The 136328-nt window shown below is 52.3% G+C and overlaps 10 protein-coding genes across 20 annotated transcripts in view; 6 read left to right on the forward strand and 4 right to left on the reverse strand.

The window, feature by feature from the left end:
* The first annotated feature begins 19199 nt into the window (after positions 1-19199).
* Positions 19200-37331, forward strand: DELE1 (DAP3 binding cell death enhancer 1). The gene is made up of 11 exons (XM_064724783.1): positions 19200-19321; positions 19416-19512; positions 19620-19740; positions 20072-20215; positions 26467-26522; positions 28221-28314; positions 29030-29172; positions 29984-30142; positions 30960-31052; positions 34316-34472; positions 35299-37331. Exons 1-11 carry the CDS (start codon positions 19215-19217, stop codon positions 35616-35618), a joined length of 1491 nt encoding a protein of 496 aa, XP_064580853.1. The 5' UTR covers positions 19200-19214; the 3' UTR covers positions 35619-37331.
* A 683-nt stretch (positions 37332-38014) lies between these two features.
* On the reverse strand, positions 38015-48584 carry PCDH12 (protocadherin 12). Its single transcript, XM_064724782.1, has 4 exons — positions 45548-48584; positions 45044-45138; positions 43729-43940; positions 38015-38969 (listed from the first exon to the last, which is right to left on the reverse strand). Exons 1-4 carry the CDS (start codon positions 48449-48451, stop codon positions 38605-38607), a joined length of 3576 nt encoding a protein of 1191 aa, XP_064580852.1. The 5' UTR covers positions 48452-48584; the 3' UTR covers positions 38015-38604.
* Positions 48585-56007: 7423 nt separating this feature from the next.
* On the reverse strand, positions 56008-57171 carry SMIM33 (small integral membrane protein 33). Its single transcript, XM_064725281.1, has 2 exons — positions 57096-57171; positions 56008-56667 (listed from the first exon to the last, which is right to left on the reverse strand). Exon 2 carries the CDS (start codon positions 56649-56651, stop codon positions 56268-56270), a length of 384 nt encoding a protein of 127 aa, XP_064581351.1. The 5' UTR covers positions 56652-56667; positions 57096-57171; the 3' UTR covers positions 56008-56267.
* Positions 57172-59758: 2587 nt separating this feature from the next.
* Positions 59759-79022, forward strand: ECSCR (endothelial cell surface expressed chemotaxis and apoptosis regulator). 3 transcript variants are annotated; one of them, XR_010441922.1, is made up of 12 exons: positions 59759-59853; positions 59946-60090; positions 69595-69636; positions 70709-70759; positions 72067-72180; positions 72649-72702; positions 74511-74579; positions 75109-75207; positions 75986-76084; positions 76645-76681; positions 77782-77965; positions 78384-78425. XR_010441922.1 is itself a non-coding variant. In XM_064724983.1 (12 exons), the coding sequence occupies exons 2-12, from the start codon at positions 60039-60041 to the stop codon at positions 78390-78392; spliced, it is 726 nt and encodes a 241-aa protein (XP_064581053.1). In that variant the 5' UTR covers positions 59759-59853; positions 59946-60038; the 3' UTR covers positions 78393-79022. The 3 variants fall into 3 exon arrangements, 1 of the variants encoding a protein (XP_064581053.1); XM_064724983.1 differs by having other exon boundaries at positions 77782-77881; positions 78384-79022; XR_010441923.1 differs by lacking the exon at positions 76645-76681 and having other exon boundaries at positions 77782-77881; positions 78384-78514.
* A 2343-nt stretch (positions 79023-81365) lies between these two features.
* Positions 81366-96384, forward strand: DNAJC18 (DnaJ heat shock protein family (Hsp40) member C18). The gene is made up of 7 exons (XM_064724764.1): positions 81366-81504; positions 81615-81760; positions 83063-83248; positions 86649-86758; positions 88482-88591; positions 90257-90429; positions 93872-96384. The coding sequence occupies exons 1-7, from the start codon at positions 81467-81469 to the stop codon at positions 93994-93996; spliced, it is 888 nt and encodes a 295-aa protein (XP_064580834.1). The 5' UTR covers positions 81366-81466; the 3' UTR covers positions 93997-96384.
* PROB1 (proline rich basic protein 1) lies at positions 95872-103882 on the forward strand. Its single transcript, XM_064725347.1, is given in 4 exon segments — positions 95872-95877; positions 97511-97546; positions 99477-102428; positions 102431-103882. Coding segments are annotated over 4 exon segments (4446 nt in total).
* Positions 103883-104829: 947 nt separating this feature from the next.
* MZB1 (marginal zone B and B1 cell specific protein) lies at positions 104830-106204 on the forward strand. Its single transcript, XM_064724887.1, has 4 exons — positions 104830-105058; positions 105341-105447; positions 105624-105728; positions 105804-106204. The coding sequence occupies exons 1-4, from the start codon at positions 104867-104869 to the stop codon at positions 105979-105981; spliced, it is 582 nt and encodes a 193-aa protein (XP_064580957.1). The 5' UTR covers positions 104830-104866; the 3' UTR covers positions 105982-106204.
* A 168-nt stretch (positions 106205-106372) lies between these two features.
* SLC23A1 (solute carrier family 23 member 1) lies at positions 106373-111351 on the forward strand. The gene is made up of 15 exons (XM_064724886.1): positions 106373-106404; positions 106877-106948; positions 107138-107239; positions 107328-107485; positions 107555-107643; positions 107720-107787; positions 108234-108415; positions 108997-109117; positions 109218-109374; positions 109532-109679; positions 109799-109904; positions 109975-110104; positions 110264-110407; positions 110519-110614; positions 110727-111351. Exons 3-15 carry the CDS (start codon positions 107180-107182, stop codon positions 110963-110965), a joined length of 1698 nt encoding a protein of 565 aa, XP_064580956.1. The 5' UTR covers positions 106373-106404; positions 106877-106948; positions 107138-107179; the 3' UTR covers positions 110966-111351.
* A 2610-nt stretch (positions 111352-113961) lies between these two features.
* On the reverse strand, positions 113962-121435 carry PAIP2 (poly(A) binding protein interacting protein 2). Of its 2 annotated transcripts, none has more exons than XM_064725109.1 (4): positions 121283-121435; positions 117765-117930; positions 115537-115716; positions 113962-114339 (listed from the first exon to the last, which is right to left on the reverse strand). In XM_064725109.1, the coding sequence occupies exons 2-4, from the start codon at positions 117900-117902 to the stop codon at positions 114274-114276; spliced, it is 384 nt and encodes a 127-aa protein (XP_064581179.1). In that variant the 5' UTR covers positions 117903-117930; positions 121283-121435; the 3' UTR covers positions 113962-114273. The 2 variants fall into 2 exon arrangements, with proteins under 2 accessions (XP_064581179.1, XP_064581178.1); XM_064725108.1 differs by having other exon boundaries at positions 117765-117924; positions 121283-121382.
* Positions 121436-123865: 2430 nt separating this feature from the next.
* Positions 123866-136328, reverse strand: part of MATR3 (matrin 3) — a 26526-nt gene continuing 14063 nt past the window's right edge. For 5 of the 8 annotated variants that reach the window (XM_064725261.1, XM_064725254.1, XM_064725255.1 and 2 more), the window contains 12 exons: positions 136095-136198; positions 135760-135810; positions 134801-134853; positions 134213-134338; positions 133348-133473; positions 132981-133151; positions 131631-131762; positions 130435-130478; positions 129581-129971; positions 127083-127476; positions 126380-126501; positions 123866-124935 (listed from right to left, as the gene is read on the reverse strand). In XM_064725261.1, the coding sequence (XP_064581331.1) occupies positions 124885-124935; positions 126380-126501; positions 127083-127476; positions 129581-129971; positions 130435-130478; positions 131631-131762; positions 132981-133151; positions 133348-133473; positions 134213-134338; positions 134801-134853; positions 135760-135810; positions 136095-136198 (1765 nt within the window). In that variant the 3' untranslated portion in view covers positions 123866-124884. The remainder of the gene's footprint in view (positions 124936-126379; positions 126502-127082; positions 127477-129580; positions 129972-130434; positions 130479-131630; positions 131763-132980; positions 133152-133347; positions 133474-134212; positions 134339-134800; positions 134854-135759; positions 135811-136094; positions 136199-136328) is intronic. The other 3 variants (XM_064725258.1, XM_064725257.1, XM_064725260.1) reach the window with 2 other exon arrangements.

A 136328-nucleotide genomic window follows, 5' to 3' on the forward strand; every position in this document is an offset into this window, starting at 1 on the left:
AGAAGAGTGAAGCTCATCCTGAATCAATAGGATGTGAAGCATCACGGAAAAAAAGAGAACCCGCATCCTCTGGGGATTTTTTATTGGCCTGAGAATTGTGGCACTCCTCAGTAAATGTCAGGCTTATCAGCGTTGTGAGTAAGCATCAGTTAGCTCTCAAACGAGCTGACTCTGTTCATTTTTCTCAGAACTGTGTGTAATATTCTCTTGGCAAGGAGCAGCTCTTTTAGTAGACTGCAGCACAAATTTGTAAAAGGAGCTTGTCTCAGCTCTGATCCAAAAACCAAAAGAGATCCAGATTAGATGCCTGTGGAAAGAGCTGCTTTTTGACTACAAAGCCCAGATCATTTGGAGTTAAAGCGATGCAAGAAGTACAAATTTCTCCTTTTCAGATCACAACAGATGCACCAATTGTAAGAAAACTTTCTTCCCTAGACTTGTTTACCTACTTCAAATTACATCAGTAGCTTCAAGTGTATTTTTGACCCGTGAGTGGTTAATGACATCAATCTCTCCAATACATATTCATCCCTTTCTAAAGACCCTCTCGTTATTTCTCCCATGTAGCTTTCCTCTTTCTAGTGCTCGCTGAGCCCCAGCAGCCTCGTGGTGAGATCTTCATTAGCATTCAAATAAAAATTCATTGTTTGCCTGTGTAGTGGGGAGAGGAACCATCACAAGTGTTTACATTCCGAGCCGCGTTCCATTTGCTCCTGACAGAACACAACAAAGCTCAGCAAAGGCTGCGCTGGGTCAGGGAAGGTTCCCCTGCTCCAGCAGCAGTTTCCAGTGCAGATGCTCGGGGAAGGGGTGTAGGAGCTCACCGGGAAGGCGGCAGCGCTTTCCTGGAATGTTATTGTGTTCCCCAACAATGTGTGCCTTGGGACTCTGCGAGTCACAATCCTTGGTTTTACTGTTGAACAGGTTCTGCTTTAACTTCCCTCCATTAACTTCTGCCGCTACCCCCGGAGCACAAGTAAACTCGGAGCATCCGTAATATCCCGAGGCAGGGGATTTTACAGCTCCATCACAAGGTTTGTCAAGAACCATCAACCACATTATGCTGATTTTCAGTTGTTGCTTTGCAAGAGACACTAAAGAGGCTCCTCAATTTGGAGAGAGCAGGAGGATGTGCGTGAGATTGTGAAACGATGGTGAGGCCACCACTCCTGTGCTGTGCCCTGTTCTGGGCCCTCATGGCCAGAGAGCCCTGCAGGGGCTGGAGCGTGTCCAGGGCAGGGAACGGAGCTGGGCAGGGGCTGGAGCCCCAGGAGAGGCTGAGGGAGCTGGGCAGGGGCTCAGCCTGGAGCAAAGGAGGCTCAGGGGGCCCTTGTGGCTCTGCACAGCTCCTGCCAGGAGGGGACAGCCGGGGGGTCGGGCTGTGCTCCAGGGAACAGGGACAGGAGCAGAGGGAACGGCCTCAGGCTGGGCCAGGGCAGGCCCAGGGTGGGCACAGCAGGAATTTCCCCATGGAAAGGGGGCTCAGGGATTGGGAGGGGCTGCCCAGGGGGGTTTGGAGTGCCCATCCCTGGAGGTGTCCCAGGAAGGGCTGGAGGTGGCACTGAGTGCTCTGGGCTGGGGACAGGGTGGGGATCGGGCACGGTTTGGACTCAGTCTTGGAGGTAGGTCTCTTCCAACCTCAGCAGTTCTGGGATTCTCTGGTCATATCTAGGACAGGTGGACAGTGCAGGCAGAGGAACCATGGTGTCACCCATGAGATCATTTCTTGTGTAGTTCTGAGTAGGTCCTTTAGTGCCCTTTCACAAACTTGTGAATTGTGGTTACTCACTAGAAAACATTTCCCAGCTACACTGGGGCCTATCCATTTATTCTGTTTTTTCCTTATCATTTCTCCTGCCTTGCTCAGCACAGCCTCCACCGTGCCCATCTGCAGTTCTGCATTCACTCCTGGGGACCTTCTCCAGGATTGTTGTGACATCTCCCAACTTCCATCCCTCCTGCAGGGAAACTGATTTAAGTGACAGGTTACACACTATTGTAGCTCTATAATTGCATATTTGTTTTCCTCCAGAGCTCTTGAGTGATTACCAGATGGTCTTGGTAATTTCTGACTCTTCATCTTATCAATTAGTCCTAAAATGAATTTTATTGTCATTTAATTTGAGACGGTTCCTTACACTTGTCCCCATAAGTTTGGTTCTCATGGGAGAACAACCTCCCTCAACTACAGACAGCACCAACACAAACTCACTTTGCTTTCCTCTCCTACAGGAAATCCTATTAGAGACTGCTCATCTGTTTACCCAACCTCTGGAAAAATAGGATTTGGGCAATTTTGAATATATTTTTACAATATTTTTATGATTCCTTTAGTGAGTTTGCACCTTAAAATTTTCCCTTGCCTGCCCTACAGGTTTAGCTTCACAGTTAATGGGTTTTGGTGGTGGTTTTTTGTTGGTTTTTTTTGGGTTTTTTCTCCCATAGTTTCTTTATTTGCTCAGAAACCCCTGGTTTTGAATGCTCTCTTTCCACTCTGCTGTTAGAATATTGCCTTTTTGGTCCCTGGTAGAATTATTTCACTTAGTGATATATTGCTCTGAGCTTCAGATGGGGTGGGTTTATCTCCTTTCTCATCTCCTGCATCCTTAGAGCAGCTGCTTTTAATTTCCTTTTAGGAAGCTCCTGCACTTTTGAATAGGTCTTATTTTTAAGTTAGGTGGTACTGTGAGGGAGTTGGGGTGGAAATCAAATATTCCTCAGATAACATCACAAATCCCTCTGGAAAAACAGAGGGGGATCCACCAGGGCTTCAAAGGAGGGAGCTGGGGAGGAGAGGATGTGGAAAGGGAAGGATGGGGAGGGCTCTGCCCTGGCCCTGCAGGGACCTGGGGCTGGGAGAGGTGGGCAAAGGAGCTCCCAGCACCGACATCCAAAAGGGGCTGGTGAAAGACAGGGAGGGAACTCAGAGAAGCAATTCCCAAAGGAAAATCCCTGTTTGACCGCTTTGGCTGCTCATCTCTGCACAGTCACGCGTAGGATGGCTCTGGGACAACCTGCGCTTCAAAGGACGAGTCTGGACTCGATATTGTTTATTATTTCTTATCTACAAAATTTTCTACCAGCCTGACAGAGGTCTGACCAGCAAGGCAGCCAAGAGCACTCTGACCTCCCACTGGGCAGTTGTCTATTTTTATACTAAAAACTACGCACATCATATTTACCTTTATTTCCCAATACCTTTCACCCATACTAGCAAGTGCAGCTTCACCAAGGACCAATCCCAAAGTGCCAACACCACCACAGAAAGTGGATGACAAGAAGAAGAAAGAAGAAGGACAAGACACGCCCAGATCCTTCCATCTTGTCTCCTAAAAACCCACCTGTACAAAAACCCCAAAACCTGTATTTTCACCCTGTGAATAATTAATTCCTTCACCATTTATCCCCAAGTGATCCTCTTGTCCTCAGACAGGTGGCACATCCCTTGCAGGGTCAAAATCCAACCACAAGGTGCTTCTGGCAACATTCCAGGATTTCCAAGCCCCCCCCAAGGGTTGTCTCGGTAACTCTGGACATCCGGAGTGATGTGCTGAGTTCCCACACCTGTTCAAAAGCAGGGATGCCCCTGTGCCAGCAGGATGATGGGAGCCCCACGTTCAGCTGGGAGGATTTCCTGTAGCTCCAGGCTCCCTGCACTCCCAGAGAGGTGACACAGAGAGGACAGAGCTGTCTCATGTGGCCTCCCCTCAGCATTCCAGGCCTGGCTTTAACAGCCAGGAGCTGGAGGGGCTGTGGGAAGCTTGAGGGGAGAGCTGTGTGCCCCTCCCACCCCAGCACTCAGGAATTATGGTTTACAGGAACGCAGAGCTGCTGCACAAGCACCCTTGGATCTTTTCTGGGTGATTGGCATCCAGCTGCCCTGGAAAAAGCCAATCTCCCAGCAGCATAAGAGGGGATCAGTGTGGGCCATGCCCTCCTTGAGCCTGGATGTGACAGCAGCTGGCCACACTCAGAGTACCTGGGATCCTGATCCTGGCACTTGTGGAGTGTTTGACACCATGTGGGGAGGAAGTGTGTGAATATTTAAATGGAAATACAATAAAAGATGTGTCCAGGCAGTTCTGCCCAGACAGGCTCCCCGCTCCTGCAGAGCAGGTTCCGAGCTGCAGTGGCCATGGAATAGCAAGCAGGCAGCTGGCAGGTCCCACAAACAAAGCTGCCAGATGTTCAGCCCCACAAGGGAGCCACTCTCCTGTCCTGCTGCAGGGACTGTGCTGTGCCTCCTGCTGGGCTGGCTCCTTGCAAGGAACACTGGAACAGGGCTGGCTTGACAGCTCCTCAAAACTGGTGCTACCACAGGTTTGTGGAGTGAGCAAACATCAACAAGGAATAAATCAGAGCTGGGAGAAAGGCTGCTCTCCACTCTCCCTCCAGCGTGGCTTGTTTACACTCTGCACTGCAATCTGAAAAATGCCATCTCTAATGAATACTAAATAGTGGGAGGCTTCTCCTCAGCAGCCTGGTGCTGAGGCTGATTGCTGTGCAGGAGAATGTGCTGCTGAGAGTGGGGGCTTGGCTGTGGCTCTGTTTCATGCAGTCATAGAAACTGTCAAGCTCAGGTGCCTCTGTGATCTGCAGGCAGCCTCTCTCCCTGCACCCTTTCCTGGCTACCCATTTATTTTTAAAACGTTCCATTGTTACTGTCTCTCAGGTCTTGCAGCCAATTTTCATGTCATTATTATTTCTGTCGCTTTAAAATTTATCTACTTATGCAATTTTAATCCTTTTTTCCCCCCCTAAACCAATTCACAGTAATATGTTAACAGCTGCCTTGTAGTGGAAGTCACTGGGAGTTAACACTCCCGAGCCCTCTCTGGTAGGAACTGACTCACCTCAGTGTTATAAATCTGTTCTACACTGCCTTGTACCCCTCTCTCAGAACATTCACATGGATCTGCTTCGTCACTGGGAACATTCCCGACCCTGCCTGTGCAGGGGACATTAAAAAAACAGAATAGCAGCAAGCAAGAGCACTTCTGCACACACAAATGGCATCTAAAATACTTCTGCAGCTCCCGAAGCTGTGAGGATGGGGAAGCAGAAGGGGATCTCTGTTGTAGAAGATGGGGGATACAAAAGGAGGCATCATAACAGAGCCCCTGCTCACATTTCACTATTCCTGCATGGAATAAACTGCCTCTTTTTGGGGAGTTTGATGACATTTTTATTTTTTCTCCTCCACCAACAATTCCATCTTCTCTGTGAGGGTGGGAGGCACTGAGGGTGCCCAGAGCAGCTGGGGCTGCCCCTGGATCCCTGGCAGTGCCCAAGGCCAGGCTGGACATTGGGGCTGGAGCAGCCTGGGACAATGGGAGGTGTCCCTGCCATGGCAGGGGTGGCACTGGGTGAGGTCCCTTCCACCCCAAACCAGTCTGGCATTCTGGGGTTATTCCAATTCAAGGCATTCCCATGGCGATAATTCCACATAACAAAAATACAGAGCAGAAAAGGCACTGACCCAAAGGCTTGTTAATGCACACATAGCTAAGAGTTTGTTGGGTGATATTTTTTTGTAAAATACCAAATTCAGGCAAAATCAGTGTTTCTGGTTAACAGCAAATCGCTCATCCCAACTGCAATGGTTATTCTTTCTTGCTGCACTCATCTGCTGGAGTGTTCACATAAATATGCATGCGCTTCCCACCCACACAGTATCAAACACTCCACAAGTGCTCCAGAGCCCAGGATAATCCGTTGTTTTGGAGGGATCAAACCTGCAGCCACGTGTGTGCAGTGAGCAGGAGATTCTAAAGCCCAGCACAGGGGCACTTCTCACTGAGCTGTGCAAAGGTCACCCTGTGCTGTGATTAAGCTCCTGTCAACACTGAGCCTGTAGGAGAGTTCAGAAAACACTCTGCAAACAAGAGCCAGGCTCTCTGGGTTAAAAGGTTATGAAATTTAGTCTAATCTCTAGTTCTGTTTTCTTAGATGCTCACTACCAATCTATTATAAAAAAGTCAGTGCACCCCAAAATCGGGTTTCACAGCTTCTTCTTTCACAACTTCTTCTTTTACATGATCCTGGCCATATTTATTGTAGAGTCCCAGATTGGTTTGGGTTGAAGGAGACTTAAAAATCACCTCATTCCACTCCCTTCCATGGGCAGGAAAACCTTCCACTGTCCCAGGTTGCTCCCAGCCCCAATATCCAACCTGGCCTTGGACACTGCCAGGGATTCAGGGACAGCCCCAGCTCTTCTGGGAAATTCATTCCAGGGTCTCACCACCCTCACAGGGAAGAATTTCTTCCCAATTCCTAATCTACCAAACAATTTCTACAAGGCTGCTCAGACTTGCAGTTCAAACTGTTCAGAATTCTCTCAAGACTCCCTTGAAATCTCTTTTTTAAGTCATGCTGATTTGCATCATCATTTCTCAGACTGAAATGAAATAATTTCTTTTTGTCAAAACATTCCTTCCACCACTCTCTTGAAAACCACTTGTGACTCTGTGAATTATCACAGGAATTTCACATTTGGCACAGCATTTCTCCCAGTGAGAGGTTTGGATCTGTTGCCTTCCCAACTGTCCACAAAGTTCTCACACTTTCAAACACTGGGAGTTGTCCGCAAATCAAACAGGACAAGTAAGATATCAAAAGATTTAACACCCAGGAAAAGTAAAACAGCAGAATAATCAGAATGTTTTCTAAGTGTGCAGAAACTAACAGGGAGATGAGTCTACATGAATCCCTCAGGAACAAAACAAGCTGATGCAACCCAATTGTGCTCTCCAGTGGATGAGACTTTGTGGATAAGGAAGAAGCAGCAGATCCCACACCTGAGGCTCCTGACACGGTCCCATGTGGCATCCACGAGTGATGAATGCCTTGGCTGGAGTCCTGACACAAATCTGGTTGGAATCTGCAGTCTGAGAGCACTTTCCAATGGCTCCCTGTGAAATGCAAAGGACAAATTGAATGGTTACTCAGCTGCTCAGAAGATCCATTCAATATTTTATTGATAGCCTGGATGAGGGAATGGACTGTGTGTTTATTAAATCTGCCAAGATTAAATCTGTGAAGAGAGGCTGCAAATACATGGGGGAGAGCAGTATTAAAAACTTTTGACAACTTGGACAAGTCTATAAATACAGAAGGCATCTCTCTGGTAAAAAGCTGAGTGGTTTCACTTGGGCAGGAGTAAAGTGCACAAACACAGGACAGACACCAGCTGGCACAAAGCAGTCTGGAAGAACAAACAATCTGAAGGTTCTGCTGGATCACAGGCTGTCCAGGGTTATTATCCTGAGCAGAGAGAGAGGTTATTATCCTGAGCAGATCTATTAGCAGAATCTCCTGCCAGACATCTCACAGGTCCTCTGAAACACCTGAGTGCAGAGGCATGGCCAGGTTTGGGTGCTGCTCCTCAGGAAAGGCACAGCAGCAGGACAAGGGAAACACAACCTCAATCCAGAGACTGAGAACAGGAGGTGCTCAACAGGGAGCAGAGCATGGAGAGGGGCAGGAACAGCCCTGGCAGTGCAGGGTTGGGGCAGGGACAGCTCTGACAGAGCAGGGTTGGTGCAGAACAGCCCTGGCAGTGCAAGGCTGGGGCAGGAACAGCCCTGTGCCAGGTCAGTCTGCTAAAAATGCAACTGAAACAACTGCTGAGCACAAACAGCTCTGATCTGCTGTGGAAGGAGGAGATGGACTGAGTGATCAGCTGAGAGCTCATCCAGCTTCACTTCTCAAGGGTTCTGTGCCCAGCTGAGGCTGATCAGAGTTTGTCTGTCCCCAGTTTGCCCAGATGTACCCCAGCAGCTTCACACAGCATTTGTATCATTTCTGCATTAACATCATCATTAAGGTTAGTGGTTTATGCTCATCTTACCATCTTAGGACTCCCTGTCTCACAAACACCTTATCAAAATGCTATTTGCCAGACCAGCATGACTCACAGCTCATCCATCAAAAGCCATTTTAATAATTAGTCCTCAAATACTAATTCAATAAAATCTTTGGACCTCGATTTTCCTTCCCAAGCAGTGCAATGAGCAAAAGGGCTCGTCATCCTTGGCACTGCTTCCCTCAGACTCACAGGATGCAGATCAGAGCTGCTGGTGCCAGCCTCCCATCCCACTGACAGCCTTTTAGAAACAGCCACAATTTTAGCAGACATTGTAGACACTTGGGTGTCTGAGCTGCAGATTGTCACAGAGACACCAGGTCACTGCTGCTGCCTGCAGCACCCAGACCAGTCCCTGGCACAAAGGCAGGGCCAGCTCTCCCTGTGTCCATTCTGACATCAGAAAAAACCTTCAAGCACTTTAATCTTCCCCACATTACCCATTTCAGTGATTCTGCATCCGCCATGTATCCCTGTTGTTAGTGCAGTTTTCTCCAGCCATTTTCCCATGGGAAGCAGTTTTAGCTGCAGTGGCCAGGCTGACTAACACAACACCTTCTGAGGCAGATGAATTCTCTGGGTGTCAGGGAAAGCAGTCCTGCTTTATCAAACAATTATAATCAATTACCAATATTGATCAGAAGCAGCTACAGCTCAGCTTCCTGCAGGATCCATTGAATTAAATGGCTGTGCTGGAAGAAGAGCAAAGATCCCTGTGAAATTGTGCAGGTTCTGAGATTTATGAAAGCACAGCTCGATTTCATTGGCATTCCATCAGTTAAATCAACATTATATAAACCCTTATATATAGGGGTTCTTATATAAAAGAAATCATGCAAGTCACAGACCTCGTTAGCTCTGTGTACCCTTCTACCACTGCTAAATTGAGTTGATATGTCAGAGAGTAGAAACCCAAAAGATTCCTGATTTATCATCTTAATTCTTTACATCTCCTCTCAAGAATTCACAGTGCTGTCATTCTCTCCTCCATTCCCATTACCTTCTTTGTAACATATTGGCCTTCTTACTTTTACTGAATAATTCCTGGTCTATTATATCTATAATTATACTAATAATTAAGCATGCCTTTTCATCAGCTAGCAGCTAATTACTTCTGTTCCTACCCAGCTTGCTCAGAAAACAGTCAATTCATCTGTATCCCCATCACTCTCACCGTTGCTAAGCACTCAGTGCCACTCAGCAGTGCCACTGTCACGCTGTGGGGTGGCTCAAGGTGCTCTGCAGTCCCTGCTGCTGCTGCCTTTCCCCCTCACAGGGGTTCCTCACCTGACAGAAGGCTTTCCTCACCTCCTGCCACTGCTGCTGAGCCCAAACAGCTCTGGAGCTGCCCACCAGCAGCTCCTGCTTTCTGCAAGGAGCACTCACTGCAGAGACAAAGAGAACTGGATTCGAAATCAGCCTGTGGGTCAGAGCACACCCAAGGCTCTGTTAGATGGGAACTGAAGTCATGAGGTCTAAATTCTTGGTTATTTGGACTTGTGTGAAGCTTTTGGCATACTCAGAAGGATGGACACTTCTCCCATGAGGAAAGGCTGAGGGAATTGAGATTGTTCAGCCTGGACAGGAGAAGCTTTGGGGTGAGCTCAGTGTGGCCTTGCAGGGCCTGAAGGAGCTACAGGAAAAATTAAAAGAGACAATTGACAAGGGATGGAGGGACAGCACACAGGGAATGGATCCCACTGCCAGGGGCAGGGATGGATGGGATATTGGGAATGAGGAATTGTTCCCTGTGAGGGTGGGCAGGCCCTGGCACAGGGTGCCCAGAGCAGCTGGGGCTGCCCCTGGATCCCTGGCAGTGCCCAAGGCCAGGCTGGACACTGGGACAGTGGGAGGTGTCCCTGCCATGGCAGGGGGTGGGATGGGATGGGATGGGATGGGATGGGATGGGATGGGATGGGATGGGATGGGATGGGATGGGATGGGATGGGATGCGATGGGATGGGCTTTAGGGTCCATTCCAACCCAAAGCAGTTTGAGATTCCATGGTTCTGTGCTTCTCTGGTGTGAAGAACCTCTTGTTCTCACCCTGGATCATTCCTGATCTGCTGGACATTGTCACTGTGCCTCTGCTCCTTACCCTGCCTCCCACCAACACCCTGCCCCAAATCACACCACTTAGTATCAAACTTCAGGGATGTGGTGATAAATCAGCTCAGATTGATTTTATTTCCCCAGTTTTCTGTCATTTGGTCCGTTGTAGGCTCCAGACAGAAGTGGATGTTCCAGGGCAGGAATTTTCACCATCACCAGGCTTTGGCAAGCTGCTTCCTTGCCTGCTCCTCAGGTAATGAAATCAGGGAAATTACCATTAGTGAAATGTTAATGGCTGGTATTTCCAGCTTTCCCAGACACTGGGTTAGGCTAAACCCTTAATCCTTTTATCTGACTCATGACTGCATCCTCTGAAATGAAGCAATGCTGGCAAATGAAGTGGTTGTGCCTGATTCCAGCAAAAGGAAAATTGGAAAATGAGGGAATTTGTTACAGAAAACACTCAGAGTGGCAGCCAGAAAGGTAAAATGTTTTCAGATGGCAGGTAGACTATTTTAGGATTTTATATTGGAGGCTCAAAGCAAATGCATATAACCTGTCAAAAAAAAAAAGACTTGAGAGGAAAACAAAAAGCTTGCATCATAAAACAGCAGGATCAGGGAGGCTCTTGGAAGTTAAAAGGTATCCTGCAAAAAGCTGAAGTTGTGTCTGAAAAAGGAAATCTAAAAAGAACATAAATTCTGGCAGACTAAATGTAAAAGCACAATAACATAGATGGAAGAAAGAGTTTAGAAGCAGTTTGCTAAAGAAATAGAAAGAATGTTTTAAATCCTTCTTGAACACGTCAGGAACAAGGAGCTTGCAAGAGCCACACAGGTGTGGAAGGAGCACTTGGAAAACACGATGCAATCACAAAAAATCACAAAAAATTCTTGGGTTTTTTTCAAACCTCTGTTCACCTGGAGAATCCTGGAAACTCTACAACCAGGGTCTTGTTTATAAGGCCTTCACAGAAGGCTTGTCTTAATTTAAGGGTGTTAAGTGGAGATTATAAAGCAGATAAAAAGAATAACAACATTTCACTGGGTGCCCGATGGAATTCACCCAAGGTTTTTATAGAATGTTAAATATGAATCATCACTGAGCTAATACCCTGAGTACATAACCTTTTGCTGAAAATTGCTGTGATTATCAAAGGACTGGAAGGTAACTAATAAGAAATCAGGTTTTTAAAATAAATCCAGTGGCGATTCAAGAAGCCTCAGACCACTAAGCCCAATGTCCATATGGGTCATGTTGGCTGAAGCTCCGGTAAAGAACAGAATTAGTGAATACATGAATAAAAGTAACATGTTAAGGAAAAGTAAACATGACTTTTGTAAAAGGAATCCAAGCCTTCTAAATCTGCTGGAATTCTTTGAAGGAGTCAAAAGCATGTAAATAGCAGAGCTCCAGCTGAGAATTTTTCCCTGCATTTCCAACTCACCCCAAGCTTCCAGAAACCTCATGCATAGAAGGTCTCATCAAAGACTTTTAAATAAACTAAAACAGCCAGGGACTACAGGTAAGGACCTCACAGAGTTACAATTTAGCATTGGAAAAAGAAGATTATCCTAAAGGATGAGTTTTCATAGTGGAAGATGATCAGCAGTAGAGTCCCATGGGGATTAAGGTCCACAGTGTTCAATGTGCTCAGAAGTGATTTGACAAGTTGGAGGAAAGTGAAGAAGTTTTCTGATAAAAACTAAATTAATTAGGATAATATTTACTGCAAAAAGTTCAAGATGCCACGACACTGAGCAAGCCTCATGACAAAGTGGAAGATAAATTTCAGCCCTGACAACTATAATCTGGTTATCCACAAAAAGCAACACTTTACATGCAGAGTGATGGGCTCTGAGCTAGTTTGCACAATTTAGAAAATGCATCTCAACATTACAACAGCTGTTCTATGAATATATGACCCCATTGCTCAAGAGCAGGCAAAAAAAAATCCCAAAGTTTCAAATTCCTAGGAGAGAGAAGTACAGCCCTGCCCCTGTTTGCATCCACCGTAGCTCTGCTTCTCCAACAGGCAGCACGTCTCTGGTACCCTCACCTGAGACAAAAAGAAACTCTAACAGCAAAAAGAAAAGCTACATGGCAGGATGACAAACAAGGGGAGTACCAAAGTGCTTTCATGTGAGACACGGAGTTAGCTGGAATGAGAGGCTGAGCAGCAAGGGCTGGCTTGGCATTTGTCGTTGCCAATTGTGCCGAGCAGGCCAAGCGCCAGCGAGGGGAGACGGACACCGAACACGAGCTCTGTCGTGTGCCGCTTTGTTCAGCTGCTGAAGCCTTCATATCCTGTCAGGCAACAACTCTCAGGGCTCTGGCAGGCCTGTGACAGCTCCCTTTCCTACATAATCCCTGTGTGCTTTCAGGGAGATGTAAGGGGAAAGGAGGAATGAAAGGCTTGCAGTGCTTTTTGTGCCCATTACCTCAAAATCGTTGCTCATTAGAGGTCTCCACTTCCTTTCTCAGTTGTCCTCCCCCACCACAATTTCAGAATTAAAATAAATAAAAGCAATAAGCCCCCCACACACACTTAGGCTGCGCTTACTAACATCTGCCCATGGTGACCCAGCTGTTTCTTGCCAGCCCCTTCAGGGATGTGTTTTAACACAGCTCCTCTCACCTTTTCACACTTCCCTCATTTCCCAGCTCCTCTGAGCACTGTGGGTTCAGGCTGTTAACTCAGCTCTGCCTTTCAGTCACTTGTGCACTGACTTGTACCAGTTGGTCCCAAACCTGGTAACAGCCTCCAACTCCTGGCAAGCCATTAATAGTACACCAGCAATCATTTTAATTGCAGATGGGCGTCTGGAATTTTGGAGCTGCACGCAGAGTTCCTTCTCCCCACAATATTATTGTCCCATTGTGCATTTTGGAGTTTAGCTCTCATTAAAAGTAATAGAGGGAAATAGTCTGTGGCAAAGTGAATGTGTTTGTTTTCACAGTTCACCTCCTGCTCCTCTGCACTCAAACACACTCTCGCTCAGTGACAAGACCACAGCTGCTGCCATCGTTTACTTACCTGAGGAGTGCAATATTTAGCTGGAGGGACACTGGAGTTTTCTGTTTGTTAGTTATCAGGTCAACAACTCTCACCTTATCACTTCAGTTTCCATTCTGTTGATAAAACCTGTCAGCCTTCCTTGAGTGGTTCCAGGCCCTCAGAAGAAATCACATTAAATTGGCACAACCAAGTAAATCTGTAAGAGATGTGCTCCTGCCTAACCAAAGGGAAGGGGGGAGGGCTTGGATTTCTTTCCCTCTTCCTCCTTGCACGGTTCCAATGTCCGAGTGCTTGGAGCTGTGTTGAAATCCTCCCTGAGGATTCAGCAGTTCAAGTCAGATCAGGTCTTTGACTATGGCCCAGAGGAGATGTCTGCAGAGCTGAAACTGATATGTTTAAGTGCAAGAGACAATAATCATTTCTTCAAGTAGAAACTAAAAATACCCACAAGAAAGTGGAATTCATAATGGAGATTTTAAAGATCTGTGACACACCAGAGCCTGCACAGGGGTTTTAATGAGAGAGAGGTCAATTTAATTGGTCAGGGCCAGCAGTGCCTGGCTGGGTGAGGGGCTCTGAGGTCTCACACTCGCGGTGAACGCCCGGAGCGTCACTGGCCGAGCCGGTGTCACAGCACAGCCGTGTCACAGCCAGGGACAACCTCTGCCACCAACATCACACGGCCCAGCCACGAGGAGGGGGCACCAAAAACAGGAGGCAGAAGCTGACAATGAACGTTCCTAAAGGTAATTGCAGGACTGACCATCTCCATGTGCCGTTTGTTTCATTACAGCTCTGGGAACGCAGCTAAAGCAGCCCGTTAAGTTTTAAAGTCTGTTAGGGCTGACTTAACAAGGACTTGCTGAGCACCTCAGCCTGAATTCACACCCCTCCCCTGTGCAAACTCTCCTGGAGTGTTTGTGGAAACCCAGAAATAACTTCCCTGGACCATTCAATTACAGACAATCACCACCCAGAGCTCCCTGTCCTCGTGGCACGGCTCATCAATCAGGTTTGCTGTCACCGTGTCTCTTCTCATAGCAGTCACCAGAAGGCTCTGAGCTCCCTCTGAATCCATGTGACATTTACTGTCAGGGGCTGTCAACACCAAGAGATTCTCCCAGGGCCTCCGAGTTCATCACAAAGCAACGAGATCTATGCCCAAAGCTGCTCCCAGTCCCAGCTCTGGATTACAGTGACTGACTGAGGGGCTTTGCAGCACACCAGGAACAGGGGAGCAGCAGAATGAGCCACAGCTTATGCCCAAACACCTTTGTTTCTTATTCTCTTCTCTTTTCTTATTGTACAACTGCTTAAGAGAGGTCTCAGGCGTGTGATTAATTAGCCTTCCTCAATAATATCCCTTATAAATTTATTAAGAGAAAGCTGAGATTGTTTACTTGGAAATTTTGCCTTCCCATCTTTATCATTGATCCTGCCTTCACTCTCTGTTTAACAACATAGTGACCTAGTGGAAAAAATTTATAAAACTTAATAAATTGCAGTTGGCATTATTGACAGAGTGTGTATATGCACATTTGGGTTTGTATGAACGTATTATAAGAAATCTAATAAAGTAAAACAAACACATTTGCTTTGTCTGTGAGCTGTGAAACGAGATATCCCCTGTAATTACACTGTTTGAAGTATATTTGGTCAAAGGGGGATGGCAAGATTTTTGGTCATAAATTTCTGGGTTTAGTTTAAAATAACAGCTATTATCTATCAAAGCTTACATGGTCCACTAAGTTACTTTGCTCAAGATGCAGAAAAATAAAAATGCAGATGAAACCTTAAGTTAGCAGGAGGCCTCTAAGACAAGAGGAACTAACTCCAGAGAATAAAGTTCCAGTGCCAGATGTGCTTCAAAAAAATAATCAAAACTTTGGAAATACATTCATTTTTTCTGCACTTTGAGGGGGAATGGGGATTAGTGACTGTCCAAACCAGTGACTGAAAGAGTGATTTCAACTGCAAAGGTTTTTAAAAGAACTCACAATGTGTATAACCTTCTAGAACTTCCATGTCTATTTTTAGCTTGCTTTCCACAACCAGCCTGGTTCCCTCTTCCAACCAAAATAAATATATTTCTTAAGGAGCACAGTATTTATTTCCCTCAGGAGTAAAGTATTTATTTTCCTAAAATTATCATGATAACAAGCAGGGGTTTCTCAGTCCCTTCTGGTACGTTCTGTGTGCTGCTAACCCTCTGCTGACCAGCAGCTGAGCCCAGCAATCCAGGCTGCTTTCAATCCAATTTATAGCCCATTTACCCATCCACACCTCACCCACCAGGCTGGTTAAACGACACCTTTGTGGTAGAGTCCAGTAAACAACACCCATTATGCTCTGAGCCATCTCATCACTGAGGCAATCGGGTTCCTTTGGCATCATTGTCCTTAAATCCATCCTGCCCGTTCCCCATCACCATCTTGCTTAAAACAGCTTCCAGAAGAAAGCTCCCCTTCACCTTCTCAAGAGTCAGGTTAAATCAAATGTTTTACAATTGTCCAATCCTTCTTCTTACCCTTCTTATAAAATCCTAGAATGGTTTGTGTTGGAAGGGATCTTAAAGCTCATCCAGTTCCACCCCTCTGCCATGGCAGGGACACCTTCCACTGTCCCAGGGAGCTCCAAGCCCCAGTGTCCAACCTGGCCTGGGACACTGCCAGGGATCCAGGGGCAGCCACAGCTTCTCCAGGGCCTCACTCCCCTCCCAGGGAGGAATTCTTCACTGAGTGTTTGCTGCTTGCCCTTTCTCAGTCAGCAGAATCTCTCCTGATTGCTGTGACCTTGCCAAGGGCCCTGCAATGACATTGGCCACGTCCCCCACCGCCCCTGGGTGCACAGAACAAAATCCCAGCACCAGCAGGCAGAAAAGCTGCAGTGAGACACTGCACCTGCAGCAGCTCCTCAGGGCTGGTCACCTCCTGCTCCTCCATGTCCTTTCCACTCTGCCTTCAAGGGCACAGACAGGCTGAGCTGGGCAACCCCAGCAGCAGAACCTCATGTGGAAGAGTCTGAACATTCTCCTGCCTCAGCCTGGGCCGCTCTCTCTTCAACATTTCCTCCTTCAGCCATGTTCCTGCACAGCAGCCCCAGCTCTGAGCTTTGCCTGGCTCTGCACAGGTCCCTTCACAGACCCCAGAGTGGGTCAGAATCCCTGAGGGACCCCAGGGCTCAGCTGTGTCACCTCCTGCCCCAGCAGGGCCATCCCAGAGCCCAGGGCACAGCAGGGTGTGCTCACAGCTCTGCAATGTCCCCAGGCAGGGACACTGCACAGCCCCTGCACCATCTGCTCAGGGCTGGCACTGCCAGGGCAGCAGTTCTGCCTCCTGGGCAGGGGCAGCTCCTGGGCTCAGGCCCTGCCCGTGGCTCTGGGGCCATGGCTGGGCCTGGAGCAGAGCCTGGGGTGCCCTGAGCTGCACACAGGGACACAGTGGGGAGAGACACTACATGGGACAGACGGTGGGGACACAGGGACAGAGTGGGGACACAGGGACACCACTGGCGGACACACTGGGACAGACTGGGGGAACACAGGGACACCCAGGGGACACCAGGCACCCCCAGGGCTGAGGCCCCTCTCTCTCCCTGGGCTCCTCTCCAGGCTGAGCAGCCCCAGCTCCCTCAGCCTTGCCTGGGCACGGAGCTGCTCCAGCCCTTGCTCAGCTCCAGGAGCTCCTGGCCCTGCTGTGCTGAGGATCCAGAGCTGGACACAGCAGCCAGAGGTGTCCCCAGGGCTGGGCACAGGGGCAGGATCAGCCCTGTCCTGCTGGATAAGCACCCCAGGATCCCCCTGGCCTCCTTGGCTCCTCCTTGCTCCTTCCCTGCAGAGCTGTTTCCTCATCCCTCAGCATTCCCTCACCTTCATCCCCTCACCTTCAGCCGGTGATTTTCCTTCTGCAGGGTCAGACACCAACCCACAACTGCACCAAGAACGCTGCAGCTCCTGGCAAACCCCCACAACAGGAATCCAAACACAGCAGCTCTGCTCATGCCTTGCCTGGCACAGAAAATCAGAGTATCCCTCAGCACCTGGCTGGGGACTTGAAAGGAACCCAGGACGAAAGCATTAAAAATTCAGTGATCAGCTGAGAAGATTGTGGATGAACCAATACCAACAAATGCAGGTTCAGTTTTTGGAGCATTAATTAGTGGTATCAACCTGATGAGCAAGAAAATTAAGGCAAGATTATAGAGTGGAGATGCTGATATTTCTATTTTGCATGTAATTTTCATCCCCAAACAAACTGTAGTAGCTTAGCAAACACCAGTCTACTAACATGAGACAATTACAGACACATTTAGTGAAACAGGCAACTAAATGACTTTGTAATTACACTATTAAGCCAAATCTGGGGTGAAAAGGATAAAGGATTTGTGTCCCATATGACACTACCAAAAAAAAAAAAAAGGCTGTGGAACACCAAGAGAAATTTGGTAATTTAGAGCAAGTGTTTAGGTTGATGAAGGAGAGCAATTATGGATCTTCCACAGTTGGAATTAAACCTGCAGCCATTCAAGCATAAACCACAGCTAATACTGAACAAGAATCCTGAGCTCATAACAGGAATTACCAGCACAGAAAACATCACATTCCAGAAAGAGACCAAGCTGGAATGACCAAGAATTTCTGTGCCTATGGAACAAAGAAATAAAGGAAAGTGTTTAGCTGGAATGAGCAGGACAATATTCTATCTCCTGGTGGAAACCCAGGGTGAGGAGGACATGAAGCTGGTTTTTTCTCAGGCTGGCATGGTATGGTCTCTGTTGGGTGCAGCTCTGGGTAAGGAAAAGGCACTTTAGCAGTTTATAGTGCAATAACAGGAATCCTTCAGCACTCCCCACTCTTGAGGTGGCTCCTGTATTTTGTCACCCCCAGGGCTCAGGGAGCACTCACACACACCCCAAAGCCGCAGGAACAACCTGGGTATGACAAGCCTGGGGTGTGTCCCTATCCATGCTCTCCTTAAGGAGTTACCCCCTTCCCACACAACAGCAGATCCCCAGGGATCCCTGTTAGCCCAAAACAGGTTCTGTCCTCTGTGCAAGAGGCTGATCCACACAGAGCCGAGGCATTTGATTTATTTAGTTTACATTTTAGCAAACAAAGGCATCAGTGTTCACTGGCTACATGTCACCTAGTTCTCCTATTAATTAGTACTCTATTTTCTATTGCTTAATGAGTCTCTCGCTTCTCATGCTAATTAGTCCCAGGCTCAGTCCTTCTCCTCTTTTGGGTCAGTGGTTTCTTGGGCCATGGGTCAGTGGTTGTGACCTGTCCCTGCTGGAATTACCTTCTACCCAATCGGAGCTGACTTCAGCCTAGCTGCTGAGTTGGCTTTATCACATTCTTCCTTATCTTGTGGGTTCTGCAAAATGTTCTCGTGCCTATAAATTCTGCCTTGTGTCCACCATCAGTGGTACATCCTTCTTTACAAGCTTCCTCAACCTCCCTGGGGTCTGAGGTCATTGAAATGTGTCCAGCCCTAAACCTCAGCAAGGCAATTCCAAGTAATTTGTCCTTCTAACACTTGGACATCACTTAGAGCTTGTTAAGATGCTGTTTGTTCCAGGGATTAAATCTCGCTGCTTGTTGATACAGCTTGAAAGCATACAAAGATCAAGCACCAAAGAACATCCTCCCTTAATTTTAATTTATTCCGCATTCTGCAACAAAAAGGCAGCACTCTGTTTCATAACCCCCTTCTCATTGCGTGTTACACTCTGGACAAATTGTTAACTATTTCTGAGTCTGAAATGTCAGCGTCATTTGCAAGGTGACTCTACCAACAAGCAATCGGTCTTTGGAACACCTGGACATCACTTAGAGCTGCGAGCTGCTGTTTCACGGACACAATCTCCCTTCTTGCTGATGAGGCTGGAAAGCACACAGAGACCAGACCCCGGTGAACACATTTTCTTAGAAATGTTTTACACATTCCCCATTTTGCGGAGCGGGACCCCCGCGCCCTCAGCGCCCACACGGGACCTCCCGGCGGGGCGGCGCTCTGTGCGCGCTCCATGGCGGCGGGGCCGCTCTACGCGCGCTCTATGGTGCTGCGGCCGCTCTGTGTTCGCTCCGTGCTGCCCGTGCCGCTGTGTCCCCTCTCCGCGGCGGTGCTGCCGCTCCGCCCGCCCTCCCCGTAGCCGCCCTTGTCCCCGCTGTCCCCTGCGTGCCCGCCGTGCCCGCAGCCCCGGCCCGCCGTGCCCCCGCCGTGCCCGGCCGCCCGCCCGTCTCTGTGGCCCGCGCGTTCCGGCGGGGCGGGCGGGATGTGGCGGCTGCTGCTGCTGCTGGGCCGGGGCCGCTGCGCGCCCACTCCCGCCCGCCCCGCCTGTGCCCCCGGGCTGGGCGGCGGCCGCGGCCGCAGCCCCGAGCGGTGAGTGCGGCTCGGGGGTCCCCGTCCCCCCGTCCCGGGGCCGGCGGCGCGGCCCGGCCTCACGGCGCCCGTGTTGTGTGTGCGGTTGTTGCAGGGCGCCCGCGTGTCAGGATGGCCCGGAGCGAGGAGGACGGCGGCAGCCGCTGCCCGGCCTGGTGCCCCGCTACTCCGTGCGGGAGGCCGTCACCTGGGTGAGGAGCAGCGCGGGGACACCTGGGGGGATCCCCGAGCTGAGCGGGGGGAAGCGGGAGCGGGAGAAGGAGCGGGGCTGTTCCCTGACCGTGTCCGCTCTCCGCAGGGAGCTGTGGGCGCGCTGCTGCTGCAGCTGCTCCGGCAGATCGCGGGGCTCCGCTCGCTGCAGGACGCCCGGACAGAGCGAAGGCTTCCCTGGCGCTCCCCGCTGCCCCCTCAGCCCGCAGGTCAGCGGCTGGGCCCGGGAGGGCGGCGGGGGGCGGCCGGATGGGATTCCTGCTTGGGCTGAGATTCTGCTTGGGCTGGGATTCCTGCCTCGGGCTGTGCTCAGTACGGCTGGGAAAGGCTGAGGGCCACTCTCGGGCCCTGGGGAGAGTGTCAGGAGAATCTCTGGTTCTTAGTGGTTTGGTGTAATCCCACTCTGTGTGCCCTTACCTTTGTTTTCCCTTCTGGATTCTGCTGCACGAACTTTCCTCCTGCTTGTCTGGTCAGAGAACACTGAGTGCATGCACAGCCCGGTGTTGTCACCTGGAGCAGACACTGTGCTCTGTGTTACAGTGGTGACTGAAGCCTCAAGCAGCAGTCCTGGCGAGCAGCTGGGCCCCCAGATCCTGCAGAAATCGAGTCCGGAGGCTGTAGCAGAGCATTCATCCTCAGGGATCCCCTCGGGGCAAGCAGAGAGGCAGCCCTGGGCAGAAGCAGGTATGTGCCATGTGCTGCGGGGCAGGATACTCTGCCAGAAGGACCTGGGAGTTCCTCCAAGGCAGGCTTGGAGCCAAGGAGTGTGTAGCCATTTATTGACATTACAGGAGGCAGGTGAGAGTGGAAAGGCAAATTTCAGAGAGATGAATCCGGGTCCAGAGACAGGAGGAAAAAACCTCCTGAAGGCAGAGACAAGGCTGTGCTGTAACTGCAGGTGACAACAGCTTTCCCAACAGTGCTCTGCCTTAGCAGACTGATTGCAGCATCCAGTCCTGTTCTTTTACTGTGGACAGATGTTTGCAGCCAGAAGGATTCAGGAGGATGCTGCACCATTGATCTGGGAGACTGGTGTACATGGTGTGAAACTGGAGGAATTATTCCCTTCCTGCAAGATGAGGATGCATTTCTGAGCTTTATGCCATAGATAAGACAGTGGAAGGAGGTATCAAAGACATTATTAAAATGAGTTTTATAAAAATAGAAAGATAGACTCCAACAAAATTGAAGTCTCGCCCAGGAAAGCGTGTCCTACATAGGGAATTTAAAGTCACACCAAGGAAGATCAGATGAGGCCTACAGCTCACTAGATATAGAAACACTGATAATGGCCTCAGGAAAGCTGTTGGAAGCAGGAAGCCTGCTGGAACAGGTGGCAAGGGGACAACATTCAGTAGTGGTGTAGAAGAGGCACATCAGGAAACCAACCACAGATGTTGGCTAAATCACAGGATCACAGACTGGTTTGGGTTGAAAGGGGCCTGAAAGCTCTTCTTTTTCCCTGCCATGGGCAGAGACACCTTTCATTATCCCAGGCTGTTCCAAGCCCTGTCCAGCCTGGCCTTGGACACTTCAGGGATCCAGGGGCAGCCACAGCTTCTCTGTGCCAGGGCCTCAGCACCCTCACAGAGCAGAACTTAAATAATGAAGGTGCTGCAGAAAAGGTTGGAGCTGTTTCCCATTTTCTGCTTGCTTTCAGAATTTTGGCTTCCTTCTGTGCTGATTTCAGCTACTGCCCATCACTGCTTATCAAACCTTCTCCTGCCAGAGGTTACCATTCCCATCAGTTGGCAAATGGAGCATTTTGTTTCCATGTCTCCTAATTAACTCCAGGAAAACAGCCAGGTTAATTTACCTAAACTGCCAATTAGACTGTTTAACCCATCTGCTTTAGCCTGGAGCATATTAAGAAGCACTCCAGCACTGGCAGGTGACTGGACATGGACCTCTGGGAGGAGTGGTGGGAAGAAGTGGAGACAGCAGTGCCGGCAGTTGGCACAGCTGAACGTCCTGGAGAGCCTGTGTGTCTGACAAACAGCTCCTACTGAGAGTCAACAGGAAGAGCTTTTGGGCAAACTGATAAATTGAACAGTGACAAGTCACCAAGGCCACGTGGTCTTTGTTCAGATGTTCTTCAGAAGCTGGGAGATCACTGAGCCTCCAAGAACAATCTGTAATCCCATGCTCAAACCTGCTCTGTGGCCAGGGGAATGAGCACTCACAGATTGCACAGCTTGGCTTTTAAAAAGGGGTGGGTGGCTGTTAGTTTAAGGCACAGAACTGCAAAAAAGGTGATTCTAATTTGATAGAAATTCTGTTACAGGATAGGGGTGTCAGATGCTGGGATGAGTGGGCTGTATCAAAGGTCTTGGAAGGATTTAGGAAGCCATTTCTCAGGCCAGCTTGCTCCCTTACAGAGACTTGAGAGAGTTGTAAATCTATTAAGACTTCTTTGGAGAAGTCAACAGGCATGTGGAGCAAGATAATCCAGCTTTTAGCTTTCTGAAAATCATCTAGACAGGACCTAAACCAAAGCTATCTAAAGAATTAAAGCTGGTATGAGGGAACATGGAGGGGTTACACTTGGGCTGGACAAGAAAGTTTTCAGAGTGGAGAGCCATTGCTGTAGGATTCCCCTGTCCTTTGTTAAACCTGTTCTGCTCAGCACAGTCAGCAGTGACTTGGAAAAAAGAGGTGATGAACAAGGCAGCAGAAGCAGCAAATGGTACAAAATTCTTCAGGACAGTCAAATCTGAAAGTCACAGGCAAAGGTTGCCCAGAACCAAAGCCAGGGTAATCCCCAGGTGGGTTAAACGAGTGTGCACAGGGGAGTGTGGCTGTAAATACACACACAGAGTGAGGAGTGTCAAATTAATAATTGTCTTGCAGAGGGAACATTTGAAGTCACTGTGGATGTGCTTTTGATAAGGTTAAGGCAGTGCTCGGCAGCAGTGAGGCCAATTAAATGTTAATTATGGTGAAGGAAGGAGCTGAGGACAAGGCAGTGCTGTGGGTTCATGTGAGTCTGGGATGCAGCCATGTCTTGAGCACTTAAGGAAAAAGCAGTGCCTGAAAAACAGGGACAAAACTGCAGAGAAAAGATGACAGGGAGACAATTACATCCAAACACAGACTGACTCTTCAGCTTAAAAAAGGAAGTGGCAGAGAATGTGCTGGTGCTCTGTGAAACCAAAAGTGTTGAGAGAAAGTGAATAGGGACAGGCTTTTTCATAATGCTGATATTAAAAGGCAGCACAGAAGGGTCAGGTGGCAAGTTTGGAAAAAAGCAAAAGGCATTTTGTGTTTGGCCAGTGCCCAGGTAAATTGTGGAACTCGCTGCTACGGGCCAGAAATACAAGTGGGTTCCAAGAAGTGATTAGGTAAAATTACACATTGAAATGAGACTTAATTGGTCCAGCCAAGCCTCCTGCTCAGATCACAGAACAGCTGATTGCTGGAAAGTTCTGCCAGGGAGAGCGTGACTTTATAATCCCTGCTCCTCACCCTTTCTGCCCAAGCATCTCCAACTGTCACTTGTCAGGGATAATATATGTCAGAAATAATTTGATTTTGCTCTCTACATAAGTCCTCGGGTTACATTCCACATTTTGTTGTGCCTCCATTTTGTGGGAATTTATGGAGAAAAGTCAGAGGGAAGAGATTTGGTAATCTGCACTGAAAAGCCTGAAAAAATGCAGGGTTTTGTCATGTGAGAAGTCCTGGGAATCTTTCCACGGAAAGTGAAGCTTGATGATGCCTTTCTTTCACTACATTTTGCTTTCTACAGAAAAACCTGCCTGAGGTACAGGATTTTTTTTTTCCCTGGTGTTTAGCTAGTGAAAGAGGGTGAGGCTGGCAAAATGAGGATGCAGCAGGAAGCTGGGGAGAGCAGAAGGAGGGGAAGGACAGACGCCTGGCAGATGATGCAGGGGAATCTGCTAGCAAAGCCTTGCCATGAGAGAGCAGAGCTCAGAGTGCAGCAGAATGTACCCTGGCTGCTGCCAGCAATGGCAAGGGATCTTCTGCAGAGAATTCCATGTCCTTCCCCTTTCTCTGGGTGTTTCAGTTCATTTCCACACTTGCTGGTGCTGGTGTCCCTGTGCAGTGACAATCTGCTGTTGTTGTGGCAGAGATCTGTGGGATGGGTCCCAACATCTCAGCTTTCCACAAGAGCCATTCCAATTTTATTGGAGCACAATATGAACAAAATCTATTCCTTTGTTCGAAAAGAAAACTTCAGGAAATTAACTTAAAACTTGCTTTAAGTAGCATTCTAGATATTGCTACCAGCTCTGTGTTCACGTCTTATTTTTTCCCATGCAATTTCTGCCTCACTCAGAGGCTTTTTGCTGGGAGTTAAAGGCACAGAGTGAGCAAGCAGGTGATTACAGCCAGTCTCAGTGTTACAGCAGCTGAATGATGCCCTGGGGAGTTGTATTTTACCCCTGGCAGAACTGTAAAATTCGTTATTTCAATTCCGAGATTACAGACATTGCAAAAGTGTGTTTTCATTTCAAAGCACAATGAAACCAATTGGAAACAGTGAAATTTTCCATGAGGCAGAAATGCTGGATTTTGGCCAGCTCTTGTTGTGACTTCGTTCTCCTGGATGTTTTGGGATGAGCAATCTAGGCTGTCTACGAGAAGATTATTAATTCCTCATTTGGAGCTAGCTGTGAGCAACACTTGATTAGTCCAGGATGAACAGTGAAGAGAGACAAAAATATTTATGAACTGCTGAAGATGTGAGCATTGGGCATCCAGAACACTGAAAGCTGCAAGGCTGCATGGAAAAAAGAATGTGCAGTCATGTTGCATCATAGCATGGGTTTGAAGGAGTAGAAATAAAGTTGCACAGAAAATTCCAACTGTGATATTCCCATCTTTTAAACATAACCTGAAGAATAATTTAGCTTGCCCAGCCTCAAAGGTGATTCTGAGGGAATTCAGGTCCCCCAGAGCAGCTCTGGCTGCCCCTGGATCTCTGGAAGTGTCCAAAGCCAAGGTTGGACAGGGTTTGGAGCAGTCTGGGATGGTGGGAGGTGTTCCTGCCATGGCAGGGGTGGCACTGGCTGAGTTTTAAGTTCCCTTCCAGCCCAAACCATCCTGGGAGACTCTGATCCTTCAGGACTGGGGCTGGGTGTCAGGGTAGGTTGGTCCCTGTGCTTTTTTCCAGATGTTCTCTGGAATTGGTAACCCTGATCTGTGGAGATTTGAGTGAGGAGGGCTTTCCATGGTAGAGGGGCACAAGATGCTTCTGCAGGCTGACAGAATTCAGAATTAGTGCTGTTTATTTTTCACGGTTCAGTGGTTTGTCCAAATTCCAACATTTTCACAGTAAACGAGGAGTCTCTGATTCAGGAGTAGACACCCATGCAAAATGTACAGTTTCTTTAAAGTGTGGATGTACTAATGCTGTTTAAACAAGTAGTGGGAGAATTCTTAAAACAGACCATTTTTTTTCCATGGGATTTGCAGTTGTTTGTGTGGCAAAAACCCAAATTACATCACAAGGGAGATACAAGATAGAGCCTTACAGTGAGAAATATCAGATAATTTGATGCCTGCTCTGCAAAGAAACAGAAAGCACAACTAATAAATTCACAGATTATACTACTTTAGGTGGAATGCTGCATAGAAGTCATGTTTGCCACAGTGATGTTGCTTGTTGGGTGAGTGGGGCCTGTTGAGATAACACACATTTGAATACAGCCAGGGGGGAATTGTTTGTCTGGGAATAATGAGGCTGCAGCTGGCACACAGGCCATGGCTCCCTGCATGCTGTACAGCACAGGCACTGCAAGGAGCACTCCTGCCTGCTGCACACCTCATTGCTGCTGCTCCTGGAGCCAAACACTGCCAGCAATCAGGCCCTAAAAGGACATTTTGTGTCACTTGTGTTGGCTCTCACACAGCCGGAGAGGGAGGCGCAGGGAGGGCACGGCTCTGGCTCAGAGTGGTCCAGGCTCCAGCACCTGGAGCTCAGTGTCCTGTGGGATCCAGCTGCTTGTGGAGACCCAGGTTAAAAATCCTCAGCCTCAGGCTGTGTCCTCTTTGTGAGGTCATTGTCCCCTTGGCAGGAGTGATGCCACTGTGACCCCTCTGAGCAAGGTGCCTTAGCTCGGGCTGGAGATGCTCTGTCAGATAATTCTGATTGGAGCTGGTGACAAAGTGCTGAACTCGTGGCTGTCCCAGTGTGCCTGAGAGGGCTGATCACCCCCTGGCACAGGAGCAGGGCTGTGCCCTGCAGAGGAATCCCCTGGAGAAGGACAAGGGGAGGCAGCACCTCAGCTGAGGCTTGGGTGTGATGCGCTGGGCGAGCTGGGAGCTGCAGCAGTTCTGATCCAGGCAAACTGGGCAGGAGGAGGCAATGTCACCCCTCCTGTGACACTGCTGAGAGGGGCTACACCTCAGTAACCCCACTGGAAATTCAGAAATAGGAGCAAAAAGTCATAAAATTAAGCAAGGCTGGCAGAAAAGTGCTGCAGTTGAAAGATGTGAATGGTGCAGTCTTTTTAGAATCACAGACAGGAATCAAGAGGGGCTGATTAGTCATGTCAGGACTTTCAAAAGGAGGAATTGGCTTTTTAGTAAAGAAGAAAAAACCTAGAAGAGCCAGTGCCTGGAAGCAGAAACCCAGAGTAGGAGTACTTTAATTTGAAATGAAGCACAGGGGTTTAAAGCAGTGATTACAAGTTACTGGAACATTTAGGAAAAGCAGACGATTCTCTACTTTTGGTGTCTTCATATCAAAACCAGGGGCCTTTCTGGAGGAGCTGCAGCCACAGGGCTGATTCCAGAGCTTGCTTTTGCTCCAAAGGTCAGATTGGTTGGGATTCCTGCTGTTCCTGATGTCCCTGACTGAATGGGAGATCAGATATTTAGGAAAGAGCTGTGAAATAGAGAGGATGAGAAGAGGCAGACATGCAGCACTGCTAACTTTGCTTTTTTGTTGGATTTTGTTTTTAATGCAGGGGAGTTCCAAATCCCTGTGAGCTCCAGGGTGGGGCCAGTTCTCCACAGTGCAAAGGTAAGGTCTCATTTTCCACCCCCTGTATCTGCACCTTCCCTGCAGGAACACATGCCAGAGCTACCCAAGCACAGCCTGAGCAACACTCACACACAAGACTGGGAAAAAAGAGGAGATGGGACATACTGACCTCTGCTATAGCCAGAAAATTCCAGGATTTACAAACTGCCATCCCCATCCTTTGATGTAGCTGTGTAACAGGGCTGCTGGCAGGGAAGCACTGAAGGAAAATGGTGAGAAACACCAAACCAGGCAACCAAACAAAAAAATCAATTCAGCAGCACCAGTGTGTTGCTGTGTATATGCATTTTGATGCAATCTTTCACTAGGTGATTACATGCTGTTGCTATTTTGGTGTTTACCAGACAACCCATGACTGGAGAAGGTGGTGTCACTCCAAATGCTGCAAATCAGGGCTGGCTCTTGTCTGGTAAAGAGGGAAGCACTTGGGGCTTGAAGAGAGTGCATCAGCTCGAGAGTCACAAGGCCATAAATTATATTATTGTTCTTGTTGTGATTAAACCTGCCAATTTTTTGCAATTCACATCTTAGATGCAAATAATTCCATTTTTAAAATAATCACTCGGCTGAGCAATCGCTCAAGGACACTGTGAGCAGAGTGAGGTAAATTCAGCTTTTAGCAGAGTGAGTTCCTGCAAAAGGCACCAAGGAGGAGTTTGCTTGATCTGCTGAGGGGGTGAGCATGGATCTCTGCATCCTGGGAGGTGCCCCTTGTGCAGGGCTGGAGGAAGAGCCTGCAGCTGGCTCATGGAGCAGCTCAGGGAGGGGCCTTGCACCTGGCTTGGCCCCTTGAGCCAAGGGGCATTTTCCACATTCCCTGTGTGCACTGAGCTCTGCTGCCACTCAGTGACACTCGGGGTGTGGAGCTGGGCTGAGCCTGCTCCCACGTCCCAGGCTGTTCATTGCCCAGGAGGGAAGGATTTGCTGTGCCTTGCAGGGTTTCAGCAGCACTGGGCAGTGCCCAGTGCAGCTCAGGGGGCAGCTCAGCTGGCACTGGGTAAAGCAGAGGTGTGAGGGTGTTTTGGCAGGGACTTTGCTCTGGGCACAGTGGGGCAGAGGGAACAAGGGCTAATGTTATTTTTGGAGGGGGGAGTTATCTTGGAATCACGGAATGTCCTGATTTGGAAGGGATCCACGAGGATCATCCAGCCCAGCCCTGCCCAGACCCCCCAGCAATCCCTGGCAGTGCTGTCCAAAGGCTCCTGGAGCTCTGGCAGCCTCGGGGCTGTGCCCATTCCCTGGGCAGCCTGGGCAGTGCCAGCACCTTCTGGGGGAAGAACATTCTCCCAAATCCAGCCTGGCCCTGCCCTGGCCCAGCCTCAGCCCTCCCTGGGTGCTGTCCCTGAGCAGAGCTCAGAGCTGTCCCTGCGCTGCCCCTCCAGAGGAGCTGCAGACTGCTGAGTAGGATGAGGTATTTGCTGAATTCTGAAAGTCTCCTGGTGCCTGAGAGGCTGCACCAAGCTCCCTGGCCAGGGGCAGGGCAGCAGTGTCCCTACAGCTTCCCCAACGAGGTGGCTGTGTAGGACAGGGAGGGTTTTCTGTGTACACATGACCTCACCCTCCTGATGACTGAACTACCATACTAACAGGTCTCACTGCTTGGTTTCCAAGCCAGCATCTCCTCTAGGGTTGATATGATTTAGCTCTCTTTAATAGCTTTTTTCTCTGACTCCTCAGGGTGACCCTGCTCAGCGAGGGCATTTAGAGGAAGCCGCTTTCCAATTGCAGCAGATTTTCCGAATTGATATTTCCATTGCATTGAATATCCTTGGTAATGTGGAGTTGGTTTTGTTTTGCCCTTAAACCACAGGTTTCTCATTTTGGAGGACCTCCAAATGGTTGCAGGTCTTGTGAGAAGGCAGGGATGGCAAATACCCAAGCTGAAGCCTCCTTTCAGCAATTTTAACTGTGCTTGGAGAGATTTATTGCCCTTTGTCCCATCGTGCCACCTGATTTATCTCAGCATATTTCAATCCAGGCTTGCTTGAAGCCTGCACTGTTGTCCTGACATCTGTAGCTGGAAATTAAGCCATCTCTGTCTTTTTTGCAACACAAGATGTCATATCCTTGTATCCTTCTTTTATTGTCTGAGCTCACGGTTTTCCTGGCAAGCTGAAAAAGCAATTGCAGGATTGCAACTCTAAGAAAAGCAGAAGGAAGATGCAATGAGCTAAGAAAAGTCCCTGCCCTATATACACCACTAGTTGCAGCACTGAAAAGCAAGTTGTTTCTGTGTGAGCCATACGTTGTGTTAGCCTGTGATCCCTCTCTGCCACGAGCCCAGAAAAATCCCTAAAATGCAGTGTTGCCATTTTTCTTATGGAAACTGTGGAAGGAGGGTTGGTGAGCCAGCTGGAAGTGGCCCAGAGCACTTGGTGTGAGCCAAGGAAGGCCCAGTGGCTGTGGGGGAGGTTGCTGCATTGGAGGCTGGGTTGTGGCTGTGTGCTTTTCCCTGTTTTCCATGCCTTGGGCTGTGTTTTCCTCAGGCACCGAGAGCATGAGGGCGGGGCACTGCCGGGTGGCCTTCACCTGCTTCAAGCTGGCGGCAGATCGGGGCTACAGCAAAGCGCAGTTCAACGTGGGGCTGTGCTACGAGCACGGCAGGGGCACAGAAAAGGATTTGGAGAAGGTATCCAGGGCCTGCCTGGGGGTGGGAGTGGGAGCACACATCTGGAGAGGGATCTGTGCTGGGTGCTTGGAGATTTGTTCCTTTTACATGGCTGGGAAAGTCATGGAATGTCCTGAGCTGGTGGGAACCCCCAGGGATTACTGATCCAGCTCCTGGCCCTGCACAGACACCCCAAGAGTCCTCCTGTGCATCCCTGGGAATGCTGTCCAAAGGCTACTGGAGCTCTGGCAGCCTCAGGCCTGTGCCCTTTCCCTGGGGAGCCTGGGAGAGCCCAGGCTCTGAAGGCTCAGTAGAAAATGCTGGAAATAATAAAAATTGCAGCTGTGCAGAGCTTCTTTCAGTGTCACCAATCCCCTCAGAGAGGTGCTCTGAGATCCCTTTCCCACAGCTTCTGAGGGTTCTCCAGGTGCACAGGCTGTGCTACCAGCACCCAGCGGGGTTCCAAGGAGAAACCTGTCATGTTGCTGTATTTAAGACACCGCTGCACATCCCAGGGCTTCTCAGATCTCCAGTTTGGCTCCTGTAACTCCAGCCTGCCACCTAGTGCAAGCTGGCCAGCAGCTGCTGGAGCTGGGAAGAGCTGCACAGGCAGCTTGGTTTGAGTCATGGTTGGCCCAGTGCCACCCCTTCAGCTCGGGCAGGGTGGTTCCAGGGCTCGGGGGTACTCATTGTCCCACTGAGCCAGCTGATGTTCTGCTGTGGGAGGGATGCAGCTTGTGATGGGTCTAACCAGAGAGGTGAAGCTTGAAGGGAGCCATGTCATGTTCAGGGCATGCATCAGCTGGTTTCTCTCTGTCTCTCTGTCTCTCAGGCAGGTTTTTATTACTGCCAGGCAGCCAGCAGCCATCACCCCATGGCCCAGTACCGCTACGCCAGGTACCTGCTGCAGCACGGTCCTGGCAGCCCCTGGCACAGGCAGCACAAGGCTGTGGCACTCCTGGAGCAAGCAGCAGGGGCTGGCATCACAGAGGTGGGTGTCCCTAGGTCAGAGAGCCCTGACTGAAGGGTTGGAGCCACAGCACTGCAAGGGAAAGCCTTCCAATGCGTTTGTCCCTGCTCACAGCATGGGGGTTGGAACTAGAGGACCTTTAAGGTCCCTTCTGAGCCAAACCATTCTCTGATTGTCTGTGTATGTTCCTGACAGTGTCTGGGAGACAGCCCTGCCTGCAGACAGAGCCACTGTGCCACACGTTGGTTGGCTGTTGTCAATGGGGCTCTTACATTAAACCTTTGCCTGGGAGAGCTCATCTGTGCTTGAAAACACAGCTCAGTTTTCATCTCCTCTCAATTCCAAGAGTACAGGTCACTGTACTGGAGGAACTTCCAGTGCTTGAAGCAAGAACAGATCCTCGTTTTGTGTCTGTGGCTTTCTGAGATGACTCATCTGTGCAGATCTGTCTCCTGCCCTCCTTTCCCCCTCCAGGAGATGCATTTAGGCATGTGCCATCTCACCCTGGGAATGCCAGGCTGGCAGTGCCTGTGCCTCCTGGAGCTCACTGGCCACAGGGTGCATCTGCTGGATCTTGGGGACAGGACATGAGTGGGAACCATTCCCTGGCTCTGACTCCCACAGGAGTTTGAAATGATACTTTGGCTCTCAAATGTGAATTCTGTGTGTTTACCGAGTCATGCTGGTTTTTCTTAGGGCAGCCCTGGCTCTCCCAAGAGCCCCTGCACAGGCGGGGTCCTCACCACACTGCCACAGTAACCCCAGCAGCTTGAAAAATCAGTAAAAAAACCAAATAATTAAAATCCTGGCTGATCTGGACCGTGTGGCTTTGTTGCAGGCACAGGCTTATCTTGGAGTGTTCTACATGAGGGGGCTGCAGCCTCAGGAGAAGAGAGGTCTGAAGTACCTGCTGCAGGCAGCAAACAGTGGGGTAGGTAATCCTTCCTTCTGCCAGGGATTGTCCTCAGCTTGGGACCTGCAGGTGGAGGTGGATTTCAGGATTTCTTGGAAACGGGAGTGTCAGGATTTTACTGCCCAGTGTGAAGGGACAGAGTGGAGCCTTGGTGCCTCTTGGGGAGGAGACAGGCCCTGGGCACAGACCCTGCAGAGACAGCCCTGTTGGGCTGGAGGAGTTCCTACAGCACCAGGGCCTGTATCCAGCCTCCAGCATTGTACAGCTTTCCCACTATGGAGCATCTACACCCTCTTCAGTCAAAATCTTTCACTACTGCACCACATGGAGAACTTCATTGTGTTTACCTCAAATCCGTTCTTCAAAATTGGCCCTTTGTTTCTCTCCTTTTATAGAGAGGATGAAAAGACTGTTTCTGGATTTATATTTAAATTCAGGCACCTTTAACATACTGAAACACTTGAATCTCCATTCAGCCTTCCCCCATTTTTGCTGTTTCTCTTCACAGCTCATGTTAGATCCCCAAGAATCTTATTGCATGCACTTTCCCCAAGTGGCCCAGGCTTCTCTTTCTTGAAGGGCAGTGCCACAGTGTGGGGACAGCACTCTCCTGAACCCCCACCAGCATTTAGAGGAGCACAAATGTGGATCCCATGTCTTGCAGCCAGCTTTCTGCATCCCACAATTCTGTTTCTTGCCATTGTCCCCTTGTTTTCAGCTGCATTGTAATGGCCAGGGTTTTTTTTTTTTTTTTCCTGAAGAACTTGTTCATTTTAACTGCAGTTCCCACAGCTTTTGTGCAATGGAAAATAATGAACAGCTATTGCCTCTTCTGCTGGCTAATAGTTGTGGTTGTGGTGCCCTTTAGTGTGTCCTCTCTGAGTCATTTCTTTTGCAGGCTGCAGTGCTGGTTTAGTTTGTGCCTCCATGTAGTTAAGCTGTTCTACTTTGCTTGTCAGTCTTCTGTCTATTTTTCTAATTCTCCTTTGACCATTTTAAGATGCTTGGACTAAAAGTGGACTCAGGATGGAGGTATGCCATGGATCTCACATAATGAGCTCCTCTGCTTTGTTCTGCATTCTCTTCCAATAATTCCAAGCCCTGCTTGCCCTTTGCCTGGCACTGAGCACTGATGAGATGGTCTCAGGGAACTATCACAGTGTGATACCCAAATTTCTTCCTATCAGCACTACTTTGCATTTGGCAGCACTGTTTCCTTCGTGATTGTGTTGCCCATTCCTTAGGTGTGTGAGATCTTTAATTAATTCTTCATAGTAAGTTTGACCATTTTGAATGGTCATTTTTACATCATTGTAAACTTTGCCACTTGGGTTTTCACCCTTTTTCCAGCATGGAGACACTCTCAGTGTGCTGGGACAAGGCCTGACTTGCCACAGCAAGTAACAAGCAGCTCAGACATCACAGTACACAGCATTTAGTTCTAAATCTGCTAAAGATCTCTCCTAAGCTTCATCCTTGGCTCCTTTTTTCCAGCCTGGAGTCAGAGCTTTATGCTCAACAACATCACATTGAGTTATCCCATTAAACAGATGATTGGCATTTACTGGTAATGCCTTAACAACACAAAATCTGGCAGGTAACTGCAGGTCCTCAGGTGCACCCCTGGCATGTTTTGGTCAGAGTTTCAGACCCTGAGCATCCTTCCCCCTGCTCTGATGCTGTGGATGCTTCAGGGGCTCAGCCTTGAGGGCAGGCTGGTGGTGGCTCCCTGGGATGGGATGTCCCCATTTTCCTGGGAGGAGGGCTCCATGGACAGGTTCACTTCCCATTACCCTGCAGCTGGAATTGATGTTTAGTTGGCTGAAAGAACTCTTGGCATGGATGAAGCAAAGGCAGCATAGTTTAGTACAAATCCAGAAAAAGGAAAACAGCACAAAAAGTCACAGATTCAGCATTTCTCTGGTTGTTCTCTCTGCTAGAGCTGAGCTGGGAACTCTGACAAGTGTTTTTCCAACACAAGAACTGTGTTCTACTTTGTTTCCCACTTTTTATCCTCCCTGATTTCCTACATGCAGCCACAGAACATAAACCCCTAATAAAGAGTTCTGTTGGAGAACTGGGCCTGACCTGCAGATGTCCAGGGGTGTCAGTCACTCCTGCCCTGCTAATTTGGGGCTCTCCCCAGGCTTGGCCCTGAGGTGTTCATCCTGTGAGAGATGGTGGTGCAGCTCTCCTGATTGAACCCTATCTCTTGTCACAGCTGAAGTGCCAATCCTTCAACGTGTTTATCTCATCTCTAAAGGAGTTTATTGCTGTCATAAGCTGAGACTTGCAACATTTTGCAAAGCACCCACTCACTGAGTTTTTCACTTGCCTCTACCAGCTACATCCTAGACAGCAACACTTGCAATATGTTCTTTTCTAGTGGCTTTATTAAAACTTGCTACTTACTTGGGGTTTTTTTCTGTTTCTTCTTTTTTTTTTTTTTGGAAAGCCTTGTTTAGATCATGTTTCTGGCAGTCACACTCTTCAGGCTGTGCTGCTGGCTTTGTTGCTGGAAAGGTCTGTGTGACCACAAGTCTGTGCAGTCTTTTTAATGTCTTCAGGAGTGTCATCCTGCTTTCCTGCTCTCTGAGACCCTTTGTCTCCCATTGGATCTCAAGGATAAAATGCACAGCTGACACATAAACATGTCATGGGTTTGGATTTGGCTTCACTGCAGTGCCAACCTTTGCTTTCCAGTTTGTTCCCAGCAGTTACATATATCCGAGTGGTTCAGGTGCTTTTTCTCTAGTGCATATTTGCTTCATTTACTTCATTTCTGCTGCCTGAGATTTCTTTTGGAATAGAATGAAGTGAGGCTGAGCAGGAGAGTGCTGCACTCTTGTGTTAAAGGGGAATTTCCCAACCCTTGGCAGCAAGTACCTCTGTGCCATTTGTGATGTTTTTACAAGACTTGGGCTTGAACTCTCTTAGGGCAGTCTCAGGGCGTGCTCGGAGTTTGGGTGGGATCAGGATGTGGCGCAGTCACTGCTGCCCAAGGCACCTCAGCTCTGACCTCTGAGACAACTGGGATGCTCTGCAGAGCCAGCTGCTCCTTTGTTCCCCTGCCACAGCCCTGGGTGTTGAAGGGAAATCAGTGAATTTAATTGGAAAGGGATAGGAAGGAGCAGAGCCACACATTATGCTTCTCTCCAGGGGACTAAACTACTGAAGACAGAGCCTGGGGGATGGAGCAGTAAACTTAGCAAGGTGACCAAAAAGAAAACTCTGAAGAAGGTGCTAAAACCCTGTTTCCTTTGCTGTGATTGCTGTGCCAGGATGCCCAGAGCAGGTTCCACGTGGGCGTTTGCTACGAGCAGGGCCTGGGAGTGCAGCGGGACCTGGCGGAGGCGCTGAGGCACTACCGGCAGTCGGCGGCCATGGGGAACAGGCAGGCCCGGGACAGGCTGCAGGCATGGCAGCAGGAGCTGCAAGGTACCAGGGCAAGGGCACTGCATGGGCAGGTGGGGCCTGGATTGCCACAGGAGGCTCCCACAGGGCCACGGCACAAAGGAGTGCTTTGTGCTGAAGGGAAGGCGCCGCTTTTCCTCCTCGGTTCTTTCCAGACCAGCTGGAGAAGCTGTTCCCACAGTATGATGGGTCACTGAATCACTTCTGTTGGAAAGACCAACTGTGTCCTGGGGGACACCAGCTGGGCCAGGAGGACATTGTCCTGCTCTGCTCTGCACTGGGGCAGCCTCACCTCCAGTCCTGCAGGCAGTTTTGGGCACCACAATATAAAAAAGGAATTAAACCATTAGAGAATGTCCAAAGGAGGCCATGAGGATGAGGAAGGGTCTGGAGGGGAAGCCTTGAGAGGAGCAGCTGAGGGCACTTGGTTTGTTCAGCTGGAGAGGAGGAGACTGAGGGCAGAGCTCATTGTGGGTTTCAGTGTCCTCCTGAGGGGCAGCAGAGGGCTCCAGTATCTGCTCCCTATGACAGGATCTGAAGGATTGGCTGGAGCTGTGTCAAGGGAGGTTCAGGTTGGATACCAGGAAAAGGTTTTTCACTCAGAGAGTGGTTGAGCAGTGGAACAAGCTCCCCAGGGCAGTGGGTACAGCACCAAACCTGTCTGAGTTCAAGAAGCATTTAATCAATGCTCTCAGGCACAGGGTGGGATTTTTGGGGTGTCTGTGCAGGAGTTGGACTTGATGATCCTTAAGAGTCCTTTCCAGCTCAGGGTATTCTGTGATTCTATGGTTGTATGATCAAGCCCCGCCTTTGCCAATGTCATTAACACCTTGTTTTTCTGTACTTTCAGATGTGCACACAGAGCATCCATTCCCTTCAGGATTAAGAGCCTCCTCCTCCAGCCCTGATTTCTGGACTATTGAGCCTGTGTCTGCAGGCCTGCACAGCAGCCAGCCAGGACAGTGTGGCCTCCCCCTGCCCCACTCCTGGAGCACAGGCACACTGCATGTGATGCTGCTGAGCAGTGCAGGCTGGAGCTGTGCCTTCAGAGCCAGGACAGTGCCACTGGAGCTGCAGGGCTGGGAGCCCCAGCACTGCTGGCAGCGAGTGACACCAGCAGGCAGAGGGCAAGGCAGCCCTTGGTGTGGGCTGGAACCAGGCTGGCAGTGAAAGGAAAGAGAAAGCTCTCTGTTCATGGAACAGGAGGCATTTTTAAATACCTGAGCTTTGAGAATAAATCTTGTGATATCTCCTGCACCATCAAGTAATCTACCTTCCACACAGGGATGTTGCTTCTGCACCTGCATTTCTGTATTAGAGCCAAGCTGTGGCTGCTCCTGGATCTCTGAAATTGTCCAAGGCCAGGTTGGACAGGGTTGGACCAATCTGGGATAGTGGAAGGTGTCCCTGCCATGGCAGGGGTGGAACAAGATGAGCTTTAAGGTCCCTCCAGCCCAAACCATTCTGTGGTTCTGCACCACAGTGGTGTGATCTGGGGTTCTAATTCCAGTAGCCCTGCATGTCTTGCTCATGGTCCCCCAGGGAGGTTTACAAGCCACCAGATGGGGATGGTGACAACTAACCCTGGGATTGTCCTGGCCCACACCCTCTGAAGCAATTTTCTCTCTCTCCAAAGCAAGTCCCCACAGTGCCCCTGCTACCAGCACAGTGTGGGCTGGCTCTGTGTTGCCATTATGGCAGTTTAATCTGCTTTCAGACCTGGGCAAGCAAGAGAGGGAATTGTTATCACTGGGCAGAGTTTTTTATGGGATGTGACAGATCCACCTGTAGCAGTGAGGTGACAGCTGTCCCCAGCCATCCTGCACCATGTCAGTGTCCTTCTGTCCCCACTCCTGCTCCTGCAGCCCTGGCAGGGAGCTGCTCCCACCTCTCTGAGACACAATGAGCAAGGTTTGCTTCGAAACCTATCGTGTCCCTGTTTGCTGAGCACGCCAGCTCATTTTCAGCAGAGTGGATAAGGGATGCTCCCAGCGGGAAGGCACCGCTGGCAGGCAGCAGCAGCAGGCAGCTGGTGTGATAATTTCCTCCACTGGGGCAGCTGAATCCGGAAAAAGGCATTTGTTCACACCAGTTTAAACTGGTTCAAGGGCATCTGTGCAAGCTGCCCAGCTTCCTGTGGCCCTGGTGCTCTGTGTAGATCAGGCTCTGCAAAACAAAGGCAATGGCCCCATCCTGAACTTCTCCATGCAGCAAGGGAGGGGCACGGCCAGCCCTCAACACATCTGATTGTTCTTCTGGTCTGCTCTCTCCTTCTGCTCAGACCAAACTTTCTTAGACCATTTCCTTTATCAAGCAGGATACAAGGAGCAGGAAATTCCTGGGGTGGATTTCCTATGCTGTGATAATCCAGAGCGCGCTTACGCATCGCTCAGGATGGGAGAGGGGCTGGGGGGGCTGAAAGCAGTTTGCACAATCAGGAAATTGAAGCAAGAGGGAGGAATTGGTCTCCTTTTAAACCTGCTTGTTATTAGGTATTTTTGTGTAAGGACTTTCCTCTGACAGGGATATCAAAGGAACTTTGCAGAGGGAGATGTGAGGTTGTGCTGGCTGTTTGTCCCTCTGCCTGTGCTCCCAAGCTGCAGAGGAATCCCACAGGGCTCAGTCACAAATGCCTCCCTCATGGTTTGCACAGCTGCATCTCAGTTAGAATCTGGCTCTCTGACATTGTTTTGGTGCAAGAACCTGTTTTGTTTGTAAAACAAACCAGCAAGAGATTTGTGTTAGCAGAGCAGCAGCACAAGCTGGCCAGGCCAAACCCATCCATGGATGGATGCCAGACATGGGCTCATCTGTACAAGCATTTTGGAGACTGGAAATGAAACAACATTTTGGATATTAAAAAGTCCACCTGGGGAAATCTCACTCTATTGTTCTTGTCATTTAGCCCTAAGAGCAACAGAAAGAGGTAACTTTCTCATTTGCTCTGCTTTAAATGGTCTGTGTGATTGTCTGGTCCTGTGGCTCGGGTGTGTGCACAGCTGAAGCTGGGAATGTCACCTCCAGGCACATGGAAAAGAACAGGGGTAGGGTACCTGAGGTGGTCCAGGAGAGCCCAGAAGCCCTTCCCTGCCATCCCCACACTGCTGCATGAGCCCGTGGGTCAGCACCAACCCTTCCCTTCTCCAGGAGTGCAGAGGCACAGACACCTGTGTGCTTCTTCCTTTGTCACCAATACCTTGGTTTCCCCACCCATGCTATTATCCCCAAACTGTCTTACAGCTCCCAGACTGACAGATCAAAGTGAAAACCCATAAAAAGGGTGAAGCTTGTGACTGAATATTTCAAAACAGTGTTTTCACACTTCCTTTTTCCCAGGTTACCTTTGGCAGACTCCAGCCATCTGGTGTCTGCTTTTGGATAAGGACTGTGCTCCAAAATCCAATGGCCTCAAAGGAGAGAACAGAATAGAATGGAATCATTAGGGCTGGAAAAGACCTCTGAGAACATCAAGTCCAACCTGTGATTGATCCTCACCTTGTCACCCAGCTCAGAGCACTGAGTGCCACATCCACTCCTTATGGAGAAGGAAGTGATGGGCATTTGGAGCAGCCATAGGAGAGATGCCAGTGCTGATTTTGGGGGCTTTTAAAAAATGCCAACTTCCCAGTGGCAGAACCAGAGAAGCTGGAAGGACCCATGGGAGACAACAGGCTCATCTCCCCTTCCCCAGCTGCCACTTCAGGCTTTCTGCACATACATTATGTCAGCTCCACTGCTGACAGAGAGGGTAGTGTTAGAAAAAAACAGTTTTATTTAAATAACTGAAACCCTGGAGCCCAGCTGCAGCAGTGTCCGTGACAGGTATTTTCACAGTCTGTGATCACATGGATGTATCTCACTGTGCTGTGGTTGTTCTCACAACCCCCTTGCCTGGGCCTGTCCTGGGAGGAAAGGCCCTCCTGCTGCTGGGTGGGATGGGAGGCTGGCAGAGCACTGGGAGAGCAGGGTGGGAGAGGAGGAAGGCAAGGACAGGCAGCTGGAGGGGAACTAAAGGTGAAATCAGTTGTGGAGAAATTCGATGGGGCAAGACGAAGGAAGGAATACACCTGTCTGGGCATGGGTCATACAGTGACCCTGCTGGGGCTGGGGACCCCAAATCTCTGACTGTTCTCTCCCTGCCACAGCCACAGAGCTGCTACAGCCCTGGAGCAGCATCCCCCAGGCCGAGGCCGTGCCCGCGGGCCGACAGCTGCCGCAGCAGCCCCGCGCCCGCCTCGCTGTGCACCTGCACCTTCTGGGACAGGATCATCTCAAACAGGGTGCTCATCTCCGACAGGAACGTGCTGGCCAGCCTCGTCCCACTGCCACCAGGGTCAGCCCCAGCACCTTTGCCAAAGGTCTCAAAGGTCCTCGGTGTCTCCTGCCTTGCAGCCTCCTCATCCTCGGGGGAGCGCGGCGAGTCGGGGCAGAAGACGTTGTCCTTGTAGCTGCCGGTGAGGGGCAGGGACAGCCGGGCCACCCACTCTGGGTCTGCAGCTGTCAGCCTCTTGAGGGCCAGCTCTGGGGAGGGACAGCACAGCAGAGAAGAGAAGAGGGGGGAAATAAATTGATAAAAATATTGATAAATAAAAATATCTAAAATCAACTGAGAGGCATGATGGTAAACAGATCGCCGGTGACACCATGCAAACCAGCAGCTAAAAAAAAGCCACAATAGAACTGGTTTGAAACTATTGGGGGTTTTGTTTTGTTTTTAATATAATATATAATAGCCATTTTAATATAATAGCCATTAGAATCACTGTGCATTCTCATTTGTTGCAGTCTCAATTGGCACTTCACTAAATTGTTAGCAAAGCCTGAGAGAGGGAGGGTTCAGGACTGGCTGAAGGGGAGCAGACAATGAAAAGCTTTCCAGGGGGAAGTGTTGGACACAGAGATAGTGGGCTTCCCTTCAGGGTCACTCCAGGGTGGGAATTTGCTGCTAAGGAGGCAGATTGAGACCGAAAAGAAATGGGTTACTGTGAAAACAATAACACCAGAATGAAATTCTGGATTATAAAATGCACAGCTGGATGGTTGGAGACTGGGACTGAACAATTGAGCTCTAAAGTAGTTGTTCCTCGATTGGAAACAGCTGAGGAGCAGGGGGAGCCTGGGCTGGGGGCTGGGGCAGGCTCGTTAGTGCAGCAGTAATTTGATTGTGGCCCACAATGGGCAACTGGAATCACACAGAGGACTCAGGGTATTCCCTGCTGGCAGGGAGGCACAGCCAGGGTGGATTGTTACTGGGTCTGATTAGGGGAATTACACACAAATCTGATTATCCATCTGTGGGAGAGGGAGCTGAAACCACACCAGCAGGGAAAACTCTGGAGATGAAACCAGGAGTGATCCAGGCTGACACAATGGAGACCCCAAGAGCTGGGGGTTGCTGCTCCTAAGGAAGCAAGTGCTCTCCAGGGATCTGACTGCAACCTGTCATTAGTCTGAGGAGATATGCGCCAGCAGAGGAAATCTTTATGCTTAAAATAGTGTTGGCAAGAGAAGAAGTGATTATAGATGTCCATGAATAAACATCTCCTGGAAAATAAAGGAAGGACCCCATAGCAAGGAGAGCCTGGAATAGCTTCCTCGTCAGACAGCAGGAAGGGGAACAGGGATTCTTGTTTTTTGAGGTCTCTGGTAAACAAGAGTCCGTGCTGTGGTGCACAGAGGCTGCATTCCAGCCCCTCATTGTTCCTTCCCAAAGCACATCCCAGAACCTCAGGGGAGTTCAGAGCAACCAGCCAGTTTAGGGAAGGTGTTGGGAGCAGCAAAACCTCACTGGTAACTAAACCCAGCAGTCGCAGGGTGGCAAGGGCTGGTGTCACTGTAGTAATAATTGTGTGGCTCTGACTAAAAAACGGCATCTGAAAGGAGGGTCCCCATTCCAATGCTGTTTTCCTGCTAATTCCAGAGGGTGGTCAATACCCTGCCACAGCTGGGACCTGGGATCTGCAGTCAGTGGCTGAGACAAGGCTCCTCCCTCAGCCAGCCAAGCAATTCCTCCTTTTTCTCTGGAAAACAACTGCCCTGGCATGGGCTGGGGGAGAGAGCTGGGACTCCAGCCTGGTAAGCAGAAAAGGGCAGGTACATCCCTTAGATTTTTGTTTCAGCTGGAGTCCCAAAATTCTTTTGTGTTGCTTCACATCCAGGGTTTCTTTCTGCAATCTTAGTATTTGAGTTGCAGTGACTGCTCCTTGAGACATCACCCAAGTGTGCTGCAGGTTTTGCTGTAAAATATGCAGTTTTCTCCTCCCCAGTCTGCAAGAAGCCACCTCATTCCCTGAATATTTGGCTGCCTCAGCTCTGGAGCAGGGCACAACTGGTCTGCTCTCTGCAGGGAGAGCTGGGCTGACACTCCCATGGCCATGAAAACCTCATAATTAGGTATGTTTAATTTGACCAATAACTCTTTACTGCCTTGTTTTAATGGTGTTTGGGGAGCAGGGGTTGTTTTTATCATCCATAAAGTTCTATCTCTCATCTGCTGCTGGGAGTGCTGTGCTGGGCTGCTGGGGGATCAGAGCTAACAGACGGTGCTGCGAGTTCATCCCACAACATCAACAATCCCAGAGCTGCCCGGGATTGCAGTCCCCCCGCTGGGAACAGCACAAAGGCCCAGCCAGCCTCAGCCAGCTGTTAGGATGCTCCTGAGCACCAGCAGTGCTTCCTTCCTCCCTCTCAGGATGCAAGTCCATGGCTCTGTTTGTGTCTGGGAGAGGAGGAAGGAGCCCGGCAGCTCCGGTGGCTGCGCTCGTCTGTGCGGGCAGCTCTGGGCTCCTGGGGCAGCTCTGGGCTCCTGGGGAAGGTCTGGGCTCCTGGGGAAGGTCTGGGCTCCTGGGGAAGGTTTGCAGCTCTGGGCTCCTGGGGAAGGTTTGCAGCTCTGAGCTCCTGAGGAAAGTTTGCAGTTCTGGGCTCCTGAGGAAGGTTTGCAGCTCTGGAACAGATCAGCCTCTAGGCATGGCCAGCAGCAATCCACACAGCCTCAGCATTCCAGGCTGGCATGGAGCTGCCCAGGGAATTAATTGGTGGAATCATCATCCCAGCAATGGGGATGTGGCACTGGGGACATGGGTCACTGGTGGACATGGCAGTGCTGGGGAACAATGGTCTGGGGGGGCTTTTCCAGCCCTAATGATCATATGGAATCCCAGGACTTTGGCCAAAAGGATGATTGTCCTGTCAGATCCAAGGATCATGGGAGATGGCACTTCATGGATCAGCCTCACCATAGCTCTGATTTTCTATCCTTGTGTGGGCAGGACTGGATTCAGAGCTGCTGGGCAGCTCCCCCAGTCCCTTTTCTGGGATCAGGGCATGTCAGTGCACCTGGGATGGAGCTGGGCTCCTCTTGGCTCCCTGCTCTTGGCTGCAGGACCTCAGAACCCAAGGAAACTTTTAGGTCTCAGCCTTTCCTTTGTTTGCTCCTTATTGGAATAAAAGAGCAGGGAGGCAAAGGGGGAGAAGCAGCAGGTTCTACCTTCAGCACCAAAAATGCCCAGCTCTGGAATTCAAACCACCCCAGCAGCAAAGCTCTGTGAGTTTCTCTTCTGTGGAGGAGCACAGAGGCTCCACAATGAAATTTCTGCTACAGGACATGAGTCAGCCCAACTCTTTCAAATTGAAATGCCAAGAGAGGAGATTTTTAGAACAAATCAATAAAAGGAACATGTAGAAAATGTCAGGCCCAGATGGTATTCACCCCGGAGTGCCAGAGGAACTCAGTTATGAAATTGCCTGGTTTATTAGCTGCTGTTCATTAACTACTGCTTCAAATGAATGCAGGATCAGAGGGAGGGGAGGTGGAAATGGTGACAGGAGTTTTTAAGTATGTGAAGGTGAACCCAGCCCAGGCAGATTCAGAGAAATCCTTCTGTGCAAGGCTCAGCAGAGAGAGCCACAGAGCTGCTGCTCCCAGAGGAACCACCTGACATTGTCACATGGGGAATTGTGCTCTGGAAATTTGGAAGGGCTGCATGGAGAGTCCTGGATGGCTCTGGACAAGGGTCTGGAGTGCCAGGACACAGGGAATGGCTTCCCAGAGCGCAGGGATGGACGGGATATTGAGAAGGAATTGTTCCCTGGCAGGGTGTGCAGGCCCTGGCACAGGGTGCCCAGAGCAGCTGTGGCTGCCCCTGGATCCCTGGCAGTGCCCAAGGCCAGGTTGGACATTGGGGCTGGAGCAGCCTGGGACAGTGGGAGGTCCCAGGTGGAACTGGATGGGTTTGAGTCCCTTCCAACTCAAACCATTCCAGAATTCAATTCTGTGAAGGCAGAGGTCACCTGAGCTGATGGAACAGCACCAGTGAGGCTTGCAGGGGACCTGAGCTGTGCCTGAATTTACAGCCAGGTTCTGTAGGGACTAATATGTGTTAAAAGCTGGGAAGTGAGGGTAGGCATAATTAATCTTCCTCACCAAGGGAGGTCATTAGCAGAGTCCCAGAGTATCTGCTCAACACAGTGATAAATGATATGGCAAGGGGACAATGTTGGTGTTGACTCCACTAAAACACCCAAAAGCAGAGGGTTGCTGAAGGACCTGATAATGCTGACTGCCATGAGCAAAATGTGGCTGGTGAATTTCTGTGTCACCAACTGTCAGATAATTGTCACAGGGAACAACAACCTGTCATGTGTTGATGGCTCTCCCTCCACGCAGAGGAGGGATTTGGGAGCCACAACAAACAAGGCCCAGCATGGAGCTTGGGCAGGACAGGAATTGGGAACACACCAGAAAACCTCCTTGTAACCCCCAGTGGATCCTAAACACTGCACAACAATTCTGGCCACACATCTCAAAAAAGATAAAATTAGCAGCAGATTGGTCACAGGAGATGAAGAGGAAGGAGAATCCAGAGGGGCTCTGAGGGTAGATAACATCTTGAGGGGTTTGACAAGGACAAGTGTCCACCCTTCTCAGTCTGCACAGACCAGGAGACCACGAAGGGTGGTCAGGCCAGCATGGGAAGCAGCTCACCAGCTGCAATGTGCAACTGGCCCTCACAGAGGCCAAGCTCACACGTCCATGGGAGGGAAGAGCAGCCATAAACACATGGAAAGATCCAATGTGAAGCTCAGCAAGTCCCTTGGCCTGCTACCAAAAGCCTGGCATGGCCCAGATGTGCTGCGCCAAGCACTGCCCCTGCCAGAGCCTCTCTGGGAGGTGCGACGTGCCCTGGCTGCTGCAGGATGGGGTTAGTGTGGGTTACCTGAGGATATCCCACTGCTGCAGCTCCCCCAGCCCCAGCCTGTCCCAGCAGCGAGGTCACCTCACCTGCCTGTGGCTCCAGGAGGGTCTCCAGCTCCTCTCCCACGAGCTGCTGCACGGAGAGCTCGAAGGCGCTGTCGCAGTCGCGGTCGCCGGCCTCGCTCTCGCCGTGCCCGCTGTCCTTGGTGCTCAGGCAGTCTGTGTCCATCCCTGTGTCCATCCCTGTGTCCAGCCCTGTGTCCAGCCCCGTGTCCAGCCCCGTGTCCAGCCCTGCAGCCCTGCCAGGGGTCACACACCCAGGTCACTTCAGCCCCAGTGAGCCTTTGGAAGGATCTCTATCTCCCCAGAATGCCCCAGAGAGGGGCTCTGGGCACCCTCCCTGTGCACCACCCACAGAACCAAAGGCATTTTGTGTGCCCATCAGTTAATGAGGTTTGGGGAGTTGCTCCACATTTCTCGCCTGAAAGGGTTTTTATCCTTCTGCAGCAAGATCAGAGAACACAGAAGGGCTGGAAGGGACCTTAAAGCCCATCTCATTCCACCCCCTGCCACGGGCAGGGACACCCTCCATAATCCCAGCTTGCTCCAAGCCCAGTCCAACCTGATCTGGAACATTTCCAGGGGTCTAGGGGCATATCCTGAGCAAACAGGGACTTGCTGGCTCCTCCCCATTAATTCAGAGGAGCTTTCCCCTGCAGGACCAGGTGAGGAGCACCCCAGACACCCTGGAGCTGCTCTCTCTCCCTTCCCATCCTCTGCAGCTGCAGGTGAGAAAGGTGGAGAAAGCTGTGTCTGCCCATGGCCTGGCCAGGTGGGGACAGGGGAACATGGCAAGGCAGTGATGAAGACTCAGCATCCTCAGCAGTGTGCATCTAGAGCACACAGCATAATTTAATGGGAACACCATGAAGTTTGGAGATATCTTTGGCACACAGCTGGGATATCTCAGTGCCTCCAGCCCTGCTGCAGTTCCTCACTCATCTGCCCCCTGGCACAGGGTCAGGTGTCCCAAACTCATGTTGGCAGGCACTAAGAAATTTACCAGAGCCATGAGAACACTCATCCTTGTGCTGCTGCCTCCAGAGCTGGGCCCCTCTGTGCTCCTGAGCACCCAGAACCATCAGAGTTCTTGGCAAGCGATGGCTCATGGCCATGGAAGAGCTCAGGTAAGTATGGAGGGACCTGCCAAAGGTACCCCAGGAAGGAAGCAAAAAGCAGCTGGATACCACTGAGAAGCACAACCTGCCCCTGAAGGGAGAATCTCCAAACTCAGGAGATGAGGCTTTTCTTTGTGTGTCCCTGCCCTCGGAGGTTTTAGCCTGATGGGGCTGGGGCAGGGGAAAGGGGTGTGGGGAAGGGAAGTGCTGGGAGCCAGCCTTACCTGCTGCCGTTCTTGGCCGTGTACTTGTTTCCCCTGTAGTTTGTTTTGGGCTGGAACTGGCCCTGGTGCAGCAGCGAGAGCAGCTGGGAGATTTGCTGCAAGGCAGGAAAAGCCTGTTGAGCCCCGGGCTGGCCACTCAAGCTGCTTCCTGCCAGGACGTCCCTCCGAGCCCCCCGGCCTTTTTATAGCGTTTCCTCCTCCTGCAGATGGCTCCGCATCCCCACACCGGGGAAAAACAAGCGCTGGGCAGCTCACCTGGGCCCGAGCTTCCCCTGCAGCCCTCCTGCTGCTCCTGACCCTGGGATTGTGCCCTTGTCACACCCTGTGACAGCCCCGCTCCCGCCTGTCCTGCTGGGGTGACTCTGCTGGGTGAGGGGGTGTTCATCCTACCCAGGCCTGAGACCATGCAAAGACCCTCAGGCTGCCCATGCCCACCGCGCCAGGGTGGGCACTGCCCAGGCACGGAAGGGCTGGGGGTGCCCACACGCCTGGAGCGGCTCCTACCTGCACTGGGGGCGACTCCATGGCGAACTCCCCGGTCGGGCTCTGCTCCGCCAGGGCCACCAGCGACAGCCGGACCAGGCTCCTGAGGATCTGCTGGTGGGGCTGGGGCTGCCCGGGTACCCCCGCACCCACGGGCGGCTCGGCTGGCACTCGGGGCTCTCCCATGGGTGGCTTCACCAAGCTCTTGCCGTGCGGCGATGCCTCCGCGGGGCCCGCAGCCTCCCTCACGGCGTGCTTGGCTCTGTGGGGCGGGCAGGGCCGGCGCTGCAGGACGGGCAACTCCAAGGTGCCCTGCTGCTCCTCCGAGCCCTTTTGTGTCCTCTGATTCCTCAGGGTCCTGTAGAGAGTGGGCGTGAGGTGCAGGGGCGCCTGCGGGGACCCCCCGGCAGCAGGGGTGGCCGCGTCGGGCTGCTCCTCCTGACAGGTCCGGGGGGGCTCGGGCTCCCGGGGGCGGCCCCGGAGCAGCGGCACCAGGTGGATGTCGGCCTTCTGGATCTGCCTGTGCGGCTTCTTGAGCTGCTGCTGCCTGCGGGCGTCCTCCGCCTCCCGGCAGTTGTAGGCCATGCCGTCCTTCTTGTCCTTCTTGCGCAGGGACAGGGTGAGCGCCAGCAGCAGCACGCAGCCGCCCAGCAGAGCGGCCAGGCAGATGAGCAGCAGCACGGACAGGCTGGGCCAGCCGGGATCCCGCGCTGACATCTTGGAGAAGGCACCGTGCCGCCGGAACAGCAAGCGGAGCCGGGCCTGGGTGTGCAGGGGGGTGTCCCCCTGGTCACTCACCCGCACCAGCAGCTCCCGCTGGCTGCCGGCCAGGCTGCTGGCATTGCTGGCATTGAGGGACACCTGCCCCAGCAGCGGGTCCAGGATGAAGAGCCCGGCATCATCCCCACCCACCAGATCATACCGGAGAGCCCCGTTGGTGCCGGAGTCCACGTCCCGGGCCACGATGGTGAAGAGGAAGGGGTTGGCAGGGCACGACATGAGTGTGGAATTGGTCACTGCCGCAGCCCCCTGGGTGCTCCCATTCCCAGGGACCACCCAGCAGCACCCGGTGTCCACATTGACCAGGACAGAGAGCGTGGCCACCCCTCCCACCAGCGCTGGTGTGGTGATGATGGGTGCGTTGTCGTTCCGGTCGAGCACAGCCAGCCTGATGGAGATGTTGGATGCCAGCTTGGGATGCCCTCCATCCTCTGCTGTCACCAGGAACTCTAGGCTCCTCACCTGCTCATAATCAAAAGCTTGGAGGGCAAAAATGTCTCCAGTGATGGGATCGACTGAGACCAGCCCCAAAGCAGAGGGGTCCAGGATCCTGTAGGTGACTTTCCCATTGGAGCCCAGGTCAGGGTCAGTGGCACGGACAGTGAGCAGAAAGGCAGGTGCTTCACCGTTCTCAGCAACAGCAGCTTCGTAAGCGGCCTTCTCAAAGGCTGGGGCATTGTCATTGACATCACTGATGCAGATGGTGAGGTGTTTCAGCACGGCCAGGGACAGGTCCCCCATGTCCCGCACCACCAGCGTCAGGTTGTACTCGGCGCGCCGCTCGCGGTCCAGCGAGGCGTTGGTCAGCAGCGCGAAGCTGTGGCTGTTGGTCCTCTTCAGCCTGAAGTGCTCGTAGCCCTGGCTGAGGGAGCAGAGCACTTGCCCATTGCTTCCTGAGTCAGGGTCACTGGCTGTCACCAGGGCCACAAAGCTGTCCTTGGGGACAGCCTCGGACAGCACGGGCTCCCGCGTGGCCCAGGTGACGTGGACATCAGGAGCGTTGTCGTTGACATCCAGGACCTTGACCAGGACCTTGCAGTGTGCCGGGATGGGGTTGGCGCCCAGATCCCGTGCCTGCACGTCCAGCTCGTAGGCATGGGTCTCCTCATAGTCCAGAGGGAGCCTCAGGAAGATGCTGCCCGTGCGGGCATCGATGCTGAAGGTGCTCAGCACCTCGGGAGGCGCGTGCCTGCTCAGGCTGTACTCGATCTCCCCGTTGGGACCCTGGTCAGGGTCAGTGGCCGTGACCGTCACAAGGAGGGTCCCGGGCTGGGCGTCCTCCCGAACCTCCACCGTCAGGGAGCTCTCTGCAAACACGGGGCTGTTGTCATTGGAGTCGAGGACAATGACTTTAATCAAAGCAGTACCTGATTTTGGTGGCTCCCCGTGATCGGTGGCCGTCAGCACGAGGTCGAAGGAGGAGTGCAGCTCCCGGTCCACCTCCTTAACCACGACAAGCTCCGCATGCCTTGTCCCATCGGAGCTGGAGACGACCTCCAGAGCAAAGTGCTCACTGGGGGAGAGGGCGTAGGAGCAGCGGGCGTTGGGGCCAGCGTCAGCATCCAGGGCTCGATCCAGCGGGATCCGCGTCCGCAGGGATGCGCTCTCCGAGATCTCCAGCTCCAGCTCGGGCGTGGGGAACCGCGGCGCGTTGTCATTGACATCCATCACCTGAACCTTCACGTGGATCAGGGCCGGGTTCTGGGCAGCCAGCACGTCGAAGGACACCCAGCAGGGATCACTGTGGCGGCACAGCTGCTCCCTGTCCACCCGCCCGGCCGTGCTGAGCACCCCATCCCCGCTGCCCACATGCAGCGGGAACCTGCCGGGGGTCTCCATCAGCTGGAAGGTCTCGGCCGCCTCGCCGCTCTCGCCGCCCTCAAAGTGCTCGGCCAGGCTCCCTATGACAGTTCCCGGGGGCACCTCCTCCAGCACCCGGTACTGCACCGTGAACGTGGCCACCTCCTGGGCATCGGCGCTCAGGAACAGGTACCACCACCAGAGCGCCGGCAGCCGCAGGGCCGAGCGGCTCAGCCCCAGCACGCTGCTGGCAGAGCCCCCGCGGCCCCGCCGCGCTGCCATGGGCTGTCCCGCCGGCCACCGCATCCCCGCAGAGTCCTCAGGGCCACCGCAGGGCCTCACCATCCTCTCCCATCTCCGAGGGCCGTGGGCTCCAGCCAGAGCTTGGAAAGGAGGGGAAGTCACAAGCAGGGCTGGTGGCTGTTCCCCGCGCTGCCATCACCGGGGCTCCCCGGCCGGGACAGCCCGGAGCGGAGGGACCGTCCCCGGAGCAGCCACCGGCCGGCTGGCCGGGCTGGGGATGGAGCGGCAGACATCCTATGGAAACCCCACCTACAGGAAAAGGGAGGACCGGGCTGGTACAATGCCGGGGCGGGGTGGGGGCTCGTGGGGCGGCACAGCCCGGCGGCGAAAGGGTGTGGAAGTGCCCTCCGATCCCAGCCTCGGGGGACCGTCACCACTGTCACCTGCAGAGCACACTGCCCAGAAGATGGGATTCCTGCAGTCCCTGACCCACCACAAACCTCTTGTGCTTCAGGAAGAGGTGATGGACTCCTGCTTCTTCATTGACTCAAAGCCTTGTTCTCCACACTTCTACATCTCAGACTTTGACATTTTGCCTAAATCCAAGTGCAATCCCTGCTCCTTGCTCTGCCTTTGGAGGGCGATGAGCCCAAGTCACCTTTCCCAGTACAGAGGTGCTGATGTCACCAGTTCCAGCTGGACACACCAAAATGAGCTGATGAATCAGCAGGAGCGTGGCCACGCCAAACACAGCCGGGAGGGCATGAGGGAAGGAGGGAGGCGCTGGCAGACACAGCCTGTGTCCGTTCAGGCCTCTCCCCATCCCTGCATCCGGCTGTCCTGGCTGCTCCCTCTCTTGGCACGTGCTCCATCCCAGCTTGGCTCACCACTGATTTCCCTGGCGTCACTCCTGCACCATCAAATCCCTTCTTGGCCTTATTTCAGCACCTCACCCTGAGCCCCCACCTTCAGGCTGCCCAGCTGTTGCACCGGTATCACCACAGCTGGCCAGCTGTGCACACACAGGTAGCACACCCTGAAGGTGTTCCACGTATTCCTCCTGAGCCTGCAGAGCCCCCAGACCCCAGGCTGGGTTTGCTTTGGTCTCGAGGTGACAGAAGGCACTCAGGACAGGGAAGGTCGTGTGGAACTTTCCTTGGCTGCTCTGGAGCATTCTCAAGGTGTGGTTGAAGCCCCACCAGCCACGGCATCTTTGTGTCTCCACACCTTCCAGGCAGCCTCCAGCAGCCTTTGGTGTCCTTGCCCACCTCGCCCTCTCCTCTTGCTTTTCCAGCCTTGATGGGCACCCCTGTCCCCCCCAGCCTATTCCCATCTCTCCCAGCTCCCCTCACACTCTGAATTTCCCAGGTGAGGCTCTGCTGTCATCACTTTTCTTCGCCATGGTGAATTTTGGTGCTCCAAAGAGCAGCAAAGCCAAAGCCACCTCAGTGCCACGAGCTGTGCCCTCGGCGCAGCGGGAGGAAGGGACGGTGCTGCGGGGGGTGGCCGGAGCCCGGTGCTATTCCTGGGCTCGGCCCCAGCTCCAGGTGACCTTTGCCAAGTCATTTCCCTGCTTTGTGCTCGCGCTTCCTCCTGCGCAGCCCGGGGCTCTCCCGGAGGGATGATCCCGCCTGCTCCCGCCCGCTCCCGCTGCCCGCGGAGCTCCGGCTGGAGAAGCGGATGTCTCACAGCCCGTGCCCGATTTTGGGAGGGGAGGTGGGAAGGCCACTTCCTTCTGCTGGGGCTGTTATCCCTCCACCTCGCGGGTTTTTAATGCTTTTCCTTTTCAGGGATGGAGCGGAACAGAAGAACCACACTGGAGCATCACAAGGGAAAGGACATAATATGACACCCCAGGACCGTGAGAGTTCCCCGAGGAGCCCTGCCTGGGTTTCCTTGCCCCATCACCTCCCAATCCCACTGCAGAACAAGCCACTCTCCCCCAGTGCCCATGTTTAACCCATCACTGACACCACAGGAGGTGAATTACCCCTGACTCCAGCACCCACCTGCCAGACCCCACTTGCTACCATCCCCACCCCTCAGCTGGGAGGATCCCAAACCTCCAAACCACTCATTTTTCTCCCCAGGTGGGATTTTGACTACCAGTTTGCTCAGGGAAAGGCTGGGAGGAGAAGTCACTGTCACCAGGCTGTGAGCCCCCTGAGCACTGTCCCCAGCCTGGCTGTACAGATCCCAGCACTGGTGACTGCCCAGGAGGAGCTGGAGGAGCTCCTGCATGAATTATTGATGATTCTTCCAGAATAAACCCCTACAGACCAGGCCTGTGACCCTCAGCCAGCAGAACATTCCCAGCTGGCAGGAGGATGCTGCAAAAGCATGGCTGAGCTGCAAATCAGTGCCGTGGAGGGAGATGGACAGAAAGCTGCAAGAAAATAGGAAAGAAAAACGGGGTCGAGCTGAGACTTGCCAGAAGCACAGGCAGGGAAATGAGATCTGGTGCTAAAAACAAAACGTGTCTCCTCCTGTTTCCTGTTCACACCCCAGCAGGCTCCCGACGTGCTTCAGGACCTCCGTGACCACTGTGGTGGCTGCAAACACAAAAATCCTCCTCTAAGGTTTACACTGCACCTGAACCCTTTCATTTAAAGCTCAGGAAGGATTGAATTCTTACAGCACTTCATGCATTCACTGTGTGCAATCACTGTGGGCTTCCTTCAGCTCCTGCCCGACGCTGTCCGTGCCCAGAGCAGCTGGAAATGCCATTTTCAGGAGTGCCAACCTGGCTCTCTGCAGCTCAGCTGCTCCCCAGGCTCCAGAGCAGGGCACGGGCACACCCTGAGCTCCCAGGGGTGCAGAGCTGTGCTGGAGGCACCACTCTCCCTGTCCATCACCTGGCAGAGAGCAGCACCACCAGGTCATTTCGAGCTCTACTGCACAGCTGGAGATGTTCAAACTTTGTCATTTTGGGCTGACACGGTGCTAGCCTGGGACCAGGAGCTGTGCCATAACACATAACACATAACACATAACAGCGGAGGGCAGCTCAAAATGAGAGTGAAGAGGCTTTTCCACATCTAATAATTTTCTCTGATAAAGACAGGCTGAGAGCTGGGGAAGTTCCCCTGGACAAGAGGAGGCTCCGGGCAGACTTTGAAGCCCCTTCCAGTGCCCAAGGCCTCCAGAGCTCCAGGGGGGTTTGGGCACCATTTCCAGGGATGCACAGGGTGGGACTGTTGGGGGGTCTGTGCAGGGCCAGGAGCTGGACAGGCTGATCCTTGTGGGCCCCTTCCAACTGTGGATATTCCATGATTCCATGAATTTTCAGCCCTTCAAAGACAGCCTTTGCTCCTTTAGAAGTGTCACTCCCTTTTCAGTGGCCAGCAATCCCTCCCTGAGCACGAGGTGTGTGAGGAGCAGCTGCACAAGGGAGCCAAGAGCCTTCCCCATCCCCAGCTGCCTGCAGGGACCTGCGAGGCTCCCGGGGGCCCTTTCTCAGGAGGAAGGACGTGATTCCCCCTCTGACACCAGGCACGGAGCTCTGCAGGAGGTGCAGGGACCTTCCCTCAGGGTGAGCTGAGCTCATCTCCCCACAACCAGCAGGTGACACTGGCTGAAGGTGACACTGGCTAAAGATGACCTCGGCTGAAGATGACACTGGCTGAAAGTGACACCGGCTAAAGGTGACACTGGCTGAAAGTGACACCAGCTGAAGGTGATACCAGCTGAAGGTGACCTTGGCTAAAGGTGACCTCGGCTAAAGGTGAACTTGGCTGAAGGTGACACCGGCTGAAGGTAACACTGGCTAAAGGTGACCTCGGCTGAAGGTGACACCAGCTGAAGGTGACACCAGCTGAAGGTGACACCAGCTGAAGGTGGCACTGGCTAAAGGTGACACTGGCTGAAGGTGACACTGGCTGAGGGTGACACCGGCTAAAGGTGAACTCAGCTGAAGGTGACACCAACTGAAGGTGACACTGGCTGAAGGTGACACTGGCTGGAGGTGACACCGGCTGAAGGTGACCTCGGCTGAAGGTGACACCGGCTGAGGGTGACACCGGCTAAAGGTGACACCGGCTGAAGGTGACCTTGGCTGAAGGTGACCTCGGCTGAAGGTGACACCAGCTGAAGGTGACACTGGCTAAAGCTGACCTCGGCTGAAGGTGACACTGGCTGAAGGTGACACCAGCTGAAGGTGACCTCGGCTGAAGTGACCTCCCCGTGCCACCCGCTCCATCCTGGCCCGGGCTGCTCATCCTTCCCCTCCATCACAGCCACCCGGGTGTCCTTGCGGGCTCCTGCAGGGCTGCCCGCCCGGGGCTCCCGGTGCCTGCCAAGGCCGGGGCGGGCCGGGAAGGCGCAGCCCCGGCGGTGCCTGCGCTGTGCAGTTGGATCACTCCACCACGAGAGCCCACTGCTGCTCCGCGCTGGGCTCCGCCGCTGTCCCCGCCTGTCCCCGGCGCCGCCCGAGGGGCTGGGGGCGCTGAGCCCCCCAAACTCTCCCCACAGCGGGGCTGCGATCGCCCTTCCCCCGACGGACGGTCCCGGGGGTCTCCGCCGCCCCCAGCCCTGCAGGGAGCCTTGGGCGATGCTGCAGCTGCCTCCCCTCCATCCTCAGCGGATGCTCTGGGTCCCTCCCTGTTTGCCACGGGTTTCGGGTGTTTCCCTCCGTTTCACCGAATTTTAGGGTGTTTCCCCCGGTTTTGCATAGTTTAAGGTGTTTCCCTCGCTTTCACACGATTTTAGGACGTTTACATGATTTTAGGCAACACTGCAGTATCACAGCAGAGTCTCCCCCAAACCCCGCTGTAGCCCCACATCCTACCTCCACCCTGCAGAAGGTGTCCCTTCCTGCAGGGCAACACCTTAATTAGGGGGGAAATAAAAGGGGGTGCGGGCGATCCCTGGTGAGGACAGAGTTAATTATGGATGTAGCAGCTCCTGAAAGCTTCCCCAGGCAAAAACCTGGTTTTGAGCAAAGCTGCTCCTGCCTGCCGGGCTCCGGGAGCTGCCCTGCACAGAGGGGACGATAAGGAGAGTTATTGTTGCTCCGTGCTCATAAAAGAATTATTATTAAGGAGGAGAAGAAAGTTGTAAGTGAAGTAAATTGGGCCAGGCTGGGTGTTTGAATAGACAGGAATAATGTTATGGTAATGTCATGCACGGCTCTGCTGCTCCAGGACCCTGACGTGTTTTATAAAGCCCGGTGCTACAAAAAGCAATTCTGTGAGCAGAGAGAGGAAGAGCTGGCCAAAGAGAAACGAGGAGAAGCTGTAAAAATGATGTTTTATTGTGTGGGAGAAAGCAATGAGTTGAGATCTAACCCTTGATGTCCTTCTGGAGGAGAAAGCTGGCAGCATATTGTCGCTCGCTTGTATGATTTAATTTGCTATTCTAAGTCTTACAGTAATTTCTTTCCTGTGCTCCAAAAGCTTGTATCTAAATTTCTGTTTGCAAATGAAACACATGGAAGAACTCCCCAAGGCTCGGGCCTCAGAGCTGGATCTTCCCAGAGTGCAGGGGGCTGCTTGACAGGACGGGGGCAGGGGGCACCCAGCAGCACCACCTTCCACTGCCACTGTGATCTGATTTTAGTTTGACAACCCAAAACACCTGAGCACCAGCCCGGGGTGGGCTCCCTGTGCTGCACAGGGTAAGTGATGGATCCGGGCTGTGACATCAATCAGACCTTTACGAGTCCCCAGCGGCTGCAAATCAATAAGTGCCAGCAATAATTACCCATTTTGTCTTTCTCTTTATTAATATTTAGACGTTTTTAGTCTTTTCTCTCTAAACATGACGTTTCCCTGCTGTGGGTGTCCTTCAGAGGGAGCTGTCAGGAAAGCTCCTGTTCCTCTAATTACAGGCTTTGTGCTGGATGGAGCTGCTCCCTGAGCAGGAATGACAGAGCCACCAAAGCTGGGGACGGCTCTGCAGCCTCAGCCTGGGCAGGTGACACTGGTGATGTCCCCAGGGGGAGGGTGCAGCCTCTCTGGGTGTCACAGTGCAGATCTTGTGACGGTCACAAGGGGTCATCTTGTGATGCTCTCCAGCTCTTGCTGGGGGTGACCACAACCCACAGATGTCATTTAAAGAGATCATGGAATGGTTTTGGTTGGAAAGGACCTTCAATCCCATCCAGTGCCACAGGAACACTTCCCACTGTCCCAGGTTGTTCCAAACCCTGTCCAGCCTGGCCTTGGGCACTGCCAGGGATCCAGGGGCAGCCACAGCTGCTCTGGGCACCCTGTGCCAGGGCCTGCCCATGCTCACAGAGAGAATTTCTTAATTAGAAGTCCCTGGAGGTGATTGTCTCCTCAGGGGTGCTGTTAGGGATGTAGACATTGCAAACAAAGCCCTCTTTTGACATGGAAAGGGGAGAAGGACTCCACAATTTTCAATGGAAATGACAGCCCTTATCTCCTTTAACACGGGTGTGAGAGAGCTGATAATGCCCTATCAGCCCTGGAAAACAAATGGGAACAAATTCGAAACAGAAAACAACCCTCCCAAAAAGTAATATAAATTATGGTTTTTGTGGAGACAAAAAGTTTCCAGCAAGTCCAGCTTTAAAGCAAAAGCAGGGCTGGAAATAAGTGAGAGGAGGGATCCTGGAGCATCTGGCACGTCGGGAATACCTCCAGCTCCTGCAGGAACAGGTAAAGCCATCTCTTGTCCAGCTGTGCCCACAGGGATCTGTGCCAGGGATCTGAGGGCAGACCTGGCTTTTCCAGCGTGGGAGAGGTGAAGCTGTATCCTGACTTCTGGGGCTGTCCAGCAGAATAAATCCTTGGGGGGATCTCAGAGGCTGCTCCCTCCCCAGGCACTGCAGACACCGAGGGCCTGTGCCCAACACGGGAGGAGAAACTGGGACTGCAGAGATCTCAGGGCTGGGCAGGGACCGTGCTCTGACAGCCCCAGGAGCCTGCAGGGCTCCGGTTTCACCTCTCCTGATCCCTCTGTGCCACCTCACCCAGGTTCTCCCCAGGGTGACAGAGCCACCTCAGCATCACCCCACTGAGGGCGACAGTGCCAACCCCACCTTTGGGACAGCACCCAGGGATGGGGACAGAGAGGTGACCACAGTGAGGATGACCACAGCAAGGGTGACCACAGCAAGGGTGACCTCAGGTCTCCTCATCCCTTTGCACAGAGATGCTGCAGGCTCTGCCCAGAGTCCCACGTGGACTTCCTCTCTGGTGCCAGCACCTCCAGATGTTCAGCCAGCTGTGATGTGCCATTATCACCTCTTGCCTCTGCTGTGTCACTGCTCTTCTCTCACTCACGTCCACTGGGGGCAGGACACGTGTCCCCTGTCACTGGCTCCACCCAACATGCAATCAGGAGCTGCATCCTCTGCCCCCCTCTGCTCTGGCTGTTTGCCCGAGGGGCCGGGGGGGCTGGCAGGGGCAGGACCGTGTTCCAGCCCCCCAGTGTGGGAAAAGGGGCTGTGGCATGAGGCAAAGAGGGGCTGGAAGCTCCTCTGTGCCATATAAACAATGTAATGAGGACACCGTGAGTGTGGAAATATCTTTCGCTGGAAAACAATTCCAGATGATGCAACTTCCAGCTACTGCCAGGGGACTGAGCACAGCTCCCCAGCTAGGGCAAGGACCCAGGCAGCTCTGCTGGCCACTCCCAGGCAGTGTGGGACAGGTAAAACCAGGGCAGGTAAAACCAGAAGAGATGCTAAAGCTGTCCCACGCAGGCTGGGCCAGCCCTAGAGCCCAGCTGGGACCCAGCTCCTGCCTGGGGACAGTGACACCCCTGGGCTGGACTTCTGGGGGCTGGATGGGTCTTGAACCTCCTGGCTGAGCATTCCTGGGGCCAGACATGGGTCTGGGGAGGTGCAGCCTCTGTGAGTGGGCAGCAGTGAGTCCTGGGATACCGAAACATCCCACCCCAGCTTTTCCAGAGGGACACGTCCCTCGAGCCCTGCTCGGGTGCCCGGGCCATGTCACAGGTAGGTGATCTCGATGACATTGGGCTCAGCACTCCCGAGGGGAAGGTGGTGGCTGCAGGAGCAGTGGCAGGTCACTCCAGCCGAGCCCATCTTGCCGTAGGGATCCAGGCACCTCCATTGTGTCAGGAGCACGGTGTCCATGTGCTGGGCCATGGGCTCGTGGTGCAGCGTGACCTGCACCGTGCGCAGCTGGGGGCCGTAGTGCACCAGCAGCACGATGAACACGGCCAGCAGCACGAAGAGCACCACGATCACCGAGATCACCGGCAGCGCGTCCGATTTCTTGCTCACGCTCCTGACGATGGACACGGGGGTGAAGGCGGCCACATCCTGGGGCTCGGGCTGTCTCAGCTGGCTGCCGGCCACCGAGGCGTTCATGGCTCAGCGGGGTGACCTGCCACGGGGACAGGGTGGTGACCACCGAGCCCGTCCCTGGCCTCATGTCCTGCCCTCGAGCCCGCAGCTCCCGCACACGTGCGACTGCCAGGGAATGGGACGGTACCGTGAGTGTCCCCTCCCTCCCTCGGGCTCGCAGCACGGGGGAAGCTTTGGTGGTGAAGCGTGGGGCTCGCAGGATGATGCAATCCCTGCATCCCCTGTCCTGGGTGCCTTTGGACACCACACCCGGCTCTTGTGGGGAGCCCTCTGCCCACCCCTCTCCGCCCCCAGCCCCACGGTGCTGATCCAGGACCAAACCCCACGGGGACCTCCCAGGGGGGCCCAACCCCTCGGTAAACACAAGATCCCGTGGAGCCAGCACGGGTGGGAGCAGGGGGCAGTGAGGAAGGAAGGAAGAAGAGCCCTGCCAGCCCCCCGGGGTACCTGGGCGTCCCTGCTGCCTGGGGACCATCATCTCCGGCGGCGGGGCGAGCAGGACGAGCTGCGGGCTGGCTCTCGGGGAAGGTGCAGCCGGACTCACCTCGGAAGTTGCCACGTCACGGCCCGGCCCCGCCGCCGCCGGGGCTCCCGGGGCACTCGGGGAGCGCCCGCTCATCCCGGGCAGCGCGGCTCCATCCCGCCGCTGCCACATCGGCGCTGCGACCCTCCTGTCCCCCGGCGGGACAAGCGCCCTTTGTCTGGGGAGAAGAACCCTCCCTCCCCCCTTCGGCTGCAGGAAACCTCCCTGCTGCCACCGGCGGGGCGTGAAAATTGAATGCGGTGAAGGAATGGGTGTAAAAATTCCCCCTGGGCATGTGAGGTGTTTGCACAGCCCGGCACACCCACGCTGTGCTCCGGGCTGGAAGGGCTCTGTCCCCAGGGAGGATGGTCCCTGCCGGGGTCCCACTGCTGCAGAATCTGCCCATTTGCCAGCAGGGCTGTGGGGTGAGTCCATGGGGAGCTCTGGATGCTTTGGGCCTCCACTTCAATGGTTGGACTCAGTGATTTTGGAGGCTTTTCCAACCTAAAGGATTGTGTGAGCTGCTGGGGGTCACAGGCAGGAGCCAGAGCCAGGTCAGGGCTGGCACATCCCTCCCCTCACACAGGTACATCCCCTGGCCCAGCGGTGCTGTGTGCCACAGCCTCTGCCCCAGCAGTGACCTTGAGCACATCACAGAGCAGAAAATACGGATCCCTCGGAGTTTCAGCCATTACCAACTGCATCTTCCCATCCTTCCACCCCAAAACACCACTGCTCTTACCTGCAGCTCTCAGCAGACAGGCTGGGGTGAATATCTGGGCTCTGTCCTTCCTGCACGTGGGGAGGACACGGTGGGAAATGCCTTTTCCCATCCAGCCGAGCATCCAGAAGAGATTCAACTGCGTGTGAGCTTCTGGGTATTTGCACTCATTTCAGGATTCAGTAAAACCTTAATCTACAGCATAATCTCTGAGCGTCACATCTGTGCAAGGGACAAAAGGATGGGGGGGCTGCTGGCAGGGGGTTTGTCCCAGCCAGGCTGCTGTGGAGGCCTCCAGCCTTGGGCCTGGTGGTTTTCCTGGGGGAGAGGTTGGAAGAGACCCACGGAATGTGAGGAGCAGTGCCATGCACGGGGGATCATTCTCTCCAGTGCTGCTGGAGCAGGGGGCAATGTTGCTAGATGTGGCAACAGGGATCCTGCTGGCAGCATAGGACACCCTTGATGCTCTCCATGCAGTGAAGGAGAATCTCCTTGGCCTTTGGCTGAGGCTCTGTGGCTTTCGGGGGCTGTGGGAGGGGGTTGGAGCAGCTCCTCAGATCAGCAGACAGAATCCTCTGGCTTTGTATCCTGAACACCCACACAGACCCCCCAAGAAGGACACAGGAACTTTTCCTAGGTGAGGACACTAAAATGCTTCTCCTCCTGCAAACCCACTGACATCCAGCACAGGATAAACCAGAACCTCTGGGGCTCCCACTGTGACAGGCAGGACCTGCACAGAGCACCACAACACAAGGTCAGGGCCAAGAAACTAAATCCCTGAGCCCCTTGGGCTGAATGGGGCAGAACCAGCCCAATTTTCCAGTTCCTGCCCTTCTCCAGGAACTGGGAATGGGGTAGATCCAAGCCCAGCATGTGCTGTGTGTCCTGGAGGGTGCTGCCTAAAGAGGAGCATCCCAAAGCCACCATCCCAAAACCACCAACCCAAAGCCACCATGCCAAGGCCACCATGCCAAGGCCACCATCCCAAAGCTGTCATGTCCCAGCACCCAGACTCACTGGGGCTGCCCAGGGAGGCACAGGGAACAGAGCAGGCCCAGCTGCTGAGCCACCCTGGCCCCACAAGGAGCAGTTATCCCTAAATTCCTCGCGGATGTATAGGAACTCCCCTCTTGTCAGAACTCAGTACATCCCTCTGGGTGTCCAGAGTTGCCAGGACCCCTGCCAGGGGGCTCAGAGACCCTGGCACACAGCCCAGAGCACCTGTGGGTTTGATTATGACCCGTGGAACAAATTACCAGCTTTGTATGAAGACCTGAAAGCCACAGAAGTTTAAGTAGTGTAATAATAAAATTATCACTAGATGAAAAAGTAGATTTTGGGGTTTTTAGAATAGGAGGTTTGGGGACAAGATGGAGGGACTTGGGCATGTCCAACCTTTCTTCTTCTTCTTCTTATGTACCTCCATTTTCTGCTATGATGTTGGCACTTTTGGATTGGTTTAGAGTAGAAACTCACTGTCTAACAAAGGTAACAGGTACTGGAAAGTAATTGTAAACACGTTATACATAGATTGTAGTATAAAGAGATAAACCCACCCCGGGGGCAGGCAGAGTGCCTGGAATTGTCCTGCTGGACCTCGGCAGGGCAGGAGAAAAATTTTTATAGATAAGATACAATAAACAACTCTGAGACCGAGAACTGAAGAACTCCGACTCATTCTTCGAACATGCGGGCCAAAACAGAGATTTTTCACATATCTTGGGGCTGCAATAAACTGCAACCTTCCGAGACCCTCTCAGGTGTCGGGGAAGCTCCTCCAGCTGCTCTGACCCAGGGAGGCTGATGTGGGGAGTGGGACCTGGGGCACATCGCCCCACACACAAAACACCTCCCAAAAAGCCCCGGCACCGCACGGGAGCCGCCGAGGCCCGGAGCGGGGCATCCCTCCGAGCGGGACCGAGCCCCGGCAAAGCCCGGCGAGGTTTCCTCCGCCGCCGGTGAGCGATGGCTCACATCCTCCCCGGCCATAATGGGCTGAAAAACACAGTTCCCCTGTGGATTGAGCCCGTTTCCTCCTATTCTTTAACAGGAAGCTGTGTGAGAGTCAGCCCAGGCAGGCGAATCGCTGCTGCGGTCCCTCCCGGGATGGCCAGAGCTGCGCCAGGCTCGGAGCAGCGCGGAGATGCCGCTCCCGTCCCTCCGCGCTCTGCTCGGGCTCCTCCTGCTGCTCCCAGGTGAGAGCCAGGCTCGGACGGGGGATTTGGGGGGTCCGGATTCACGGGGGGCTCCAAAGGCAAGGCTGGGAGCTGCCGCTGCAAAGCTCAGCCTCGCAGCTCAGGGGTGGCAGCGGCCGGGCTGCTGGGGAGGGAAATCGTGGCTTTGTCAGGTTCACAGGGTTGGTTTGGCACTGCTGGAATACAGGGATTTGTTTGCAGCTTAATGAAAGGAGTGTTTCTGCTGAGGCGTTGGGAGTAAGTGACTTTTGTCAAGTAAGAGTCAAGGTGGAATGTTTCAATGTACAGGACATTGTTTTCCTCAAAAATACTTTTTATTTGCACTTTTTGCTCTCATTAGTATCAATACAAAGCCCACGTGCGAGGCTCGTGCAGAGCACATCTCGTCCTTGCTGTAATAATTCTGCTGCTTTGGGGTAATTATTCTTTAACTTCTGTTTCCCATCTGAGTCGAGGTGTGGGATGAAGGAACAGGTTTCCTGCTCCAAAGGATGACAGGTTGCTTTTCCCTGCATTGTCAGGCCCCTCTTCCCTTGCTGACAGCTGTAGTAGCTGGGAGCTGGAATACATTCAAAGGAATATAAAATAATGTGTCTCCAACTCAAGGTTTTATCATTAAACCATAGAAGCTGCCTCGGGTTACAGCCACTGTGCTGGTAATAATGGGATTTTTAAAAGGCAGAGAATCATAGAATGGTTTGTGTTGGAAAGGAAAGATCATCTCATTCTGCAGAATATAGAAAGCAATTTGGTTTGTAGCTGTATAATTCCATGAAATAAGAGCACATGGATTGGAAATTTCCTCTCTTCATTAGAGGCCGATACTGCTGCCTTCAGCAGAGGGGGGATTTGTGTCTGGGATCAGAGCAAGGATCACACCAGGGGGCTCTGAGTGCCTTGGCCTCCCTGTGACACTCCTTAATGCCCACCCAGAATGCTGCTTTTCCTTTTAAAACTGCTCAGAAGGGCTTTTATGGGACAGCAGTGGCACAGAAGGGCTCAGGCCCTTCCCTGGCTGGGCTGCACCACGCCAAGGTCCATGGATGGGAATCCCAGAGACACTGCCCAGAATCCCAGAATCCCAGAATTCCAGCTCCCAGGAGCACCTCGTGCTGCAGCACAGGTGGAAGGGATGCCACCCTCCATCCTTCTGTCCTCTCAAGCCACCTGTCTAAAATCAGGGGCAGGGATTGTCCCCCTTTATGCTCACAGCACTGTCACACCTCTCCCACCAAACCAGCCTTCCCTGGAATGTCCTGCCTCCCTCTTCTGCACTGATCCAACAGCCCCAAAATGGCTTTTCAATTTCATTTTTAATTTACAGCAAGTCCCAAAGGTGGTGCAGCCCCTGGGGAAGCTTCTGCACAAGGCAAAGCAGCAGCTTAGGAGAGGGGCAGTCAAGCTCTGTGGTGCCGCTGATTTCCACACCCAGGAGCTGGAAAAGGGAATTAGGGGCTCTGGAACAAGGCTCCCTACCCTGGGGGAGATGGATGTAACCATGAGGAGACACAGAATCTGCTTAGGCTGGACACTAACACCTGCCTGGCCCACACAGGCCTTTCTTGCTTTTGCTTGGTGCAAATTCAGTATTTTATTAATTTAGCATTTCCTAAATTAAATTTCTCCATTCTCATGGTTATTTCTGAAGGGAGGTTCAAACAAGGGAATTTCAAACTGTTATTTTGAAATTGCTGAGTTGGGAAGGTCTGGCACATTTCCAATTTGGTTTTCCTCCCCCTAGAAACACTTAGCAGAAAATTTATCCAAACAAACCTCTTCCTATAGACCCTTTCCATTACAATGGGCAGGCATTTCCCAGACAAAAGATTTCCACTGCAAAAATTCCTCCTCAAAGCTGATGAAAACCCAGCAGGATTTCCCACTGTTGTTGTTCCATCCACTGCTCTCCTTATCTGTGCCACAGCCTGTGGATGGATAATGCCATGAGAAATGTGGTATTTCAAAAGCAGACATGTGTTTTGAGATATATTTTTATACAATCAAAAAGATGGGGTGTAGCTACAGGACAGGCACCCAGATTCCAGACTTGCATCCTCAACCCAGAGCATCCTAGAGCAGATTTCTCAGCCAAGGGCGAGGCCAGCCCAGCCCTGAGGCGCTGCACAAGGAAGAGAAAGCAGGAGGTGGTTTGGAGAAATGTTTGCTCACACAACAAACTGCTCCCTTCGGTAACACGAAACCCCTCGGTGACTCTGCAGCTCTGACTGCAGCAGCTTCCAGGAATTCTGTCCCATTTACAATAGGTGAGTCAACAACAGGTGTCCTTGCAGGAGGTGGTGCTGCTGTCCCAAAGGCAGGAACGTCCCTGCTGGGAAGCCAGGCTGGAGAAGGGAGCTGGGGCTTCTGCAGGACCAGCAAAGTCCCAGCTGGGAGCTCTCCTGGCCCCAGCTCCCAGAGGAGCCCACCCAGCACGACCCAACCACCTCAGCAGGGGAGAAGCTCCCATCTGAGTCCAGAGCAGGCACCAGGACGGGCAGAGGGATGGAGCCAGGCTGGGAGAGCTGGGGGTGCTCACCTGGAGAAGGGAAGGCTCCAGGGAGAGCTCAGAGCCCTTCCAGGGCCTAAAGGGGCTCCAGGAGAGCTGGAGAGGGACTGGGGACAAGGGACAGGACAAGGGGGAATGTCCTTAAGCTGAAGGAGAGCAGCTCTGCAGGTGGGGTCTCACCCAAGCAGGGCAGAGGGGCAGAACCCCCCATGCCCTGCTGCCCACACTGTGGGGATATGAGATGTGGGCATACATGAACAGTTAGGAAATGTCGGAACAAAACCTGGGTCATTCACCCAAAATCTGGACTCAGAGGAGCTGTCAGGCCAAGATGCTTTACCTGGCCTGTGGCTGTTGCTCCTGTGAGACTGGAACCTCTTCCAGGCAGGGTTATCCTTCAAGTGCTCCCCTGGCACTCTAGCCAGGACACTCAAGAAAAGCAGGTGGAAAGAACAGGAATGATGAATTTTTATTCTCTCTCAACGTCTGTCCTATTCCATAGCATTTCTAAGTCAGCATTTCTTATCTCAAAGTTCACATACTGATGCATACTATGTAAACCTTTTATCAAGCTTTGAAAATTCTCTACAAATCAATTTCCTACAAAATCCCTTACCTGCCCCTTCCACACCTTGTCTCCTGAACCAGTCTCAGCAGATCACATTCCTGCTTGGTGGTTCATAAACACCAGAGAGCAGCACTCAAATAAACATAGGGAATCTCATATTCATTGGAAAGAATAATCAGTTTGGGAAGAAACTTGGAAAGTCTCCTCTGTAAAGTGCTTTGAGCTCTGCTAATAAATAATATTATTAAAAAACTGTAGGTAGGCAAAAAGCACAGGCTGGGCTCTGGGTCCCATCAAGCCTGGATTGGTGGTGCCCCCATTTTTCATTTGCCCTGGGCATGGAGTGATTTCCCCTCCAAAATCCCAGACCCAGCTCCAAACCTGAGGAGCAGCAGGGCCAGGAGAAGGACAGGACCCACATCACCAGAGCTCTAAAATAAACAGCTGGGAGGGTGATGGAGCAGCAGCCTGGTGGAGCAGGGGTGGTGCAGCCAGGAGAAAGGCCAGGCTGCTTTTCCTTCCCTTCACATGGAAAAAGCAGCCCTGGGCAGCACAGGGGTGCAGCAGAGCTGCTCCGTGCTCGCAGCTTCCCCACATTGTTTGTCTCCCGGGTTGTTTCTGCATCCAAGTGGGTTTTAATTGCCTCCCACTAAGATCTGCTTCCAGACTGGCTCACCAGAGAGGAGCAGGGAATGTGGTGCTTGGAGAGGATGCCCAGGCCCAGCCCTTGAGGACGGGCAGAGGAAGGCAACGATTAATTTTAATTGCTGATGAGATCCGGGATTAATTCCCGGCTCTCTAAACTTTCCATAACACTTTGACTGAGTCATTACAATTCAGAACAACTTGGCAGCCAGTTGCCAACCCCCCCATGCCATTTGGGAATTAGGCACTTGAACACTTCTGTGGTTCTGGCCCTGATGTGGGCTGTCAGTTATCCACCCTGCAGAACAACACTTTTCCTCTCTCTCCTGCACAATTCCCACCCCACCTGTTCTGCTGTGAGACCCTCAAGGCAGAGACACCTTGTTTAGGCACTTAATAAAACAGGGCCTAGGCTTTGGCAGGACTGTCTGCTTTCCAGGTTTCCTAAAAGAGGATTTTTTTTCCACATGGAAGTCCTAAGCACTGGGTGTTGCTCACTGCTGCTGTGTTTCACCCAGGAAACAGCTGCCCCTGTGTTAAGTGGTTGGTGGTTTTTATTTTGTTTTGGGTCATCTGACAGAAGTGCCAATATCTGAGTTGAAAAGCCTATTTTTAGCTTGCTGGATTTCTTTCCTGAAAGTGTTTTCAAGCACAGGGTGACACAGAGGTGCAGCTCTGCCCTGTGGGCTCTGCAGGTGGGACATCCCCCAAAACTGCCAGGGAAGGGACGAGTCCAGGTTCCTTGTCACTGGGAATAGATGCTCCCTCCCCACCAGCAGTTCTGGGTGGACAGGAGCAGTCCCTGTGACTCCACACCAGTGCCAGAGATCCTCCCCAGTGACTCCAGCCCTCCATGAACACAGGCTGGACACAACAAGCCTGCCTTGAGCCTGATCTAAACCCTGCTGAGCCTTTCCAACAGCTGGCTCAGGTCTCTATAGGAGGCCCTGACAAAGTTTGGGGGTTTAAAGTAGTCCCTCTCATTGGTCAGCAGCTGGAAAAACCATGCTTTAAATATCTACAACCGCCAAAAGCAATACCAAAGCAGAAATACCTAAAATTCACCTGTCTTTTGGTTGACATCCACCCTCTTTGTGCTGAGGAGTTAGTGGGGTGAGCTGCTGGCTTTGGGAATATCTCAGCTGCCATGAGAGAAGGCTCCAGGTCAGTCTAGACACACCTAGCCCCACATAAAAACAACTGCCAAGAACAGAAATCCAGAATTCTCCTGTTTACCCTTTGGAAAAATTACCGGGAAGGCATGGAGTGCTGTGAGCACAGTGCAGCTGCAGCCCCGACCTGCAGCTCCCGTGGCTAACTGGGACTTTCCCATGACAGCACGAGCACAAAGCCCTATTTCCCATGGTAAATCCCTCAGCCAGCTCCCAGTCCCCACCCAGAACTGCACAATCCAGCTGTAAATCCTTTGCACCCAAACACGCAACGAGCTCCTTGGCAGTGCTTGCCCTTGTGGAGGGGCTTTGATGTTTATTGCACTTCCAGCTGCGCCAGCCGTGTCCTGATTATTGCTGGGAGCTGTTCCTGCAGCCAGGGCTCTCTGTGCTGGCAGCAGCCCTGGGAGGGAATTGTTTCCAGCTCCAGGATCCCCTGGGATATCTGCAGGGAGCTGTGACACGTGGCGCGTTGTGTTCACCCCATGCTGCTGCCCAGCCCCACCATGGGAGCTGGGTCTCATCCTGGCTTGCACAGATCCATCCTGCTCCTGCGGGACTGGGGATGCTGAGCACCCTCCCTAAAGGAAAACACCCAATAGAACAGGGCTTTTGCTTATTTGAGTTGGCAGGGAAGGCACAACAAGCAGCAGCAGCAGCAGCCAGAGGCCGGAGCCAGGCCGGCTGCGCTTTGCAGTGAGTGTGGATGTGTTTAGAGAAGGCCAGGCCGTTTATTCCGGAGCACAATGCCAGAAGGGATCTCCAGCCCTCAGCCTCTCCAGAGCAGGGCTGGAGATCCCTGCTGCATCAGCCCAGCCACAGCAACTCTGGGAACTGAGCAGTGGGGAAAAATCTGCTTTTTCATCTTTTTTACAATAACCACGAGGTTTAGGCTTGCAAAAGAGAACTTCAGAAGGTCTCCAGTGTGACCCTCAGTGACAGGAGGAGCTGCAGAGAAGAAAGTGTTGAGTACAATAATTTCCTCCTGTCCAAGGGATGCTGGAGCTGGCCCACGGATTGTCCCACCAGGGATGACAGAGCAGTGCAACATCACCTCCCTTGCCCTCAGCTTCCTCCCATCCCCAGAGGCTCTGTTCAATAGATTTCTCCTCATCTGCACCAAAAATGGTGGAATAAATGTCCAGCTGAGCATCTTCATTTTCCCTTTCCTTTTGGCAAAGGCTGAATGCAGACAGCAGCTCTTTACTCAGCAATTCTGGGTGCTTCTCCCATGTCTATGAAAAAGTACCTGGGAGCATTTCCATAAGTGTGCCACAGCTACTTCTCCCCTCAGGAAAACATGGCAATGGGTCCTGCAAGGAATTTTGGACAAAGAGGGGCTGTGTGAGTCTGGCAGCTGCTGGAGGATATTGACCCCCAGGACAATCTCAGCACTTTATTTTTTGTGCTGAATGTAGAGAGTATCTTAAGGCATTTGCAAGCCAATGTCCAGAATCATCCTCCTTCCTCAAAAGAAGCATCTCTACCTCTTGGGGAAGGGCAAACATGGGCCTAAAGCATTCTTTTTTTCCCATTATATTAATTGATTTAGTAGGTGATGGTACAGCTGCCCATAACCCTGCCTTTTACTGCCCTGATGTCTTGTGAAGGCCAACCTAGAACAGAGGCTGAACAGAGCTAAAGAATAAAGCAGGGATTTATTAGGAGGCCTCAGTGGATCCATCTTGGGCAGCACAAGAGCCCAGCCAGGGCTGCACCCAAGATGAACCAAAATGGTCACAAAATGAATCCAAGATGAACCAAAATGGTCCCAAAATGCACGACTGGGCACGGGGTCTCTCAATTTTATCAGTTCTGCTCCATTTGCATATTGGAGTTAATTGTCCAATTCCAGCTTTAGCCCATGCAGTCCCATCCTGCTTGTTTTTCTCTCTCCAGCCCACATTGTTTGTGCTCTTGGGGCTGAGATTTGGATCATTTGTCCTTGGCCCAGCTGGAGCAGGAATTGTTTTGTCTCCCTGCTCTGTGCACAGAGCTCACCATCCCCTCATGTGAAGCCCAGACCCACACACTAAAGCAGCACAGAATCTGAAAATATAAAAGCCAAAACCTGAGGCATCACCCTGATGCTCTTCAAAACCCCCAGGGAAGGATATCCCATAAATGCTCCTACACAGTCACTCCCAGCACCTCACTAGCCCTGTGCTAAGGCAGGTTCCTATTTCCCAGCCTCCCTTTTCCTAGCTGCACATAAAGGTCCTTAGTTCCTGATCCTGCTCCAAATGGAGTTAGAAAATCAGCCAGTCCCTTCCTCTCTGTGTGTTTAAAGACCTGATCCTGTCTCCTCTTGCATGGATTGAACAGGACAGTTTTCTCAGCCTGCTGCCCAGTAAATCAGAAGAGAAAAACATGGAAAAGGTCTGAAAAGTCCAGTCTGATTTTCACAGCCAAGCCATGTCTGGGAATAAACCACATTTTATTATGTGTTCACCATGGTTTACACACTTCCTGTCTGGCTGGGATCATTGTCATAAAGCCTCAGACACAAAAACAATTAAAGCTCCAGAGCAATTCCATGAGGAAAATGAGATCAATCAGGAACTCGCTACACCCAGAGGGTGCTGAGGGTGAGCTCTGAGCCAGAACCATGCTCAGTGCTCAGGGTTTCCTTCCAGACACCCCTTCCTGCCCAGGCCCTCAGCCTCCCCAGGCACCAGCAGCTCATGGACCTGCCCCTGAGCTCATCTCCATCATCCCTACAGCTCCTGGCATCAAATCCTGCAATCACAGAGTGGCTTGGGCTGGGAGGGACCCTAAAGCTCATCTCATCCATGCCAGGAACACCTTCCACTGTCCCAGGGTGCTCCAATCCCTGTCCAGCCTGGCCTGGGACACTCCAGGGATCCAGGGGCAGCCACAGCTTCCCTGGGCACCCTGTACCAGGGCCTGCCCACCTTGCCAGGGAGGAATTTCCTTCCAGGAGAGCAGGTTTGGCTGAAACAGGCACTGCTGAGCCCTGGCTGGTGCTGCCCTGGCTGGACCCCCCCCTGCACCCCTGCAAAGGCACTGCTCCACCACAGAGCCCTGAGGCACCATGAGGGGACAGTGTGCTGGAAGGATTCAACCTTCCCTGCTGTCCCTTTCTCCACAAATCCCTTTTCTCCTATGGGACTCTGGTGAGATGGATCACCAGGGCAGTCAGATTCAGCTGCTTTCTGTACCTGTGGTGTCATTTCTGTCATTAAACTCAACCACAGAGAGCACCAGGGTCACCAGCAATAACCATTTGAAAATCCCAATTAGGATGTGCATTCCAGCAATGACAGACTCAAAGTCACCTTCCCAAAGTTAAACCAGCTGGGTTGGATTTCAGCATTTAAAGTGTATTTACATTTTTCAGGTCTTGTCCTCGAGTGTGGGACATTTCTTTCTCCCATTTTCAAGGGCAGCATTTTTAATTGCCATCTCATCTAACCCTTGGGGTTGGACTAGATGGCCTTGAAAGTTTCCTTCCAAACTAAAACATTCTGCTCTGTGACTCCATGAGCACAGGACCCTGGAGCTGGGGGGGAAAACATCACAGATGCTGAGTGTGATGGTGGTCTCACGGGTCCCAGGAAGAGGGAAGAAATGAGAATCTGACTCAATGTTTCAGAAGGCTGATTTATTATTTTATGATATATATTATATTAAAACTATACTAACAGAATAGAAGAAAGGATTTCATCAGACTAGCAAGCAAAGGAGAAAGAATGGAATGATAACAAAATCCTGTGACTGACCGAGACAGTCCAGACAGCTGGGCTGTGATTGGCCATTAATTAGAAACAACTATAGGAGACCAAGCACAGATCCACCTTGCATGTTGCATTCCACAGCAGCAGATAACCATTTTTTACATTTTGTTCCTGAGGCCTCTCAGCTTCTCAGGAGGAAAAATCCTAAGGAAAGGATTTTTCATAAAACATGTCTGTGACAGCTGAGAGTAGGAAATGTGAGGGATTGTGGCAGGGATGCTTTGTCATGAATCCAAAAGAAAAGCAAACAAATAAACCATACAAAGCCCCCTTTCAGCTGAGGAACTGGGGATCCAGGGAACACCTACAGCCTTGTATGGACCTGCAGGACTACCCAGCCCTACAGGGAAGGCAGCTCCTGAGGGCTGCAGCTCCCTCCAGACTCATTTTGCCAGGACACACAGAATAGGAAGGAGAACAGTCCCATCAGCTCTAGAAGCCTTTACAAACCTCATCCATCCATTCCTTAAGGTATCACAAAGTGTTCAGATGTGTGTCTTACCTCTGAACAGCTCCAGAGCACAGGGCACACACTCTGCTGGGCCTGGGCTGGGCTGAGGCAAAAAACTCACAGGGAGGGAATGACCCCATGGATTTCTGTGGCCCCCCCAAAGGGGAGGAGGACGTTTATCCTGGCTGGATAAACTCCACTACTAATTTACTCAGAGCCTGATAGTTTTACACTCAGTAAAACTTTGCTACTACTTCTCTGCTAATGCTTTAGGGGCAATCCCATATTTCTGAGTCATTCTGACAGAAGATGAGGAAAAGCCAAAGCCCACAAGGAACAAGAACAGCAGTGTGTTAGTGACCACCACAGATCAGCACCACTCACCCTCTGCTCTTTCCTTTCAGGTTCCACAGCTCCCACAAACTCCTCCACCCCTGCTGGAACAGGTACCTCTGCTTGTGGTGTGCTTTATGTGTCTGTTTGGACATGGATGCACGTGGAAATGGGGGGATGCAGATTTGGGGAGAAACCCCAAATGGGACCCTGATTCCAAACTCCCAGCTGTTGAGGGATCTTCTCCCAGGATCCTTCCTCTGCCTGCCCCATCCATCAGCAGGCACCCCCAGACCTGCAGGGGACATGGAGGGCACTGTGCCCCAGGGCTGACCTGCCTTGGCTCCCTTTGGTCCAGAAGGGAGGGAAGGAGGCTGTTGCAGTGTGTTTTAAACTTTCAGGTCCCTTCCCCAGGTGTACCAATACCCTCTTCCCCTCCCCCTCGTCCCTTGCTGAGTGAGTCCTGTCATCAGCTAACATTCCAGCAAGGTGTTGTGTGGTTGGTCAAATTCAAGGATGCCTCAGGCAGGGTCATGCCTGTCTAGTGTCATCCCCCTGAGACCCTGCCCTCTCACCTGGTTGGTGGCTCACCTGTCCCCTCCCTCCCCTGCCCAGGAGCTTAAAGGTGAATCAGGCATGCGGTCGCCATTTCTGTTGGAGCTGTCCTAAATTCAACCTCTGTAACCATGAATAACCTCTGGATATAACCCTCCGCAGAATCTCTCCTTTTTTCTCTTCACCATCGCTGAAGCTTTCCTCCTGAGGTAAACGGAGTTCCTAACAAGCCTGGACTTGTTTAGTGCCCAGCTGAAACCATCAGCAAGCTAAAGGTGTCTCTGGGGTGATACACCACAGCTGCCGCCTTTGGCCCAGCAGCGAGGGTCAGACTGGCCCAGGCACAATCTAACTGGTAATATTGGGATTCATATTCCAATAGGAGGCTGTGTCCCAGGAAGCCTGGGGAAAGCAGAGGGACCCTGCCTGCTCTTTGCTCCCTGTTCCCAGCTGTTCCCTAGCAGCAGTGGATCCATGGAGCTGGTCCCTACAGCCACACCAGGGACAAACCCTCTCCTCAGCATCTCTTGTTCCCCTCGCCCTTTCTGCTCTCCTTGGCTACCATGGCCCCTTTCTGATCCATCCTCACAGACTGGAAATGTCACCTCTGTGCCTCTGCTTGTGTTCCAGGTCCATCCCAACCAACAGCACCCAGCCCTGAAGCCAAGAACCACAGCCCAGGTAATGCTCAGCTGGAGAGTGGCTTGGGGACATCCCAGTGGGGAACTGACCTCAGTCCAGCTGGGCCACCCCACAGTAACTGGGGCTGTGCAGGGGACACTGGTGAGGAGAAAGGAAATTTTGTGGTGTCAGGGCTTCTGATCCTGCCAACTCACCCCACAGGGATCAAGGCACAGGTGTGAGCAAAACCATGGGCAAAAAATAATAATCACTAAATTGAATAGGGAGAATGAGATCATCATAGAGTGGGTTGGGTTGGAAGAGACTTTAAAGCTCATCCCATTCCCCATGGGCAGGGACACTTTCCACTATCCCAGGCTGCTCCAAGCCCTGTCCAAGCTGGCTGATCTTTAAGATGCTTTCCAATCCAAGCCTTCCTATGATTTTTGATATGTACAGAAAACCAATTACACAAGAAATTATCTCTCCAGCTCCATGTCTGTTAGTGTCCACTTTGATATTTGGAGACAGACCTCTTCCTGCTATGTTTCAGGAAAAAAAAGTATCTAATCATAGCTACCCTTCCAGGAGGATCCCAAAAATATCAAGGAATAAGATCTCAAAAAGATCTCTGCCTCTGCTTCCAAGCCTTGCAAAAAAAAAAAAAAAAAAAAAAAAAAGAGAAACCTAATCCTAAATTCTAATATTTCACTGAAACATTTGGATAAAGTGGAAAAACCCCCACCACACTAACCTTGAAACCATTTCATCATTTTCTCAATTTATTGGAAAGCCAAGAGCAGCCTTGGCAAGGAAGTTGCCTATAAATTCCCAGCTGGTATCCACTGTTCCCTGCAGAGGGATTATTGAAAGCTTTCCCCCTCACATCTTGCTCTGGATCAGGGGCAGTTTGGAGCAGGCTGAGGCAGAGGATGGAGCCTGCAGACCACTTCAAGAGCTGAATTACTTGTGCTTGGAGACTCTCAGAGAAATGAAAGGTGGAAGTTGGCATTTCAGAGCAATGGAAATGATCACGTGGTGCCAGGCAGCTCCAGGCAGGTCAAGTGTGTGGTGACAAAAACACCTTCACTTTTCACAGCAGGGAAAGGAGCAGTGGCAAACCCTGACTTTCTCCTCGTGTTTGCCTGAGCTCTGCCAGCTCAGCATCTCCTCACAGTGAAAAGAGCAAAAGGAAATTCCAAAGTACAAGAGCTCCTTGACTCTGAGCAGGATGAAGGCTGTTTCCATGCTTCCCCTAGCAGATGATTCCTAACTCTCAAGAAATTTGAGGGCTCTGCAATAGCTGTGCCCTCTCCAAGCTGTTTCTGAGCTGAACCTTTTGAAGTAACACCACAATTTCTCTACAGAGCCATCAGTAAAATCAACAACACTGACGAACCTGAGCCTCACCTCTGTGGGTCAAACTCTTACAGCCAAGCCCTCCCCCACCACTACAACTCTGACAGCAATCACTGAGAGAGGTAAGGATGGAAAACTCAAATATTTGCTCAGGCAGGACCTGTTTGTGCCTCCCTCCTTATCCAAGCCAAACTGCAGGCATCAGAATATTGGGCCTAGTCCACACTGTGCTGTTATTCAGCAATTCTGCAAATATTGAATTTCTCAGAGGGTTTTTTTTTTTTTTTTTGCTGAAAGAGCAGCTCATTCCAGCTCCCCAGATGGACATAGCCAGGCCAAGCCCATATAAGAAAATCCAGATCATGGTTTATCAAATATTGGAGCAGCTCCAGTCTCCCCAGGCTCCCTCTCCCAAGCTCACCCATCAGGTACACTCTGAGCTGAATCCACACCTGGCTACCTGGGCATCCTGGAGGGAAAGCAGCATGCAAATAAAGAGTTTTACTTCATGGACACCCAGCAGCTCTCCACAGTGGAATTTGTAGTGGCTTCCCAAGTTAATTGTCCTTTCCCATGTTTTCTTTATCTAGATGATAAGTCCAGTGGAAACAGAAGCACGGCATCTCCTTCCCCAGCACTTCGAGGTACTTTGTCCTTTTAGAGGCTAACAATAAGATCAGATAATTTGATGGCAATCAATGGCATAGGTTTGCTAAGCACAAGTCTTTTTGGGGGGTTGAGCCATCCAAAATCACACCTGGTGTCTTTATAAGCAGTGATAAAACATGAGATAAATACTCTTAACATCCTTGAGCAGCCAAACAATGGATCTATGTTTAGGAGAGGGAAGCCCTTTGAAAATCTTTTTAAATAAAATTTTGCTTTTGACAGTTTGCTTAACCCAATCTGTAAGCACAAATTAGAGAATTCAGTAAGAGTTTTCTCAGAGCAAGGGCAGAATTCAAGTGACTGGAAGACTGAAATCTGACAGCTGAGCTGACTCTGCATTAAAAATTCAGCCCCAAAAATCTGCAGTTGTCAAGAAAGTGCTCTGCCTCTCCAAGTACCTCTCAGATCTCCAACACAAGCAAGGTGAGGAAGCTGTGGTCAGCTGTGCCCACACAGATGCCCACCCAGCATGGCTGTGCCCAGCTAAGCCAGGAGCCCTTTGCTCAGAGCAGATTGCTGTCCATTCCAGCCCTGATTTACCACTGAGAAGCTCCACACATCTTTGAATAAAGATGCTGATGCTTCCAAAAGCCAGGTCTCCCATTGTGTGAGACCCAGCATTTCCCAGGGATGGGGTATCTGTGCCAGGCTCAGCAAACCGCAGCTTCTGCCTGTAGCTAGAAGAACAATTTCAGAATTAAACAAAGAATTTGATGAGTGGGCAAAAACTTGTACAGCAGCAGACTCTGCTTCTCCAGACTGTTCTGCTCCTTGTGAAATGGCTAGATTCATTCTTTCATTCCTTTTCCCCTTTTTCTTCTTTTGGCAAAATGCCATTCCAAATCAGGGGTGTTTGCTGTGGGACAGGACCTGGGCTCAGCAGCTCCCCAGGCAGTGCCAGGAGCTGTGCACACCTCTCCAGGCACCACAAACCCTTGGCCAGCCCTGCTGCTGGGAGCCTGGGCATGGGCAAGCAGGGAAGAAGGTCCTGCTTGACCTACAGATGATCTTGTGAAGCTGTGAAGTATCACTTTGAGTCTCCTGACAGGGCCTGTAGCTGCTCGTTAAGGTTGATGCAGACACTCTGGCTGTTCAACAACAGCCTGGAGGCAGCAAAGGATGTTTTTTCTCTGTACAAGTAAAACACACGGGCTGGCTTCACATTTCCTTGCACAGGCACTGGAAGCAGCTGTCACAAACCAAGCAGCTTCACACAATCCAGTTTATCCCACTGAGAACTGGAGTCCTTGCTTGGACAATCCTCTGTGCTGCCACAGCTAGACTACCTATGGTGTACAAGTTAGTCCAGCTCAAACAGGTTTAATTACTTCTAGATAACCCAGCATAGCAAATCCATTCACTTCAAGTCCAGGGACAAGCCAAACACTCAATCCACACCCAAATTCTGCAATATTTTTTTCCCCTAATCAGACTTATTTTAAAGTCTCAATATTTATGACCTACAGCACATTTATAATCTTCTCAGCTCAGTCTTCCAGCCCTGCATTGCTGTTTCTGCCCCAAACCTGTAACTGGGTCTGCAGACCCTAAAGAGTTCACAAAAGGGGATTTGAATTGTGGTTCCCTAGGTTTTCATTTAGACGTGGAAAATAGGACAACATATGTTTGGTGGGAAGCTTTTAGTATGGAGGTGGGAATATTAATTCCAGGTTTTCCCAGATATCACTGGCACTACTGTGAATCCATTCTCCTCTCCATCAATTCCTTTGGTTCTTGAATGTCACTGGAGGTCAGTGCTGACATTCTGTGTCTCTCTGTGCAGGTCAGGATCCCCTGAGGAATGAGAGCACCACAACATCAGCGACTCAAGGTGCTTCCTCCTCACAGACAGGTGATTCCTGCTCCATATTTTATATTCCTCTGCACAGCCAGCAGCAAGGCCATCACACAACTGTCCTCAAGGCAGCATGGACACCAAGGATTTCCTGAGGGGTGATGAACATCCCATCCAGCCCTTGAAAAGCCTGTAAAGCTCTGCAGAACAGCACTTCAGGGCAACCTCTTGAGCTTGGGAACAGCAGGAAAGGTGCCATTATGGCAAAAGGTTGTAAAAGCAGGAAGGCTGGACAAATTCCCTCCTCAAACACAGTGCAGTGCTGACTTTGACTTTTCCCCACTGGGGTCCCAAAAGGAAACCCTGTGGGTGCTCTCATCTTGTCCATAAAAGGGGCCCCACCAAGGCAATGATTCCACACAGGTCTCGCTCACTTTGCTGTTAATATTGATGGGTCTGGCCAGGATCCAAACTTGGTCTCTTCATCAAGTGCAAGTGAGAGTAAGGGCCTCTAGGATTGTTAGGAATCCTCTTCCCAGCTGTGGAAGAATGACTTTTATGTAAATCTACCTTTCTCCCTCTGCAGGCACCTCAAAACCCATCACCCCAGCACCCAACTCCTCCAGCCAATTGCCCAGTCCCACCCCAACAGATGAGAAATCACCGCTGACAGTGGCAGCTTTTGGTAAGGTCTTGTGCCACCTGGGGGGAGGATGGGTTCTCTTTCACCAGGTGTCCTGGTTTAGGGCAGTTTTGGGAGAAAAATAATGCTGGTTTGGACACCCAACTCCATGAGGCCCTGGCACAGGGTGCCCAGAGCAGCTGGGGCTGCCCCTGGATCCCTGGCAGTGTCCAAGGCCAGGCTGGACATTGGGGCTTGGAGCAGCCTGGGACAGTGGGAGGTGTCCCTGCCCATGGCAGAGGTGGGATGAGCTTTAAGGTCTCTCCCAACCCAAACCATCCCATGATTCCAGGATTCTAAGTCCATGGGATTCTTAGCAAGACAAATTTCCTGTGCAAAGAATTGAATTATTGAGGCCTGATGTCAGTATCAAATCCACACTTGATTTAAAGTGTCTAAAGATGGTTTATGGGACAGATAACATCACCCACAGCTCTAGCTTAACCCAATCAAGTTACATTACTTATTTATCTGGCTTTACACACTTTTGGGATAAGATTTACCGACTGTAGCAGGAACATACGGACTCTTATCAATCCCTAGTGTAATCAGCTGACTTCTGCCTTCCTGGCACTGCCTTACCAATTAATTATTTATTGATTAAGTATTCATAGCAGCCCTTTGAGGTTAAAACACAGGAGGATAAAGCTATTTGTTCTAACAACTGTTTGCTTCTCTGCCTATTATGAACCATGCTCACATTAATGAAAATATTGATTTCCTGGCCAAGTTTTGATGTCAGTCTCTCTGCTGCTCAGACAGTTCTTTCCTCCATCCTCAGGTGTCATCAGCTTTGTTGTTATCCTGATAGTGGTGGTCATCATCCTGGTCAGCGTGGTCAGCCTGAGGTTCAAGTGCAACCACTCCAAGGACTCTGAAGGTATCTGTCTGACGGAATCTGTGCTTCCCTAATCAACAAATCACCACTTTCCATGTGGATCTGGCAATTCCTAAAAGATGCATTTGAAAAGCTTGGTGGGAGTGTAGGGAGGGTTAGAAGCCAGACTGGAACATGGATTGAGCAGTCAGGAATGCAGTGTGACCTCCTCACTAGAGCCCCAGCCCAGCCTCACCTGGATGCAGTCTCAAATTTCCTGCAGCTCTAATTCCAAGAGATGGGCAGCTCTTCCAGCAAAAACCATGGAGTTTGACACTCCTTTTCCTTTAGGAATCCCATTTTCCACTAAGCAGTGCCCAGCAGAGGGTAAGGCTGCTCTGCAGCAAGGCAGAATCCTTCCTAAAGCCCAGCAGGGCCAGCAGGTCCTGCCTGTATGTTCCCTCAGCTGAAGGGTTTTCTCTAATCAACTCCCAAGTTTCCCCCACAGTGTCTCCAATCTCATTCAGATTTCATTTTTACCCCTGCACAAAGTAATTCAGAATAGAGCTGACTTATTTTATGACTTCTCTCCTCTACATCACCACCTGCTTTTCTCCCTCCAGACAAACAGAAACCAGGAACCTCCATGGTATCAGAGAGGTAAGGCTGCTCCTGCCACCCACATCTGATTGAGAGTGCCTGTTTTATCCCAGAGCTAATTTTAGCAAGGAAAAGAATCTGCTTTGGTTATTTCAGGTGGAAGGAAGCTTGTCAAGACATCTTTGAGAGAGTGAGAAAAGCAAAATCAGCTTTGATAACACCTCATCCTTTGATAGAGACATAAATAGATCAATATTTAGGGGGCTCATCTCAAAGCTGCACTGAGAGAAGACTCCTCACCTTCCCAAAGCAGATTGTCTTCCTTGCCTAGCTAGAGCCTTGAGGTCTAAACTCGAGTTTCTGGATCTCAGAGCAGTCTCAGGTATCTCCCAAGATCTCACTGTTTCCCAGTGAGAGCAGGACAAAGGAGCCCCAGCTCAGAGACTTTTGGAAGAGAAGCATCAAGCAGAGAATGGTCCATCAGAACCCCATGGTCCATCACTGCTATTCCAAAGGAGAGGCTGAATGTGGGAAAACAGCAGGAAACAAGAGCTGGAAGGGACCAAAACATATTGCTGCTATTTTTCCATCTGATAGTTTCCTAAACCCTGTAAAGGGACACAGGGAGCAAAGTATGTGAGGTGCCAAATTAGCATCAGCATCAGTGGTCACTAAATACCCTTAACAATCATGATCCAAGGGATCTGAAGCCACCAAGGCAGAACATGCCAGAAAATAGGACAGTGCCTAAGGTTCCCTGACCCCAAAGTCATCCAGCCTCCACTGGCAAAGAATGCACAACCCAGCCCTCAAGATAGGAAAAAAGGAGAATTCCACCTTCCCAAGCCTTGCAACTCCCTATAGATTGGCCTGAATCAGGACAGCAGCTCAGTGGGTGGTGGAAACAAAACCTGGTCCCCCACACCAGCCTTGGCCTTGCCTGTTTGTCTCCAGCTCTCTGCAAAGAAATTTTGTCCCTGGAGGTGTCCAAGGAACACCTGGACATGGCACTCAGTGCTCTGGTCCGCTTGACCAGGGGGTGATTGCCCAAAGGTTGGACTCGATGGTCTTGGAGGTCTTTTCCAACCTCAGTGACTCTGGGATTCTGTGGTTCCCTCTCTTGTTTCCCAGAGTAATCAATTATCCCCTTTCCTTGGCAGCTGCTCGGCAGACACGAGCCAGAAGGGGAACAGCATCACTCTGATCTCCATGAAGAACATCAACACCAACAACAGCATGAGCTACCCCCCATCAGAAAAGGTTTCCCTCTTCAGCCTTGCTTTTTAGGGAATCAGCTGGGGATCATTTCTCTGGCTGGATAAGAGCATAAGAGCATGCCTTGAGGTATTTCTTTGCTCTTTTATTCCTTCAGAAATATGACAAAAACCAGCTACCACCAAACTTAATAAGGTCCAAACTGCTTCCAGTGAGCCTGGTGAAAAGTTTGAGTGCCCATCTCAGGTTTACCTGGGCTGGCTGAACTTTAGGTGCCAATTTTACCTCATGTACACAGGAGACACCACCTGTGGCCATTAAATGGGGAGGTCTATGAGAAATTGAGGTCTTACCCTCCAGCTCAGCTTATCCACTCCTGCCCCTCAGGTGGCTGAAGCACATCAGGGCTCTCAGGTCCATCCCACATGAGGAATTCTTATCATTTTCAGTTGTTTTAGATTTGGACTGAGTTTGGGAGAAGACCTTGCTCCACTGCCTTTGTCAGGCCAGCCAGGCCACTGATGACCACGTTTTGTTCTTTTGGCAGGTGCTATGAAGCCAAGAGCCCAGGGCTTGAAGCTGACACGTGACAACCAGCAGTGACTTTCTAGGTTCTTTTTATTTTTCCTTCGGGGAAAGAGCAAGGGTGGACTTTATATCTAAATTATTATGTCCTTTCTGATCAGTACATTTACAGTAGTGTCCTACATAGCTTCCCCACCTGGGGCCTAAGGGCTTTCTCCAGTTACAGCCTGCCACACTCGGTGGTTGATATCTAGCTCTATTTTTGATATGCCTTCAAACACTCAGATAATTCCAGCAGCAAGAAGCACCAAGGCACCATCCTCTCCACTAATAAACCTCTGCCTTACATGAATGGCCTTTATAGTCTGTGCCAGGCAGTCAGGGGCTCGTTAATCAGCATAGCCCCACGTGGAGCCAGACCTGTGCTTGGGAAAGCCTGATCCAAAGCTGAAGGCCTGATGGGACTGAAATGCCCAAGTTTTGGGTCAAATCCCAGCATGACTGCTCAGAGCCCCTTATCCCTGATGCCCTCATTGTCCCCACAGCAGTGGGATGGTCACATCACATCCCCCTACCTCACAGGGCTGTTGTGAGGCCTCGTTAATCCCTGTCTGTAAATCGTTTTGAAAGCCATGAATTAAAGGTGCTGCTGAAATGCAAATTGCCATCTGAAACACTTTATTATTATGATTATTATTCATAACAAATGAGCTTCAGGAAGGCAGATCGTTATCTCCCCACGTGCTCAGCTGAGTGTAAGGAACAAAGTCCCTGCATAGATCAAGGTTTATCTCAGTGTAAAATGAATGGCCACGAGCAAAACGCTGAGCTCCTTCAGCTCCTGGAGTGTGGCAGCGCCAGTTTGCCAGGACAGCTTCCAAGGGAAATATAGGGTGGATATCAGGAAAAAGTTTTTCACAGAAAGAGTGATAAAGTTCTGGAATGGCTGCCCAGGGAGGTGGTGCAGTCCCCATCCCTGGGTGTGTTTAACAAAGCCTGGATGTGGCACTCAGTGCCATGGTCTAGCTGAGGTGCTGGGGCTGGGTTGGACTCAATGATCTCCAAGGTCTCTTCCAACCCAGTGATTCTGTGAATTCTGTGTGATCTCCACCGTGTAATGCAAGAGGCAGCTGTGCTTTGCAGCTGGCAAGAAAATGTTCAGAAAAAAAAAAAAAGCAACATTTTCAAAGCTCCTGGTAAGAGCCAACACACTTTTAACCTCTGACATCTTCACTGGGTAGTTTGATAAGTTGTTTCTTAATAAATTAAGCTTTTCTGGTAATATTCATGAAAAGTAAAATGCTGACACTCAGCCAGGCTCCACCAGACTGGTGAATTTCCTTAACACAGAGTCCCAGGTAACTCCGAATTAGATAGACCCAGACAGCTCCAGTTCCCAGAGAGACCTGGGACTCCACACATCAAGTAGGACTAGTAGATTTTTAGTGAAAGTAAAGCTTTAACAAATCTCCCCAGACCTCTGAGATTCCATAGGATCTCACCACTGCTTTAGTTTTCCTTCCTTTGACCTCCTTCTTCCCATAGGCCCTTGAAGGTCTTAAATTGAGGGTGGGCAGGCCCTGGCACAGGGTGCCCAGAGCAGCTGTGGCTGCCCCTGCATCCCTGGCAGTGCCCAAGGCCAGGCTGGATGGGGCTGGGAGCAGCCTGGGATGGTGGAAGGTGTCCCTGGCAGGTGGGATGAGGGGAAACCACCAACAGCATTAGCAGTGATGGAGGCAACCAGGAAATGCCTTGTAGTGAGGGGCCAGAACAGGACACAGCCCTGAGGTGCCCAGCAGTGCCAGCACAGGGGATGGGCACTGCCCTGGCCCTGCTGCCACCCCAGGGCTGGCACAGCCCAGCAGCCCTTGGCCTCTTGCCTGCCTTGGGCTCACGTTCAGCTGCTGTCACCGGTGTCCCCAAGGCCTTTCTTGTGATAAATAGGGCCAGGAGTCCAGCTCCTTTAAAGAGACCTTTAATAAAGACAGCTCTGGGTGGGGAACTTGAGCGGGTCATGCACAGCGCTGCTGCTCCCACAGGACAATGCTGAGGAGAAGGGCAGCTTTGCCTCTCAGCAGCGGTGGGGCTCCCATCCTCACCAGAGTGTTGGTTTGTAGCTTAAGGGTGGCAAGACAGAATCCAGCTCTGGTCAAGGGTGGGTGATTTAGTGCGGTTCTGCTGGGTTAAAGTCATAGTTTATGTGCTGGTTTGTTGTTTTGAGAGGGTTCATATAGTTCCCACAGCCTCTCATTTAAATTCAGTCTAGGTGCAAGTCCTCCTGGGAGCAGGGGAGCAGGGGAAGTGGTTCCCAACGGGAATGGATACAAATCCGGGGTGGGAGGGAAAGGGGTACAAATACAGAGTGTGACAGAGAGAGATACAAATACAGGGTAAAATGGTAACACTTAACAGTGGCAACCAAAGGTAAGACCTAGAACTCTAACATTAAATGTTTAACAACAGACCAACAGTTCAAATTAAGACCTTATCAGCTTCATTAACATCAACTAGCAATTACTACTCTGAAGAAGAGCTCTCATCTCCAGGGTTTCATTTCTCACATTTCTGAAGCTGTTCCAGATGCCCAAAGGAGGGGCCGGGCTGGGGAAGCTCTGCAGGGGCCACCCGAGGAGGGCTGAGGGCACTGGGCTGCTTCAGCTGCAGAGAGGAGCCCAGGGCAGAGCTCAGGGAAGGAGGGAACGGCTGCAGGGGAGCTTTGGGATGGACACCAGGGAAAGGTTCTGCCCCAGAGGGTGCTGGCACTGCCCAGGCTGCCCAGGGAATGGGCACGGCCCCGAGGCTGCCAGAGCTCCAGGATGCACAGGGGGGACTGCTGGGGGGTCTGGGCAGGGACAGGAGCTGGATGGGGTGATCCTGGTGGATCCCTTCCTGCTCGGGACATTCCACAATTCCATGACATTCCATCATTCCACCATTCCATGACCTCCCGCTCCCCTCAGAACCCCCTCTCATGACGTCACATGCTTTTCCGTGACGTCACGCCCCGCCGGCGCCGCCGGGCCCGCTCCCAGCAGCCCCCGCGCACAAGATGGCGGCGCGGGGCGGCGGGCGGTGAGCGAGGGGCGGCAGCGGCCGCGGGCCGACATGACCTACACGGCCGAGCAGCTGGACGGGGTGCAGCGGTGAGCGGCGCCGCGGGGCCCGCGGGACGCGGGGGGCGGCGGGGAGGGGCAGGGTGAGCCCGGGGCGCGGCGGCGAGCGGGCCCCGGGATAACCCCGTGTGCGCCCTCAGGATCAAGCGGTGCCGGGATTATTACGAGATCCTGGGCGTGAGCCGGGACGCCGGCGAGGAGGAGCTGAAGCGGGCGTACCGCAGGCTGGCCCTCAAGTTCCACCCCGACAAGAACCGCGCGCCCGGAGCCACCGAGGCCTTCAAAGGTGAGGGGGCCCGGGGGGCGCCGTGAGGGCAGCGCCGGTGCCGAGGGGCCCGGCGGGGTCACGGACACAGCGGCGGCCTCACAGAACCCTCCTGCGCCTCGGCAGGGTTTGCATTTCTGTCTGCAAAATACACGTCTCCCTTAGAAACGATGGGAAATGCATCCCTGGTGTCATTCCCAGATACTTCTGAGGAGCTTTACGAGGGTCTGGAGGGACAGGACACAGGGAATGGCCTCTGCACAGTCCGAGGGCAGGGATGGATGGGATATTAGGAAGAAATTCTTCCCTGTGAGGGTGCTGAGGCCCTGGCAGAGGGTGTCCAGAGCAGATGTGGCTGTCCCTGGATCCCTGCAAGTGTCCAAGGCCAACTTGGATGGGGCTTGGAGCAACCTCATCAAGTGGGAGCTGTCCCTGCTGATGGCAGGAGATTGGAATGAGGTGATCTTCATGGTTCCTTCCAACCCAAACCATTCTGGGATTCCATGATACTGGAGAAGGTTCAGAACTTAGAACTGGCACCGGCCATGCAAGAGAATTGGGTTTTTGTCATCAATAACTACTCCTTGTCATGAATAAATTTTTATTTTTATGTATATATATGGGAATATGAAATTGAATCCAATGTACTGTGTGTGGAGTTCCCAGTTTTGCTGCAGTGTTACTGTCTAAACTCACACATATTTCCCCTTTCCATGCAGCCCAGCACGAGGAAACCAGTGACTCATTCAGTCTGTTTAAACAAGGAGCTTCTGCAGAGCTGTCCTTTATTTGTTTGTGTTTGGCTTGTATTTGTCTATGAACTTGTTCTGTCAGAGATCAAAGAAGAAGATGAGCCATACTAACCCTCCTGAGTGGTTGGATGTGAGGTGTGAAACAGATGTGTCACACATCTTCAGGAGCATCTCAGTCAGCAGGAGAAACCTGGGAGAGCCCTGTGCATTTTAATTGGTGCCTGCAGTTATTAACTTTGTGTTAATTGTCTGTGGGATATGGAGGTGCACTCAGACCAAACTTGAGCTCCATTCTCACCAATTTCTTGGCTGAAGTGAATGTCATGTCAGTTTAACAATTATTTCAAGTCTCTCCATATACCTGGACACTTTTGTGTTTCTGCTGGCATCAGTGACAGCAGGAAGTGGTTTCCATCACAGGTAATGGCAGAGCTGTTACACACCTTTTGTAGAAGTAGCTCAATCTTTGGTCAAGCACAAATTTCCTAGGCTTGTTTGGGCTTTTTCTGCTGCTCCACTTCCAGAAGTGTGAGCTCTGGGAATGTAACACTGGTTCTGATTCCCTCTCCAGCAATAGGCAATGCTTTTGCAGTCCTGAGCAACCCTGAGAAGCGGCTCCGCTACGATGAACTCGGGAGTGACCACGAGCACGTCAGCTCTGGCCAGGCCAGGCACTACAATTACTACACTGAGTTCGAAGCAGACATCACACCAGAAGAAATATTCAATGTGTTTTTTGGTGGGCACTTCCCTACAGGTCAGTACCTGGCTGCAGTGGTTTCAAAGGGCAGTGCACTGATTAACCCTGAGGGAACAGCTGGGGCTGAGCCAGGCCAGGGCCAGGCTGGGTTTTGGGAGAACTTTCTCCCCCCAGAGGGTGCTGGCATTGCCCAGGGAATGGGCACAGCCCCGAGGCTGCCAGAGCTCCAGGAGCCTTTGGACACCAGGGATGCACAGGGGGATTGCTGGGGGGTCTGGGCAGGGCCAGGGGCTGGATGATCCTTGGGAGTTCCTTCCAACTCAGATATTCTGTGATTCTGTAAACCATGAGGAAGTTCAGCTTCCCTTGGGACTGCTCAGGGAGTTGATGACACATCTGAAAAGAGCAGAAACCCTTCCACATTGGATTTCTGCCTCTCTTTTATTCCCTCCATCATCTGAAGCCAGTAATGGTATGGGAGGTAATACAGGGTGTGAATGAGAAGGGATCAGAGTTGTTTTCCATCATGGTGGGACTCCGTGACCTCAGAGGTCTTTTCCAACGTGAACCCATGCTTGGGTTGTACTTGAGGCACCTGACAGCATTCCAGGCCAGCAGGGCCCAGCTCCTGGAGCTGTGCTCTCAGGGGGAGCAGGAGCTCCTGTGCCTCCCAGCAGCCTGTGCTGTAATGGGATTACAGCCTGGGAGCTCAGCAAGTGCTTCCTTTTCCTGCCTGCCAGGAAAGGAGCATCCAGGAGCTGTGCAGGGGCTGTGCAGGATCCCAGGGGCTGTGCAGGGGCTGTGCAGGATCCAGGGCTGTGCAGGATCCCAGGGGCTGTGCAGGGTCCCAGGGGCTGTGCAGGATCCCAGGGCTGTGCAGGATCCCATGGATGTGCAGGATCCCATGGATATGCAGGATCCAGGGATGTGCAGGATCCAGGGCTGTGCAGGATCCCATGGATGTGCAGGATCCAGGGATGTGCAGGATCCCATGGATGTGCAGGATCCAGGGGCTGTGCAGGATCCAGGGGCTGTGCAGGATCCAGGGGATGTGCAGGATCCAGGGCTGTGCAGGATCCAGGGGCTGTGCAGGATCCCATGGATGTGCAGGATCCCAGGGCTGTGCAGGATCCCAGGGGCTGTTCAGGATCCCATGGATGTGCAGGATCCCAGGTCTGTGCAGGATCCCAGGGCTGTTCAGGATCCAGGGCTGTGCAGGATCCCATGGATGTGCAGGATCCCATGGATGTGCAGGATCCAGGGGCTGTGCAGGATCCCAGGGCTCTACAGGATCCCAGGGATGTGCAGGGGCTGTGCAGGATCCCATGGATGTGCAGGATCCCATGGATGTGCAGGATCCAGGGGCTGTGCAGGATCCAGGGGCTGTGCAGGATCCCATGGATGTGCAGGATCCCATGGATGTGCAGGATCCCAGGGCTGTGCAGGATCCCATGGATGTGCAGGATCCCAGGGCTGTGCAGGATCCCAGGGCTGTGCAGGATCCCATGGATGTGCAGGATCCCATGGATGTGCAGGATCCAGGGCTGTGCAGGATCAGTGACCCAGCCATGGGAGCTGCACCTGGAGTAGCTCAGTGCATGTCTCAGCCCAGCCTTGGTGTTTGGATTTGTAGGAAAGATAGAAATATCCTGCAAGATCAATGGATTGGGACTTCAGGGGCCTTCCTGATATCATCCAAAGGGTTGCTTTAGCCCTCCTGGGAACTTTTCACCTCCAAGGTGTCACAAAAAGTGAGGTACACACCAGTTACTACAGCCTGAAGACACACAGATGATGAGTGGTGCAGCTTGCAGCTAAGGGGACCTCAGATCCCAGAGTTGCACCAGTGGATATGCAAAGCCAGCCCCAGCATGGTGTGTAATTCCAGCTGGAGTCTGCAAGTTTTCCATCTCTGACTGTGCAAGGAATTGCACCTGGATGTGCCCTGTGTGGGACATCACAGTGGGCTGGGGGGGACAGGAGTTGAGGACAGGAAATTGAGGAGCTGTGTGAAGAGTTTGGGTACAGGGCATGGCAGGTTTATCAGTTACTGGCATGAAGGAGAAAATGGGAATTTTTAGCAAAGCAGCAAAGAGTAAGAAAATAAAAATATAATTTTGTAGTAGTGGGTGTTGGTAGTAAACAAGAGTTTCCTCACTGGGCTTTTGAGGGCAGATCTGTGGCTTTATGTTTACTGAGCAGTTTTCCTCTATGGATATTCCATGGAAAAATAGTTAAATTTAAAATGTTAAATGTGATAAAAGTCAAAGGAGACTCCACTGGGCAGAGTGTTGCAGTTGTAATGAAGAGAGGCTACAAGTTCTTCAAATAAAAAATAAATGCACTGGAACAAAAGAAACTGCTGCCAGAAATCCTTGGAGAAATTTAATATTTGGGAAAACTTTTTTTTCTAGGCACCCCTATAAAAGCCATTCCTCTTTTCCCATATTGGCTGCTTCTTTTCCCAGCTTGATAAAATCCTGTCTGAGCAATGTTGAAGGATGGAAATAAACTTTCTTTTTCCCCAAAAGAAACTTTCCTCCTTGGGGCCAGCCTGGCTTGGCTCACTGTTGGAGCTCTGACTGCACACATGCCTGGAGCTTGGAAAATCTTTGAACAAGCAGTGGAACAGAGGTTTTGACACAATAGCAGAGGTCACCTTTGCCCAGGTTTCTTGCAGAATTCTCTGGGAAACTCAAAAAAAGGACAGGATTAGAGTATAAAATAATGTGACATCTTTCCCAGGGCTTAAAAATAGTTTTGCATTTCTGTTGTGATGATAAGCCACAGATTTCAATTCTCTAACACAAAGATATTCTGAATTTCAAAAGAGGAGAGCACAGCTATTATTAAGATATTCATATGGTGATAAAATCAGATCCTGAGCTTCAAATTGAAGCAGCAAATGCAATTCTTCCCTCATTTTAGATTTTTTAAAAATAAATCAACCACATTCTGTGTGCAAGAAAGAAAATCCTGAATGGTTCTACTTTTTTACTCTTTTTAAAATCTCTTTCTTTATTATAAAATAATTAAGTGATATTATTAATGGCTTGAAGGCAGAGGAATTAGAATGGAGGGTAGAAGACCACATTCAGTAATTATGGGAGACCATAATTCACAGCCTGAGCCTGGTGAAGCAAATTCATTTTCCTGCCACAGCCTTGCAAGTGAACGTGACACGAACAGCATTAAAATATGAGATACAATCATACAAATCAGAACATGTTTCTGCAGCTTGATTCAAATCAAGATGGATTGGGGCACACTACAATTTCTCTGGTAGGCTTTTTGGAATAACATTGTGCTGGTGTTTAATTCTGAGGTGGTTTGTACTTTTTACTCTGAGATCTCCCAGCTGTAATTCAGGCTGTGGAGTACAATTCAGTGGAAGCTGAGGAGTGCAGGTGAGCAGCAGCAGCTGGTGAGCCGTGGGTCTGTGCTGGTTTCTTTGCAGGGAATATCCACATGTTCTCCAATGTAGCCAGAGATGCTCACTACTACCCACGGAGGCACCGGGAGCGGGCGTGGACGCAGGAGCCAGAGGAGGAGGAGCACAGGCCACAGGTAGCCAGGAGCAGAGATCTGCTCAGCTTAAATAATTCAGCAGCTCAGCAGGGTGAGGGATCCTCTTGCAAAGCCAGGACAAGCCCTCCCATGCTGGAGGGCTCAGAGGGCTGCAGCCACAGTGGATGTTTTCTTTGTCACTGGGTTGGCTTTTATGAACCACTGCTGTAAAGATCCATTGTATTTACAGCATCTCAGGCCCTCCAGGTTCTGTCACTGAGGTTTTGCTGCTCCAGTGCTTGGTAATCCTACAACAAGTACAAATGGGCACTGGTGATGGATGTGGAAGTTGTGGCTTGTCCTCAAGGTATTTAATCCTTCAGTAAATGAGCACCCAGGGGCTGCACAGGCCTCTTCCAGCTGGGGACAGGATGGGCCTGGGACACATTTCTGCCTACTGAGACTTCCAGATGAGACACAAGGTGTCCTTTGTTGTCAGTGCACATACACACCTGGCACCTGCCTTGGCAAGATCTTCCTCTGGAGGCAGTCTGTTAACCTCCAGGGATCATTCTCCAAGGAAGATGAGCTTTGCCTTGTGAGTCTCAGGCTCAGAAAAAAAACCTGGTACAGCTGACAGATAGCTAAGCTGGGGGAAGTGAATCCAGCCCCTCATTTCAGGGAAGACACCGAGGGGCTGGAGCGTGTCCAGGGCAGGGAATGGAGCTGGGCAGGGGCTGGAGCCCCAGGAGAGGCTGAGGGAGCTGGGCAGGGGCTCAGCCTGGAGCAAAGGAGGCTCAGGGGGCCCTTGTGGCTCTGCACAGCTCCTGCCAGGAGGGGACAGCCGGGGGGTCGGGCTGTGCTCCAGGGAACAGGGACAGGAGCAGAGGGAACGGCCTCAGGCTGGGCCAGGGCAGGCCCAGGGTGGGCACAGCAGGAATTTCCCCATGGAAAGGGGGCTCAGGGATTGGGAGGGGCTGCCCAGGGGGGTTTGGAGTGCCCATCCCTGGAGGTGCCCAGGAAGGGCTGGACGTGGCATTGAGAGCTCTGGGCTGGGGACAGGGAGGGGATCAGGCACGGTTTGGACTCCATGGTCTGGGACAGCTTTTCCAGCCTCAGTGATCCTGGGATCCTGTGAATCCCAGTACTGCTGGATCAGGAATCCTTGTTGCTATCCCAGGCCAGAGGGCAAAGCCTAAAGAGCTGTAGATTATATTTTTCTCTGCATAAGAAAAGGCATTTTAGAAGCCAGTTGAGAAAGAAATGGAAGGGCAGAAGGAAGCAGCAGTGTTTTTTCTTTGATAGCGTTTCCACTCTTTTGTTTTGCCAAATGAATCCAATCAAAAGCCCCAATGCTTGCATCCTGTCTGAAGTTACACTGCTGGGAGCTCTTAACCCTTTACTGCTCAGGCATTAAATGCAGGGCTTGGGCAGAGGCTGAGATCTTTACAAAGGGGAGCCAATTCAGAGGCTGCAGGAAAGCTGTAGGCACACGGAACTGCAGGCTGGATTGGACACTGGCAGGTACAGTAGTGCTGTGGGCACTGTGAAGGAAGGGGCAGGGAAAAAGATCATGGGAAGAAAATTGTGTTCAGGAGTGTTCTGATATTATTAATAAAGGTTATTTAGAAATTACAATGTCTCCCCTCTCAAAATCCCAAAATACTTCCTCTTTTTTCTTCAAAGTTTACATGGAACACTATGATTGATAGCCTGGCTTCTGTGAACAGATGCCTTTTTCCATCTCTGTATTTTCTTGACTGCTAATCCTTGTACTTTTCAGAATTCATACTCTGCATTTATCCAGTTGATGCCAGTTTTCATCATCATAATAGTGTCAGTTATAACCCAGCTGATGGCCACCAACCCACCCTACAGCTTATTCTACAAATCGTAAGTCCTTTAAAATCACATTTTTCTGCTGCTGCTGTTTGCAGGATGGAGGCTGATGGAAGTTGGGTTTGATAACAAAATGCACATTAATGTTCTGCTCTTTATAGAAAATGTTACCAGTTTGTAAATAAGGAAATAGCACCAGCCTGCACTGATGAGTTGTGAGCACTGTGAAGTTACCTGTGGGGAGCTTCAGTGCACAAGGTGCTGAACTGTGAGGGTCAGAAACCTTCCTCAGCTGGTGTGGAATGGTTTTGCACAGTGATACAGGATGGAGAGTGTGGGTTTGGATCAGCTTCTCATCTAACCCACTCTCAGAATTTGTGGATCGCCCCTGAGGTTCCTCTGGAAAGCAGCTAAAAAATGAAACCTGTGGCTTGCAGTATAAATCCAAATCTTTTGTGGAGCATGAATTCCACTGGAAGCTCAGCAGATCATTAAAGCTTTGAAATGCCCTGGTTTAACCTCTGCAGAGGAGCAGGGCCCTGGGGGCTGGCGGGCTCTGGGAGCAGCAGGACCCCCCCAGAGCTGCTGTCCTGGGAGCCTGTGGGGCAGAGGGAAAGCCACGTGCTGCTCCCAGCTCCCAGGGCTGCAGGAGGGAAAGAGCTGAGCTGGGCTGGATCACTGAGAGAGGAGTGAGGTTGGCAGGTTTGGAGCAGCCAGCAGAGTGCTCCCAGCAGTCCCCTTGTTCCCTTCTGGGAGCAAAACTGCTCAGGTCCAGCCTTGCCTCTCTCCTGTGCCAGAGCAGCCCAGCACCCCTCATTGTTTTACCACACGATGTCAGTGTGAGGCCCTCAGAAAAGAGCAGGAGGGTGGATGTTTTTTGGGTGGCTTTTTTTTTCCCAGGGAGTGTTTTTGCTATCTGCCAGTCCCATGTGAAACCTCCCACGCTGCCCCCACAGCAGCTGAGCTGCTTTTCTTCACCTCCTCCCCTTCTCCTGGTGATGGGAGGTAGTCAGGCCTGAGTTCACAGTTAGGCTGTTGATCTAAATCATGGCCTTGAAACACTGAACAGCCTAAAAACCAAAAGAAACTGGGGACACCTCTGAGGCACAGGGAGGAGAAGGAAAAGAGGAGTCCAGGAAAAAGGGGCAAACAGGATTCTTTTGAGTGTAACCTTGGTGTTTTGGCTGCCTGCCTCTCTCTGTGGGCAGTGATTTGAGCAGAGGCCTTGGGTATCTGCTCAAATAAGGAAATTCACTCCAGGAGTGTGGTTTAACCCAGTGACTGTGTCAGAGGGGCTGATTCTTCCTACAGGGTATTTTCCAGCCTGTTCCATGCCTCACTTTGCTTACTTATGATTATAAAACCCTGAAGAAAAGTGTAATTAGAATTTCCCTTTGCTAAGTTTTATTCCTACTAAAGGATCCAAAAAAAAGGGAAAATCCAGATCCAACTGCATTGTTCCCTAAGTTTTTAAGACTCTGGGATATTTTCCTATGGTTGTAGCAGCAGGGTGGGTTCTGTTTGTACTGCACAGCTTGCTGTCCCTGAGATTGTAATTTCCTGACTGAATGGTTGAGGGAGCCATAATCTTGCAGAAATGAGCTGTACAAATATTGCTGTAAATATTTTCCTCTGGAAATGCTAATATGGGGAAATAGCTCTTGATTTTTTGAGGTCTGAACTGCTGGAACATGTGATTTCTCCCTGCTGCTCACACAGGTCCATCGGCCACGTTGTGAGCAGAGAAACAGAGAACTTGCAGGTGCCTTACTATGTTGATAAAAACTTTGAGAAGAATTATCAAGGAGCAGAACTTCAAGAGCTTGAGAAAACAGTTGAGAAAGATTACATAGACTATATTCAGACCAGCTGCTGGAAGGAGAAACAGCAAAGTAAGTTATTTCTGTCCCAGGGGTGTTTCAGGGGCTGGGGGTGGCTGTGCTTCACAAAGCTCTGCTGCTTTTAACCTCAGTTTCCAATCCTTGTAACATCTCAGCCTTGCACTGGTTTAAAGTGTCTCACATCTGCTCTTAACACTGAATTTGCTATTCTTGAGATCTGTCAAAATCCATTTCAAGTGATTCTGAAAGATGAGTGGAAAGTAGAGTTCACCATTTGAGACGCTTTTTTCCGCTCAGGTTTTATGCTTGAATAACCCTTAGTGATGGTTTGAACATACAACCCACCACATTTATCTAGCCCTGACAGATTGCTAGGCTGGAAAAATCTTGAGACATCACCTATTCCATGTTTCCTTTGCTGGAGCAGAATCAGTTTTGCTTTAACTGTCTCCACAAGAAGTTTCTGTAACTTTTTCCTTAAATTTTCTCCAAGAGAGTCCAGAGCGTGTCCAGGTGCTCTTGGCTCCTTTGCAGTGGGCTGTTCCTGGTATCAGTTTTCAGGGCATGCTTCTGTGGTTTGGTTGTTATTTGCATTTTCTATCTTTAGCTGAGTTGGAGATCATGTTTTTCACCATTTTCAAGTCTTTCAAAAACAAGAATTGAATGCAGAAAGGAAGAACACAGATGTGAGTGAGAATTCAAAATCGTTGTTCTCACTCAGCCCTGAGTGGATCAGTGGCACAAATAAAGACATGTTAACCCCATATTTTATTGCTTGTTAATTGCTACTAATCTGCTTTGTTGAAGAGACAGCAAATTCCTGCTGTTTGCACAATGGTAAGAAATCAAATCCCAAGGAGTAGCTTAGGCTGGGATGTTGTGACTGATTTTATTCACCTGAAGAGCTCAGCACCTTCAAATGAGTCAACACCCAGTAGTGCTGTGTGTAAAGGAAGCTGAACAAATTGTGTGAGTGTTCAGTAGCTGCTTTCACACCCTGGTGGGGGCTTTTAATTGCTCTGTGCAGAACAGTCCTCAGCACACTGCCAAAAGGTGCCTTTGCACTTGTTTTCAGTTTCTTTACCAATTTATCTAAAGAAGACTCGTTTAATCCTCAAGGAGAGGTAACAGTAGTGTTGGTGACTCCAGGCTCTTTACAGGTGTTTGATGGGAAGGTTTGTTTTAGCTTATTTTACATAAAAGTTACCAATCCTGCTTTTAAAGAGAAATTAAAAGATGTAGGCTCTGAAGTGAAAAAGGAAAAGAACATACAATATAAGACCATAAAAGCCCTGAAGTTTTTGGTGTGTTTGATTTGTGAGCTTTGAGTGTCTGTGGCTGGCAGGAGCAGCCTCCAGGGATAACGTGGATGTTCACACTCATAAAAGTACACTTGCTAAAGGGAAGAGTTTCTTTCCTACAGAAAAACCCCTTTAATTGACCTCGTGCAGCTGAGAGTCACCACATGGTCTCTGCCACAGAGAGCTGGAGCTGAGCAGAGCCCAGCCCCAAAGGTGGGACAGGGTTTGTGAGGCTGAGGGAGCCCAGAGAGGGGAGATGATCCAGCCTGGAGTGCCAAGTGCCTGCCAAGCCCTGCTCCCCCAGAGCTTTGTGCACTCAGGGGCTGTGTTAGTCACCAGCTGCCAATGCATTCCCAGCAGGCACAGTTAGCACAGCCTGAGGCCACTGCTGTCATTAAAAACTCACCGTTTTCAGAGTGCTTCCCAGCCTGGCCATGGCTGAGACTGGGCTGAGCTTGGGACGGTCATGTGTGTAAAAATAAACTCTGAATGCAGGATGGAGTGCTGAGGGAAAGTTCTGCAGATGCTGAGGCAGTTCTTAGTCAGCTGTTGCTGCACAGTGTGGGTCCCTTAATCCTTGCTGAAGTGTTGGAATGGGTGTGATGAGCCTCTTGTCAGTTGAATGTCTATTTATAGTCCATTTGTTGTGTTTACTGAGGGCACGTTTCCCTTGAGCACCAGCAAAACAGACAGAGATGAGTAGTGCAGGAACAGCTTGGGTTTTAAAGTCCTTGATTTTAAGACTTGAAAAGCATTATCTGGTGTCCAACAACCTTAAGGAAAACATTTAAAATAATGGATTGGTTGTACATTGTTCAGCCAGGCAGTTTTACAGTGCTGCAGCAGACTCTCAGCAGAGCACTGTGTGAAAGTTGGGTGTGCTGTGGGTTTGGGTCTTCTGAAATCTGGGGCACAGTTGGGTTCAAAAAGCACATGCCAGGTTTTACAGGAGATGGTTCAGATGGGATGGCTCTGTTGTGAAGTGAAGCTGCAGAGAGCTTGGAGTCACAAAGAGGCAGCTGAAAACCAAGTCAGGATAAGTAGCACAGAATCATGGAATGGTTTGGGTTGGAAAAGGCTTTAAAGCCCATCCAGTTCCACCCCTTGCCATGAGCAGGGACACTTCCCACTGTCCCAGGCTGCTCCCAGCCCCATCCAGCCTGGCCTTGGGCACTGCCAGGGGCAGCCCCAGCTGCTCTGGGCACCCTGTGCCAGGGCCTGCCCACCCTGCCAGGGAGGAATTCCTCCTGTATATCCAATGGAAATATAGTTGGAATTCAATATTTTAGAATCTCCTTGAAGAAAAGGCTTCAGGAAAGCCACTCTGTGACAGATTGAAACCCACAAGGAGCAAATGTGATGGAATGAACATTGTCAAAATTGCAGGGAATAATTTTCCTCAATTGGATAAGTGTAAACTGAGATTCTCCACTGCACAACTCCAGGGACTCTGGGCTCAGGGACAATTACCTGAGCCTGGTTTTTACTGGAGGCTTGACAAGGCTGTGCCCAGCACTGCTTGAGTGGTATTTTGGTTATAAACCTGTAAATGGATTCCTGCTCTAAAATGAGCTGTTCCTGCCTGTCAGTTTGTGAAGCTTTGCAGTGAGTGGGAGGAGGGTTAAATGGCTTTAAATTTCAGTGGGACAGGGACAGAGGACGTAAGGCATGAAAGGATCTATTGAAGTTCTTTCCACTCAGAATAATTTTGTAAAATGAGGGGCTTGTAAGGTGTATAAAAGCTCTTTGAAAAATGGAGTGTCATCAGGTAGCCTGTGCTTACGGAGATGTTGACCTTTTCAGAAGTAAATTACTGCTGTTCTCCTCGGTGCATCTAATCCTGCAGCCAAATTATTCTGCAGGGAAAAACCTATATTAAGACTTGCTCAGCTAATCAGCAAAAGCAACTTCTCTGAATTACTGGGAGGAAATAATTTAAACAATGGGATTATTTCAGTTTTATGTGGCTTTTGAGAAGAAGGGGAACAAAATGCAAAGTACATTTGAGATTGTTAATGAAAGGGCAGGGAGGCCTTTCAGACGAGTCCCTTGGGTAGCTGTTCACCTCCCTGGCTTCAATACCCACCAAAATTAAAATTTAAAAGTGCCACAAGAATAACCAAGCACTTAGAAACAGTTCTTTAAAGGAGTCTCAGGACTTCATCCTAATACTTTTTTTTTTCATCTTTCAGAGTCTGATTTGTCCAATTTGGCCAAGCTCTACAGAGATGAGCGGTTAAAACAGAAAGCAGAGTCCCTGAAACTTGAGCACTGTGAGAAGCTCTCCAGTCTGATTGGGATGCACAAAGGGGGCTGACCAGGACACACACGTTCCATACTTTTTATTTATTGCTGGTTTAACTTATGTTTTTATTTTCCTCCATGTGAAAAGGAAGGAGTCTGTTGTAAAGAGTGTGGATATTGGAGTCCTTCTGCAGGCAGTGCAGAGAGGGGCTGGCACAAGCTGCAGGGCTGCTGTTTGCTGTAATATATCCTGTACATTAGATTTGGGTCCAAGGACCAGTGGCACTTTGTACATTCATTCCCCAGGACACGCTCTGAGCTCAGACCCAGCTGCCTGGGTGGTTTGTCTGCCATCCAGGCTGTGTGTGCTTCCCAGGAGAGCAGGCTCCCCTCTGCTTCCCGTGTTTCCTATGGATCTGCAGCTCCCTGGCTCCCCAGACTGTGCTCTGGTGTCACCTCCCCCTGTCCCTCCTGGCTGTGCCACAGAGCTGGGGTGGTTCCAGTGCAGGGGGGACAGTGGGAGGGACAGTCCCTGCCTGAGGGCAGCCCCAGAGCACATTCCCAGCTCTCCCATGCTGCTCCAAGGGAGGGCTGTGCCCATCCTGACACCAGCATGGGAGTCTGGGCATTGCACCCATTCCAGTGTCTGCCACACTGCTGGGAAAGCAGAACTGTGGTCATTCCCTCCTCTGTTTCCAGTGGCATATTTTGAAGCTGGCTGTTCCATTCTGGTTTTTATCTGCACACTCCCCCAGCTCTCCCAGGATCCTGCATTTTCTGGTACAGTTCTCATGTAGCATATTTTTACTCTGTTGAGCAGCTATGAATGTTTCACTGTAGACATGATATTGCAAAGAGAAAAATCCACGTGGCAATGTCCTGTTTTTGTTGATCCTCCTTCACACAGCCAGGCCTTGAAGGGCAGGTTGATGCTGGGTTGTCCTGGTGAGCAGCACAGACCACTGTTAGAGCAGTGTTGCTCCAGCTGAGCACCATGAACCCCCTGAGGCAGTCTGGTGTGTGCCCTGCATGGAATGAGCTGCTCTTCCAGGGAATTCCTGCCCGGGGTGGGGGCTCACAGAGCAGCACTGCTCCCCTCTGGCCCTGGGAGTGGGAGTCAGTGACACCTGAGCAAGGCTCTGCTGTTGCCACAGCCTGAAACTCGAGTCACCCAGGATGCACAGGTGGCCTTGGCTGAAACCTAAGGAGTGACTGCTCAAAAGCTTGGGAAATGCCAGGATTAAGGCTGCCTTTCAAGCTCAGACTGTGTGCTGGGCACTGGTGCAGGGGTGTAGGAGTCCCACTGGATGGAAGTGGGGATGTTGGTGCCACAGTGTGTCCCCTCCATGTCCCTGTCCCATCCATACGGCCCTGGGAGGCTTGGCAGGAAAGGAAGCTGGGAAAAAACTCTTTTCTGGGTTTTCTGGGGTCTGCACGAGGGTGAGGGGTTGTTTGAGGCCTGGTGCTTCTGCACACAAGCCCTAAAAATCCCAGGAGAGGAGGAGGAGAACAGTCCGGGGACAGCAGCAGTGCTGTGGTTGGATGTCATGAAAAGGAAAAAAAAATTACACCGTGACTCATAATTTCATTTTTATGCCCCATTTGTAGGAAACCTTGTAGGAATGTGGGGAAGTTGAGTTAAAATTTTGGGGCACCTGGAACAGGAAAAGCACTGGGAAAAAGGGCATTTTGAGGGGGTTGGTGTAGAACATTCTTGGTGCCAGGGTTTAAGGGCAGGAATGGGTGATGATTCCAGGTTGGTGGCTGGCACAGCAGGCAGCCTTAATGCTGGTATTTCCCACTTTTCAGCACGAGTGTACAAAACTGAAAATAATGTTGCTTTTTATATAGTAAATAGCTTGTAGAATATATTAGGGATCTATTTAAGTGGTTGGACTTTGTTCCAGGGTTGGAATACTCCCTGCCATTCCTGTGTGACTGTAGAGGGATGCAGGTAGGGAGACCAAATCTGGCAATTTCCTGGACTCACAATGTCCTGCACGGAGCTTGAACTCCTCCACAGCATTTTGCACTGAAACCGGATTGTACCTTTCATCCAAAGACCTCGAGTACTTGATGGAGACCTCCTGTGGGAAGCACAGTCAGCTGGGAAACGCAGGAGGGAGGTAAAAACATCCCCCAAAGCAATAAGTGTTGTGTTCCTAGCCAGGCTCAGGGTGCTGGTCCTGGTGTGTGCTGTGAGGGAGGGCGTGTGGCTTGGGACCTCTGCGGTGACAAACAGGACACGTTGTGTTTGTTGGTGCTCCTCGGGGAAAAGGAGAATCCTCTCTGGAGCCCGGTGTGGAAATGCATCGCTGTCCTTCTCCAGGGGGTACTCGGGGTTCTTTGTGGGGCTCTGACGGGAGGAGAGGGTGTTCCTGGGTGCACCAAGCGCTTGAACATGGGTTTGTGTGTGTATATATATTTATTTATTTTTAAATAAAGATGTGACATCGCTGTGCCTGTCCGTGGTGGTCTGAGCCTGGCGCCGGGAGGGTTGTGGGGGGTGGCGGGGCCGGGGAGGAGGAGGCGGCCGCCATGTGCTGCAGGGTGCGGGACAGGGCCGAGGGTTTGGGATTGGGATTTGGGATCGGGATCGGGGACCGAGCCCTGCCCCGCGTGTGAGGGCCCGGAGGGTCCGGGTGGGCGGGGGCTGTGCGGGCCCCGCCCCGCGGCCTGCACGTGACGTGGGACTCGGCGGGAACGTGATCGGGAGTGGGACACGGGACACGGGGCTGAGGGCTGGGAGTGGGACACGGGACACGGGACTGGGAATGGGACACAGGATTGAGGGCTGGGAACGGGACACAGGACTGGGAGTGGGACACGGGACTGGGAACGGAACTCAGGGCTGGAAATGGGACACAGGGTCGGGAATGGGACTGAGGGCTGGGAATGGGACCGAGGGCTGGGAATGGGACACGGGATTGGGAAGGGAACAGGGAATGGGGCAGGAGCAGGGAACAGGACAGGGGGCTGGGAATGGTGCAGGGGGTTGTGAACGGGGCTTGGAATGGGGTAGGGGGTGGGAGCGGGGCTGGCCCCTGACACGGCGCCGCGTGGTCCCGTTCCCCCGCCTGTCCCAGCCCGGCCCCGCTCTCTGTCCCTTGGCTCGGGGCCCACAGCCCTGCCCGGGCATCGCCCCTGTGCCCCAGCCCCGGGGCAGCCTGGCACGAGGCCGGTGGGTCCCTGTGTCACACCGCGCCCGGGGCTGTCCCGGGGCTGCTGCCGTGTCCCGGATGCCCCGGTCCCTCCTGAACGGAGGCGGCTCTGAAAGCCCCTGCCAAGCTGGGCCGGTGTTTCCTGCTCCTCCGGAGCTGCAAAAAGTAGCTCCAGCGTGGGAGAGGCACATCCTGCTTTCAGCAGCTACCAGCAGCCTTCCTCCTCCTCCTCCTCGCTGCCCGTGCCAGGCTTGCCACCACTGAGGTGAGCACGCACCGAGCTGGCACGAAATCCAGGTTAATAAGCAAATGCAGTGGTGAGGCTGCAGGCAGTATCACGCTGGCTTAGACGTAAATGAGCATTTAATTAGCAAGTGTGCCTCAGCCAGGGTCCACCCGCTGTTCTGTAACGTTTGTGCCCCACAGGCACAGCCCAGCCTGCTCTGGGTGCTGGAGGTGCTGGTTGGGTTTCGTGTGGCAGGAGGAGCCCAGGGGTCTCTGCATGGCCTCCACACCGAGGGACAAACCCGGAGCAGCAGCAGGAGGTGCAGCGTGCCCTGGGCTGGTGGCAGCCTGGGGCTGCAGCCAGGGCAGTGACAGCAATGCCCGGCCAGTTCTGCTGCTCCCACAGCACCCCCAGAGGGTGTTCACAGCATCCTTGGGATCCCACAATCACAGACTGCTGTGGGTTGGAAACAACCCCAAAGGCCATTCCCTTCCACACCCCCACCATGGCAGGGACACCTCCCACTGTCCCAGGCTGCTCCAAGCCCTGTCCAGCCTGGCCTTGGGCACTGCCAGGGATCCAGGGGCAGCCACAGCTGCTCTGGGCACCCTGTGCCAGGGCCTGCCCACCCTCACAGGGAACAATTCCTGCCCAATATCCCACCTAATTCTGCCCTGTAGCAGTATGAAACCATTCCCTGTGTCCTGCCCCTCCATCCCTTGTCCCCAGTCCCTCTCCAGCTCTCCTGGGGCCCCTTCATGCCCTGCAAGGGGCTCTGAGCCCTCCCTGGATCCTTCTCTTGTCCAGGTGAGCACCCCCAGCTCTCCCAGCCTTTTCCCTGCCTCACTCCAACACTCATGCTCAGCACAGTCCTTGCTGCTGCTGCTGTGACACCCAGGTCCTACTAAGACCACAATGGTCACAGTGACAACAGCTGTGACAAGTGACACAACACCACCGGAGGCTGCGAGGGTGGCAGGAGAGCAGCACCGGACACCTGGCTGTGGTGTCCACACGCTGTCCATCCCCTGTCCATCCTCTGTCCATCCCCTGTCCATGCACTCCCTGGCACCGCTGTGGGTGCTGTGGGAGCTGGGCTGGCCCCAGACACCCCCTGGAGCCCCGTGGAGAGCAGGGCCAGGGATGGCGACCCCAGCACTGCCCTGGCAGTCTGTGCCTGTGCCTGACCATGGAGAAAGGGATTTGGGGGTTTGAAACCCCACATCCTCACTCCTTCTTGCACAAGGCCACTCCACCAGTAAGCACTGCCCACAGCAGGTCCCCTGCAGTCCCTGTGGGCACAAATGCCACCTGCAAGCCCAGCCCAGCTCAGCAGGGAAGGGTTAAGTGCCAGCCCAGCTCTACGGGAAGCTTTCCTCTCCTCCTTGCCAAGGTTTAATTTTAGTCCCTGCTTGAACCCAGAGGACGTGGGCATCGGGTTGCTCCGGGACTGGCAGCACTGGGGAGCACCTGCTGCTGCTGTTTCATGGCAAAAATTCCCCCAAAAGCTGGGACTGGGCTGCACCAGCAGCACTTGGGGTGGGCAAGCTGCAGAGACCCTCATGTGACCCCAAAAAAGACACATGGCTGCAGTCCTTTGGTCAGCTCCTGTGAATCCCAGCGCTGCTCCATGCCCGGGTTGATCCCAAGCCTTGAGTTTGCTCCCGGCCGCTTGGATTGGCTGTGGGGGAGCTCCTGCTTGGGGCAGGGTGTGTTTAGGGGGAAGCCCGGCTGGACACACCATTGCTGTGGCACCGGGAAAGGAGCCATGGTGGGGATGGAGCTGCAGCTCGGGGTCCTGCCGTGCCCTCAGCACCGCAAATGGGACATCCCCAGAGGGGTCTGCGGGTCCAGGGGCAGCCCAGGCCGTTCCATGGGGTCACACCCGGGAGCTGTATGGGGTGTCCTGTGTCCTGGAACCTGTATGGGGTGTCCTGGGACCTGTGTGGGTGCCCTGGGACCTGTATGGGGTGTCCTGGGAGCTGTCCTGCGCTCTGGGGAGAGCGGAGCGGGCTGAGGGGCAGGGATGAGCCGGCGGCCCCCGGCAGGTCCCCGAGGCTGGGGGCGGCGGTGGCATCTCTGCAATGCGCTTGGCATCGGCTGCCCCGGCTGGCGCTGGCCGGGTCCATGTGATCCGGGCTTGCTCTGAGCCGCCGCCGGCTGCAGCCGCCGGGACGGGAGGGAGGCACAAGGTCGAGCCAGCGGCCCCGGCAGAGCGGCCCCGGCCCCGAGCAGCGCTCCCCGGCCCCGGCCGAAGCCCCCGCGCTGCTCGCTGCCACCATGCCCCGCGGGAAGAGGGAGCCGGTGCTGCTGAACCCCGCCGAGCTGCCCGGCCCGCAGGGCGAGGGTCCCCGCGGGGCTGGGGACGGCCGGCGCTCCGCCGAGGAGGAAGAGGAGGAGGACGGACACCTCCCGGGGCTGCCCCGCGACGACCTCACCAAGAGCATGTCGAGCTCCTCCTTGTCCTCCTACCACTCCGCCCTGTGCTCGGACGGCACGGAGACCTTCAAGGACTGCCTGGAGTTCCCGGACGAGGAGGGATCGCCCGGCCGGGCTGCCCCGGCCCGCTGGGCTCCGGCGGGGGCCCCCGGCGCTCCCCCGCCGCCCGGCCCCCTCGCCCGCCCGCAGCGGGCTCAGCTGTCCAGCGCGGCTAAGAATAGCCCAGCGCCGGGCCAGGGGGGCAGGATGGGTCCCCTCGGCGGGGACCGGCAGCCCGTGCCGGCCGCGGCCGCCGCCGGGGAGCCCGGGCCGATGCTCGCCGGGGCTCCCAGCGACTCGGACGAGGTGGACGGCGAGGTGCAGGCGCTGACGGCCAGGGCTTTCCGCAGCCTCTCGGGGCTCCCCGGAGCTCGCCTCGACATGTGCAGCTCCCACACCTCCTCCAGCCTCTCCAACTCGCTGTCCGAGGACGGCGGGCGGCCGCGGCGGTGGCCGGCGGGCGCCGGGGAGCCCCGGCTTGCGGGGACAGCTCTGCACGGCAGGGTGGGATGGCCCTTCCCCGCCGGCATGGACGGGGAGCTGCTGGGCAAGGAGCAGTTCGAGTGCGTGGACGTGGAGCTGGAGAACGGCGAGGCCAGGAAGGGCCACGGCAAGAAGAGGACGGTGCCCAAGCGCCAGATCCTGCTGAAGAGGAAGGAGAGGAAGGAGACGGGCTTTGGCCCGCGGGGGGACGGCCCAGCGCCCCAGCCCCCGGCCAGGAAGGAGCCCCCCAGCAAGGGCAGAGCCGTCGGAGAGGACTTCAGGTTCAACTACCAGCAGTTCATGAAGGCGGCGTCCCTGGAGGCCGGCACCGACAGGACCAGGGCGGCCTCGTGCCTGGTGAAAAACGTCCTGGCCAAGAAGATGCAGTACGAGCAGCGCATCAAGATGGAGCAGAAGGGGCTACGGGGCAGCTCGACCTCCTCGGGGCCGTCCTCGGCCGGCACCGACCTGCTGGGGGATGCCCTGGAAGGCAAGTCCAGCTCGCTGTCCCGCTCGGACTGCAGCTTCTCGGCCGAGGACCTGCGGGGCGGCGGGATGCCCAGGGCGGCCGCGGGGAGCGCCGCCACCACCACCCATCCCACCAAGGGCGTGGTGCTCAGCGAGGCGACGAGGGAGACCGTCTGCAACCTGAGGAAGACGTTCAACGAGCTCAACCAGAGGATGAAGTACCAGGAGGTGCTGGAGGGCCGCTGGCTGCCCGCGGCCGCGGAGGAGCATACGTCGGAGAGGATCTGCTACCAGCGAGCCCGCGCCTTGTTCGAGGCCCAGCCCGGGGTGGGGAAGGTGCTGGATGTCGCCCCCCGGTTTGCGAGGGCGCCGAGGCCGTGGCCCAGCTTGAAGGAGCGAGCCATCGGCCCCATCCATTCCCAAAGCCTCCCCTTCAAGGCCGAGAGCCGGGCGCCCCCCGCCGCCCCGCCGCGCCGCCCCTTCGCTTCCTCCCGGGCTCATGAGGCGAGGCCGCTGCCGCCGAGCCAGCCGGAGAAGCCCCCGGCAGCGCCCCGCCGGCCGCCCAGCCCCGGCACCGCCCCGGCCCCCCGGGGGTCCCCGCCCGCCGCGCCCCCCAAGCCGCCGGAGAAGGGGAAGGGGCGCGTCCCGCAGCCCCGCGACGTGCGCAAGCTGGTGAAGAGCAGCTACAGCCTCAAGTTCGGGACTGCCGGCGCCTCCCGCGGCACCGCGGCGAGCAGCGGGGAGCCGCCGCCAGCCGCCCCTCTGGTCATCCACTGCACCTCGGTGCGCCGGGAGCCGCCGCCGGAGCCGGCGGGGGAGGAGGTGCCGGCGGCCCCCGGCCGAGAGCCGGCCCCGGCCTGTGCCGAGGGGCCCGCCAGGCCCCCGCACAGCTCCCCCATCAACATCACCAGGGTCCAGGCCACGCGGAGGGGAGCGGCCCCCCCGGAGGAGCCGCCGGCGTCGCCGCCGCGCCGGGAGCGCAGCGAGCTCCGTTTGCCCCCGCGGGCAGAGCGGGTCCCCCACGTGGAGACCCATCTGCACGTCCTGGTGGGGCGGCCGGGCCCGGGGAGCTCCCCGGCCCAGAGCAGCGCCCTGCTGCGGGCAGAGAAGACCGTTCTGCTGCCGCCGCCGCCGCCGAGCCCCGCCGAGGGGAAGGAGCTGCGCGGCCGGGGCAGCAGCGGAGCGCTCCCCGCTGCCGAGGGCCCGGAGCCGCCGGGGCAGCGGCCCCGCAGCGGGGACAGCCGGGACCCCCGGGCCGGAGCCCCGGGCGGCAGCAGCGCCGGGGGAGAGCCCGGGGCCGGCGAGCAGCGGCAGCGGCAGCAGCAGCCCGGCAGCGGCCGGCGGCTCTCGGTGGGCAGCGGGGGCTCTGCCGGTGGCTCCGGCCCCGCCGCCCCGCTCCGAGCCGGGGACAGCGGCGAAGGCTCCCCTGGGCGGCTGCCGGAGCACAGGGAGGCCTGGGAGCCCTCGCCGCTGTGGCCGGCGGCTCCGGAGCCCTGCCCGCCTGCTGCCCCGGCTGAGAACTCCAACTACTTGGCAATCCCCGAGAGAGCCCCCAAATCCACGCTGGTGCCAAAGCTGCCCTCGGTCCCCAACCCGGGCAGTGCTTCCTTTGGGACCTCCATGGTCACCAAGTGACACTCTTTTGGCTGTCCCAAGCCTCCATCCTTTGGCCTCCCATCACTTCCACCCTGGTTCCAACAACATCATTTGGTGCCCCTCTGGTCCCCAATCCATCCAGTGCATCCTTTGGGAATCCCTTGGTCCCAAATCCATCCAGTGCCTCATTTGGGAACCCCTTGGTCCCCAATCCATCCAGTGCCTCATTTGGGAACCCCTTGGTCCCCAATCCATCCAGTGCATCCTTTGGGAACCCCTTGATCCCCAATCCATCCAGTGCATCCTTTGGGAACCCCTTGATCCCAAATCCCTCCAATGCATCCTTTGGGTCCCCACTGGTGCCCCATCCCTCCAGTGCATCCTTTGGGTCCCAGCTGGTGTCAAATGCATCCAATGTATCATTTGGGTCCCCACTGGTCCCCAATTCATCCAGTGCATCTTTTGGGAACTCCTTGATCCCAAATCCATCTAGTGCATCCTTTGGGAACCCCTTGATCCCAAATCCATCCAGTGCATCCTTTGGGTCTCCACTGGTCCCCAATCCATCCAGTGCATCATTTGGGAGCCCCTTGATCCCCAATCCATCCAGTGCATCCTTTGGGAGCCCCTTGGTCCCCAATCCATCCAGTGCATCCTTTGGGAGCCCCTTGGTCCCCAATCCATCCAGTGCATCCTTTGGGAACCCCTTGATCCCCAACCCAGGTAGCTCATCCTTTGGGTCCCCCTTGGTCAGCAACCCAGTCCCCACTTCCCTTGGGCATCCCTCAGTCTCCAACGTGGCCGGCTCTTTCTTTGGATCCCCTTTTGTCCCCAGCCCAGCCAACGCTCCGCTGGGTACCGGTGCCTATTCCCTTCCAGGCGGGGAAGTGCCCTGGAGCAAGCCCAGCCCTGAGCCCCCCCTGCCCCGACCCCCCGAGGGCTCGGCTGCTGTGGAGCCCCCAGCCCAGCCCCACCTGGAGGATGCTCCTCCTTTCCTCAGGAGGAGCGAGGGTCCCTCGCCGAGCGGGAGGAGCAGGCAGAGCCCCCCCAAGCCCTTCCCCGCCGCCGTGCCCGCCCAGCGGAGGATGCTCGTGGATCCCAGCAGCGGCAAGTGCTACTACATGGAGCCGCCGCGGCAGCCGCAGATGAAAACGCTCTACGACCCCGAGACCGGGCAGTACCTGGAGGTGCTGGTCCCACCGGTGGCATCACACACCGGGCTCTACCAGGCACCTTTCAACCCGCTGGTCATGGCCCCGGGGGTCTACAGCCCACCCTACGCACCCTACGGCGGCTTCCCGGGGCTGCCGGCACCGGCGCCCGCCGCCCCCTCTCCGCCGCACCCCTCGCTGCCGCCGGCCGACAACCCCGGCACCCCCGGCTCCGCTGCCAAGGGCGAGGGCTCGTCCCCTGCCGGGGGTCCCGACTGCGGCTACCTGGAGAGCCTCTACTACATCCCCACGGGCATGCGGGCCAGCCCCGGCCCCGAGCAGCCCCCGGCCCGCGCCAGCCCTGCCGCGCCCGAGGGCTCCCTGCTCCGCATGTGACGGGACCGAGCCGCCGGGATGTCCCTTCCCTTGGCCCGGCTTGGCCCAAAGTCAGCATCACCCCTGGCACGGGAGAGGGGTAGTGGGCACTGGTTGGACTTCACTGGCTTCTCATGGAAACGGGGACAGGAAGGGCGTGTTCGGTGTCAGCAGCTGGCGGCCCGAGGGGGACATGGAGGTGGCCCCGGCCATCAAAGGGACCACAGAGGCCCCGCTTCCCCCTGTGCTGCCAGTCCCATCCCAAGGATGACCCGGGCTGGTTCACACAGGGGGTGATGGCCTGGCCACCCCCAGCTCCCCCAACCACAGCTGCAGCACAGACACCCCAAAATAGTAATAAAAATGCTGAAACAGCTTTAAATCTGCTTCTTCATCCTGTGCTTGTGTGGTGTGTAAAGGGAGAGGAGGCGCTGAGGCACTTGGAACCTGCAATCCTTCTGTCTTGGAGTGTCCACCAGATAAATCCCAGTCCCGAGGAGCAGGAGGGGACTCTGCAGCCATCTGTGAGCCCTAAACCCCAAACCCCAGCCCTGAGCGCCAAACCACAACCATGAGCCACAACCACAACCATGAGCCTCAAACCCCAGTCCTTAACCCAAACCCTCTCCCAGCCCCTGTAGGTCCACACCATCCCAGGAAGGACTGAGGTTGAGGACAAGGGACCAGGCTGAGTTACAGCAAAACCCTCCTGGAGAGGGGGTGCCCGGTCGGGGACACCCCTGCACATCCCCCCCTTTCCTGCCGCGATGCCCGGGTCGGACGGGCCGCCCCAGCCGGATGCAGGTGTGCGCTGCCCGCGCCTCGGCGCCGCTCGCCAGTCCCGGGGGGTTTGTAGCCCGCCCCGGGGGGGTTTATAGCCCGCCCCAGGGTTCATAACCCGCCCCGGGGGTTTATAACCTGCCCCAGGTGTTTGCAGCCCAGTTTGCAGCCCGGACGGGGGATTCGTAGCCACCCCACGCCTCCTCCCCGCGCTCTCGGAGCAGGATGCGGGCGGCGCTGGCAGCGTGGCTGCTGCTGACCCTGCTGGGGGGGACCGGGGCCGGGGACACGTGCGGGGACCCCCCCGCAGCCCCGTCCCGCTCGGTGCCCGCGCCCCAGCTGAGCCCCGAGGAGCGGCTCTCGCCCCACATGCCCGAATCGCTGCGCTGTGACGCCTGCCACGCCATCGCCTTCCAGGTGGGGAGCGGAGACACGGCGCCCCAAAAGCGGCAGTGAGAATGCTTGTGGGGAGGCTTCAGCCTGGGGAGATGCTGCTGCTCCGCTGGGGAGGCCCCTGACGGAGATTCTCATCGGCACCTTAAAGAAGCCTTTTGGGGCTCCTCATGGACCCTCTGACCCAGATGTGCTTCCACTGCTGGGGCCTCACAGAAGAGGGTGCAGAGCCCAGCCCTGCCCGGGAGCGGGGTCACGGACAGGCTGCCACCTTCAGTGCCCCGATTCTGCCTTTTCTCACCCCAGATTGAGGAGCAGCTGCGCAAGGCAGAAGGGAAGATGGGCAAGAAGGCTCTGAAGGAGTCGGACTACATAGAGGTGTTGGAGAGGAGCTGCTCACAGGACTGGGAAAGGTGAGCAGGGTGTCCCTGGGATGGGGGTGTTCCTGGGATCAGGGTGATCCCGGCTACAGGCGAGTCCGCAGGGGTCAGAATGTCCCTGAGGATGGCGGTGTCTCAGGCATCTGGTGTCCCCAGGGACAGGGGTGTCCCCAGCGACCACTTTGCCTCCAACCCCCCTCTCCCCGCAGCTACGGGGTGCTGGAGCTGGACGGGGAGAAGCGGCTGTCGGGGCCGGGGCTGCCGAGCCAGCAGTCCCTGAGCGTGATGGTGTCGGGGGGACCGTGGCCGGGCAGGTGAGCGGGGGTTCCGCGGTGCAGGGGGGCCGGGCGGGGTCCCCTCTATCCCGGTGACCCCGCGGCTCCTCGCAGGCTCTCCAAGCTGTGCCTCGGCTACGTGGGCGAGCGGGGCGAGGCGCAGATTTACAGCGCGCACCGGCGGGGCCCGGCCGCGCTGCGGCAGCTGCTGTGCCACGGCGACAACAAGGGACCGTGCGCCGGCCGCAAGGAGCGCCCGGAGCCCCGCAAGGCGCCGCAGAACGAGCTGTAGCCCGCCGTGGTTAATGCTTAATGCCCCGGCGACCTTCGGAGCCGACTTCGTCCCCAGCGGGAGCCGACACGTGCCGGGGTGGGCGCCTCGCCGCTGTCGCCTGTCACCGATGTCGCCGCTGTCGCTCGGTGTCCGCTCGGGCGAGCGGGGAATTACTGTGTAACCCACGGGCTCTAATGTTTCACCGGGCGCTGCTCCGGGCGGGGGCAGCCCCAATTAAAGGAGTTAATGGCTGATCCGTGCCGGGGCTGCGCTCGCCGCTTTCACAACCCCCAGCCAATGGCCGCCCTCCCCCCGCCACCGCCACCGCCCGGCCGGGGACTAAAGTCCTTCCCACGGCCATAAAACCCCCCGAGCAGCGACAGCGCCGCCGGGAAGCGTCCGAGGATGGGGACCCGCTCGGGAGACCTGGCTCAGCCCCAGGTGAATGCAGGCGCCGTCCCTGTCCCATCCCCATCCCTTCCTCGGTGTCATCCCCGGGCGGTGGGGAGGGAGGTGGTGGCAGGGCACGCCGACCCAGCGATGGCCAGCTCAGGGTCAGGATGCCCTGCTGGGGCTGCCAAAGGCCAGGGGGAGCCTGGGGACTGCGGTGAATCGCGGGACCGAGGGGACACGCTGGAATGCTGCGGCTGGGACCGGCCGTGCCACCTTTCCCATCACCTGCAGGGGGGGATCCCCCTCCAGACTTTCCAGGAACAAAATACAAGGCAGGGATCGGTGGGTTTGGGAGCCCAGACCCCTCCTGGAGGTCAGAGCGGGCACCGGGTGGGACTGACAGGAAACACGCTGGGCCATGGCCCGGTGTCACCCGCGTCCCTCAGAGCAGAGCCCAGCCCCTCCCCGAGGGACACCCGGGTCCGCACTGACCCAGCTCCTCCCTCGTCCCCACTGCCAGAATGGGAACTTGGCTCTGGGCCCCGCGGGCTCCCCGCACGCCCCTGGGAAGGAGCTGCCTGTGGCGGGCAGGGTGAGTACCGGGCATCCCGTGGGCAGCGCCGCACCCCAAACCCATCTGTGACACACCTGCGGATGGAGCCCGGCCAGCCGGGACCCCTCCCCTCCCCGCGGGCACAGGGGCTCCCATGGGGCAGGGTGGGCTGCCCGTCCCTGCACGCAGCCCCACGGTGAGACGGGCTGAGCTGTGCCCCCCCAGCAGGAGCCCGGGGCGGGCACCAGGCCCCCCCGGCCGGAGGTGGACATGCTCTACAAGATCGAGGACGTGCCCCCCTGGTACCTCTGCATCCTGCTCGGCTTCCAGGTACAGCCTGGCAAGTGTCAGACCCCAAATCCCCGTTCCCCGCGGTGTGGGGCACCCCCAGCCCCGCTGAGCCCCCCTCGCCCCCCAGCACTACCTGACGTGCTTCAGCGGCACCATCGCCGTGCCCTTCCTGCTGGCCGAGAGCCTGTGCGTGGGCAAGGACCAGCTCACCGTCAGCTACCTCATCGGCACCATCTTCACCTGCGTGGGCATCACCACCCTCATCCAGACCACCGTGGGCATCAGGTAGAGCCACAGCCCCGCGGGCCCCATGCCCAGCCCCGGGCACAGGCATCCATCCCTCTGTCCCCGCAGGCTGCCGCTCTTCCAGGCCAGCGCCCTCGCCTTCCTCGTGCCCGCCAAGTCCATCCTGGCCCTGGACAAGTGGCGATGCCCACCTGAAGGTGAGGGCAGGGGGGTGCAGGGGGTGTCCGGCTGCTCCCCGCCCCCCAGGACCACCTCACCGCCCTCCATCCCCAGAGGAGATCTACGGCAACTGGTCCCTGCCGCTCAACACGTCGCACATCTGGCAGCCCCGCATGCGAGAGGTACAGCCTGCCATGATCCTGCCACCACCCTGCACCATCCTGCCACCCCCTGCCACCAACCTGCCATAATCCTCCCTCAATCCTGGCACCAACCTGCCACAATCCTGCCACCATCCTGTCATCATCCTGCCATCATCTTGGCACACCCTGCCACCACCCTGCACCATCCTGCACCACCCTGCCATGATCCTGCCATGATCCTGCCACCTCCCTGCCACCCTCTGCCACCACCCTGCACCACCCTGCCACTCCCTGCCACTCCCTGCCACCATCCTACCATCACCCTGCCACCATGCTGCCACCACCCTGCCACCACCCTGCCATGATCCTGCCACCTCCCTGCCACCCTCTGCCACCACCCTGCCACTCCCTGCCATCATCCAACCACCACCCCGTGGCACCCTGACTCCCCAGCAGGCTGCTGACACTCTCTCCGTGCCCTGCAGATCCAGGGGGCCATCATAGTGTCCAGCCTGGTGGAAGTGCTCATCGGGCTGCTGGGGCTCCCCGGGGCACTGCTCAGCTACATCGGGCCGCTGACCGTCACCCCCACCGTGTCCCTCATCGGACTCTCCGTGTTCCAGGCGGCCGGTGACCGGGCTGGCTCCCACTGGGGCATCTCTGTGCTGTATGGCAGGGGGACACGGGGGACACGGGGGACATGGGGGACAGGAGGGCAGGGTTGTCCAACACAGAGCCAGGAAGATGTCAGGGGTGTGAGGTGATGATGCCTTGTGAAGGCTGGCCTAGAACAGAGGCTGGACAGAGCTAAAGAATAAAGCAGGGATTTATTAGGAGGCCTCACTGGATGCACCTTGGGCAGCACAAGAGCCCAGCCAGGGCTGCACCCAAGATGAACCAAAATGGGCACAAAATGCACCGCCACTCACGGGGTCTTTCACTTTTATAAGTTTTGGTCAATTAGCATATTGGAGTTAATTGTCCTATTACAGCTCCAGCCTATGCAGTCCCATCTTCTTGTTTATCTCTCCTCAGCCCACGTTGTTTGTGCTCTTGGGCCTGAGATTTGGATCATTTGTCCTTGGTCCCCAGCTGGAGCAGGAATTGTTTTGTCTCCCTGCTCTGTGCACAGAGCTCACCATCCCAGAATGTGAAGCTCAGAATTACACACTAAAGCAGCACAGAATCTGAAAAATATAAAAGCTGAAACCTGAGGCTTCAGAGGGATCCCATCTGTCTCTCCCCCAGGACCATCTTCCTGATTGTCCTGTTTGCCCAGTACCTGCGGCAGGTCGCCATCTGCCTGCCCGGCTACCGGCGGGGCCGCGGCTTTGTCCTGCTCCGCGTCCAGATCTTCAAGATGTTCCCGGTAGGGGCTGGCTGGGAGCATCCTGGGGCGGCCCCACATTGCCCCGTTTGGCCCAGGCGGGCTCGGGAGCGGTGCGGGAGGGTGCCGTGTGTGCCCGCAGATCATCCTGGCCGTCATGCTGGTGTGGCTCATCTGCTACGTGCTGACCCGCACCGGAGTGTTCCCCAGCCGGCCCGACGAGTACGGCTACAAGGCCAGGACGGACGCCCGCGGGGAGATCCTGTCCGTGGCACCCTGGTTCCGCGTCCCCTACCCCTGTGAGTGCCCCGATACCCCCTTGCCCAGGGGATGTGGGACCTGGTGCAGCATCACCTGGGCTGGGAAACACCTGGGGAGGCTCAAAGTGGCACCGGTGAGCACCGGCTGGGGGGTCCTGGGCTGTCCCCAGTCCTGAGCTGCTCTGCCCCCGGGCAGGCCAGTGGGGGCTGCCCACGGTGACCTCCGCAGCCGTGCTGGGCATGTTCAGTGCCACGCTGGCGGGCATCATCGAGTCCATCGGGGACTACTACTCCTGTGCCCGGCTGGCAGGAGCGCCGCCGCCCCCGGTGCACGCCATCAACAGGTACAGCCGGCTGCTCTTCCCTCCACGGCACCTCACTCGCACCGCTGCGTCCCTGGACACCGGTCAGGGATGCTGCAGGACAGTGGGATGGGCACCAGCCCGGCCGTGCTGTTCCCCAGGGGCATTTTCACTGAGGGCATCTCCTGCATCATCGCGGGGCTCTTGGGAACCGGCAATGGCTCCACGTCCTCCAGCCCCAACATCGGCGTCCTGGGCATCACCAAGGTACCGGGGCGGGTCCCGGCTGGGCCGGGGGGCGCAGGCACCGTCACCGGCTGCCGCTGTCCGTGTGCAGGTGGGGAGCAGGAGGGTGATCCAGTACGGCGCCGGGATCATGCTCCTGCTGGGCACCATCGGCAAGTTCACGGCGCTCTTCGCCTCCCTGCCCGACCCCGTGCTCGGCGGGATGTTCTGCACATTATTCGGTAACTGAATGCCCAAACGCAGCCCTGGGCCACGTCCCCGCAGCCTCGGGGGCTGGTGAGCTCGAGGGCGGGTTTGGGGGGAACGGGCGCCCCTCGCACCCACCCGCGGCTGGGGCAGCCCCGGCTCTCCCGCCTGCATCGCCGCGTCTCTGCCGGCAGGAATGATCACGGCCGTCGGCCTCTCCAACCTGCAGTTCGTCGACATGAACTCCTCCCGAAACCTCTTCGTGCTGGGCTTTTCCATGTTTTTCGGGCTGGTGCTGCCGAACTACCTGGATTCCCACCCCGGGGTCATTAACACAGGTACGGCCCGCGGAGAGCCGCGGTTTGGGGAGAGAGGAGCGCACATCTGCCGGGGAGCAGGGGGAAATCCGGCTCCTCACAGCACCCCGGCCCCGTCCCACGCTGCCGCAGGTGTCCCCGAGCTGGACCAGATCCTGACGGTGCTGCTGACCACGGAGATGTTCGTCGGGGGCACTCTTGCCTTCATCCTGGACAACACCATCCCGGGTAACCGGGCACACGGGCGGGCAGGGGGGCAGCGGGGCTGGGCCCGGTTCCTGTCGGTTTAGAGCTGCCAGGGGGGATGGCAGGGCCGGGGGTGACACCGGACACCCCGCAGGGACCCGGGAGGAACGAGGGCTGGTGCAGTGGAAGGCAGGAGCGCACTCGGACAGCTCGAGCAGCGCCAACCTGAGGAGCTACGACTTCCCCTTCGGCATGGGCGCGGTGCGGAGCAGCCGCTGGCTCCGGAGCGTGCCCATCTGCCCGGTGTTCACCGGGTTCAGGGCCCGGCCGGGCGGCAGCGGCTCAGTGGCCGCAGAGGGCCCGGACGGGGGCTCGGTGTGCACCAAGGTCTGAGCCAGGGGCGCTCAGGTCCCGCCCCAGCGCCGGAGGAGCCGAGCCGAGCTCCCGGGGGGCTCTCGGGGTTCGGCAGCGCCCACCAAAGGCACAGCCAAGGCTGCTCGGCTCGATCGAGGGGCTGGGGAAACACAACGCTGCTCCTGGGGACACCCCGAGCTCCGGGGCACAGCCTGGGCACCGCCATCCCGTGCCACGCTCCACACGAAGCTTCAGCTGCCTGAGACTCGTCCAGCGCTCGCTGGAGCCCCTCAGCCACATCGGAGCCAGCCGGAGCCCCGGGGCACCGACTCCCACCCGGGGCGGCGGATTTTCACCGTGCCGTGCCCTCGGCTCCGGCACGGTGAGCCAGCAGCTGGCACGGGCTCTGCGTGGGGCAGGGTCCAGACCAGCCTTAGGATGCTTAACTTAAGATAACACATTAAATAAGATAATATATTCAAGTGCACGTGTGCCACCAGTGTCTGTGCTGCCTCCTGCACCGTTCCCTCGCCCTTTGTGCACCTTTGACCGTGCTCCTCCTGGGCTGCCAGGCACTCAGACACCCTGGAGTCCTTCCAGGTGGGCTCTGCCTGAACCCGGGGCTGTGGGAGAGGCAGCTCAGCACAAACCCTTCCTGGCCCGGGAGCTCTGGAGCGCTGGCCCTGTCCTGGCCGCGCTGGTGACACTGCCCCGATGCCCCAGGCTGCTCTCAGCTGCAGCCACGGAGGTGGCTGACCCACACCACAGCGGGGTCAGGCCAGTCCTTGGCCTGGATTTAGCACCAAAGTTGAGCTGAGGCAACATTGCACAACCCTGTCACGGCCCGGGGTGGCACTGTCACACACTCACTCCCAAGCCTGAGCAGGGAGAGAAGTGAGAAAATCTGTTAAAAGTGAAGATGAGGGAAAAAAACCACCCCAAGTTAAAATAACCCCCAGGGGATGCAAATACAATTACTCCCCACCTCCCAGAGCACCAGCCAGGCTCTGAGCCCCTCTTTGGCTGCTGTCCTGGTGCTGAGCAGAGTGTGACAGTGTGTGACACCTCTCTGGCCAGCGGGGTCCCCTCCTATGTCCTTGTCCCCACCCGCTGGGGCAGGAGCAGGACTGAGGGAGCCTGGGGGCAGTGCCAGTGCTGCTGTGCCAGTGCTGCTGTGCCAGTGCTGCTCAGGGCTGGGTGCCACCCCTCTGCTGCAGTCACACCCCAAACCAGCAGGGCAGCATGGACAGGGCAGCTCCTCCCCAGTGAACATCCCAGTGCTCTGGGACACAGCAGAGGGATAAACCCAGCTCCAGCAGGGCAGCCACGGCAGTCAGGACAGCCTGGCTGCTCCATGTGCTGGCTCCTGAATGCTGCACTCAGCTGCCACCACCCCGAGGTGGACAAAGCTCGTGGACAAACACTGCAGCCACGCAGGACTCGCTGGTGGAACTCCCACTGCAGAGAGAAACCAGCTGTGTGTTATTTGCTGACCTTTTCCTTTAGGTGCTCCAGTCTATACTCTCCCCAGGTCAGTGGAAATCCTGGAGAAGTTTTGCCAGCTCTGTGTGTAGGAAGGGAAGGCAGTGCCCAGCACAGGGCTGGGGTCGCTCCATGACCATTCTGCAGAGCAGAGCAGAAGGCGTTGGTGCAGCTCCCCCAGCAGGGAGAGGCTCTCCTGACACAGGGCAGCACCTGCGGGAAGGCCCCGCCTCACCCTACCCGTCCTGCAGAGCTGCAGCTCAGCTGGGCCTCGCTTGAATACGAGCTTAAAAAGGAGATACTACGAGGCTGGCCTGTCCTGAGCAGGGTCTGGGCTTGATCCTTGTGGGTCCAAGTCAGGAGATTCCATGAACCAGGAGTGGACGGGGCTGCAGAAGCTGTTGGGCCAGCACTCGACTCCAGCTCTGGGGCTCCAGTGCCAGGCACCAGCAGCAGCTTCTGAGGGCCCTCAGCTGCTCCCAGGGCTGCCAGCAGGGCCAGCCTGGCAACAGCCACAGGGAAAACGATGGGAGAGCATGGAGTGGGAGGAGAGGAACAAATCCCATCCCTGGAAGCATCCAAGGCCAGGCTGGACAGGGCTTGGAGCAGCCTGGAACAGTGGAAGGCATCCCTGCCCATGGAACTGGGTCTCTCAAGTCTCTTCCAACCCAGAGCAGTCTGATTCCATGAAGAGTTCCAGCTCCAGCCATGATCCTGGGGGTTCCACAGTGCCAGCCCTGTCCTCCACACGCTGCCAAGTGAGTTCCCGTGCCAGATGCCCAGTTATGAGACAGCCACCACATCAGTTCTACTATTATTTATTTTTTTAAATATTTTTGAAAAAATATAATTTTTTTACAATATTTTCAACTTAAACACTATTCACACTGAACACGTATGGCAGCTTAACCTACCCAAATATGAAGTTTAAGAAGCCAAAACTGTTCTAGCTTTATTAAAAGAAAAAAAAAAAACCAACAACCAAAAAACCAAAAAAAAAAAAACCCCAAAAAGTCGTTGTGCTGTAGACTATTGTGTAGTGATGATTAAACAAAGCAAGGGAAAAGCACCACTCAAATCACTAATGCTGGGGTTTGCCTGGTTAAATCCAGCTGTGGGGAGTTGGATGCTAAGGGTTCCATAGGCAGTGCTGTGTGGGATGCCTGTTCTTGGCAGGAACTGTGATGGATCTCACACCTCCCTGAACAGCACGGGAAGGGAAGGGAAGGTTTCTAACATGATCACACACTGCAAAGGACAGGGAACTGCTTCCTCCCAAATGCCTGGATGTTAGTTCAGGAGCTGAGATCTACGACTCTGCACAGGTCTGTGAGATTTGGGGTAAGCTCACGCTGCTTCCCAGGATCACGATGTTTTGTAAGGGGGGAAATTAACATTAGTAACAACACTGATACCTCAAAGGAAAGTTAGCTAATTTGCATAACAATCAGATCTCCTCACTTTCACTTGGAAGTTAAGGCATTATCAGGTGCAAGCTAGCACCAGTTAACACATCTTTAGTTAAAAACAGACCATTCACCGCAAATTCCAAGTCCTGTTTAAAAAGTCAGAGTCTGCAGAAGGTTTTATTAACGTGGTACTTTGTCTCAACTTGACTGGTGCTTCTTACCTCACTGCCTCCTTCGCACAGAGCCAGGGCCCAATTGTGTTTCCATTAAACTTTTGACAGATTTACTTAATAACAGTCTCAGCACTTTTATTGAGCATGCAAGACTAACAAAACTTTGGCAATGCATAAGTGTAACACAGTGACAAGAAGAGAGAGCTTTTACAATTAAATCTTCTAATACTGGCTTCACAGTGTGGAAATTGTGCTACATCCACCAAAAGAGGGCCCAGTCTACTCAAATGTTTAAGTACTTCACCCCAGGAACAAACTCCTTTGCGTTTGGATTCAGATTACTCTTGACCTGAGGAAGGGAAGAACAGAAATCGAGGTGAATTGTTATTTTCAGCTTCTATTTTTAAGCTGAAGACAATTAGAGGCAAAGGTTTATGGATTTAGAGGAACAATCAGGTATATACAATAGGCTTCTTACACTTAGCAGCAGTCAATAGTCCCCAGAAAAGCCCATTCCTCTCCCTCAGTGCTACTCCCTGAGTTATCCAACCTTCCTTAGCTCCACCTGAAGTTTCAGCTGGATGAGGGCTCAGGGAATAAGCAGCAAACCACAGGCATGCACCAAACACAGCAGCTTCCCCTCATGCTGAAATAGCCTTTTCTCAAGTTGAGCTGTTAAAACGTGCCATGAGGTTTTTAAATTTTGCTTATTTAAGCAAGAGGTGACTTGTTCCAGGAACTTCAGCCACTTCTGGGAATTTCATGTGTATGAACACTGTATTGATTTTTTACATGTCTCTGTCTGTGGCTCCCCTGTCCTGCCCCCTGGCAAGCTGCTGCTGCTCCATGTCCTGCAGTTCAAGGTGGACACCAGCACCTTCAAAAGGAGCTCTTTATCACAAAGAAATGGAGGATTAGGCTTTTCTGATCTCCACTGAGGCTGAAACTGCCTGCAGCTGCTTCAGCTTGGGAAAGTCATGGTCTGCATCTGAATCTCAGAGCAGTTGTGTGACAGGATCATGTGGGGTCTGTGCTCTGTACGAGCAACTGTGGATTCTGTGAGGGAAAAGAAGCACATGCTGCCCTTTCCTTTGGGCTGAGCTCTGCACAGAAGTCAGACAGCAAAAAGAGGGAAACAGTCACAGTTTGGCTGCTTTCCCCTTCCCTAGAATTGTTCCAGGGATCTGCTGTGGCTCTCCCAGTCCCAACCAGACTCTGGGACGGGGCCCAGACCAGCCCAATGTGTCAGTGCTGGCAGATGCCCAGTGACCCTTTCCCAGCCCTGGCTCCACTCAGTGCCCTTCTTTCATAACCTCCCACCCACTCCTGCAGTTGTGCCATGGGAAAGGCTCCACGTGGGTATGAAGAAAGCCACCAAACAGGTCACATCCCATGGAGACACCTCCTTCCCACCTACTCTGCACAGCCAGGCAGGGTTTAGCAGGCTCCCTTCTGCTGGAAGGACTTTCTCCTGCCATAAGCAGCAATAACCCCAGCCTTGCACAAAGACTTGAGCTTTAGAAACAGAATGAGAAGCTGAGCTTACCACCAGATCCTCCAGCGATGAGCTGTCACTGATAACAAGGTCATTGAACTGGTCCTGGATTTGATCCATTGTTTGTGGGAGATCACGGGCTGGAATAAACCACTCATGCTCCTCCTCCTCTTCCAGCATCTCCTGGAAACAGCGCTCGATAAATTCTTCCTCCCACAACTCCTCTTCGATCTGTGCAATGAAAAGAAACTGTTTCAGCAACAGATCCATTGTGGGCTCCTGGGGGGTTCATTCCCAGGTGTGTGCACCCAGTGACCTTCCCAGCTGTCAGCAGCACCCCAGCTCAGCCCATGCAGCAAGGACATCAGTGCTTTGTGCAAGGGATTGGGGCTGCAGCTGAGAGGGAGAGGCAGGAGAACCCCCCAGCCCCAGCTGTTTGGTCTGCAGCTTGTTATGACCTGAAGGAGAAGGAAAATGTAGGTCCCAAGCAAAGATTTCAGCTGTACCAACTAGCCTGGACTGAGCTCGCTGCAAGTATGAGGAAGGGAGCTGTGCCAAGACACAGAGCCAGGAAACACTGCCCAGGAAAGTGTCCTGTGGGACTCCTGGGGAAAAAATAACCCCTGCCTGTCACCTGGAACAGGCAGCCTCTGCTGGCTGCCAGCGTGTGCTCACCCACTGTGCTCTCCTGGGGAACCCCACCTGATGCCAGCAGCTGGGAGGAATGCAGCCCTGCTGTCCTGGGAGCAGCACAAACCAAGCCAGGCAGAACTGGCACTGCAGAGATTAAAGCAGTTTTCCTTGGTTGTTCAGTAAACGAGCTTTGGAGCGAGATCATCCTACAAACTTTCCATGTCCTGAATCAGAGTGTGTAAGAGAGGAAAGCAGGGAAACAGAAGCTGGTGTGAAGGACTGGCCCAGACACAAGGGAATGGAAAATTGATTCAGGACAGATTTAGAAGTTCACTCAGTGGAAGCTCGAACAAGTTTTCCCATCTACCCCTTTGCTCTGAAATCAAACACCTCCTCAATCCTGGAGTGGAAATTCAGTTACCACAAACACCAAATCAAAAACATTAACACCAGATTATCAGGAGTGCTGTGCAATCTGGGTCCTTGCCCTTGGGGCAAACACACCCACGAGCTCACCTGGTGCTCTGGGGAACGGGGACTCATCCCCACATGCTCAGAGGCACCGCCCAGGCACTGCAGAGGCACCGAGGGCTGACTCAGTGATTCCCCAGAGCAGCACTGCCTCCCTCCTGCTGGGGGCACATGGTCACAGGCTCCTGTTACACAGCAGCTCCAGGGGCTTGGTTACAGGCCTGTACCCCTACAGGTGCCTCCAGGGCAGCTCCAGCAGTCCTAAATAACATTTAATTCCCCAAATGCTGGAAATTAGGACTGCCTGTTTTTATTTTCCAGCTGCAGCTTAACGTGCTCAGGCTGTGTCTGCAGCAGCAGGTGACCAGGCTGCCCCATGTCTGAGCATGACCCTTCTCCCCTCAGACTCCCACCTTTCCTCTGCTCTGACAATGGAATCTGTGCCTGAAAAATCATGGCACAACTACACCCCCTGTATGCTAACTGTGGGACATTTCCCAGGGGGAAAAAGCCACCAAACAGGAAACAATGCACAAGAGAAGAGAGGTTTTGTGAGCAAACCTGGCTCTGAGTGAGCTCAGAGCTGCTGGCACCCTGAGGATCCTGTGCTGGTAACTCAGCACAGGCAGCAGCTATGGAGGGCACAGAGCAAGCTGGGAATGGGAAAGGGGTGTGGAAATATATGGGCTGTCCCCAGAGCAGGAGAGAAAAGGATGACAGAGGAAGGTAAGGCTTCCTTCCCACTGGATAAAAAAGGGAGCTGTAAGACTCAAGTATGAAAATGAGCAGCTGCCACCAGCACCCTGAGGAGCAGCAGGGCTGTTCCCAAGGCAGGCGTGCACCTGGAATTCCCCAGCTCAGCACTGGGGCACTCAGCACGTCCACACACGAACGCCTCCCGGGCCAGCCCTTCCCAAGTGCCACGTACTTCTGTCAGCTCTCTGCTCTCCCCTCCCTCTGCAGAAGCAGGGAATTAATTAATGGATGCATTAGAACGTGCTGCACTTCCTGTATTTTCCACCAGGACTACAGATCAGCAAGGGAGAGCTGTTTGTTCCCCAGAATCACTCCAGAGAGCCCATCTGAAGGAGGGTCAGTGGTGGACCCCAGCTGGGATTTTGTCCCTGGGAAGTGACAAAGGACAGAGGGGCCATGCAAAGCAGGGAGTTACTTGCCTGCCTGTTGAACTCCTCCTCGTTCTCCATCCACATGTACTCAGCAAAGGGGTTGTCATCCTCGTGGGAGTGCCCGTTGATGATCACATCCTCGCTGATGATGCTGGGGCTGGTACTGCTGCGACTCGGGTCCTTCATGGCTGCCACTCCGATCCCAAACCTGCAACTGAGGAGAGCACCATCAAACACCTGCAGGCTCCTCATTCCCTGCTGCCCAGCCCAGCCCAAGGGAGCAGAGGCTGCACCTGCATTCAGGGGCTCCAGGCAGCCCGGCCCTGACTGCAGCACAGCTGTGAGATCACAGCAAGGAGCGGCATCACAAGCACCGCTCCCATTGTGTGCGGATTCCAGGCACAAATTAATTTCCCAAACTGAACCTCACCCCAGCCAAGCACCACAGCCAATGAAAAGTGACAGGAAAAAACAGTAGGAAACTTGCCAGTAGGAAAATATTAAAACACTCAAAAGGAGAATTTCTTTTCCAGAGCACTTTTCAGTGTTGTGTGTGATGGCACGAGCCAGGTTTCACAGCCCTGTCCTGCTGGGAAACCTTGCAGTGAGCAGAAACCACGAGGAACTGACCCTGCACAGGCCACCTGGAAATCTGTGTGCTCTGAGGTGACACAACATTGCTGCCCTTCTGTGCCATGCCCAAATAAACAGATCAACACTGGAAAAGCTCAGTATTTGTTGGATACTAACACTGGGAGTATCAATTTTCTTTAAACAGTACACAAAGCGAGGCAATGGCATAGAAAAGACTTTAAAAAAACCTGACCAAAAAATCCACGACTCAAGTCAAATTTTAATGTTTTTCTCATGTTAAAATTCGCAATGAAAGTTGCAGCAGCAAGTGAAAATATTTTTATTTTATTAACAAAACTTTGTTGTCTGCATATCAAAGAGTGCCTTCTTCAGAGAGGAGGGTGTTAAAATGCAGCCTTGTTGTTATTACAGTACAAGGGCTTATCACCCAGCACCTCACATTTTCTCTTTGCATTCCAGTTGGTTCTGTTATCTAGGAAATTAATGCAAGTTTGGGTTCAAAACTCTTGCTGATACCAGCTAAAAACCTGGCAGATCTGAGTGACCAGTTAAGAAAAGCACAAAGCAGAAGGAACCTGCCTGCCTTGCTGTGTTCCACGTTTCCCTATCAAAGGCAAACCCCAGCACAGAAGTCACTGCAGCTCCCTGGGAAGTGCCACAACTGGGAGCAGATGCCTGTATTCCACTGGCTATTCCACGAGGGAAAACAGGTTCTTTTTGATGTTCTTTCAACACAAACTTGCTGAGGATTACTGGCAGCATTTACATAAAACAGGAAAGGACGTTGTGTTTAATACCCCGATTCAAGCTTGAAATTGCTTTAAGCCACTTCAGCTGTTCCCAAACCAACACATGGGATGGAGTACAGGAAAAAAAGCCTAAAAAACCAAATTTCCTTCTCCCCCCACTTTTGACTGTCATGTCTTTTCACCTTCTCTTTTGTGGAGCTATTCTTGATATTATTATTTTGCTGAAAGTAACTGCCTCAGCAGTGAGGAACTCGGGCAGCTTCTACACAAAGGTGACTGTACCCAGACAAGTCCAGAATGGTAAAAATAATTAAAAAACCAACCCAAACCCAACAAACCAACCCTACTTGTTTGTGTAAAAGCTTGGAAGGGTAATTTGTTGAATCACAGGCCAGCTTTCCCGTTTCTGCAGCGTTCCCACCAGACAGGAGCTCCAGCTTTAGGAGGGAGGGAGGGAAGTGCAGCTTGGACCAAACCAGCTTTGTCCACCAAGGATGATGGGGATGATCTTCAAGGCTCATTTCTCAGCCTGAACATTTGAAGTTTATCTGATGAAGCCCTCAGACCATTCATGCCTTGCCCACACTCACTTTCCCTGCAGGAACTCTGAGGAAGCCCCAGGCTGGCTCCTCACTCACAGCACCCCTGATTTAATTTTCTGCAGCTTCCAACAGAACAAGCAAACCTTCCAGAACAAATAAACCTTCCCATTTCTCCACTCTGAGACACAGACCAGGTTTCTGTGCTCACGTGTGGGGACAAGCTCAGTCTTGTTCCACCAGTACTGGTACAACCTTTTCAGTCAGGGAATTCTGAGGGGGAGAGCCAAATGCCACCTCAGTCTTGCAAAAAGGCCCAATCCAAGCAGGCTGCTGCAGGAAACAAGCCCCAGTGCCAGGCTACACTGCTGCTGGGAATAAAAATAACCCATTTTCCATCTGGGAGTAGGTGGGAAGCAGAGGAGCTCAAAGCTCCTCACTGTAGAAGAGGAAATGTAACACTGGCAGTGCTAAGGAACAGAAAACGGGGAGAATTCTGCCACGGTGACACGCTGTGAGGTTCTGACCCAAGCTCCTCTGGGATTTTGGTGTGGAGTGGGGGTGGTGGAGCAAGCACACTGCAAGTGCATAAGCAAACACATTAATTAAAAACAGGACTTGTATCTTAGGAATGAAGACAGAAATAAAAAATCCTGTAACAACAGGCTTTCAGCTAACCCTGAGCTGTTTTCTGTATGCAGTGTGCAGCTTGTTACTCCAGAACATCACTAAGGCCCAGTAATTCACCCATTTCCCTGAATTTTGCTGCAGTTACAGCCATGAAGAGCCCTTGACCGACCATCATTAAAATTCAAAGCTTTGTGACTGAAGAGGCTGCATTTAAAACCCAGTCACGAAAGAAGATTATCCACTGCCTTCTCCGGAGGTGAGGTCAGGCCTAATTCCATGCAGCAACCACAGCTCCTCACCCGCCACAGGAAAAAAGAGAATTATTAAGTTAAAAAAACTACGATATTTGCTTTAAGCAACCAAAACTAACTCGGTTTTAGTGGGAGCCGAAGATTAAAGGAAGGTGTTTTAGAGCAGCTGGGGCAGAAGTCAGCGACTTGTTTATCAGCCGCTGATTGCCCCTGCGAGTAGGCAGCACCGGCCCAGCTCCTCCTTATCTATCGAGATTAGCACACGGCGCTTATCGAGGGAGCTGATTAAAACTGCCTAATAATTATACTCTCCAATAAACAGATTTCTTAATCAAATGCACGCGGGACGCCAGCGCTATCTGATAGAAACGCCTGGGAGGCAGCGCTGGAGGTTACCGAACGCAGCCGCCTCCCCCGCGCGGGGCTCAGCCGGGGCTTGTGGGAGCAGCGCCCCGCCAGGGACGGGGCCCCCGGGCGGCTGGGCGGACCCGCTCCGGGGCCACGTTTCGGCAGCGGCGGGGCCGCGAGCCGGTGTTGTCGGTACCCGGTGCCGGTAACCCCGGGGCCCGCGCTCGGCCCCGCGCGGGCGGTAACGCGGCAGGGCCGCCGCCCCCCGGCTCCGCTTTGTTCGGCACCAGCCGCCCCCGCAGGCCCCGGATGGCGCCGCAGACAATACCGAGGGGCGGCCCCGCCGCGGGGGGTGGAGGCCGCGGCCCGGCGCCGCCTCAGGGGAGGGGGCGGCGCCCTCGAGCCCCCGCGGCGGCGCCGGCGGTGCGTGCCCGGGGCCGTTCCCCGACTCTCACCTGCGGTGCGCAGAGGAGCCGCCGCTCCGCCGTGACCCGCCCGGACCCCACCGGACCCACCGGCCCCGCTCCGCTCCGCCCGGTCCGCGCTCGGCCCGGCCCGCCCCGCTCCGCCACACACCGCCGGACCTGACGTCACTTCCGCCAACGCCGGGCCCCCGCCGGCTCCGCCCCCCCTCCCCCCGGAAGCGGCGGCGGCAGGCGCTCGGCAGGCCGCAGCATCGGCGGGGGGGCGGCGCGATGCACACTGGGACGTGTAGTCTTTTCCCCCCACCCTCCTCCCGGCGCGCGGCATGCTGGGAGCTGTAGTCCTGCAAGGCACCTGGCGGCCATTTCGCGTGGCGGCGCGGGGCACGCCGGGAAGCGCAGTCCGGCGGGGCGGCCGCCATCTTGTGGCAGCGGCGGTGAGGGGGCGGGGACCGAACACCCCCGGGACTCACGGAGGGATCCCCGAAGGGCCCGGGGCTCTCACAGGGGGGTGCCAACACTCCCCGTTACTGGGCACCCCCGAGGCTCCCCCAGCCTCCCTCGGGACAGCGGCTGACCCGGCAGGCGCAGACCCCTCACCTCACCGAGGGAGGGGATAATGGAACACTGAGGAACAACAGTGCTGCTCACAACGTGGTGTTTCTGCACGGGCTTGTGCGTTTCACGGCGCTGTATCAGGAAACCGGACATAATGGAGATTCCTTTCCGAGTACGTGCCGAGGCTTCAGCGCCAGTTACAAAATGGGTTAAAAAAGCCATTTTTATTCTCTTTTGTTTCTGCTCTCCCTTTTCCTCAGGGGAAGGTGGGAATGCCTCTCTGGCCCATTCACAGCCTCACAATCTGGAGCCACAAACCCTCCGTGAGCCGGCTGCCCCAGCTGCAGCCACGCGTGGCACACAAAGCAGCTGGAAATGCCCAAGTCTGTGTTGGTTATACTGATTTCACCAGCCACCATTACCAACTTGCTCCCAGGGCCCAACGGTTTCCCCACAGTCCATCAAACACTGCAAAATACCTCTGCAAGCATCATCCTTAAAAAAGCAACACTGTGCTCTTGCTACTGTTATTTCCACAATTTCCAACTCTACAAATCCAGCAGGATGTGGGTTTCTCATCTGGAAGAAGCTTCTCTTTCGACTCACTCCCCACAGCAATGGGACAGCAGTCTCCAGGTTACTCCTTACAGCTGAAATTTGTGCCTGAAGCAGAGCCTGACATTTCACACTCACTCTTGTGCTCTGGGATTTCCCTCACCCTTCACAGTGCACCTATTCCCAAATAAGCAGCCCATGACACCAACGTGTGTCAGGAATCTGTCCTCAAGATCAGGTTTTTCTGGCACCTTTTCCTCAGAAATTACCCTAAGGGCTCTATTCTTCCTGACCTCTGCATGGGAACAGAAGACACTCTGCAGAAGCAGTGGTTTTGATTTAACTTCTGACATGTAAAAACACCCTAAAATCACTCACAGCTGGAAATGCTTTATGTTTAAACGCTAAACATGATGTACATATGTTTACCTGTACACAGCTCAGCACTCACACAAGTTACAATTACAAGATCAGCACTGGTATTAGCCAACAAAAGGCTACTTTAAAAACTGAATGTAGTATTTTGATACATTAACCTTAAATGAACATTGTAAGGAAACTTAGAGGACCTTGGAAATAGATTATCTGCTCCCCTCAGCGAGAAGGGGTGCCTGGTCTGCACTCAACAACCCCTCAGGACAGATGAGTGACAAATGCCACCTAACCAGGGCTCCAAGCCCTTCCTTATGCCTTAGTTCTGCTCTAAGTGCAGGGCTGCTGGTGCCTGTGATTTCTTTCAGGGGCCTCAGAAAGCTTTAAGATTCTATCAGTGCCTGACATTTAATCCATTTCCTACCAACCCAAACAGCACTTTGCATACTAATGAGTGTCGTGTACAGAGCAATAACTGCTCTCTGTACAGGGATGAGTCACTGCATGGTAAAACTTTAATTTGGATGTGCTATTTCAACAAACGCTGCACTGGAGCTGCTCCTCAGCACTTCTGCTGCCCTCGCTGGAGGTGGCTCAAGCTCTGTGGGACTGCAGCCCCTCGGGTGAGGGTGCAACACAAAGTCACAGCTGGAAAAACAAGTTCTCGAGGCTTGACTTGCACACACACAAAGTCCTGTGTCTGCTGGGTGTGCCTGCTTAACGAAGGACATTTTAACTTCAGCAGCACTCAGCCTCCTGCATGCCAAACCCCTGCAAGCCCCAGATCCTCACTGGTGCAGGCCCAGGCTGGAAGAATGGGCCCCCAGTCTGTTTTGTCTGCATGAATGGGATGTTGGCTTCAGCTTTGATGAGAACACCCCAAAACTTCAGAAATAAAAGTGTCAGCAGAATATACCTACCAGGGTTTTAACAAGTGATATTTTAATTTGTTTGGAAATGCAAGAGGGTTTAGGGAAGAGAAAGAAGAGTTATGCAGGAAGCTGCTGAAGCAAAGGTGTTAAAAACATGCACATTTTAAAAAGAGAGCTTGAGTTCTGGTGTGGTGACATGACACAGGATAGAGTTCAGCAGACACACTGGTTAACATGCCAAACATCTCTAACAAATCACTGTGGTCTAGCTTTGTTTATTGGGAATCACTTTAGTAACCTGAAGTCACAAATAAGCAGTAAATAACAAAAACTACAGATAAACACAGGTTACACATGCAAATTCCTGTTCACATCTCACATGTGCAGGTACATTAAATGCACAGTTCTAAAGAGTCTTGACAAAACCAGGTTTTAACAAAAAAAATGGTGTTAAAATGCAGGTATGAAAACTTCCATGTGAAGAATATAAAGATACCTCTGTCCCTTTTAGGACTCCAATGCTGCTTTTGATATACCAGAGATGTACGACAGCGACGAGATTCAAGTAAAAGCAGGAAGAGCTCGAGGAAATAATACTGGTCAGAGAATGGGCATTTACTTCTCACTAAAAATACACGGAATAGCTGAATAGGAAAGTCTAGCAAGAGCTTAGGAAAAAAAAAATCACAAAGTTGTAAAGCTGACTAATCACTAATTTTTCTATTTGCTATAGATAACAGCAGTGACACTAAAAGAAACTGCAATTCAACATTTAAAAATGCAACTTACATTTAACGACTTTTCCAAAGTGAAATGCAATGACAGCCTTACACTCAAAATTAAACAGCTGCTAGGCTCAGACCAAAATACGGAATGTTCTAGATAAAATAAAAATACAGTATTACTTTTCATTTTTTATTCAGAATGGAATTGAAAGACAATTTCTGAAGCTTGAAAGTAGTAAGTTTCATTTAAACGCAGTTTTCTTCTCATAGATGAGCTTTCCACAAGGGTGCAAGATTTCTTTTTCTGTAATAGCTTGAAGTGTCAAATGAAAAGTTGTTGCCATTCTCACATTAAGAACAAACTGTTGTCATTAACTTAACTGCATATGCTTTTTGCTACAACATTTAACACATGAACAGACCTATAATGCCTACTGTATCTCACTAAAACAAAAAAGAATACAGTATCTCCATCTACTACTTGTACTGCTTTTAAAAAAGATTAACATTAAAAACAAAGCCATGTTTTCCTTACATCCTTCTTTTTTTTTTTTTAACCTTCTTTCTTTTGCCTGAAGTCTTCTGCCATTTTATCCAGAATTTTCTGTTGAAAGAAAGCAGTTATATTGGGGATATATTTAAAGAGTTTCTCACAGGCACAACATAAAGAACAGAAACATAAACCCAATTTCCAAGTTTAAAATCTGTGAGCATCAATTGCAATTGCAAAGGTCACAACCAACAAAGCTGGCACTTCTCCCCACCCTGGAGTGGAGCTCTCCTTGGCAAGCCAAGGGAATTCCTTCCCTTTTTGTCATGGACTTGTGACATGACTGAGCCACTTACCTGGGTGCAATCTGCCCTCTAGAGAGGCAGGGACACAACAGCTCAATAGCTCCCTTCCCTGAAGAAGGGTTAATTTGGAAGTCTGAGGAATTTGGTACCACTTTGGTGACATTAGGCAACAACATCAATTCACCTATTTCATTCTCCCAGCTCTCCAAGCAAGTGCCACTATGAAACAGAAGCTGCATTCCCCCTTCCCTCCCCAATTCCAAACCCCACCACAGTCACACAATCACCCACAAGCAGCTCACTGACCATTTCTGCCATGGAAAAAGCAAAGCAAATCGTGTTTCATTCAAGTCATAAAGCTCACAAATTAGCATTTTCCCCCTTCCCTTTTTACATCAAGGCCTTAATGTCCCATAAGCAGGTACCTCAATGGAAAAAAAAAAAAAAGAAAAAAGAAAAAAAACACTATGGTGATGGATGAGGTGAATTTTCTTCCTACAAGATCCTGCATGGGAATTGATTTTCTGATCTACTCCTTCACAGTATTTGGTGACAATTTTTGTGCCATCTGCCTTCCTGGGCCCTTTGTTTATTTGGGGGTTCCCTGTTACTGCAAGAAGGCAAATGTTTGAATTATGAGGTGCCACATTCTCCTCCTCTGTGGAGCCCCTGGGGTTTGCTTTCAGCTCAGGGATCAACTGCCCTGCAATGCATTCATGTGACACTGCAGGACTATCAGAATTCCTCTGGGATTGCCCTTTCCTGGAGGTCATGTTTGCAGCTCCCAGTATGAGGTTACAGCAGCAGCATTGTCACTCATGCCATGCAATCATGTGATACCTCATCCAGTTAGAATATGGAAAAAGTGCTCACAAAATCAGAAGTTGCAAAGGTTTTTCCTTTTTTAAGCTTTGTTGACTGGTTGAAAACACTCTCAAAGGGACAACTGGAAGGGATCTGGGCCATCTGTATTTACTCTGCATCACTACTTCTAGGCCTGGCCTTATTCCAATTGGAATTCCCTCTTTAATCCAAATTTACAAGATAAAAAAAAATGCTGGAGCCACTCTTTAAACTGTGTATTCTGCATTCTGTTTTCACAAGATGATGTTTTGGAGAGGTCTGTCTAGAGTTAAAAGTGAGAAAGCCAATTTCCACTGCCTCAAAGGTATTTTTATTGTCAGTCCGGTCTCGTTGAGCTCTATTCCCCAGAAAGAATCAAGCCATTTAAAATGAACAAGTTTTTGCCTTACCTTCAACTTTTGATAATGAGGAAGGCTGCTGCAATGGGTCTTTTTTGCAACATCTTCATTTGTGTAGAACAGGGAACACAATTTGCAATAAAACCCTGTTTTGGGTACCACATAATTCACACCTAGAGGAGTAAACACCACAAAATAAACTAAGAGATCTACTCTACATCATTTCTTTTAATGTCATATGTCATTTCAGCTAAATCTTAAAACCATAATTCACTTTACATTAAAAGCTGCTTTATCTTTAAAAGTCTCTGTTTTAGTTTACTCAAGGAGGGGCCTAGTAGTAACTAAATATGTGCAGTTTTTTTTTTTTAATTTAAAAATCAACCTTTTGGATTAAGGGTTCATTTTATTAGGTCCTTCAAGAAGCCACAACGTTTTGTGATCAGTTTTGGAGTATTTAATATGACTCTGAACTATTACCACTGTTGTGCTTTGTGCTAGCAATTGAATTTGTGTTGCTAAAAGATACCTCTGTCAATTTCTGCCTAAGGAAGGGGTTATGAAAACTAAGAAAAGAAGGAAAAAAGGAAGAAAATACTGGGTTTAGGGCAAGAATGAAGAAGGGGGAGGAGGGGAAAGCCCTAAAATGAAAGGCTATGGGGCAATGTATCGCCAAAAATAAAAGTCAGATGAAATGAGAAATGCTACTGCGATGCACAGAGACATTTTGGAAAAGAAACGGAAGCAGCCTTACCAACAGGAATGTTTGGCTGGTACGGCCCAATCCTAAACTCATCTGGGACAAGAGGTTTCTCCAGAACACTCTTTGTTTCCTGCTCGCCCTGGGGGTCTGTGCTTTCCTGGGTGCTTTTCTCAGCATCCTGTGCTGTGGTAGCATCAGAACCTTCAACGCTTTCAGCCTTGGCGTTCTCTTCGCTTTTCGTTCCGTTCTCTAACGTTTCACTCTCCTGCTCTGGCTCCTCAATCTTGTCCACCTTGATCTCTGCCAGGCTGTCCTCGCCCTTGGCCGCGGCCTTGGCTGCCAGGCCGGACTTGCGCAGTTTCTGGTGGTCGGAGTCCTCCTCGTCGCCCACCTCGTCCAGGGTGACGAAGCCCTCCATGCTGCGGGGGAAGCCGCCCACGTAGCGCTGCGGGGACAAGGGGCCGTGTCAGCTCAGCCTGAGGGCTGCCCTCAGCCCCCTGAGCTGCACAGCACAAACACACCTGCTGTGGTGTGTTCTTAAGTTTGTTAGTTTGCTCCCCCCATTTTCTGTATTAAATGGTTTCTTCCTTTCCCAGGACCCTGTCAGTAAGGTTGCTATGGAAATGAAACTGCTCCTCCCCTGGTGTCTCTTATAAAGTGAAAGTGCCTCCTCCTTGGGCTCCGTCAATCACCCCTTTTCTCCTCCCAGGTTTCGAGAATTTTCTTTTCTCTGGGAGTTATGGTTGGCTGTAGCCCCGGAGCCCCTCCTATGATTTATAACAGTTGGTTACTTTAGTATATCAGTTATGTTTCATACCTCCAAATATGTATTTCTATTGGTAGCCGGGTTTCCCTGCCTTCTTCCCCCCTTTTCCCTTAAAACCCTTCCTGCCCCCTTTTTGGGGCCATTTGCTGGGTGTTTCCCCTCCTTGTTGGTCCTTCTGTAATAAACCGACAGTTTTACCCCCAGCAAGTGGTCGCCTCCTAATTCGTCTCTCACCGCGCTGCTCCGAGCTATCCCCCAGCTCAGCCCGAGGCCAAGACGCCGAGGGGGGCTGGCTTTGGATGCGCAGGGGCCCTGGCCTTCGCCCCTCACCAGATAGCCGGATCCAGGGCCGTGGCCGCCCCCGCGCACACACCCTCCAAACTGCTCCTGTGGGAGCTGCCTGGCTCACTCACACTGTCACTCAAGGTTAACCAGCTCTTTTCGTACCCCACTGCCCCCAGAATCAAGGGTTCCCTTTCGCAATGAGTTTTGTTTTTGCATCTGGAGTGGCCACTGTTTCACCACGGCAACAAAATTTCAACAGAGCCAAAACCACTTAAATTCTCAAGATGAAAGTTCTTGTAACATGAGTACCTTAAGTGAAAGTAATTTTGGAGTGCACAAATTTTGTTTCTGAGAATCTCGTAAGATCCTTGAATTCATGGCCTGAACAGAAGGCAAAACCTTACAAGAACTATTGCCTCCACTAATGATATGAAAGTTCATCATCCACATTATAACAACCACTAAAACACAAACAAAACCCAACCCAAAGCCACTAACCATCCAAACTGTGAAAGCCTCTGAAAATCCAGGTTTCATTAGAAGAGGGACTGTCAAAATTTGGAATTTTGGAAATGCTCCTGCTGATATGGAGATATCACTACTCCACATACTTAACAGCAACTGAGAGCAGGACTGAGGCAGCATCAGCTTTGTCAATGTGGGTTTCAAAGAATGAAGTTTGGCTCTGAAGCAGTTTGTCACAGCCAATGCCCACATACCAACAGGGAACACTAAGAAAACTGGGAAATGCCATTTGCATGGCCAGTATTCCATCTCAGCACCATTAACCAGGTTCCTGACAAGGATCCCCCAAAACTCAGATCCATGCACATCTCATTCACTAATCAGGAACATGCCTTTCTGGCAAAACAACATTCCAAGTCACACTACTCCACAGAACTGAGTATGATTAACAAAGCAGGCAGGACATAAAAACCAGAAAAGTGTGGGATGATGTGGTGAGAAAAAGGGAATTCACAGCAAGTAGTTTGTGACTGGAAACACCTTGAACACATTTCTTGTATTTCTCCAGTGGGAAAGGGGCCCTACCTGCCCCTCAGTTTAAGGTGTAGCTGTACATCCAATTCTGTCCAAGCCCAGATTATCCTCAAGCCCCCCTTCCACTATTTTTGAACACAATTTCTGGCTCATGGGTACTACAGGCAGTTTGCTGAGAAACTGCTTGGGAGAACACAGCTCCTGGCTAAGTATTAATCAAAAAAAAGGGCAAAATGCAAGCAAATCCCCAGCAAGCAACAAGGGTAGAAGTCCCAAAATTAAAGCTTCTGTCAAAACAGAATCAGGGATCTATAACTGAATCCATGTGCAAGTTACACCCAGTGAGATCTTCCCTTTTCTTCACAGGGCTTTAACACCCATTCCTCTCCAGACAGGTGTTTTAAAGGCCCACAGAGGAAGGTCTGCACCAGAATGTACATGGTGTGCTACCTAAGTTAGACTGGGCTTCCCCCACTCAGCAGCTCACTGGGTCAGTTACCTTTTTAAGCTTTTTCTTGGCTGCTGGAGTGGCTGCAGCATTGCCCTCAGTTTTTACACTCGCATCATCAGGCGTGTCCTTTTTTTCCTCAGCAGCCACATCACCTAAATTGGCAACATCTGCGTCCTCTCCTGCTGAGCTGCCACTTTCTAACAGCGCTGCTGCCTCCTCCTCATCCACCAGCAGCTCATCTTCAGACTCCAGGAGTAAACTGGGCTCATCCTGCTCTGTCTGTTCCCCACTTTTGGCACCTGAAGGCTCAGCAGCATCCTCCTGTTTCTCCTCTTTTGCTTTTTCTTCTGTATTGCCACTTTCAGGTTTCTGAGCAGGTTCTGTTTTGGACTTCTTATCACTGGGAGAATCTTTGCTGTCTGGGGAATATGTTCTCTTTCTGTAAAGAACAAAGAACAATGCTGCTTGTAAACCTGGAGAGAGCCCAGAAATCACTAAAGAAAAAGATCATATTTCTTTAGACAAGCCTGGAAACTATTGTGTTTCAGTTCAGAAAATGGAAAGCTGAGGGAAACCCTGAAGGACATCATTCTTCAAACATACAAAAGGCTGCTCCAAGGAGAAATTATCCTTACAAGACAGGACAACTGCTTGTGGGTTTAAATTGCAGGAAGGCAAGGCTAATTAGGGACTGCAAAGGATTTCCTGAGGAGCCTGAAGAGGCTGTGAAATCTCCAGCATGAGAGGAAGAGGGTGGGTAGCATATTTGAAAGTTAATCTCTGGGCACAACCTCCAGTCATTTGATCTCAAAGCTTGCCTCTTTTGTATTGTTTCTATACTCTGTATAAGGTATTTCCATATTTCCTTTAAACAACATCATGCTTTAACAATAGGAAATTACCTGGTTTTATCCTTCTTCAGCAGTTCAACTCCTTTGTTTGGAATCTAAAATGAAATTTAAAAAATCTGTGAGTCACAGCAGACTATGACTTACACAACTGCTGCAGCATTAATCCAATCCAGCCAAGTGCTTGCAGCTACATGAACCCCCAGGAGCTCTGTCCATGCCACCCACCAACTGATCAGTAAACATTTATTTCATGTCAGACAGGATCTGACCAACCTAGAAATCCCCTGCCTTTATTCACAGTAATTATTCAATACAAAACAAATGGAATATCCTGCTCCAGAAAACTCACATACAATTCTTGGTTGGTTTATGAACCAACAGCTGTAGTGCAGGCAGTGGCACAGATCAGTCCTAAGCTGTACTTTTCTCCATCATTAGTGAAAACCTTTAGCAGACTCCCATCACTTCAACTGTGTTATGAATTACTGAACAGGAAATGTCACTTATAGGCAGTAACAAGGAAATCTATTCCAATTGCCACTAAGTGCTCATTGTGCTGCACTACTGTGTACATCAGTGAGATTTCTTCAAGCTCCACAACAAAGCTGATGTTTCTAGGAGACAGCCTGACAGTTCAGATTTCTCCTACTTTCATTATCACAGGACTTTATTATTATCACAGAATATTCTGGATTAAAAGGGATCCATAAGGATCATCAAATCCAGCCCAAAAGGGTTGAACTCACAGCCTTGGCATTATCAGCACCATGCTCTGACCAGCTGACCTCCTCTCAGTTTTCTACCTACTGTCCCAGTCTGATGAAGAACCATCTATAATTGCATGAATATTACCCTAGTGTTATGCTAAAAACTCCTTATGTCAACCTTTCCCTCCTTTATATCAGCTGCACAGGCAGAGGTGCAGTTCTAATACATTGGAAGTTTTCACAAACCTTCTTCATTTTCAATGAAGAAAAGGATCCCACATTAGAGAATGCTCTAAATTGAGTGATTTTAATTAAAATCTACACAATTTACTCTAAAATCTGTATTATAGCAACTGGGTTTATTCTGAAAGGAATATCCTTTAACTTGTCTCATAACACCACACTAGTAACTGCACTTGAGGAGCCAGAAAATATCACAGCCAACTGTTCAATTTTACATGCAACACTGAATTTTCAATAAGCAATGGCTGTCATCTACTTCCCTTTACATGTTCAGCTACAATTAAAAAAAATCCTTACTCTTAACACCAGTTTCTTGTACTTTTCAGATAAATCCACTTTGACACATCTGCCTTGGAACCAAAGGGCTTTGTTGGCACAATGCTCAACCATGGCCAAAGCATCTTCTCTGGTCTCCATCTCAATGAAGGCCTGAAAAGATTAAAACACACATTAAAAAGGACTCTGAAACACACAACACTTTTCCAGGCAGTGATTTAACTTAAAACACAGCATTTCCAAATACTGAAACAAAATGATGAGGTTCAACTACATCCATCCTCACCAAACACTAACATTTACCCAAGTGCTCTACAAACCCCAGCTTTTCCATTCAGAACATCTGTCCCAGAGTCAGTACTGAAATTAAACAAGCATTCAAATAATCCTCCAAAAAAGTCACCATAAAGCAAAATATTATTTAAATAAAAATGTATCAGGACAACAAAACTCTTATTTAGTGCTTATGTACCAGGGAATTTCAGGGGAGCTGTGAGACTACCTCAGTATTTTATTTTTGGTTTTTGAGAGAAGGCTGAAACAGAAAGGCAGCAACTGCTGCTCCTCCAGCTTTGGGAGATCTCATGAGGCTGCTGAATGAGCTTTAAACAAACACATCTGGGTTGGAGTATCCTTGCCAAAAAACTGAAAGCTGTTTCAGCAGCCAACTCAGACAGCAAAGGGATTTTGTTTTTCCAGTGAAATAAGGTCAGGGAGGACTTCCTAGGGGTCACACAATAGTTTAGTAATTTTTCACTTCTCCAGTGTGGCATTAGGGGATTCAGGCACCCATCTCTTTGTAAGAGCAGTAGAACTTTCTTTTTTACTCAAGAGAGCAATGAACTGGGACAGTAAAGCTTAAAAAAAATTAGAGCTAAATAGTTTAAACTCCTGTATATTTATAGAAACCTTGGCCATGCACATCCAAAGCATTTCACTACACACATGCAATTGGTCTGTCTTCAAATCTTTCTCTTCCAAGCTAGAAAAGCACAGTAGGACTGCTTTTGTTTAAAGAATGAAAAATAACGGGTGAATAAAAGAAACATGTAGCAGTGGAATATATTTATGTTTCATAAGTAATGGTTTTTTCAGCCCTAAGGAAACAATCCCATGGGTTTTTCAGCCCTAACAAAACAAGGTTCCATGCAGGAATCTGCATAATCCAGTAATTAACCCTCCATGCTGAAATACATTTGTTCTGTTTTTAAAGCAGCTCATATCCCAGAGACATCTCACAGGAAGCTCCAAAGCAAACCCCTGACCCTGGGTCATTTCCAAACCTATGCCAGAGCACCAAGTCCATACAGGCCCAGCTGAAGGTGTAATTTCTCCCCAGTTAAGCCCCCTTCAAGGCCTGCCCTGCTTCACCTGGCTTTTCATTCTCATGAGGATGTAGTTCTTGATCTTCCCGTAGGGCTCAGCCAGCTTGAGCACGGCGTTGTCGGAGTAGCCCGAGTGGGGCAGATTGCTCAGGTGGATCACACGGCCCAGCTCTGGTTTTGGGGGCTCAGTCTTTTGGTCAGGCTTACCCTCAGGTTTCTAAGATGAAAAGGGAAAGATTAAAAGGGAAAGGGTTTTTTTAAGACCCATATAAAAAAATATAGTGACTGTTCTTTGATTAATGTGATGCACTGAAAAGTACAGAAATTAGGAATAACTAAAATGCAGCAGCCTCATAACACTGGCTGCCCCAAATTAAAATAAGGCAATGTTCAAAAAAGCAGAAGTGTTTTACCTTTATTCTCTTGTATTTCTGTGACAAGTGGACTCTGACTGGTTTACCAAACACCAGGGCAGGTGTTGTTGAATAATATTCCACTGCAGCCTGGGCATCTTCAGTGGTTGACATTTCAATAAATGCCTGAAATCATACAAAATCAAATTAAGTGCTGCTCTTTCAGGAATCTAATTTTGTTTCAAATTTTCAAGCTCTTCCATGCTTCCTTTTAAAAATAACTGCATCAGAAATGAAAACTGCTCTTTGGTTACAACGTGAACTGACCTGCAGAACTTGGCAGACACTTTATTTAGGTGCACAAACAGAACTATTTTGTTTGTTCACATTCCACCTAGATTTGGATTCAAAACATTCAATTGCTTCCTGCTTTTTCCACTTCTACAGGATTGCTTTTTTTCACACTTCAAAATAAGACACACTCCATAATACAAACTAAGATCAAGTAAGTTTTCAGAGAGTTTTCAAACAAGAGCAGAATGTGGTGCTGTTGAGAAAGCAATGAACAACCAACCAGGAGGATTTTCCAATATACAAGTGAAAATGCAGAAATGAGCATTTCTGGAAACACTCCTTTCCTTTCCTTTCCTTTCCTTTCCCTTTCCCTTCCCTTTCCCTTCCCTTTCCCTTTCCCTTCCTTTCCCTTTCCCTTTCCTTCCTTTCCCTTTCCCTTCCTTTCCCTTTCCCTTCCCTTTCCTTTCCTTTCCCTTCCCTTCCTTTCCCTTTCCTTTCCTTTCCCACATGCCCCTGATGACAGATGTGCCATCTCAGTGGGTGGCTGAGCAATTCCTTTCCCAAAACCAGAGCTCAGGCAGTGACAGGAAGCCCAGCAGACACAGCAGCCAGCCCTGGGACCCAAGCTCACCTCATTGATTTTGTTTAGAATCAGGTGATTTGTGATTATCCCAAAGGGTTCAACGAGCTGCAGCAGCTGATATCTCAGGTTCTTTCCCCTCTGGAAATCCATGATGTGCACAACTCTGCTTGTTTCCTGTTGAACACAAAGGATGAGAAATCCTGAGTACCAGCAAACCTAAATTCTGTCAAGGCTCTGCTCTACTGGTGTAACTGTTGAAGTTTCTAAAAACTATTTTTCTCTATCTTCACTAGTGACCAAAAGATGCATCCAGAAAAGGCACAGAATTTCTATGGATTTCCAGAGCAAGATGCCTGCCATGCCAAAGCTGCCTTTCCTTAAGTTCATTTCCCACAGCTTCATCATGAAGAGAACCTCTAAAGAAGTTCTGTACACTTTTGGAATAAATATTTTGTAGAGTACTCAACACAACAAACTCCCAATCTCATGCAAAAGTTTCAGTACTTCCACACAAATTTTAAAATCTCACTTCTAAAGACAATCAACTAATTAAACAAAATCCACACTTTAAGCAAACACAGAAAAATTGTACAAGAAAAATCTGAGTTAAAAAAAAGAAATAATTTCAATACTAACCACTCTGCCCTTCTGCATGTGTCTGGGTCCTGCCATATTTCCATTTCCAGCTCCTTTAAGAAATTAAATGAATGAACAAGCTTAGTTCAACCTGTAAGACTGGGATTAACATGTCCCATCACGAGTTCTTAAAAGATATGTCACTTGTAATACCAGAGTGAGATTGAGTTCTAAAAACTAATTATTTCATTGCATTCTAAAAAGGCTTTTTATTTATTTCACAGCTCTTGTAACTTGAGGTCCTGATTCCTGCTCCTTCTCTTCACTCTTACATTAGAGAAAGAGCTGCATTTATTGCTGTTCAGGAACAGCAGAGAGTAACTACAGCCCATTGGAAAAAAAAAAAAAATCTCCTGTTTAAGTAAGATTTGCCAGAGGAAAACTTCTCTGTACACAAGGGATGTGAGATTTCTTTATCTCTAAGACACTCTTTATACAATTGAGGAGTTAGGTTCTAAAACATCACCAATTCAATCACAATATGCATTTAAAAAATCCAAAAACCCAAACACAAACAAAACTCCCGTTCAAATAGTTTGGCTTACAGTTAAATCTGAGGTATTCTGAAAAATTAATTATGTTATTTTAATGTAATAAAGTATGAATGCATCTATAATCTAAAAAGTGTAATATTTGTAAGTAAACATAGTAATGTGTAATATTTGTAAAAAATTGTGCAAAATTGTGTAAAAAAAGTGTAATATTTGTAAGTGAACATGTAAAATATTTGTAGTCTGTCAGGATATTCAGCTAAATTAATTAGTTTTGCTCTTTTAGTTATTTGAACTATCTAAAGGTAGGAAGTAAGAGCATCAGGCAAGAATCTGATTCTTAAGCTCCTTTCCTGAGAGGAAGAGGTTTGCATCATCCATCTTCCCACTTCTCACTTCCATTCCAATTTATTTCTCATGTTCACTTGAAAATAGGGGGAAAAAACACTTAGGACACTGAATTCTTACCAGACCACTGCACCAACATGAAGCTACTCAGAAGACAGATAGAAAAATCTCCTACATAGGAAAAAAAAATCCAAGCGCTCAACACATGTAGATTAATCTCAGTTAAAAATCACCAGCCATAGGGAGGTGGCAGCTGGCAAAAAGGTGAAGTGTGGGAACTCAGAACCAGTCTTTAATCCCACCACAGCCAAAGTATTTTAGCTCTAGTGCTGAGAAAAAGAAAAATTTTCCTTTACTGTTTGAGAACACCAGTGACAAATTAAAACAAGAGTTAAAAAAAACCCACAAAAGCCCTGAAATGAAGCCTGGTGAAGGCAGGTGCCTGCTGAGGTTACCTCTGGGCCCAACAGGAGGTCCTCCAAGGTGGAATGGAGGTGGTGGTGGCCCCAAAATTCCCGGTGCAGGGTTTGTAGATTGCTGCAACATAAAGGGATCACCCCTAAAATAAAAAAGGAGTAAACACACTGTCATTTTAAACCAAGGAACTGTGAAGCTTTCATTCACAAAACACCCTAATTTCTGCAGAGCTTCTATGCACACAACTCAGGCTATTTTTACTGCTGCCCTTC

Source organism: Zonotrichia leucophrys, chromosome 13, assembly GCF_028769735.1.
Source record: "Zonotrichia leucophrys gambelii isolate GWCS_2022_RI chromosome 13, RI_Zleu_2.0, whole genome shotgun sequence".
Classification (NCBI taxonomy): domain Eukaryota; kingdom Metazoa; phylum Chordata; class Aves; order Passeriformes; family Passerellidae; genus Zonotrichia; species Zonotrichia leucophrys.

Excerpts from the sequence above, each read along its gene's own strand:
- DNAJC18 (XM_064724764.1), top strand. The coding sequence starts at position 81,467 with ATGACCTACACGGCCGAGCAGCTGGACGGGGTGCAGCG. Across the intron at positions 81,505-81,614 it reads CAGCTGGACGGGGTGCAGCG|GATCAAGCGGTGCCGGGATT; the intron begins GTGAGCGGCGCC and ends GTGCGCCCTCAG. Across the intron at positions 88,592-90,256 it reads TACAGCTTATTCTACAAATC|GTCCATCGGCCACGTTGTGA; the intron begins GTAAGTCCTTTA and ends CTGCTCACACAG.
- SMIM33 (XM_064725281.1), bottom strand. The coding sequence starts at position 56,651 with ATGAACGCCTCGGTGGCCGGCAGCCAGCTGAGACAGCCCGAGCCCCAG.
- MZB1 (XM_064724887.1), top strand. The coding sequence starts at position 104,867 with ATGCGGGCGGCGCTGGCAGCGTGGCTGCTGCTGACCCTGCTGGGGGGG. Across the intron at positions 105,059-105,340 it reads GCCACGCCATCGCCTTCCAG|ATTGAGGAGCAGCTGCGCAA; the intron begins GTGGGGAGCGGA and ends TTCTCACCCCAG. Across the intron at positions 105,729-105,803 it reads GGGGGACCGTGGCCGGGCAG|GCTCTCCAAGCTGTGCCTCG; the intron begins GTGAGCGGGGGT and ends GGCTCCTCGCAG.
- PCDH12 (XM_064724782.1), bottom strand. The coding sequence starts at position 48,451 with ATGGTGAGGCCCTGCGGTGGCCCTGAGGACTCTGCGGGGATGCGGTGG. Across the intron at positions 43,941-45,043 it reads ACGGCCAAGAACGGCAGCAG|GGCTGCAGGGCTGGACACGG; the intron begins GTAAGGCTGGCT and ends GACCCCTGGCAG. Across the intron at positions 38,970-43,728 it reads CCTCCTGGAGCCACAGGCAG|AGCTGGCCCTCAAGAGGCTG; the intron begins GTGAGGTGACCT and ends GTCCCTCCCCAG.
- SLC23A1 (XM_064724886.1), top strand. The coding sequence starts at position 107,180 with ATGCTCTACAAGATCGAGGACGTGCCCCCCTGGTACCTCTGCATCCTG. Across the intron at positions 108,416-108,996 it reads CACTGGGGCATCTCTGTGCT|GACCATCTTCCTGATTGTCC; the intron begins GTATGGCAGGGG and ends TCTCTCCCCCAG. Across the intron at positions 109,905-109,974 it reads GCGTCCTGGGCATCACCAAG|GTGGGGAGCAGGAGGGTGAT; the intron begins GTACCGGGGCGG and ends GTCCGTGTGCAG.
- DELE1 (XM_064724783.1), top strand. The coding sequence starts at position 19,215 with ATGTGGCGGCTGCTGCTGCTGCTGGGCCGGGGCCGCTGCGCGCCCACT. Across the intron at positions 19,322-19,415 it reads CGCGGCCGCAGCCCCGAGCG|GGCGCCCGCGTGTCAGGATG; the intron begins GTGAGTGCGGCT and ends CGGTTGTTGCAG. Across the intron at positions 19,513-19,619 it reads TGCGGGAGGCCGTCACCTGG|GGAGCTGTGGGCGCGCTGCT; the intron begins GTGAGGAGCAGC and ends CGCTCTCCGCAG.
- ECSCR (XM_064724983.1), top strand. The coding sequence starts at position 60,039 with ATGCCGCTCCCGTCCCTCCGCGCTCTGCTCGGGCTCCTCCTGCTGCTC. Across the intron at positions 60,091-69,594 it reads GCTCCTCCTGCTGCTCCCAG|GTTCCACAGCTCCCACAAAC; the intron begins GTGAGAGCCAGG and ends CTTTCCTTTCAG. Across the intron at positions 75,208-75,985 it reads GCTGACAGTGGCAGCTTTTG|GTGTCATCAGCTTTGTTGTT; the intron begins GTAAGGTCTTGT and ends CTCCATCCTCAG.
- PAIP2 (XM_064725109.1), bottom strand. The coding sequence starts at position 117,902 with ATGAAGGACCCGAGTCGCAGCAGTACCAGCCCCAGCATCATCAGCGAG. Across the intron at positions 115,717-117,764 it reads AGGAGGAGTTCAACAGGCAG|ATCGAAGAGGAGTTGTGGGA; the intron begins GCAAGTAACTCC and ends TTCATTGCACAG. Across the intron at positions 114,340-115,536 it reads CATCGCTGGAGGATCTGGTG|GTCAAGAGTAATCTGAATCC; the intron begins GTAAGCTCAGCT and ends TCCCTTCCTCAG.